Genomic DNA, 119045 nt, shown 5'->3' with positions numbered 1-119045 from the left:
ATCCAAGCAGATGGACCCACTATTAACGTGTATCCCCCAGATTTGCATATTTCATATTCATGCCAAGATGGCACTGAGCTCACATGGGATGAACGAGGCTGATATAAACACAATTGCACCAGATTAATGCAGTGATCAAAGAGTATTGTCCCAGCATCCCCGTTAGGAATCCAGTTTAATATTAGTTATTAATATTGTTACATTCCTACCGGAGTCAAATTAAGGTCTTCCAAATACAGTCGGACAGGGCTCTTAGGTACTACAAGTTGATGAATATGTTATGAATTCCTGAGAGAGAGGGCTAAGAAACAACATTTGCATTTGAGCTGTGAAGAAACCAACGCTGGAAATGTGCAGACCTCGAGCTTTGGTCCAGCGTGCTGTGTAATTAGGACTTGTTTGAAATTCAGATCTTATCCAAGATCTCTATCTGGGTTTCTCAGAATTCAAGTGCAATCGCTTCTAGTCAGAAGACAAGCCTATCTGTAATATTTCCTCAAATATTAGGCATTACAAAGTGGTATTCTGAAGCCCAAAATATATTTGATCGCATTGTTCTAGTCCATTAATCAAACACTGAACTCTACATACTAATAGGATCAAACATTAGGAAATATTTATGAATGAGCATTGTTGTGACTGCAAAAATTAAACACAGCAGGTTTTAAATACACAAGATCTCAAAAAGGAAAACTTGATTATCTCCTACATTTCTGGTGCCAAATTCAGAGTGAATTTTAAGTGAATCTTAGGTAGATTGTACTTGAGTAATTTATACCTCCTTGCAGCTCCCTTCAGAGTGTAAATTACACCTGCTCCCACCTCTATTGAACTGTCCCAAGGAAATGAAGGAGCACCAGTTTTGGGGAAAGGCTGTGTATCCACAATGTGATGGTACCTGGGGGGTGTAAAGCTCAACCCCAGCTGTGATACCCCTGATTATGTTCTGCCTCTGCAGCTCTCAGTGGAAATAAGCCCTTGCTTACCAAAATGAGCAGTAATGTGATGGTATTTCCACTGCTTCTGGGGGCTGCGTGTAGCCTGGGCTTGGTAAAGTCCCTGGGTTGTGGGAGTTTTGTCCCTTATTTCAAAGGGGACAGAATTTTGCACACTAGATCCAAAGCCAAGGCATAGCACTGGCATGAGGGATGCAGTAGCCCCACAAGCTGTGGTTTTGTCAAGGATAAATCATGTCAAGCCAATCTAATTTTCCTGTGGCAGGGCAGCAGGTCTCTGAGAGGGGAGGAGCTGCAGCTTGACTGCAGCCAGGCTTTTGACTCTCACTCGTGGGTGTTCCAGGAGCGAGGTGGGGGAACATGGATGGAGAGAAATGCTGTAAGGTACCAAACCAGCTGGGAAACACGCTGAAAACCGTTTGCTCTTTGCTGTCCAAGTGGAAGGATGGCTTGAATACGGTGCTGGAGGGGTCTCTGCAGCTCTGGCATTACTCAATATTTTCATTAGTGACTCGGGTAGTATGGAGGAGACATATTGTTAACAACACCAAGCTGAGAGGGGCTGTAAGTGCTCTCAGAGAACAAGAGAAAGATTCAAAAATCTTAACAAACTGAAAAAGCATGCTGGAAAGAAGATGTTGATGTTCTACAGGGACAGGAGCAAAGATAAATATATTAAAACTACTGAAATGCATGTCCAGAAATGGCTGCATAGGCAGCATTTCTAAGAGAAAGGACAATACCATGGACTAGAAATGAACTCCGAGCCAACTGCAGTGCCCTGGTGTGAGCAAAGCAAAGCTGCCACTACTGTACATAAAGAGAGTGTGGTGTGGTACATTGGCACAATGCTCCCATCTCTGCTGAGTGTTGGGGAGGAGCAGTTTTGTCATCAGACTTTCAGAGAAACACAGAAAATGAAAAGAACAGTCTAAAAAATAAACCTCCCAGGAGGGGAAGAACTGTGGTCCATTGCCTAAGGCTGATAAAGACACAGTAATAATCTCCCCAAATATAAAAGATGCTACAAAAGTAATGAACTGTTGCTCACAGACAGAATTAGTGGGATTAGACTGCAGTAAAAGTAATTTGGGTTAGACTTTGGGGAAAATGTTCCATCTATAAGAATAGCTGACACCCAGAATAGACCATCTGAGGAGCCTGTGGAGTTCCTTTAAAACCTCCAGGGATGAACAGGTTAGAGAAACTCTCTTGTCAAGACCAATTTAGGCAGGGTTGATCCTACCCTGGGGGAAGGAGATGGACTAGGTGACCTCTCAAGATGCCTTTTCCTCCCGTCCCCTGTGGCTCTGTGTTTATTTTGTGTGGCGGTGATATTGCGAGGGCAGAGAGCTTGATTCTGCACATTGGGTAAACATTTTACATTTAAATTGGAAAGTCTTGTTTACTTGTCAGTCCATTGTTGTTTCAGTTTAAATTTTACTAATTTAAGATGAACACTGAATTACAAATTACAGTGATGGGTGTATGAGGACTGTCTGAGGAGACAGGTACTGAAACCTATTAATCTATTGATCACATTGATTGGAGTGTTTAATTTAGAGTAGCATGTTCTTATTTTTAAATATGTTTTAAAAGACCCTTTTAAAAACAATTTTTTTTTATCACAGTGCAGGAACTCTCCTTCTCTCTGATAGGCGTGTATCCTCAATCAGGCACAGGGAAAAAAATGATGTTGGCATATAGGGAAAGTGCAGGATGAAACCTTTGCTACCACAATGAAAAGATACCATCAGATTTTAAATGAAGCCAGGCAGTGGTCTGGCTGCCAATTAATGAACACATTACTGCTAAGCGATAGCTTTTTTAAAAAAAGTTGCTGAATTCTCATAATGGTTCTTACTCTCCTTTCCTCCAAGCCTGCCCATTTACTGGGAGAGGAGCCCCTCCAGCAGTGGATGCAAAAGTTCAGGGCCTGGCAATGAATAAGAATCCTGGACTGTAAGGGAGTAATTCCTGTGTAATTCCACAAATTAATTTGCTCAGGACCCGGGGGTTAGCACTAATTTTGCACTAAATACCAGGAGAGCTTTAACGACCGCAAATAGCAAACGCTTCAATTTTTTGCTTCGTCCCATTCGGAAGCCAAAACTGCCAGGTTTACAGTGCCCTCTAGTATCGCTCCGGAGCATTAGCTTCGCTTGGCACCTCCGGAGCTGCCACAGCGCAGAGCATCGCGCACTCAGCGCGGAGCATCCCTCACTCAGTGCAGTGCATCCCTTGCTCAGTGCAGAGCATCCCTCGCTCAGCACAGAGCATCCCTCGCTCAGCACAGAGCATCCCTCACTAAGCACAGAGCATCCCTTGCTCAGTGCAGAGCATCCCTCACTAAGCACAGAGCATCCCTCACTCAGCACAGAGCATCTCTCAGCTCAGAGCATCCCTCACTAAGCACAGAGCATCTCTCAGCTCAGAGCATCCCTCACTCAGCTCAGAGCATCCCTCGCTCAGCACAGAGCATCTCTCAGCTCAGAGCATCCCTCACTAAGCACAGAGCATCCCTCAGCTCAGAGCATCCCTCGCTCAGCACAGAGCATCCCTCACTAAGCACAGAGCATCCCTCAGCTCAGAGCATCCCTCGCTCAGCGCAGAGCATCCCTTGCTCAGTGCAGAGCATCCCTTGCTCAGTGCAGAGCATCCCTCACTAAGCACAGAGCATCTCTCAGCTCAGAGCATCCCTCACTAAGCACAGAGCATCCCTCAGCTCAGAGCATCCCTCGCTCAGTGCAGTTTTCCTTCCGTGCTTTTGCAGCGGGGCTGCCCGGGCTGTGCTTGGCTCTGCTGCAGCCAGCCAAGGTCCTGCCTTTTCGCCTCCTCCAGGAGAAAAAAAAAAAAAAAAGCGTGTGGAGCTCAAAATGCGTGCTCTGCTTAGGGGGTTGCAGTGAGCAGGCTGCTTGGAAGAATATGTTCTTGCCCATGGCAGGGGGTTTGGAAGTAGATGATCATTAAGGTCCTTCCCAACCCAAACCACTCTGTGACTCCTTGTTCAATAGTTTGTGCCAATTTGGCAAAGTGATGTTAATAATAATTTGCCTTGAAAGGGTACTTTGCAGCTGTTGCTGCATAACCACTAACTAGCAAAATGCTGGGCAAGGAGAAGGAAGGACAAAGGAGAAAAACCTGAGTCATATGAAAGCCATTAGACATTAGCCAGGACCACATCCCAGCCAGCTGAGGTCACTTAACACAAGGACTTCTCAGAGCTGCGACCTTCAGCCTTGCACAGATCTCTCCGTGGAACAGATGCAGGAAAATTCCTTGGTGGACCAGGATGTGGCACCTGCTCTAAGAGTGGGCATATTTATAAAGCACCTCAAAAGACTTCCAGATGCTGGAGCAGCCTTTGGAGCCTCCCTGGGTAAGACTGACTTGATGCTGTGCAGGATTTCTGCTGCTCTGAGAGGTGCCTTGGGAAAGGTACCGTTCCCATGGAGGCAGAGGGGAATCTTCAACTCCTGCTTGCCTCCAAACATGCTGTGCCTGCAAGTTCTTCCTCAGAAAATCCTTTTCACAGGAGCTGAACTTGCAGTGATTTGTAAAAATCCTGCCTAGATCGTTATTCTAAGAAATCATCCGAGTTCCTGGCAGTGAACAAAGTGGTCCAGATGATGCCCCTGGTACATTTTCCTTACAGGGAGAACTATTTAAACAGTGAACTCCAGCAGGCACAATCAAGCTGGTAGGATGTGGAAGTTATAAGGTTTACATTAACTATGGAAATTTAAGAAATGAATTGTTAACATCCATCTTCAGATTTTTCCTATCGTTTTCTATGGCTACTGATGAGATTGTCACGGACAAAAACGGGCATAAAATGGATCTCCTTTAATACCCAGCATGACTGTGCCTGCACTTTCCTTGGAAACACACAGTCAGAGGAGAAAGCTTCCTCTCAGCTTAGGCATTGACTTCTGGTTGCTTCAGTTCCTGGGTTACAACTGGAGTCACTTGAGGCACCTTTTCCCAGTGGCACCGCAGAGATCAAAACCTGGTTAATAGCAACCATTGTTACTTTTTGAGAAGATAAGTAATTCTCCCTGATTTTCAACTATGTGTGAGGGTATCACACAAATTAAAAATGGAAATACTATATTAAACAGTAACAAGTGTGTCTAAAGGACAGGAAGAAGGTAGAAAAGTGTTATTAAAATAAAATCGTAGTGAAAGTAAGAGGTGTAAAAGGTACAGAGGAATCATGAGGCCATTGGTGTGTATCTAAAGGCTGAACTGAATCTTATTTTTCTTTCTGACTTTCAGAAACCAGCCATTTGAGATATTTTTCCTTCTCTTTTGTATTGTAGGTCTATATGCTACATGCAGGTGGGTTTATTTTCCACACTGTCATTCCTAACTGCAGGACAAAACAAAGCATGTACAGGGATAATCTCCATCCCAAACAAGCATTGGCCCTCCATAGCCCTCAGGTTTGTAGCACACTGACAATTTCTGAAGCACAGGCTCTTTTTCATCAAAATATTTCCATACCCTCTCACAAGCTGTGCATTCAGATACTGACCTTTCATTATTGCCAATGTGATTTCCATGCTTGGTGCCACAAGAATCTGAAATAAGAGTTCTGGAGCCCTTCTGCTTTAAATTCTACTTCCTGCAACTGGTGTGCTAGAAATGAAGGGCTATCTCATTGTATATGCAATATGTAAGTGGTTTGACAAGGATGTCTCTTTACAGCTCAAGTGGCAGCTCTGGATGGATGGATCAGGGGTCTTGAAAGACACCCTACACATCTCTGCATCACTGTTCATAAAAACTTTACCAAGTCTCTCAAATTCCTTGCACAGCAATACAAGCAACTGTCTCAGCTTCTCAAGGGCACTACACCTTTGATAATGAATATATTTAAACAAAAGGGAACAAAAAAAAACCCCTACCTTTGCTGAATATGATAGAAATGCAGCTTTATACTTTCATATTTCATGGGACATGAAGGTTCATCATTTATTGAAAATAAGATGTGGACCTTCAGTAACATCCTGTCTGGATTTCATTTTTGGAGTGAAATGCCTTTCTGGTAAAATACAAGAAAGTGCTTTTCTCAGACAAAACCTTGTGTTCCAGCTGTGTTGCATTATTCTCCTGACTACTTTCTCCCTTTTGCTGTGCTCTCTGTTATAGCTTATTTTGCCAGCTAAGAAACTTCTTTTGCAAATCTATTTTCTCCTTCATATTTAAAAATTATATGGTTCATGTGGGCCAATTTCCATACGCCTTCAGGGACTTCAGATTTACTGTTATTCCTCACCGGCCAAGAGACAAATTAATTTGATTAGAGCTCAACCCTCAAGAGAGAATTTTGAGGGAAGCAGAGTCCAATTAAGGAATACCTGGGGTCAGCTAATGAGGGAACACCCCCCTAAGGAGTATTTCCTCCCTCTTCCATGAGCTGAACTCGCTGTACATGAGCAACATCTCCAGATCCAGATGTCACAGGACTCCTCCATGCAGCAGGAGGATGAGGTGTGTGCCTCTGGAGAGCTCATGGTCTGCAGTAAAAGGCACAAGGATGAGCTCAACATCAAACCCCAGGCACAAGCACCCAAGGAAGAGCCTAAAAATGACCCCTGGTCCCCCTTCCACTGGACAATCAACCAACCAACCAATGCTGGTGACTGGGGACATTGAATGAGGAATAGAGATGGCAAGGAAGACTTTCTAGCAATTGGGAAAGCAGAATAACTATGATCAGTCTGTGAGGAGCTGTCCTACCTGCAGCACCTCTCTGACATCCGAGCTAAATTGTGCCATGGATGCATTCCCTGTGGATGGGGGTGAGACCATCTAATCAATGGGCTGCACCCACAGCACCTTGCAAAGTGATATTTGTTGTTCTCACAGCTTGCAGGAGTGCTGGAGGACAGATGTCAGTGGAAAACTTCTGCGCTGCAAAACGTTATTTGGGTGGCTCAGAAGTTCTGTTTCCTCAGAATAAATATCAGATTAATGCAGGGGGATTTGATTGGAGGCATCACACTCTGGGGGATGCTGTCTGTAAGATAAGATATGGAACTAAAGTGTACTTGTAACACCTACTAGTAATATTTTAACAATTCAGCAACAACTTTGTAAGGCAGGTTATTAGCTGGACAGGACAAAGCAATTTCAGCCTGAGTAGCTGAGTTCTCTCACTATGAAAGTTGCCCCTGCATTTTTATATCTGTATAATATTCCTGACTTGATTTCTTGCATGGTGTTTCTATGCATTATTAAATTCCCACTATTTTCCACTCCAGAAATTGCTGCATTTAGATTTAGGTGAAATTTTGGTGGAGAGGTTAATCTGCAAAAATGCTATGTAAGTGCAAACTATTAATTACTACTCCTGTATTTTTAAGCTCAGAACCCATGGCTGCAGGAATGAAGTTGGTGCATTGGCTCTCTAAGTTACTGAATACTCATTCTCTCCCTTTGGAAGGGCAACTTACTCTCCCTCTTTCTATTTTTCTTATGTTTTTTTTGCCTAGATGCAATGATCAGATTGTTTGTCCTCTTTCTCACTGTAAATTGTCTCCTAAACACTGAAAGATGGCCTGGGAGGTTTCTTCAGAAGATTAGCATCTCTTCCCAGAGGTGTCCCCAGCTGTATTCACACTTATAAATCCATAGGAAGGACCCTAAAGAGCAATATAGAATATGATGATGCAACAAGCCAGGAGACACACACACACACAAAAAGAATAGCCTGCTAAGAGGACAAAGCTAATCAATACTAATAGCAAAGCTGAAGATTTTAAAAGCCTCTCAATGAAGTCAGGCACAATGTTACCAGGCAGTCAATGAAAAATGAAGTGTGCCTGCAGAGAGGCTGGGGCAGGTCAGAGAGAGAGCAGATGCTGTTTGGGGAGGGTCTTGGCTGGGTCAGCTCCCCTGGATGCCCTCACCCCCAGTAACCCAGCCAGGCTGGTTGACAGAGGGGAGAGCAGTGATGGGCACCCAAACACAGCCACCACATCAGCCAGTCCAGCTGCAGCCAGGGGAGGGTGTGTAAGTCATAGAATGACAGTCACAGAGTGATTTGGGTAGGAAGGGACCTTAAAGATCATCTCATGCCAGCCCCCTGCCAGGGCAAGGATACCTTCCACTCAGCCAGGCTGCTCCGACCTGGCCTTGAACACTTCCAGGGCTGGGGCAGCCACAGCTCCTCTGGGCAACTTGTGCCAGGGCCTAACCCCTCACAGGGAAGCATTTCCTCCTAATATCTAATCTAAACCTACTCTCTCCCAGTTTGAAGCCATTCCCCCTTGTCCTACCACCAAATGCCCTTGTCAAAACAGCCTGAGAGGACAGAGCATCCCTTTGCCCTGTGCGTCAGCACTGGTGCCTGGCTGTGAGCTGCCTGTGAAGAGGAGGAAGGTTGCTCAGCTGCTGTAGTTCTGCCAATCCTTGGCCCCTCTACAGAAACTGCTACAAAAGCAGAAAATCACTTCAGCCAGAGCTAAAGGCAGCAGCAGTGCTGTGGAGCTGCGCTGGGATCGTTAGGGTGGTTAATATTCAGCAGGCATATTGCTAAAAAGGCAGTGCATGCTAAGGAAAGGAGCAGCAAACCCCAGTGCTGCACACAGGTCCTTCTGGCAGAGATATCAGCAGTGACAATGTTGTTTGTACAACAGACATCTTGTATCCCCTAAGAGCAGACCCACTGCCACGCCACGTCTCGCTGAGGTCATGGTTGTGAAAGCAGTCCTGAGTAACATGGGCCATCTGTAAGCCCATGAAATAGTGATTAAATGCTTGTTACTGCTTTACTGGTCCTCAGATGACTTCTCTACTTTGGCACAAAATATTCTGGTCAAGCTCAGTATGTGGCTTTGGTCAGGGGTCCAATATAAATGGCACTAACCAGTACCCAAGCCTGCACATCCACATACAGACATACATTTTACAAGAAGTCTAATTTAGTTCATAAATAAAAAAAGACCTTAAGGAACTCTTTCATAAGGCCTCCAGCTGAAGAGAAAGGCTGTCTGTCATCATGAATGCAAGGTGGCTGTAACAGGAAATTTTCAATGTATTTAGAGACTCTGTAGTCCAAAATGTGTTATCAGGCAGAAAACCCAAATCCCTGTAAAGGGCCACCTCTTGCTATAATGCAGGTCTTTTCTATAATAGAGTCAGCTCTGATGTAGGACTATTGCTGCACTACAAGCTGCAGTAAATATTAATGTGTGAAGCTGGATGCCACCTCTATTTCAGGATGGAGGCAAAAGCTAGCAGTCCTGCCAGGGAGCTGGTGCATTCCCAGGGCTTTTGGTAAGGAACTTTTTTCTTTGGAGTGATTGGATCCTGCATTTCTCTAAAGAATCATCAACCTCTCCATTTTACTCTCTAAGAAGGGCATGAAGTGTGTCTGTGCTTGGGGCTGTGCCTTGGGGGAGTGATATTTGCACTTCATGCTGTGTTCATTGGAAAACTGCCCTCCTGCCAGTCCAGCATTTTGTAATGCAGCCCCCAAGGTCATTCTCTGCCAGGTGATGAGTCTGATGCTAAAATCCCAACATCTACCACCTTGCAAAGAGGTTCTGATTGCATTTGTTTCTCACAGTGCAATTATTCCACAAAGAAAACGAAATATGTATATAGCTGTGTGCTTTATCTATGTCTTATAAACTAATCCTTTCCATTTCTTGCCTGCATCAAGACAGTGTTTAAATAACTTACCTAAGCATGTGTCTATGAGTAGTATTACCAGACCAAACATCTGAATGTATACTTGTCCTTAAACATAATATTATTCTAAACATGGGGATATAAATGTAAGTAAGTATTATACTAAATATTCATGTTTACTATCCCATGCAACAATAGTTGATTAAATATTTACTAGCCCACTTACCTGTGCTCTTGTGGGCATAGCTGCCTAACTACTTATGCTACAGAGTGTTTTTGTGGTTGATTAAAATGCAGTTGTGTGTACATTTGCAATGTTTGGCAGGCCTGGTTAAACAGCCACTTACAGAAACAAGCAGTGAATGCTACTCTTTTAAAAAAAATTAAGTTTCTTATTACAGACTCTGCAACATTCATGAAGCTGTTATTAGTGGCATGCTAGGTACCTGAGGAGCAGCAGGTTGGTTTTGAAGTGTTGGGATGCCCACACAGTGTTACTCTGCAAACAAAAACCCCCAGGCATGAGAAGCAGCCTCTGTAATGAGTCCTGATTATCAGCTTCAGCTCACAACGCAGGGATGAAATAGAACTATTTTCCTTTCACTGAAATGTATGTTTCTGTTCAGGAATAATCATGTTAGGTCAGGAGACAGAAAAGAATTGGAGGAGTATCACAATATTTTCTTCATCAGAAAATGGAGCAGCTGGGCAAAGGGGAGGGTGATCCCACACTCCCATCTCACAGACTGAAGAGGGAAGGGGTTATGTACCCCCACTGCAGGAGGATTCAGGCAGCATTTAGTGTTTATTCCATCCTTGTTCAACTTGCTGCTCTCCAGGCAAGCTCTGCTGCTGCTGTTCACTCAATATATTCCAGCAAAAGCAATTTGCCTGCAATTAGTCAGCACTGCAACTCAGTTCCTGGGCAATCTCCAGTGGCACTGAGCACAGCTCCTTACTCCTCCTGCTCTCTCTCTAAGCAATTTCCACACCCTTGTGATGCACAACAGATGACCAACCCCACTTTTTGAAAAGTCACTGTAAAAAACTCCTAACAGAAGTAACTGTTTGGTTCAGGTTTAATGGTAAAAAGTTACTTAAAAACCTTGTTTGTGAAACTCACTGAGAATTAAATTATCTACAGAATTTCAACAGGGATGAAGAAGAAGAGCAAGCTCTTAGATTTTATGGTAGATTCTAAGCAAATAACCTTAAAGGCTAGAGGTTGATGTGGTTGTAATGTCTTTTATTTGAAAGAAATTAGCTCTTCTGGGTCAAAGCTTAACTTCATGGCAGGTTGTTATGCTGGAAAACATCTGGTCAACCACTCCACAACCATGTACCATCAGCCAGAAGGGCTGAGCAAGGTGAACTTTGTAAGGGAGAAGAGACTGCAATGAACATGGAAAAAAAATCTCAAAAGAAAGCCATTAAGTGCTTTTTCATCCTAACTAGGTTCATTGTGAAGAGTGGTTGGGAAAAGGGGTAATATGAGACCTTCTTATTGAAAAAAAAATATTGATTTTTAGGAATCAATAACATTAAAAAGCTGTGTCTTAAGCACCAAGCTTTGAAGGCCTCCACAAGCTTTTCCGTTCCCTGTCTGTTCTCCTGCCAAAACTTTGATAGATTCAGCCTGCAAACCAGCAAATGCAGTGATTCGACGGTGGCCAATATATATTAAAAAAAAATTAAGGTGTCAAGCATGAATTTTATTACATCTGCAATCAGATGTACTTCCTTCAGTCAGCTCATCTGCAATTAAGTCCAGCTGTTCTCAGTGGAAAGGACTCTTCCAAGGAAATTGCTGTAAAATTTAATGGGAGAATTTTCCTTGGTGCTTTGTTGTAAATATTGTTTTCCTAATAGGCTTGTAAAGGGCATTGCTTTTTCATTCAATAGGCACAAGATCTGTAATTTTTCAGGCATTAGAAAATGAATAGATCAGTGATAGAGCTCATAAAACTTATACAAAGATTCTCATTGTATAGCAGCAGAAAGAGCTTTAATAACTTGAAGAAGAAGAGGCTTTTGAATTTATTTCTTTTTTGCTCTGCATAGGTTTTGTTTACATATGAAGGGCTATTTTTTAACTGACACATCAGACAGTTTGATCGATATCCCTTATTGGGTTTCTTGTACCTAGAATTGGGTATGACAGCCAGAGAGGGGCACCAGATTGCAGACTTCAGAGGATGATCCTTCATTTCAATATTGCAGTGAAACATCCCACAAGGACCAAAATATTGCACCACGAACCCACGGCACTGCAGTGCTTCCGTTTGCTGTCCCAAAATCCTCTTCAGTCTTTAAGCAAATGACGAATATTACAAACTTTTTTATCTCCTACTGTGTCCAAAGAGCATCTCTTTCCTTTTTACCACTTAGGCAAATCTTGGACGTGTTTTTCCTCTCTTGCAGCAATCTTTCAGCAACATTTTCAATCTGTGTGCTTCTGTCACTTCAGGAGAACAGTGCCTAAAATAAAACAGTGAGATTTGTAATTATTGGCATTATTTTAAGATGCAATGCTGAAGCATTAAATATAACAAAATGAAACTATTTTGAGGGGAAATGTTGAGACATGAATGATAGCAAATGGTGTTACTGTGGATTTATTTTCACCCAACCAATATCAGACTCCTTCTCTAATGATGAAATATGACCTGGCTCTTGCAGAGAGAGTAATTTGTTAATTTGTTTAATGTTGTTCTCTGAGCAGGAAAGCCTTGCAAGAGAAAGAATTCAGAATGGACCTAAGGTGCAGATTATTTTGGGGGACAAAATGAAGCCACTTGTTATTCTTTAAGACATTGATCATATTCTTTCTCTGGTAGCAGTGAATACTGAGGAGAAAACAACTCTGGTCAAAAGCTGCATTATCACTGTTATATTGGTTTGCAATGAAAGAGGTGAAATTATCTATCAACAAAACCCTTCTGGTGAGGCAGTGGAAGTCTTTTTACTAGTACAGTTTATTTGAAGAGCAGGAATAAGCTATACAGTAGGAGAAATATCCTTTTGCTAGTATACCCATATAGCTACCTTGGCAAGTGTTCATGGCTTAGACTCCCATCTCCCATGTCTGCAAATAGCTAGAGTTAGCTGGCACAGTTTGGAACAGTTCTCCAAAATAGTGTAGCAGAGAAAGTTACAGAGGAAATATCTGCTGAACATGTATGTTCCTGTGTGCAGGCTTTGGAATAGACTGATAAACCTGTTCAGAGATTAATCAAAAGGATTTGGATCAGGAAATGACAAGACAGCCAGAGCTGCAGGAGTGCAAGGTTAGGTCTCTGTAGAAGAACACCTTTCACAGAAGTTTTTAGAAAACGAACCTCAGGAGCTCCTTAACAAGCTGATTAACAAGGAAGGAGAGAAGGGCTAGAATATTGTCAGGTTCATACATGAGGTGCACCTATATATGTGTTTTATTTGTGTCATTTGCTTGGCTTTGTTTAAGTTATTGCCTCCAGAATAGGGTCTGTGATTTTCATCTTGATGTAGTTCCTGCAGTAGCAGTGTTTGGGGGTTTTGCTGTTGTCTGAATTAATCTGCTGGGTGTCCCCAGCCACAAGGGCTGGAACAGCTCCCCGTGTTCAAGCCAATGCTTGCGTCTCTATCTCCTAACCCATGTGGGAAATAGCTAAAAAATGGACCCAAAGTCACAGTGGGAATTGTGGATAAATGGCATCAACGGGATGAGAAAACTGCAAATAGCATGGAGGAACCATTGTCTCTTCATTCACTCCAGATCTTTGGGTGCCTCTTTTCCAGCTTATATTTAAAACTTACACCTGATGTATAGGAACTTTAAAGGTATCTGGGTCACATTTCAGCCAGTACCTGAAGGGAAGCAAACCCAAAAGCACCCTTTAGCAGCTGCTGTAGGAAGCTGGAGATCTGGTTCTGCCTGCTCCCAACATTAAATGCCTTTATGGTTTGTGAGTGGTGATCCATCAGGAGGTGCATGACAGCTTCTGCAGAAAGCTTTCTTAGTCCCTGAAGGATTCAAACATTATTCAGCCATCAAATTCACAGCCTCTGTATCAGCATTTACCGATATATTTGGCTTAAGTGAAGAAGAGCATATATAGAAGTCTGGCTCTGTTTAAAATACTAGGTAGTGTGTGATCAAGTACTGAACTGCTTGAGAAAATGCAGGCTCTACCTTGCATCTAAATGTTTTGTTGTTTTTTTCCCCTTCAGCTTCACTCTGTACTCAGAAGATGATCAGAATTAATCTCTGTGTCTTAAGTATAAAAATTGGTCATGGAACTTTGGAGGCTGGAGTGCTCCAAAGTCTCAGGATAATACTTTCCATTCTCTTTGGGCTTCAAAAAGCAGAAATAGTCTTTTCATGATGTGATGGGCATCCTCATGAGAGCACAAGAGAGCATCTTCACCCCAGGAGATCATGGAAGGTTTGCTTTAGGGACCTGACTGGCAGTTCCTATTTTTCACAAAACGCTTGTCCCTCTGGTACCTGAAGTTGTGATTTGCATCCAGTGTCTTGAACTCAGCTCTGGAACACCTTGTAGACTGAGCTACATGGGGAAATAGCATTTGTGAGCTGCTCCCTTTGTCCATCAGGAAGTGACATGTGTCTACACACAAGTTATCTTCTAGCAGCCTGTCTCACCACTTAGAGGGAAATAATTAGACAGCCTGGGAATGAAAACAAGACTGCTTGGCACCTCTCTTGTCCACTCCTTTTGCATTTGCTGCTGCAGTTCTGAAGCATCACAGCCAAGTCCCTGCGCACAGGATCAATAGCAGAAAAGATAGATCTGTTGGAATTGACTACAGGCTGTTCTGTCACTAAGTGACTATGAAAAATGATCACTACTTGAATACACTGCATTTTTATCTTTAAATCTTTCAATAGAAGCAGCGTCAATAACAGAGCACTAAATAATCTCCAGATAGAAGGAAAATCTTTCTTTTTTTCTTCTTCTTTTTTTTTTTTTTTAATAAGAGGGAAGATGGATGTCACTTTTTTGGAGGCCTTAAATACTGAAGTATGGAATTAGATCTGCAAATTCCAGGAAGTGATAGTCTGTTTAGACAAACTATGTCTCATTTTAGGAAAGACTGGCTGGATTCTGTTTGAAAACATTGCTCAATTCCATATCATCAATGCATCAGGGTAACTCTAAGTGGAATATGCAGAAATAAAATAAATAAGGATTTTTTTTCATGTTCCTTTGGGGATAATATATCTCTCTGAATTGGATACACCTGCCAGAGATGGCCTTTCTTAGCTTTAAAATATGTCTGACCTTTCCCTGAGCTAACTGGATGCAGTTTACCATATTGGCCCAAGCATAAAGCAAAGTCTTTTTCGCATAATAGCCTTTGGAAACAATCCAATCCCTTCTGTATCTGCTGCCCACGCCACACATCCCAACCCTGTGGGCACTGTCAGTGGGCACAGAGGTGTGGCAGCGGGCAGGCACCGACAGCACACAGTCCTGCCTGTGGCTTTTGGGTTTGCTGCTCTCCATGGGGCAAGACCCAAAAGGGCTGACCCTGCCTGGGGGTGCTGGAAGCTCTGTGGCCTCACTGTCTGCCTTGCTTCTGGCCTGACAAAAGGAAGCTGGGTTTTTGTTTGAAGCCAATTTGGTTCCACCTCATCCACCGCCTCCTCTATCTCCAAGTGTTGATGTCCCTTTCATTATGAGGCAGCAAGGAACACCCTGCTGCCTTTGACATCAAATTGGTTAATTTTATTTTCCCCTCATGTAGGATGCTTTCCACAACAGTGTCTAAGGGATTAGAAGATTCTGGGTAAATCCAGTCCAGTGGCAATTTGAGCAGTGTCAGTTGGGTTGTGGTAACATGTTGAGTGCTGCAGTGACTCATGGATGCTCGCTGCACTTTTTGGATGTGTGTGTTCCACCCAAAAGCCCCTCCAGAGACAATGGTTATAGACTCAGTGAATGGGGCTCTGTTTAGATGCCCTGCACAGTCCAGAGGAGGGTCTTCAAGGAGGCAGCAGTGGTGTAGAAGGGCTTATTGATTGAAAACTCCCTTTGTATGTACACCAAGTTTAGTTCAAGCTGCTTTCCTGAGTAAAGGTCAAGATGAAGTAATGAATTTCTGAAATGCTAAAGTTCTGAATATTCCAGAACATTGCTTTATTCTGCCTGTTTTGTCTGGGTATCTGTTAAAAAGCTTGGCTGTCTGTCCTCTTTGATGGGTTGATGAACAATAGTGGGATAGTAGGTGTGGAACAGCTTGAAGTAAATACTGGTCCATGCAATTGCTAGAACTGCTTGACTCATCTGGAAAACAGCAGCTTTCCATGCCCTCATTCAGCCTCAAGCCTATTTGACTATATTTATTTTTGTTGTTGGCCTCCTCTTTTGACAGATAGAGAAGAAAAAGGGCTTGCAAGAGAAGCAGTAAAGAGTAAAAAACTCAACCTTATTGTTTCAGGATGGTTGGTGCTTTAAGGGGAAATCAGCCAAGTTTCATCTGTTAAAAGTCCTGCTGAGATTGATTGGTGTATGGAGAGGTGATTATAAAAGCCAGCAAGTAGCTTAATTAGGATGGAGAGTTATGAGAAGTAGCTTGGCTTTTGTGAGAAGTACTGGAGCAAATGACTCTTGGCAAGTGGCTGGTGGTATGGGGAAAGCTAAGCTCAGGAGTTAGAGGATTGTTGCTTGGCATGCTTCATTTGTATTTAGAAGGAATAAAGCTGAGGACTGCCAAACACATGCTTGAATCTGGTTCACGTCAGGACTTACTGTCCTGAGATTACATTTTGCACAAATAATATTTACTAATCAGGGACTTGAGAACTCTCTGAACTTGTCTCAGGGATTTTTACTGTGTCAGGCTTTTTAACAAGCCAGGGGAAAAGCAGCCTCGGCTATTCCAGGCTGCAGGTGAGAGTGTGCTCCTGGCAAGAAGAAATGCCATATACTGTACCATGAACTTCATCGTATTTAGTCTCTTAACAGTGGGTACAGTGGCATCTAAAACTTCCCTGTGCCTGAGCAATGAAGAGCAAGAGCTTCTGGATGTCTCAAGCAGGTATTGAACAACCATCACGCTCCGAGCTTCCCCTCGCCTGCTGCAAAATCCCTCCGCAAGAACCTGGTAAGGAGGAGAATGGAGCATTATGTATTCAACAAATTCTGCTGACTGCTGCTAGGCAGTGAGGCTGGAATGATTGTGCCAAATCCTGATCTTTCATGATAATGGAAGTGGAATTTTCCCCTAAGCAAGCCAGTATCAGAGAGAAAACCCAGGGGACAAGAGACAGCATTTGAAAATACAGCCTAGGCATTAAAAACACCCCAAAACAAGTAGGCTTTAACTAGTTAAATTACAGAATACACAAATATCCCAGAATTATGTAAAATCCTGATCCTGCAGTCTTTGAGTGGGGAAAACAATGTTTAACTGACTCTAATACTGCAGAATCATCAGTATAGACAAGAAGAAACAACTGGGTCATTCTGTCTCAGCCACTTGCATATTGCAGAACTACTTGTCTGTTCTTGCTATTATTTCATCCCTGCTAATGTCTTATTTAACCTGCTCAGGATAGTTGTGATTTTGCAAATATGCAGAATAGATTAAATTTTAACATCATTTAGAAATACATATTTGTGCAGATTTTTCAAAATGACTGAGATCTGAATGTGTAGGGCAACAGAACACGACTCAAAGCCCAATTTAAAGAAAGTACGTTTTGAGCAGGCATCAACAGATAGACTGAAAAGCAAGGCAAAAGCATAGGGGTTTTTTTTAGATGTTGAGTGGACTAAATGCAATGTGAATTTATCTGCAAGCCATCTGTGATTTCTGGTATTTTTTGGTGCCTTCACAGCTCTAATTTTAAGCAGTTCTGTAGCCTTTAAATAATGGTACTTTCTTCCCATTCGGTTTTACAGCAGATTCCCCATTTGATTACTGAATGTTTAAAGAAAAGAATTAACCGAGCTCTCTGCAGATTGCACACATACAGAATAAAACAGCAGCCTTTTTTTTTTTTTTTTTTGCAAGTAAAATTTGACATATTTTGGGACAGAATTCCTCATGCATAAAATAACACCATGAGATTTGCTGGGTATGGTTTACTTTTTGTATTTTGCTTTACACTTCTCATGTAAATTGGGTGCTGGGATAAGGTGTTAAGTTGACATCTCCAAGGAACCAAGTTCCAGAAGCAGCACAACACAACAGCAGATCTCTTTCAATTTTCTTAAAACTGATATCAAGAGTACCAGTTTCATCAGGCAAGAGGGAATCCAAGAATCATAGTCCAGCCGGCCCTTGGTGGTTCTGCAGACAAATCTGGATTCTCTGTGTATCATGGGGACACTTTATAACCACAAACTGAAAGAAAGCACTCTGGATTACTGAATAGCCACGTGAAAATTGTAGTTCCTACAGTTACAGAGACCCCCTAAGGGGACAGAGGCCTCCAGGTCTCTTTTCCATCCCGCATGATGTGGGAGAAGATCCTTTAGAATGTGAGCCTGGTCGCCTGAGAGCATGAAACAATAGGAAGCTAACTCTGTTCATCCCACAGGAAATCTGATGATAACTGCATCATTGTCAGCTCAGTTCATTATTTCACTGTTTCTTCTGGCAGGAGTGTTCAGATAAAATTTTTGCTCACTATTGTTGGATACAGTGGGGGATTCAGGGAACAATAGGAAAGAAATAGCACTGAAAAGCAAATCTCCTCCACATCTGAAAATGTCTTGCCATTCCAGCCTTCTCTAAAGGAGGCAGGACTCATTCCCTTCTCTTGGCAGAAGCCTCAAACATGAGTCGATAACCCCTCAGCTTCTCTTCTGTTTCAATAATGCATCGTGTAGTAAACTCTGTGGCTAATTGAAGACTGAAAACCTGAAAGAAATTAATAGGAATGTAAAAATAGCAAGAACATCTTGCCAATTGCGTTACTGAGCATCACAATTATTTGAACAACAACAACAACAACAAAATCAGTTTATTATATTTATCTGAAGTGCTGTCAAGAATGTAGCAATGAAGTATAAAGAAATGAAGAGGTTCTGGTGATGAATATCAGTCCAGCTTGCCATAGAATAAATATCAGCATTTATCTCTGTCAGAAGAAGATAAAGTTAATTTCTTATGTTATAAGTTATTTCAAATACTGAGCCCTGTTCGGACGTTTTGTGAGAGATTATCTGCACTTGCTTTGAAACCCAATAGTGGCCATTAATTGTCTCTCCTGACAACAAAATTAATTTCTTTTAAATGAGAATGCATTTCTAATTGGACACTTTCCTCCCTAACAAATTGTTTACAGTACCTCTGCAAGGATTCTGAAGTCATCCCTTTGCTTTGATGTTGCTGATTAATTACAGCCCACGTGGTTCTTAGAAGCTGCAATTTGAGTAACATATTTTGCTGTGAAATGTTCATCTTAATTACACACTCCCCCAGCCAAGCTTCTTCTTGAGAAGAGAGCTGAACTTCTTTTGCTGCACATTGTGATGCCAGGCTGGATTGATACTTTTTACCCCTCCCTTTTCTCCAAGTGAGTTCAGAGCTTATGTATGTTCCGAGACTGACAGCACCCAAAATGAAATTCTCTCTTTAGCCACAGAACAGATCCAGAACTGGCAGCTCAGAGCAGCTTTCCCTCTCCCATCTCGTAGTGTCTCTGCTCGGCGTGGAGCAGCACTGATGGGGAGAACTGAGCTGGCTGGAGCATCACAGTGTTAGCACAGGGGTCTGCCACAGCTAATTAGCCAGGCTGAGATACAGGGTTAATTAGTGTGGGCAGGATGCTGCTCTAAGGGAGCACCTCTCTGTATGACACTGAGTTGTGCCATGTGGATTTAAAGCCCCTTTGCTTTAAATGTGATTTTTTAAAATTTTTTATTTTTGGTGGGAAATCACCAGGTCCTTGAACTTCTGGTGGGGAGAATAAAAGATACCAGTTCTGCTGCTTGCTCAGGTATGGAAACCTGCCCATATCGAGCCACCCAGATAATTTTGCAGGAGCCCACTCAACAGCTGTCAGATAATAAGATTTTTGGATGTGCCGAACATCAGCTGGATTCTTGCTTTTATGTTTTATTAATGATTTTAAGGCAAGAAGATTTTTATCAGTACCTTGGAGATATCCTGGTTCCACATATTTTCTCACCATAATGCCCCCTTACAATGCACCTATAATGAAGATGAAGTGAACATACTGCCTTGGCTTGGGCAAGCTGCCAGTTAAGGAATTTTGCTTAAAAGAAACGAGCAACATCGGCACGGCAATGCCCTACAAATGAGCACACAAAATGATGCAGCCTTTTCCTTCTAGATGTGGCAGAACAGGAGGAGGAATAACAAGAGGAAAAGGAGCTCCTGCTCTCTTCTTCAGCCATTATCTGTAGGTGTTGAAGCAGTGCCTGCCTTAATTCCCCACGGAGTCAGTGGAGCTCTGAGTGCTCTGAATTGCCTGTTGTGTGTTCAGGAGGACTTGGCTCCTCATTTATGCAAGAAAAAGCAGATCCCTGGAGCAAAAAATTGTGAATGCCCTCCTTTGAGTTTCTAAGGCAAAGCTATGTGGTGCACTTTGTGCTGTAGGGTCAAGTTCCAAATGGTTCCTTATATATTTATGGGTTTGTTTTTAGGCCACAGTTTTGTCATTTTAAAAATAGTAAAACAACCGTCAAACCTTTTTTACTGTTCCAGGTAGGATGTGAAATCAGAACTACTTGCATTGGGGCACTACAATGACAGGGCTCTTGGAAATAATTAAAATAAGTGCAGTATTGACATGTAAGAATATATGGTTTAAAATAGTAACTATTAAATGGAAAAGAATAATCCATTTCCAAGTGATAACACATAAAATAAGTTACAGGCATCTGCAACGTGCATCAATAGTTTGAATTTTGTACTGGGAAGAAAAAAAATACTGTCATGCAGGAATGATCTCTCAGCAAGTATTCCCTTATAACACAATATTTTCTTGATCAATCTATTTTAGTCCAAAGAAAGGTATTTTATGTTTAAAATAACTAGCATTACAGATCCATAAACTGTTTGGGTTTGTGGTCTGGCTGAGATAGTCCTGTCCTTTCTGCCTCTGGCTGCTTTTCTTTGATTCAGTATTTTTTAGCACAAAGAACTATTCCTACCTTGTTCCTATTTACCTTACTAAGTGGGCTCAGCCCATTGCTGATTCTTTAAAGCACACTGGTGTGTATTTCACTGGCTGTGTAGGCTGAATTCCATTGCTTCAGCCTGTGTTGCTTCCAGGTTTGCTTTACCCCAGTGCTCAGATAGAGCAGCATCCCTAAGCTCAAGAGGAACCGCAGCCCTTTCATTTTCTCATTCTTCATGCTAAGTAATAGGGTTTCACTTTCCAATACCTCACATGGTGCTCTGAGAACATTTAATTGATTGGATACAATTTTCAGAATCCATCACTTGACAGAAAAGTGTCACTGAGTGGAGGGCGAAGCTTCGCTTCACTTGGCCACTGACACCTCGGCTGTTCCTTGCTGTATTCATTTCCATTTTACACATAGAAAAAGAAAGATCACCCCGGCCAAAGAATCTGTGGATTTTGCTTACTGAATTTAATTAATACCTTTATGAAAGGGGTTGTTATTTACTTTAGAAGCTGAGAAAACAAAGGACCCATCCCTGTGCTGCAGTTTACTCTGTGTGGAGTGACTATTGGCCTGTGCAGTGCTTCATTTACTTTAGCTCTATTTATTTTAGCTGCATTCTGAGGGTGAAAAGAGCTGGCAGTGGCATAGGAAACACAAGCAGCTCCTACAAAATCAAACCAGTACTGTTCAGTGCTGTGAAAGCACTCCTGAACTTTGCAGTGATTTGCAAAGGTTGGGTAACGAGGGCCTTGTTTCAGCAGTAATCACAACTGAAATATAGAAACACAGAATCACAGGCTGGTTTGGGTTAGAAAGGGCCTTAGAGGTCATCTCATATCACCCCTGCCATGGACAGGGACACCTTTCACTGCACCAGGTGGCTCCATCACTAAAACAGGAATTATAACATGGGACCTGCACATCTCCAGTCCCCCAGGACCACCAGGAGGATGGACGTGCTCTTGCCTGCATCACACTCAGTGCAGTTATTGCAGCAGGACTGGAGTCAATACTTCCCATTCCAAATGGTTTTATTTCTGGTTCTGTGCCTGGGAAACACCCTACAGATCCACAGAACATCCAAGGGAGGGAATAAACCCTACAAGCACCTCATTGTGGTCGGCCATTTCCACAAGAGGTGAAATGGAAGTGCAGGCAGTGATCGCTTCTCTCTGGTGATCAGTGACGGGACCTGAAAGAATGGAATGGAGCTGTGCCAGGGAAGGTTTAGATTGGATTTAGGAAAAGGTTCTTCCCCAGAGGATGCTGGGCACAGCCCCAGGGCTGCCAGAGCTCCAGGAGTGTTTGGAGAACAGGGGACATGGTGGGATGGTTGGAGTGTCCATGCAGGACCAGGGGCTGGGCTGGATGATCCTCGTGTCCCTTCCAGCTCAGGATATTCTGTGATTCTGTAATTTCGTCATTCCAGACATCTGGACATGGCACGGGACAATGTGGTTAAAGGGTTATGGTATTAGTACTGGGTAGATGGTTAGAATTGATGATTTACAGATTCACAGAACATTCCGAGCTGAAAGGGACACTCCAGGGTCATCAATAAATGACCCACACACGAACCCCCAGTCTTGGTGTCATTAGCGCCATGCTCTATCCAGCTGAGCTAAGCCCATGATTTCACAGGCCTCTTCCACTCCTGCCGGCTCCGTGATTGTCGACGTATGAAAAGAAGATAAAAGCTGTGAAAAATGCATATTTTATGATTGGCTTTTCACAAATGTTACAATGAATATTATATGTGTAATGTTAGAAAGTTATGCTGTATTAATTCTCTTACGTAGTGTGTTAAATGTAGTTTTAAGTTACAGCACAATGTTAAAATAGAAACTCTGCGATGTAGGATTTTATTACTAGCTCAAGGAAGAGAAGAGATAACCAAGAATTTCTTCACACAGAGATGTCAGCGAAGGGAGCCCATAAAAAGTTACTGCCTCCTTATCAGAAAAGACATTCTTCCACCTTCTCTCCATCTTTGTGTAACAAACAAGATTAAGAAGTTGACAAGAACCAAAAAGGTTCTTAATTTGCAAGGAATTTATGCATCATGTATGAGATAGATAAATATGCAACAGGCTGTTGCTTTTAAGGTTATTCCTTTGTTCACAAAAGATGTTTTCTGTGATTTAGTGTCCAAGAGCATCCAGATGTCTGTAATTCTTTGGTTTTATTGTCTTGCTATTGTCCTGACTCTAAACTTTATTACTCTAATCGTATTATTATTTTTATAACCATTTTATTATTATTAAACTTTTAAAATCTTAAAAACCAAACGATCGGCGTTTTTTTTCTCCCGCGAAGTTTTTTTTTTTTTAAAAATTCTCTTCGCGGCGATCAGCGGCCAGCCTCCCCCTCACGCGGCCGGACTACATTTCCCAGCGCGCACCGCGGCGGCGCGGCGGCGCCGGCCAAGATGGCGGACGGGGCGCTGAGCCCCGGCGTGAACCTGGAGGCGTTCTCCCAGGCCATCGCCGCCATCCAGGCGCTGCGCTCCAGCGTCACCAGGGTCTTCGACTGCCTCAAGGATGGGATGCGCAACAAGGAGACCCTGGAGGGCCGCGAGAAGGGCTTCGTGGCCGCCTTCCAGGAGAGCCTGCACTCCGTCAGCCGCGACCTGGGGTGAGCAGCCGGCCCCGGCGGGGCTGCCAGGGGAGGGGGTCCCGGGGTGGCTTGGCTCCTCTCAGTTTTCGCTCCAGGGGAAAGTTTTAGGCAAATAAATGCGAAAATGCTTCGTTTTGTTCCCCCCACCCCCCCACCCCCCACCCCAGCTCTTAACCACTTCGCGTGTCCTGCTCCAGAGTCACCAAAGGGTTAAATATGCTCATAATATTTACCTTGTTCTCGTTTTTGTTCCCACGAAGGACCTGCCGGAGGGATTGCATTGACAAGGTGAAGGTGTAAGGATGCAGGGAGATTTATCTCTATATTTGAAGTTTTTTGTTAAAAATTAAGACACTTTGTAGGTGCAGACTACTCAGTAGTATCTAAGGGGTTCAAGAATGATCATTTTATTACCAAAACTTGTCAGGCTGGAAAGTTATCCCAGGTAAGTGTAGTTTCTTAGTACCATGTGTGTTTTCTGTGAGCAGAGACACACTGCTGAGACTGAAGAGGTGGAGGAAAGTTATGGCCAGAAGAGAGATGCAGGCCCACAGTTTCATTCAGCAATTTTATGTATTTAAATTGAAAACCCTTACACTGACATACGAACTGAGTACTCCGTGTACACTTAGGGACAAGGTTTAGTGGTGGACTTGGCAATGTGAGGTTTATGGTTGGACTTAACCATCATTGTGGCAAGCACACTTCTCTCACTCTCAGGATTTTTCATAGAGTTGAACAGAGAGAAATGAAAGAGAAAACAATTTCTATTTCTGCTCCTTGTTTTTCCCATGTGGAATGTGTTTGGAGAATTGTTTGCCTGGAGTGAGTGCTTGATTGGATTCTGGTGAGGATTGATTGAGCCTGATGGCCAACCAGATTCACTGTGTCTAGACTCTCAAGAGAGGGTCACGAGTTGTGTTAAAGATAGAGTCAGAGAAAGTAGTAGGTAGTTTTAGTATCTTCCTTTTTATATAGTATATTAATGTATTTTAGCATAGTTATAATAAAGAAATCATTCAGCCTTCTGAATTGAGTTGAACATCATCATTTCTTCCCATTGGGTTTGCCTGCATTTACAATACATCATTAAGGTGTTTTCCAGCCTGACTCAACAATTGTCCACGTGGATCCCACTACTGAGTTGCTGGGTTTGGCTGTGTCCTCCTGGGAGCTATCAGCACTGTCCAGAGAGGTGTCCCCAGGTGCTTAACCACCCTTTCCCAGGACATCATCTGCTTCAGGGTCTTGTGTGTGAGAATGTCTTTCTTGTAGATTAAAAGTCCCTGCTGATTTTTAGCTGTGTTCATGGTAATGTAATTTGTTACCCACTTCTGTTGGGAAGGGTGGTGGATGACCCTTCTCATGAATGATGCTGTGGCCAGCTCTAGGAATAGGTGTTGTGTCCCTTTGGTTTTTAGTTTTCAAGTTGAGGAGGTCTCACAGTTTGCTCCGTGGAAGCTGAGCTGTTCCTTTGGTTATCCTTCTTGCCTGACTCTCGGGCCTCCTAAAGAGTAACCAGGTATAACCCCAAAATCTCATTCCCAGACAACAGGTAACAACTCAGGAGCTGAACTTGGATCCTTGTGGGTCCCTTCCAACTCAGGGTATTCCATGAACTGGCCTATTCAAATAGCAAGGGAATACTCCAAGGTGTGCTGAAGTTAATATTACCAGTGGATTTTTATGTAGTGAAAATATTGACTGGTATCTGTGTTCAGCAAATCCTTAGTTATTATGCCTAGTCACACTTGTTTTATTGTATTCTTCTGTCAAGGAGTATTAAGCAGATTTGCAAGTGTTCACAGCACCAGAGGATTGGAAAGAATGTAGGCCATGAAAACTTCAAGGAATGATGATTAATAAAGGAGGACTTTGTGTTAGTGAAGTCTGAAAATCTTTTAACTGCCAGTTCCCGGATTGTTGGGAGTTTATTTCTGTAACCTTTCTTAAATGTAAATTGAGATATTTTTGATTTTTCTTCACATAGGTTTTCATAAGCTGCCTTTTGAGTGCTGCATTTAATTTAGTGGAGGTTCTGAAGTTCAGACTTGGGTGTAGCACTGGGCAGTCAGAAGGAAAAGCACTTGATTGGTCATGTCACTTGAAAAACTGCTTTTTATATCTGTGCAAAGTAGCCAGTCTTTCTTCTACAGCTGATTAATGCAAGTTTGAAAAATTGCTTAACTTTTGTTATGATTAAGTGTTGCGTTTGACAAATGAGATATGAAGCAATGATAGATCATTTCACAGTGAGGGATTTTTTCATGGGAAAATGGTGCTTATTATGCTTCAGTTGAGTATTTTACACTACAGATCTACAAATTGCTCATGGAAATCAGAACATCCTTCCTTGTCCTGAGAACTTGGAAGGCAGATACTTGATTAGGGTAATCACGGCCTTTGCAGGATTGTCTCCAGGCTTAGGACTAGTGCCAGTTCTTGTGTATATTTATATGAGGACAGTATTAATTTGGAGTTCTCTAATGAAATGATGTGTAATCTGCTTGCTTGGTAGGTCAAAAAATTACTTCTAGTTTGCAAAAAATACTTCTAGTATTGCAGGCAGTGCTGAAGTCAGAACTTTGTGGTTTCTGAGGGGCTGCATTGCTCAGGAGATGCCCTGGGCTGTGAACAGGACCTGCCATAGTCTGACTCTTTCCAGGTTGTTTTCAAAGACTCTTGACTTGTATTTTCTCTCTGAAGAAGAGCTCCAACAGACTGCTTCAAATTGTTCGGGTAATAAGAGGGATTATGTTTTAAATCAAATCTGGGACTTATTTAAAACTCATTTAGCTACTAAAATAGAATTGGTGCATGCTGCTGTCCCTGGAGGATTGCACATCTGCGACTCCCAATTCTGACTCTAAAAAATGCCCCTCTGCTTTCTCCCAGGGAGCTGGAACGTCTGAGCAACCTCGTTGGGAAGCCCTCAGAGAACCACCCCCTGCACAACAGTGGGCTCCTGAGCCTGGACCCTGTGCAGGACAAAACCCCCCTCTACAGCCAGCTCCTCCAGGCCTACAAATGGTCAAACAAGGTAACAGAGCACATCTGTGTGATTTAGTTGTGTATTCCCATTGCATTAGCCATACAACAGGCTTCTGAGGGTTTGGGGCTGCCAAAAAGAGCTGACTTTTTTTGGAATTGAGGAGTATAATATATACCTAAATGTACTTTCAAGGATAAAATGGTGTTTTAATTAAGAGGAGACTTTTTCTGTGATACCAAGGCATGCTCTTGATCTCAAAGGGGGTATTAACTCCCAAGCATTTCCACATTTAGCATCTTATGTAGATATAAATTAAAAAGTATGTTGTGTCCTTGCATCTGGCAGCAAACACTGTAGTGGGATATTAGAACAGAGAATCAACAGCTTATGTCACCTCCAAACTATTTCTAGGGAAGAGTCCTCTAGGGAAGTTGTCATCATCAGAAATCTTGAAGCCTTTTCCCTACCATTTTCTGTCCATGGTCTCAAAAGCAGCTTTGTATTCAGCAGCTTTGACATCCCTCCTGTTTTCATATCATCTATATGGCACTGAATTTTAAGTAGTGTAAAAGAAAAAGGCAGATAATATTAATGCAGTCTTTTACATTTAAAAAAATAAATTGTTTTTGCTGAAAGAAACTTCTTTCTCAGCAGCATAATTCAGTTTCATAAACCTGTATATTGAGTATATAGGTTTGGATAGGTATGTTTCCTTTTCTACTCTGAACAATCTACTTGTGGGTCAAAAATACTCCTTTCATCTAATTTTCTTAACTAAGTAAAAGTGACATTGCAATTATTACTGGCCTCTGAGCATTGTTATGTTTCAGGTTGCCTGTTCCCATCCTGATTTTTTTTGAGCATGCCTATTACTTTTTATAGAAGTATGAAGATGAGTAACTATTTAAAAGCTTTCTTTAAAGTTATGTTTGAAATACCGTAAGCTGTTAAGAAATACAAAAGATGGATTAATTTCTGTTACAATAATTATTAGTAGTGTGTCTATAGCTTTTAGTAGTAGTGTGTCGTGTAGCTTTTAATACCCTTATGCGAGACAGCAGGAGTAAGCAGGAATAATAAATCTGAAAATATTTAGAGCATTAAAAGAAGCAGTTCCACTTTAAATTATTTATTATGATACATGAGCCAGGAAGACTTTGAGAGTACACAAATAACTTTGTAGGCAAATTCTTGTTATACAATGAGCCAACCATTCTAATATTATTCAGATTTAAGATAGGATTCTGCAATAATGTTTGTATAAATACCACAATAATATTTGTACAGTAATGGATCAGAATACAAATATATGTTCATATTTTCTAAAATCAGCAGAATTTGGCATTGAGAGAAATTTGGTATGATTGGAAAATGAGGGGCAGGAATGATTTTTAAGTGGAGATTTAGTAATTGAGAAATATTTCTTGTTTGCTTGTATTCCTTGCTGTTAGCAGCAGATTATTGGCACTGAAGAAAGAATAATTAATTTGCTACTTTCAGCAAAAGTAGAAGTAGGAAAACTTATAAACTTGTAAGGCTGTTAAGTCTTCAGGGATTTAATTACTTCTTTAGGTCATTATCAGAGTAAACTCAGGCAGTAATGAAATAGCTTTACAGAGCTGTTCTAATGTAGTTTTTTATTAACTTAGAGTGTTATGGAGCTTTGAAGAGCAATTTTTTGTAATCCTGGATTCTGATTTCAGAGACCTGGAAGTTTTAGCATGCTGTGCAGTCATATTCACAAGGAAATGTTGCAGGAGAAGAACAGTATCTTTTATTTTAGCTGTGAAACAGAAGTCAGAGACAGAGAAGAGGAGAAGAACACAGGCTAAGTTGCAGGGAATGTGTTGCCTGTGTGAGGGTGTGAGCTGCTGGCTTTACCACCACAGATCCTTCTGTTCCTGCTTAATTCTTCATTGCTAAATACACTTCTGCAATAGGAGTTATTTCATTACTACTTCTGGCTGCCTTCAGTTCTTATTATGTGTCTCCCGTTTCCAGCTGCTTCTCAGGGATGGTTTCGAAGTGATGGTCTGTCAATACACTTTAGATCTGCCTGCATTTAATTTTTAATTTGTGACCCCTTTGTGGCTTGCCTGCTTGTATTTTTGATGAGCTGAGATAAGGGCATTTTCCTCTGCCTTTGATTGTTCATGCATTACTGATGGCATGAACAGCCCCATGGCTGCCAGGGGAGGAGACTTCTGGGGCTGTGGTGCCATTCTGAAAGAACATTCACGAAATAGGAGGAAAATGAGTGCACAGACTGTGCTGCATGTCTCAATGCAGTCTGCTTGTTTTCAAGACATGAGGTGACTGTTAAAAGTCACTTTGAGGACAATAAGAAGTAAGGTTGGTAATAACTGGACTACCTATGAGAAGCAAATGAGTATTCATTATATCAAAGCATTGTCCTGTGACAGTGAGATCCTGGATTTTATAATAGCTGGTTCTTTCTATTTGCAGCTTTGTTTTGAGGTTGGATCCAGCAAATGCCTGATTTTGTTTGGTTCTTGGATGCATGGACAAGTTTTTGGTTTAAGTAGCAGTGCTGGATGTGAAATGGAGTGAAGATCATAGTCACAGACATAAATGGAAAATGCTGTGTTTGAGATGTGAGTGTTGGCATAGGGGATGAGACTTAAGCTGACACTGGCTTGTTTTGTTACCATAATTAATACCTGTAGCTGTGCTTGGTTGTGTATTTGGAGAAGACCCTCTTTCAGGTGCAGATTTACTGACCCCTTTGGCTGAGTGCTGTAGAAATGAGTTACATTTAATTGTGATTTCACAGCTACTTGCCCTGAACCCTTTTTTACTGCTCCTGTGAGTCACAGCACTGGTCCCTCCATTTCTAATTGCAAGTTTACCTGCTTCAGGAGTAAGGAGAAGTCCAGTGGGAAGAATGAAAACTTCCCTTACAGAAGTGTGTTATCTTGGCAGCGTTTGTTATTTATGAGCACCTGCTCTCCTGATATTTACTTACTGTAGTTTATCCAATAGTTTTGCAGATGGTAAAGTTGTCTGTGTAATGAAAGCAGCTGTTTGGGAACACAACAGCTTGTCAAATGCATTAATTGCATACACACACAGCTGTAAAGGAACTTTCCTTTTTCAGGTGTTTAACAGCTTTCACCAAGCCATAAGTGAAAAATACAGGAAGTTTATTTTATTGCAAGTGACAGCTAAGTGGTTTTTCTTCTTTGCTTTAACCTATTTTATGTATCAGTAGAAATCATGGAAGTGAACTATTTTGTGGCCTGTGGGGTGCATGGAGACATGCAGTAGCCATGGAACAGTATTTAGGTCTAGTTGATAAATTTCTTTTCCCCTCCCTCCTCTTCAATTTTATTTAAGAAAATAAGTTATCTTTATTACAATTGAAGTGCTGTTTCCCCAGAAGGATCCATATGTACCTTCTAATGTAATACTGAAGATACACTATTAGATAAGGTAAAAATGAGCTATCATTCTGCAAGGTTAATGCAGAGAGATTATTATGGGTAAGACAGGATGTGTGTAGATAGCAGTAGTTGTTTTTCTCATGGACTGTTAAGTCATTGCACTTGAATTCTGTGTTTAGTAGTTATGTACATCTTGGCAGTTGATTTTTTTTTATTTTGTAATATACTGCTGTGTCTGAGCAGGTGAAATCTGAGGTGACAGCAGCAGCCAGGAGGGCTCCTGGTCAGGGTGTGTCTGGACTGGTGCTGCCTGGAGCAGTCAGGACTGGGTCTGCAGAGGCTCTGCCTTACCCCTCATTCCAGCTGCCTGCTTCTTGTATTATCTTGGAATTCAAGAGGAATCACCACAGCAGAAGGCATCAGCTAAGCTTAGATTAAAGGAAGTTTTGAAAGTCACTTTCTAGATTGAAATACTTATTAAGTTTTGGGGTTTTTTTTTTTTTTTTTTTTTGTTTTTTTGGTTGGTTTTTTTTTGTTTTTTTTTTTTTTTTGTTTTTTTTTTTTTTTGTTTTTTGAGATATGATCTCAGATTTGTGGTAGATACAAGAACTCTCTTCTCTTGTTCTTCAGAATGCTTCTATGCCAAGGCCCTTGTGCCACCCTTCCCTCTTCCAAGTGCTTCTTGTTTCCTGCAGGAGATGAGACCACCAACTCATGAATATCAGCTTCGTTTACTAAGCAACTGCCTATTTCTCAATATTTGTTCTCCATACTGGTCAACAAAGAGGTTTTGTAGGGAGAGAAAATACTTGCTGGTGCTGTGATTAATCCAACATCACACTTCCCCACACATTAAATGTTCCATGAAGCTTTTGGTGGTGTGGTCATTTGATCCAGCTACGGTAAGGCTGGTGTCAGAGCAGATGCAGGTTTTTGGAACCCAGGAGTGTCAACTCATTCTTTGAGTGATATAAACTTTGGGTTTCCATCTGCAGCTTCAGTGAGGTTATTTATGGCCTGCAGTGTGTACTTGCTCATCCTTTGCCCTTGGTGAAGTGTTCCATGCCCTCGCCCTGTGGGTGCCTGAGGCAGTACCTGTTAAGGGGTTTCCACTGGAACAGAAAATAGTGTATTTTATGTCCACTGAGCAAGGAAAATGCTTTTTTGGGGCAGGTATCCCCTCTCTTGCTGGGATGCTGTTTAGTAGCTCATGCCCCACTTGAGCTTTAACCACTGTACAGGTGTTTTGCTTGTTGTTTGTTTAGATGAAGGGTGTGTGCAGAATGCATCAACTCCCAAACCAATGCTCCAGAATTGCTTTCAGCCAGTGAAGGAAGGCTGTGTTTGTTGGAGAGCAGCAACTCGGTCTGCCCTGCATTGCTGAGTGACAGCAGCATCAGCTGAGTTCACTTGCTCAAGTAAAAATAGTCTTCTGCAAATCATCTTTCCTTCTCCCCCTTCCTTTGCAGTGAAGGGCTGGTGTTCAGACCTTCAAATAATTTTATTAACAGCAGTAGAAGTGGGGAAATTGAGAGCAGTTGTAGTCTTGAACAGGTGATGTTATTTCAAATTCTTTTCCTTGACTTCTCACTGAAGTGCAGTGCTGTATCCCCTGCTGTTTTCAGAGTTGCATTTATCCATGTGCTTTACTCCAGTGCCAACTCTTCTTGAACCCATGTGTGGGGGTGTGTGAGGGGTGGTGGTATTGTTTTATCTTCATGAGATGCTGCTTACAGCACGTGATAACCATGTGTTTGGGAAGGCTGTTTTCTACTGCCTCAAGCAGAAAGCAAAAAATCACTTTTCTGAATTTGTAACTTTTTGGGGAAGTAGGATTTATATAAAATTATTTTATTTACTTCTCTATGAAAAGATTATTTTGGCAACTTGGATAAACTTTATAATATCTGTGCATTATAAGTTTTCTAAGTGAACTAAGCTGGACAGGAGTTGTCATAAATTTATTTGAAAGTAATATGCTGGGAATTACAAAATGAAAAAAATATTGTTGATCTGCATGTGGAAATAGACTAAAAATGTTTGGATTTAAATTTGTTGCTTCATAGCTTCCTCTTGTTTTTACATAAATTTAAAATTGAACTGTTAAGATTACCATTAATGAGTTAAAATTATTTTCTGTCACATGACTGAAGAGAAAAGGTATAGATAGATTTTGTTTATTAAATTATTTTGATATGTTCCCTGATAAATTATTTGTATAAATTGTGTTTATTGTAAGACACAAAAAACAAAATCAATAGAGCATGTAGAGAAAGACCAGACTTGTTACAGCTGCACTTGGTAGCTTAGTATTGATTAGACACAAATAGTGAGTTTAATGACAATAAATGACATTAAATGTTAACCATGATAGTAAAGAAGCACTGCAGAACAGGAAAAAAAATCACTTCATCTTGATTGGAAAAGGATACGTTCATTGCAAGGAACATTAATTTTGAATTTTGGGTATGCTCAAACATTGTGACTTCATTGTAGTTTTACAGTAGCATGGACAATGTAACTGGATTATTGTGTTGGCACTTCTTGGGAATTTCAGGCAGGTGGCCAAAATGTCCTTTCAGGACTTTTTTTTTGTACAAAAATGCAGCATTATTATATTGAGACATCCTGTTATGTGTTGATCCACAGATTCTGGTGGAATCTGATTTGTGAGAGCAGAATCAGAGCTTCCTAGAGGGGGCTGCATTGGGAGCTCCAGCTGTGGGCTCCTTTCTTGTGCAGATCAGCCACAGGAATTTGTATTTCTGTCCCTGGAGAAATGAATAGCACAGCCTGGTGGGTTTTGTACACTGGACACAAAATAGGAGCTGGGCCACTTGGCTTCTATTCCTGCATTTCTCACTAATTGTTGTAACCTTGAACAAGACACACTAATTTTTACTGTGCCTCATTTTTGGTGCAGATAAAAGAGGATAATATCTCTTAACCTACTTCTTGGGAGAGTTTCTAGTCTAAATGTGTCTCAAGTGCATTGGTTCTTTGACTGGAATGTTTTGTAGGTGCCAAGTATTATATAGCCAGTGACTAATGTTGTTTGCCTGGCAGTCTGGAAAAATGTCCTTTATGGGCTTTTAATTCTGTATGTTTTTGGGCAAATACCTAGTGAAATGCCCTTACTGTTCAGAATTACATTAACGTTTTTTTTTCCTGGTTTGGTTTTTTGTTTTGTTTTTTTTTTTTTTTAGTATGACTGGGAAACAGGTGGTTACCTCTGTGCTTCCAACTGCTGCAGTTATTAATTACTGTTCAGTTGTCTGCCTGGAGAATACTGACTTTTCTTATTGCAGGGTTGATTTTAGTGAGATGCCATGACAGAGATGGCAAATTCAAGTAGTGTGGAAATTATCCTTGATGTTATAATGATGGGAGGGCAAAAGCACTGGAAAAGATGTGATGAGGGAGAAAGTGCTTGTACCAAAATGTAATTTCAGTAGCCCATGTGTGCTTTACTGGAGATGGAAAAAGGTAGAACATGAAATTTTTCTTAGGGTCTTTGAGCTCTGCATTGATAGTTTAAAAAGAGAAAGTAGGTATAGTGAGAGGAGAAAATGGTGAAAACCATAAGGAAAATAGGGAAGCTTAGAACAATAGCAGCAGTAAAGGGAGAATCACCAGCTAGAGCTTGTTAGCCAGGGTTTGTTTTCCCTGGAGATCCTGCCTAAAGCAGTGTCTGGGGCATTAGGGATGGATAACATCAGTTATGTCTTCTCTTTGGAAATGCATCTTCCCTCCTCAGTTGTGAGTTCCTGGAATCTTCAGCTCTCTGTTGCTTTGCCTTTGATTTTAATGTTGGTTTCTGACAAAAGTTCAAGCCAGGGCTATTGTAACTATTTTATTGTTAGGCATAAAAGTGGTTTTGACACCTAATAATGTGACTGAAAGGAAATTAAAATTGCCAATGTGTTTTTTTCGTTGTACTGTGGAAAGTTATCATGGCAGGTGAGAATTTCCTGTATATGCTGACTTGTGCTACTAGGGAAGTTAGTTGAATTTATTTGACATTTTAGTAGACTGAGGTTGCCCTGTTAACTTCAGGAACAGAAGATTATGAGGAGTAACTTGTTGCTTGAAAAATGAGAAATAATTAGCCTTTGGTTCTGACTTATTTTTGCTGCAGCATTTGAATGTTTTATATCTATGATCCTCCCTGAGTTATCATAGTAATAATTCACACCAGGATGTTGTTGTGAAGTAAGGTTATGTGTCCAAACAGAATTGCTGTTCTTACTGAATTTTTATTTAGAATATTTTGTTTCAAGTCTGAAGCAGCCTGAGAGGAATGTTATGGTGTTTTTCTATTGTTATGCCTAGTGTTTGTTATTATTCAACAGTATTTTTCTAGGCTCTGATCAAAATAATGCTGTAAGCAGTACCAGTCTCACTTTTCCTAATTATGGGAAGTGATCTATCAATAACACACTGTTATAAATCACAGCCCCCTTGTCAGCTGGTGGGAATTATTTAATGCTTTGCAACACCTTTATTTGCTAATGAGTGGGTTTTTTCCCCGTTTCTTTGATAAGTATTAATGTCCTAGCTGTTAGCCTATTTCAGGATGGAAATGATTGATGTGGCTCTGTTTTAACCAAAACACTTCTGCCCACTCCTAGTTCTTCCTCCTCTCCTTCTTCCCCTCTGCAAGAACTCCTCATACCTTTCATGCTGGATGGCTCAAATATCTAATTTATAAGGCAGTGATCACTTTCCCTTTCTAAATTCTATAATGTGGTCATCAAACTAAATTAAAACTGCCTTGCTTTGTACTGAGTTTGAATGCAGCTAAGCCAGGCACAGATACAGAAATGTGGCCTGGGTAACTCACAGTACAGCCATCAGAGTAACAGAAAAGACTTTACTTTCAGAATCTGAGGAATAAAACAAAGTATAACTGGAAATCCATGTTGTCTGGGGATTAATTGATGAATATGCAGGGCTGCAGAATAAGAGCAGCTTTGAGAGAAACCTCAGACCCATCATGCCTTTGAATTTCCAGTTTTCTTCTGCCTCAGCTCTCCATGGCTCAGACTGACTCGCTGCTGGTGAACAAGCCTGATCATCTCATGGATGGTGCCACCATGAAAACACAAAGAATGTTTTCAGAAACTCAATGTCCTTTCTTGCTTTCTTTGAGGCAAATTAAAGATGCTTGCAAAGCATTCACTGACCTTCATATGAAGGGCATTCAAGGAATATGAACACTAATATAAAATAACTGATGCAGGTGATAAAAATCCCACAGGTATTCTTCATATGGAAAAGATTTTTTTTTGTAGCTTCTAGAGGAAATCAAATAAAATGGAAAATATAATGATGTCGCCCTGTTGCTCTCTACTTTTGTTGTTGTCAGGTCTTTTATTGTGACTTTTATTTGGGTTTTTTAATGCAGAAGTGTATCTGTATTCTTCTTTGAGTTCTCTTTTGAAGTTACTGAAGTTGCACCCCCCCCCCCTCCCCCCGACAGTTCACAATGGATTTATTTGTTTGAATTGCATCTAAACAATGCTCAGTTCTTCCCTATTGTATCTTAATCTCATGCTGTTGATAATTGGGTAACAAAACATGGAGATGGTTTAACAGCTAATTAAATTGAGTGTAGTCTGTGTAAGGAACTGTGTAAGCATATAATCAAAACTGCATTTCTGACCACTGGTTGCTGCTTTGTGAAAATGTGCATTTGGCAAAAAGGTGCCAGCAGTTTTCAGTTCAGCAGGAGCCAATACTGAGCTGCTGATGTTGAAGGTGTGTAAAGCAGAGGGTCTGTGGTGACCCTCAAAATCCCTTGTCTCTTGAGGTCAGTGCAGATTGGTTTTCATTTTCCTGGGAGGGAAGAGTAATCCTGCCCTGGACAAAGGGTGGTGTGACAGCTGAAGAGTGCAAGAAATGACAGACCATTACTGGATGAGAGCTGTAGGCTGTGTAACTCTGTGCCTGCTTCTTGAGTAGTTCCAGAACCATGTCTTGGCTCTCCTGGAATCTCAGTGGTGCCATGGTTGGGCTGCTTTGGGGATTGGTAGGAAAACAGAGAAGAGATCAGAATATGATCATTACACTCAGAGCTGTTTCACTCCCAACTCCATTTGCTGCTGGTGTATTTTCTTTATATGAGCTAGCATTTAAATCTACTAGAGCTGTCAAATCCTGAAGTTCTGGAAATAAAGACACTTATCAGTACATCTTATCATGTCCTTTGCTGATACAAGATTAGCCCAAGCATTTATAGCAGTTCATTTAATCTAATTTTAAAGTGCCTGAATGTAATGATTCTTGCAGAAGAAACAAAAAACATGAATAAATCTTTCAACCACTGACACTTGTTCAGTTACAGTGTATGTGGAAAAAGCTGTCCTCTGAATTAAAAAAGAAGATTTAATGCAAGATGATTGATTCTACCAGGTGCTAGGCTTTCACATTTTTGATCTTTTCAAAGAAAGATAAAAGTTTCTGTATCCTGAGCAGCAGTTACCTTGTTGTGCTCTTTTGTGAAGTTCTTGGCTTAGTGTGAAGCATTCAGTCATGCTTTGGAACTGCACTGAGTGTGTGCTGAAAACTTAAGCCTTCGAGTTAAAATGCCTAAATCTGTACTGGGTGAGCAATCTGTGAGGAGAAATGGCACATGGCTGCAGGTGCATGATTGCCTGGTCTTCTAGAGAGTTAAAAATGCATTTCTTGGGGTGTAATTTTTTTACATGCTCATGAATGTGCTTGTTCTTAGATACCTCTTCTTCAAAAGCTCATCTGCTGACAAGCTGACAGTAATAACTAATATCCTTATTAGATGGAATTAGCATGAATCATCATTATGAGAAGTAATGACCATGTTGAAATGCTAAGGGTATTTTCAAGATTACCTCAGACTTGGTTGGCAAGCAGGGTATAATGGCTACATCTTGCAGCACATAACAAAATCACAGAGGTCTTTGATGTTCAGAGTTGTGCTTTGGAACAATTAGTTCTATTCAAAACCAGCACAGTCTTGATGAATTTAGTTGTTGTATCTGGATTCTATAAGCTCCTGTTGCTGGTAGTGGCAGCGTACTAAAGGTGCTCTGTGTACTGCATGGGCCATTAGACACAAAGGAATTGTATCTTGATGTGACATTTTACAGTATATTCTAAAATAGATGTATTTACTTCTCATTACATTAAACTGCTATTCCTAGGGAAATCAATATTGAAAAGACCCACTAAAAGCCTCCCAGGATCTGCAAGCATGCACAAAAAGGAGCTGGATGCATGTGCTATTACCCACAAGTGGTGGGTTAAAGTGAATTATTTTAATCTTTTTGTGTCAACATCAATTCAGTGTATTTTCCTTATTGCACCAGCCTGTTACTGCTACGGAAGATGCAGAGAATGTGGACTGGAGCAGCAAGAGTCCTCAGGTGTCTTTAGACTGTTTTAAGCTGCCCATGGTTTGAAAATATTCAAGAATCTGTGATATGAGCTGTTTGACATTTTTCCTATTCCAAATGCTCAAAGGAATAAATCTACATAAAGAGTGTTAAAATGAGAGAGTCTTTGCGACAATGTCTGGATCTCAGAATGTTACTTTATTTCTCTTTTGGCTGACCACCATGATAAAACAGCTGAATCAAATATGTTCTTTTATGTATAAAATATATTTTTTGGGTTTTGACAGCTTGTTTCCAGTTTTAGTCTAATTCAGTTTGAAACAGCTGTTCCTGATCTCTGCAAAACAGTTTTCTGATGGAAATCATGACATTCTCAACTACTGCAGCATTACTGGGCTCTGTCTCATTTCAGATGGTGGCTTTTCTTTATGGAAAAAGAATTCCTCATTCAGAGAAAATGTCACTTTAGTATCAAATAAGCTGCAGCTAAAAAGATAATGGCTTCCTCCTTCCTCCGAGGTTATCCCTCAGTGAGGGTGGATGTATGTTTCTCTTTTGAGAAGAAACATCCCTGTGTGTTTTACCATTAGTTAGATTTTTATTCTAATGTTCCATGCCCTACCCATCTGCTTTCAGTTGGGTTCTATTTAGAGTCTTCTCTGCAGTTGTCCCTGCACTAAGACTTAACAAGTTCTCTGCTTTGCCGTCTGCTTCAGTTTTACTCTGGAGTCAAATCCTGTATTTTCAGAATTTTCAGTGTAGCATTTTCAGTTTCCTCAGTGCCATCTTTCTTTTTTTATTTTTTTTTTATTTTTTTTTTTTTTTTGGCTGCAGTATTTGATGCTTCTTCCAAAGCTGTTCGTAGAAATTTCATAGATCACAGAGCTATCAAGTCTGTAAGCTCTCTTGTGCCTGATAAAGCACCAGCTAACCTTTCATTTCCAATTTTCTGGTTCTTTTGGACACTCTGCATGTAACATGGAGTGAAGTTAATAACTTTCAGCTTAAAAGAACTTGCTGTGTAGCTAACTCTGTGAACACGAGTGTGTGATGTGGACTTCCCAGAACACTTCTGATGGGGAGGATGAAGATTTTGGGAGCAGCAGCGTTGCCAAGTTTGTCATGGGACTGGAGAGATCCATCCTCCTCTTTCCTCTGGCTTTAGCTTGCTGGATGAGTTTTCATGAGTGTCTTTGTTGTGCATGTCTTTTTTTCCATCTGTGAAATATCTAACTATAAAATAAGAGTTGTGCTACAGACTGAGTGCTTAGAGAAATCTGAGGGAGATGCTGCACGTGAGAAGGATCCCTGGTGTTGCTGGTCCTCACTTCCAAGCCCACTGTGGACAAACACTATCCTGAAGTCTCTTTTGGGTTCTTTTTTTTTAAAAAAAGGACAATTTATCAGCTGAAGTAAAACTCTCATCCAATACAACAGGAAAGCTTTAAAGCTTTACTTCCTAAAGAGCTGTTAAATATGTTTTTTCCGTTCCAAATTCAATGTTTTGCCTGGCAAATACTTTGGAGTGTTTGTAGTTTTCCCTGTATTTATTTTTTTCCCACAGTCTAAAAAAGCAGACTTGGGGCTGCATTAGGATTAAGTGAGATTAGAAGCATCTTCTTTCCATCCCTCTTGTGTACCTCATGTGGATACATCCTAATTGTATTGATATTGCATTCATCCTGCAAGAATCTAAGACCTTTAGTGTCTGCTGATGCTGCAGTTTTGATGGTGTGTTTTTCTTGCAAGTAAAATCAATTCAGACAAATCTTGGGAACTTTTACAACAAAATAAAATGACTATGCCAGGCAGGCACAGGAAGTTTTTAAGCATGGGCATGCTCTTAGATCACACACGGGGTTGTTCCAGCAGAATCGATTGGTTGATCTACTAGATTTAAAGGTCAACTGTAATCACATTTCAGGAAGATTGAAGAAGATATAAAATTGCTACTGTGCTTTTCTGGGTCACATACCCGCTTGTGGTGCTCTTTGCTTTTCCCCTGTACATCTTCATTTACTCAGCCAGAGCATCAATACAGAAAGGGCACAAGTCAATGCGCTCGCTTTCTGCTGTCGATGAGGGAGCTACTTAGTTGTTATTTCCTCCAAGCCAATACTTTCCCTCTGGAACAGCTGAAGCAGAGAGGAGTTCACTGCACCCAACAGATTTGGAAGGAGCAAATCTCTCTTCCAAGGAAAAGCTGTGAGGAGAGCTGCAGTCTGGTTGTCTTGTTAGATAATCCATGCAATTGCTTGAGCTGATGCATCCCAGGGATGATTCTGTCCCTTCAAAGAGCAGCACAGGTGCAGAGAGTCAGCAGAACCCCCTTTCATGTGTGGGACCTTCAAAAGAACTTCTCATTAATCCTGTTTTATGATGCACTTGGTGTTGTACAGATATCCATAGAAACCAGGCAGCTTTGGAATATTCTGTTTTGTAAATATGGTGCTTCAAAGTGGTATTTCCATGTAATAGGCAACAATACCTGTACACACAGGTGAATAAATTTCCTGTTAATTTTTTGCAAGAGCCCAAATGAAATGACTGTGTTGCCATAGAAAGTTGCATGAATTAAAACAGCTGGGACATGGAATATTCACCTGCTCAGATAAAATTAATTTTCCTTGCTAAGTAAAAGAGTCTTGAAATGAAAAAGGGGTTGATGAGGGGAAAGAGATTTAATTTGTTCCCTCATGCACCATATTCTAGCTGTATCAATTTGATAGGACTTTATTAATGAAGTTTTGCTCTTTTCCTGTAATGGTAAACTTGTGTGGATCTTCCGTGGAATAACAAAGAAGTTGTTTAAGATGGAATAGGTTTTAATGGCATGGGAGATGTTACTGAGTCATAGAGTACAGTATTGCAGATAATTTTAGCTAATCTTCAAACAAATTTCAAGGTAACTTTATGGGTTTTTTTTGTGGCTAGTAAATGCATATTTGCTGATGGTCAGGCTATGAAAAGGGTTTTATTGTGTTAACAGAATATGATTCCTTAAAAAATCTGTTGTAGGTCATGTTAACCATTTTACAAAGGTTATTTGTAGTAGAACTCTGTGAGCCTAAATGAACTCAGAGAGTACTGTCCTTAGTGCATTTTCATATGTGCTAACTTGCAAAATGTAGTAATTCCCAGATGGATGGAAATCAGGGTCTGTGGCTTTTCTCTAAGCATCCATGACCTGCTTTTAAAGCAGTCATGGACATACAGCAGTGGCTGAAGGCTCTGCTTGAGTGGGCTGAGGAGACATTTATTGTGCATTTATTTAAGGTGCCCTTTTTCAGAGATTCTTGCTCTGCTGGCTGCCTAAATTCAGCAGTGTGTTTTGCTTTGTCAGCCACTGTGAAGTCTGGAAAACTAATGTCTCATGTTCACTACTCTTATGGTAAAGATAGAAAGGGTTTTTTCCTGAATAAATAATGGACCAGGGAAAGTTTTCAGCGACTTGCATGATCAAACTGAAAGTAGCAGCATGTCCTTTGTGCTTTTCTCAGTGGCTGATGAAGTCAAACATGCTTGGCTGAATGATTTGTTTTTTCTTTTCTTGCAAGTTGCTTTAATCTATTTTTTTTAACCTTTGTTGATGTTTGTTTGTCTTCATTAATAGGTAAATTCATTGTTTACTTAGGTAAACAATGAATCTTGTAAAGGGCAGGAGTAGTCTAAGAAGGGTACTACAAATGCACTTATTAATTTAATGTCTGCAGTTGGAAGTCATCCTGACCAGTAGGTTAGAAAGATTTTTGTAGGAACTTCAGAGAGGTTGTAAACAAGAGTCTGTGACATGTTCATGAGGTTTTCAGGGAATTGTCAGGTTATAAAAGAATGCTTCTGTGTGAAAGGAAGTTTGCAAAGTCAGAAAAACCTGTCAGTAGGATTGTTAGTGTTGTGTAAACTTTATGCCTTTTTCTCTTCTTGTTTTTCCTTTGAATCACAGGGCTTTATATCCTTTCTTTCTTCAGTTTGGTAATTGTAGCAGCAGATGCTGCTTGGAATTGAAACAGTTTAATATACGATCCATCAGTTACCAGAATAAAATAACCATTAGAAAAGGAGAAGAAGAATCCCTTTATTATCAAGAGTACTTGAACAAAGGTGTTTAATCAATCTTAATATTTGCTTTCTTGAGAAGAGCAATGCCAGCGGCCGCAGTCCTGGCAGGAGGATGCTGGGACTGTACACTGCAGGTTCTGCTCTAATTCTTGAACAATGTCTCAGGCTTAAGTCTGGAAAAAGAGAAATATATCTGAAAGCATCTTCCTTAAAAAGAACTTGCTTTGATTTTCTATTTGATTATTACTTTAATAATCAAATAATCAAATAGATTAATAACATTTGGTTACTCCCTCAGAGTGATGATAAACTTGTGCTTTTGAGTTTTACAAGCCTACCCCAAGTTCAGGCAGTTGTGTGCTCATGCTGAATTCTAAACCATTTGTAAAACTGTGTACAGAGGCCTTTTACCAACATCAGCAACTGTGTCAGTGGGTTTTGATTTAAGAAAAATAATAGACATATTCTACAGTAAAACACTCATTTTAGTGGATTTTTTTTTTTATTTTAAAACAATCTTGTAGGTGAAACAGGAATATGTCAGCATAATCTGTAGCTGAATAGCATCACCTGTCATGGTGTGCAAGGCAAGATGATATTTTCTCTGCTAAATCCAGCTACTGAGCTTGCCCTTTAAACAACCTGATTTATCACAGGAAACTTGCAGAGGAAGAAGGATCTTATGCTTGGCTTTAAATTGAGGCTTTCACCTGTGCTCTGGTTCCATAGTGAGTATATATTTATTTTAAGAGGTTCTTACGGTCAAAGAGTTTATAATGTTTTGGCCTTTCTGAAAAGTTTTGTGCTAGATTTTTAGCTTATTTTAAGGCCTTGCATAACTGGTGTATTGCTTAGTCATGATGGCCCTGAAATGCAATACTTAAAAAAATTAATTTGAGGTCCTTACGCATTTGTCAAGAACTCCTTCGCCCTCTCTTCCTGTGTTGATGTGTTTGTTGATGTGTTCCCTGCCATTGCCTCTGGGTTTGTCCTCAAGGCTCAAACAGGGCCATTTCCATTTGGAACCAGTTTCTTGTCTCCTCCAGCATGGAGTTGGAAACTTCCTTTGGCAAATTTTGGTTTTGTTCCAGGTAAAGAAGTCTGCCAGAAAGAAAAGCAAACCCTAAACCCCCCTCAGCTTGGTAATGCTGCCCGGTGCAGTCTGTGCCATCTCCATGGTTTTGAGCCTTCATTATGCAGTTTGCACTCCACACACTTTTATTTAAAGCAGAGCTAAAAGTAGAACTAAATAGCTGACGTTCAGAGACGTTTGGTGTGATGCAGAATTCCTGGGAGGGGGCCGGGACAGGAAGAGGAGCGCTGCTCCTGCCGGGTGGATGGAGCTCATTTATTTGCATGGAACTGTCTATGCAGGACTCTTGGAAAAACTCTGAAGGAGCCCACGCTTTGTCATGGAATATAGGCCAACTGTAATAAGAACTTCTGTTTTCTTCTACTCTCGTTTACTTTTCTTTTGTTTTATCCTCTGAAATGATGGAATTCGCTTTGCTGTGGCTGTTACAGCCAGGCAAACTACTGCTGCTGAGCTATTGCAGCATCCCTGTGCTGACTGCTTTTCATGAAGCCATCTCCATATTGCAGAGCCATCTGTTTTCCTTACTGTCCAGGCATTGGGCTCAGTAGTATAAATTACTGACTGCTCCTCAGCTTTCAATTGTTCCTGTTTGTTCAGCGTGCTACCAGCAAGGCTTCAGCTCTCCAGCACAATTTTTAAGTTTTTCTTGCTCTTTTATGTTTTTGTGAATGCCTCAGGTAAAAAACTATAGTTGAGTGAATTGTCAGTTGTTCATATTGCTGAATTATTGGCTTGATAAAATAAACTATGTGAGGTAGGTAGGTAGTGTCCTCATTAAAAAAGATCTTGTAGCTGGAGAAGTGATGGAAACAAGTTCAAAAATCATCATTTGTGAGAAGCAGTGTCTGGCTCCCCCACCGCCCCAGTTTCCTTAAATGCACACCAGTGTGTCATATTGCTGGTGCTATGAGCTCATACAGAAAGATCCTTTTTGGTTGTGTAAGTACATGCACTGCTGAAGAGTTGAGAATACTTTTAGAAAACTTAATGCTGGATTTATCATCTCATGTCTACTTCAAAATTGTATTTGTAATGGAAAATTCCAACTGTAACTGTAAGTTGCATCAGGTTTTTTTTAAATGCAATTTCCCTGTCTGTTTTCAAGACCAAAAGATACAGATTTGGGTTTTGTTTTCCTTTTTCTTACATGTATGATGCATTTTTACATTCCCGCTTGCAGTGGTTCTCCAGTGTTCTGCACCCACAACACTGCAGTGATAGGCACCGTGCTGTGCTCAGCTCTGTAGGGAGTTTGCTTCTGGCCACCTCAGAACTGTTGGAGAAGAAGTTACTTTGGTTTCTGAGGTGAGGAAAAGAAGAATAAGTGAGAATATAAAGTATTCTGTGGCTGTTGAGAACTGGCAAGCTTTGGAAAGTGGCAGACCATATATATGGGATACATTGAGGTGTTTATGGGAAGCAGTCCCATATATGGGATGAGTTTGAGACCAGTGCCCAATAGGGTGATGCTGAAATTTCAGTACCACACAAACCATATGTAGGGAGGTCAGTGCTGTTTCCCAGAGCCAGCTGGACTTTTTGGAATTACCCAGTTCAGGGATGAGTGTGAACTGCTGTGAACTGGATGCTGCAGGGAAGGAGAATCCCCTCAGAGCCTATGGCTCTTTCAAGAGATTAAGGAATATTGTGATGGGTTTTTTTTTAATTTCCTGCCTTTAATTTTTTCTTGGTACTGGGGAATATTCAGAAATAATGCCAGTAGTGTTCATTTCTTCTGTAAGGGCTTGTAGGCAGTGTGGCCTTCAGCAGAGATGGGTGAAGTAATTAAAACTATCACTGATAGTTGTTTATCTTATGACTGAGGGAGAAAACACAGCCGTAGTTGAATGAAGCATTGTAGAAGCATTTTCTATTCAAATCCAGTGTTACTCCCTCGCTTGTTGTGCACTGGTCATTAGTGCTTTTAATTTACTTTCCAGTGAATGTGCCAGATGAGCCACTGTGAGCAGCCACATTTCTGTTTATTTTTCTGATGATGGCCATCTGAAGCAATAGATTGATGTCTGCAATTTTTCCTTCATTAGTAATGAAATCCACAAAGCAGTGTGAGAAATGTCTGTTTATTTGGTGCCTTGAACTGAGATACTGATAAACTGCTGGGCTTTGATCTGGTAGAATTTTCATAGTGATTATCAAGATACAGAAATAAGGAATGTCCAGATTTAAATGAGGATCTGAAATGTCTGTGGGCTAGATGGCCAACATTTAAGTGGTAATTGGATTGTTGAAGAGTGCCTGCAAGACAGCCAGTGCATGGAAAATCAAATACATGTCGGTGTCCTTTGAAATCCATGAAAAATAATAATTTCTATTTTCCTGTAGCTTTAACTGTGTCCCACAGCAACATAAAACGGCTCAATCTCCAAGTCTTAAAACCCTGTGATAACACCAGTGCAAATTTCTAGCTAAGTAATGAATCCCTAATGTTTGTAATTTCCAGAAAGTATTTTCCCGATTCTGTAGTGGCAGTCAGTGTTAGGAATCCTGTGGGGCTTGTGTGGGTGGGGACATTTTTTGCTCAGTACAGTGACAGCTGCAAGTCTGATCTTCAGAAACCTGGGTTTGGCCCTGAGTATGATTCTCCTTCCCCTCTGTTCCTATTTTGAGCCCAGCAAAAAGTAGCATATGTTTTCTTGCATCAGCTACATCAGTGTTACCTTGTGAGGCATGACAAGGTCATGTGTTTGTATGGCAAAAGGGGAGATCTCAAATTGTCTTTGAGCTGTCTTAGAACTGCTTTTTTCTTGTGATGTATTAAAGATTTCCATGATGTACATGGTTAAATTTTGATTCATGTAGGTATGCATGTGTTGATGCTACAGTGCTGCTCCTGAAATTGGTACTGTTATATTATTAATATTGCAGATCATGCCAAGGAGGTGTCTTGCATTTAATACAGAACATAAGAAGGTTTGCCTACCCCATATGAAAATCTCAAATTGGAACTGAAGATGCTATAAAAATTTAAAAGGAACAAGGTCAGCCTGAAAATTGCATATCTTAAAAAGCAGAAAATCATCTATTTTTAACAGCAAATTTCCTTACCTGTTAGTACCTTTACTAATAGCATTTTCAGTTATTAACACTTGAAAATGGTTTTAAGCATCATTTTAATTGTAAAACTACCTAGTTACCATTTGTCCAGTGCTCATTAATATGGGGATTTTTAGTTGAGATCTATGAGAACTGAGCCAGAAGCATTTGGATTCCTGTGCTCCTTTTGTATGATTAAACAAGTCAATTTATTCCACTCATGAAAAAAAAAGATAATAGAGGGGTCACCTGCTTTTTACCAACATCTACTTGTTGGGGAAAGTGGGTAAGAGGGTTCTTCATTATAGCAAACAAAAAAAAATCAGTAATTGAAAATAAAAGTTTAACAAATTTGGATTGCTGCTGAGGTGTGGATGGTTTAAACACCTGTGGTAATTAAGCATGGGAAGAATTGGAGAGGAATAGTCTGGGACCTGCCTTGCTTGGAATTGAAAGTTCAGTAACTTTTAATTTTTTTAAACTTGATTGCAGAGGATATCTGGCAGGATGTGCTTTATTTCCAATTAGTGGCTGGTCCAGACAGGAAGTTACAATGAATAGTTCCAGACTAATTCTTTATTTCAAGTGATAGAAGTGGGGATAGAGATTCCAACCTTGCCACGACCTAGCTGAAAGCCTCCTCTGGCTGCTTCAAAGACTTGCTCAGCACCTGACTGCAGTCATTATCTATGGAAACTCTACTACAAATATAGTAAGTATGTAGTAAAAACATTTAGTGTTCTTAAAAATCTGAGATTCCTCAGATCCACACCCAGCATGAGTGGAATAAGAATTGTGAAGGTAAATTTAACAGTATTTGTAAAGAAGCAGGATAAAGCAGGAAAATATGGTAGAAGGCATCTGAGAGGAGAAGTGTGGGCATTGTGTGAGATCCTGCAAATAACATTCTGTGCATGAAAACGGTGCTGAGTAACTGCCTCTTCATCCATGAGATCCTGCAGACTGTGGTAATTTGAGGTCTGGAAAGAAGCACATAATGAAAGTCTGAATCTTTAGCACAGACAGACTGATTTAGATTGCACAGGCATTATGAAGCATTTCCTAGTTACGGAATTGTTCATTTGTAACCTTAATTTTAATGTAACTTTTTTAGCATACCTAAAAATACATGAAAAATACTACTTTTCTCCTCAAATACACAATGTTTCTTGGGTCAGCACAAAACCTCCCACCTCCCTGTAAAACGGTGTGTTATAAATCCCTAAATAAATACAATAAACAGCTTTTGGAGAGGATATCTTCTTTTTGGTTCCAGTGAGAGAGGCGTAAATAAAGTAATTGATGTGCCCTGTTAGCTGTTGTGCAAGTTTCATGTCCAAGTTTCGTGTGGTGTCTTTCCTTTGGCATGCAGAGAGAAGCAGAGGATTTTAGCACCTCGCCCACAGCATCCACCTCCTGACAGCAAAACTTGTCAATAGAGAAGCATTCAGCACTTCATTATTTCTACAACCTGAGCGCATTTGCAAATTAATTGATGTGTGGGAGGAAAGGCATCTGCTATTGTAGAAGCCCTTAAGTGTTGCAGCAAAACTAGAAATAAACTGGTTAGCTGTAGTGAGCTGATATGCTGCTGCAGGTGTTGGAGCCTCTAAAGTGGATCTTGTCCTTTTTTCTTGTTTTTGATATTTAAAAAAACCCAAACAACCCAAACCCAAACTTCTCACTGAATTGTGACCATGGAAACACCAGCACAGTAAAGGTAATACCTTATATATTTCTATATGGTTGCTAGTAAGTAGTTTCATATTTCTTGCTGGCTCAGCACCAAAAGAGAATTTTAATTAGGCCTGTAATGAATGACTGGGAGCATTTTAAAGGCTATTAATCTTGTGGTGTAATTGAGTTAATTATAATATCATTATAAGCTCCCATGAAAATAGGATGAAGTGTATTCCATTTGTTTTACTCTTTAAGTTATTTCTGAGGTCCCCCAGCTTCATCTCAAATGCTCCCACTGCAAGTCTCCAACAGAGAAAACTAAAAGAATTTCATGTGTCATTGCACCAAACCTTCTGTTGTGCATCATCCCAATCCCGGGCTCTCTGAGCTGCCCCTTTTCTGTAGCTGCAGGTTTCTCCTTGCAGTGCAGAATGTCTTTTATTTGCATTTCCCAGAGTAGTATTTCCTTGTTTTTCTGGTTTCCTATCAGTAACTCACCCGAGTGTAGCAGATGAGAGTAAGAATATGTGATCTATTTTCAGAAATAAAGATTACAGCAGCTTTCGAACTGTTACTCTTTGTGCTGTGGCAAAAAATGTGTAGCAAAAGAGGTGTTTTTTTGCAAAACATATGGCTCTTCACTTGTTCAGACTACAGTAAGTTTGGGATTTGGTTGTAAAACATCTTTGTGCTTTTTGCACTCTCTAATCAGAGTGTGACATCTCCAACAGATGGACACATAAACTTTCCATAATCCACTTCTTTCCTTTCAGAAGAGGAGATGAGATTCTCATCTGTAAAAGTTGTTGAGGAAAACCTTGTCTGTCGAAATCTGCTGTGTGCATGGGTGTGGGGATGTGAAGGTGTGATGGATACACAGCTCAGCCCTGGAGCTCCTGCTGTTTCTGGGGCTGTCTGCAGTGAGGTCAGCCCTGCTTTTGCACTTCAAACCTCCCTAGAGCATTTGCCAGGGAGGTTCAGGTTGGACATGAGGAAGGATTTCTCCACAGAAAGGCTGCTCGGGCATTGGAAGGGGCTGGCCAGGAAGGTGAAGTCACCATCCCTGGACATGGCACTCAGTGCTCTGCTCTAGCTGTCACCAAATTGGGCTGGTAACACCATCCTGTTTGCTTTTTGCCACTCTGCATTATCAGGATTGTCTTGGTTCAATGGTTTTAAAGTCTACAATCAAGAGTTTCCAACCTTCACCCTGCTGGGATGGTAGAACTACCTTTTTTCTTTCAGGAACTTTGCTGGTCGCACTTTTATGTTTTCCACCCTCTTGATTATTACGGATTTTGTAAATAGTTTAGAAATGCCAGCTTGTGATGTATGGGCCTCTTTAACATTTCTTTGATTTATGTGCACTATGCTGAAAAAAAGCAGAGGAAGCATATTATTCTGGGAAAGAATGTTGCCAGTCTTCCATTTTTTCAGTCTTAGTTAAAAGCTACACTTTTATCAATCAAACCTGATAGATTCTTTTTGCATTCCCAAAAACATTCGTGACTTAACTCTTTGATGTCTAAAGAAATCATTTGCCTAAGACTTTTATAAATGTTTACTTATTTTTTGGACGTCTAAGTTGAAATACATTTTAATCTGATTTTTCAGAAGTTCCAGACACCTGTGCTGATTCCAGGATTTGTCTCTGTAAAAGTCTCTGGTGTTATATGGGAAGGATGAGAGTTAAAACCTTTTACTCAAACTAGTGGTAACAGTGACCTGTCATTTAAGATTTGCTCTTATTTGTGGATGAATATTTTCTGTGGGTTACTTCACAGTGTCTAGAAAAGGTGGATAAATTAATCTGGTCACGAATATTCTGCAGCTATGGTAGGAATGTTCTTACAGGGGAATAGCCCTCATGCATTCTGTTCCAGAAGTCTCCAGCTTCAAGTTTTAATTGCTTCTCCCTGGTGGGCTGGAAATCAGCATCCCCTGCAGCCTTGCTTCAGGATGCCTGCTGGATATAAAGAAAGATATTAGCAAAAGTAACTGTTTAAGGAAGAATTAGCTCGTAATTTGGCAACTTCAGCTCAGTTTAAGCAATATTCCTTCAGCCCCTTCTGCTGGTGAAGTGGGGTGGTCACCTGGAGCAGAAGAGAGTGGTGATGTCTGGTGTAGCTTGGCAGAGCCTTGGGATGGACTGTGGAGTTGTGATCTTCCCATTTCCCCTTCAGGAAAGCCAGGTTTCCCTGTGCTGACAGGAAAACCTTCAGCTGGGCTGTGGTCAGACACTCAGTATGGGTATCTGCCTAAAGTCTAAAGATATTGTGCATTTTAATTATTGTGCAAGTCACCAAAGCTAAAGAAAGGCATTTAAGAGAAGTTAAAATAATTAAATTTAATGAGTTAGGGAAAGAATTAATCAACAGCACAAGTACTGGGTGTTGTCATTACTGTTCCACTGCTTACCCACTAATGGATTTCCCTCATCTCTGCTTTGACTGCCTGTCTCCTCTTTGTCTGATTGTGCACTGTACTGGTTGGATTTACATAAGCTGCACCACGTAGACATTTTATTGAGGAGTATTAATTTCTTGATTTATCTGTAAAGGGCTTTGTTTGCAGCAGTAAAGGCCACCCTCAGAGCTGCAAATCATGGCAGGGTGCTGGACAGTTTGGGGAGTGTTTCTGTACCTGATTGCAGCCCTTTATTCTGCCATTTGAGCTTTATCTTCCCCATTTTTTGTCTAAGCACCTGAGCACCCCCTGTGACAGAGGCAGCAGGTCATTCTTCATACTGACACCTGCCACCTGACACCAAAGATTTAGTCTAGGGCTTTAGAAAACACTAATTTTAGCAAGAGAGCAGTGTCTCCAGAGTTCTGGTGGCTGTTCAAGGGAGCACGGAGCTCTGGGGGAAGGTATTAATTGTGTCCTTATCTTGGAGTTTAATGATGACTTTCCCCTGCTGCAGATTATTTGTCCTATACGAAGATAATGCTTCTGTCAAAAAGGAATTAGGATTTTCTGTCAGATATTGATCATGTGCCCTTCTTGGATCTTTAGACTTTAATGAAGTCCATTAAAGGAGCACAAAATTGTGAATACACCCCACAGAGTGACACAAAGACCATTTACCTATTCTGGACAACCTCTGTAACACGCACCTGCCTTCAGCTCAGGGTTACTTAAAAATGCTGCTGTTTGTTACTGCAGCTGGTTTTATTTTGTCATTTAGATGCAGAACACAATGTAATAATTCTACTTTGCTTTTTGGAATTCTGTTATGTGTTGATGTTGTAGCTGCATATACAATGAAATAAATGCCAGTTCATTTAGTTATTTCAGTAAATATGTGTGTTCAAACCCTTCAGAATACCTGGAGGTATAAACATTTTAAGCATAAAATACAGTTATTCTTCTAAAGAGTACATAAAGTAGCTTGTAACCCCAGAATATGATTATTCTGCCTCTTTATCCATTTCAAACCATAGATCCCTTTAAAATTCAGCCTGGTGGCTGTGTAGTGTCCCTTTATGTTGAAATTATCCAAAAAGCAAGAATATCTCACTTCTGTAACTATTAAATTGATTACTGAACATTTTTTTAAAAATGTGGTGGAGGAGTAGTGGCTTTTGAAAAGACTTTGAACAGTGCAGGTCATTTTATTGGCAGCAAGGATGCAGATGCTGAAGTTTTGACCAATTCCTTCAAGAAAGAGCCATGAGATTTGCTATCTCTGCATGGTTAAAAGCCAAAGACTTGCAAGCAGTATTGGAGTGAGGGAACATTCATCAGCAGAACTTCTGTGTTTTCAAAAGAAAAGTATGGGAAGAGCAGACTTTAGGACCTGAATCTGGCACTAATTAAACAGCACTCTCAGCAAAAATAGGAATCCAGAGACAATGGAATAAAACCTGTAGCAGAGACAAGGCTTTAAAAGAAACAGGGATGTGTATCAATGCATTTCCTACTATTGTGTCATTATATATATATATATATATATATAAATAAAACCATTTCAGCTTGTTTTTGAGCTCCCTAGGTCAGGGAGGGAGGGAGGAGAGAAGCCCTGTGCAGGGCTGATGTTCCCAGCCTGCTCCATATTCCACTTCATTGACCTGGCATCTCACAGCCTGGGCATGAGAGAGGACCCTAAGAGAAGTGTGAGCTCATTATTGTCACAGTTTAGTCAGATCAGGGTGGTTGGCAAAAGGAGTAATAACTTTTCCACAGGGATTTAAAAAAGAATGGCATGGGAGCAGCCTTTGTTCCTCTCATGGATAGGTGTTTCTTGATTAAATATTCTTGTAAACTGGAAAGTGTTTGGGGGGCATAAGTGCTTTAAAAAAAATAGAATAAAGTGTCCTAATTAAATAGTAAAATAGAGCAAAGACACTTTGTCTAGTTTTTCAATTAATTGAAAAGCCTGCAACCCAACTTGACAAGAGGAAAACCAATGAGTAAAGAAATTGGAGACTCTCCTTTTGGCTTATTGATGCTGTTTTGGTCAAGTCAAGAATTCAGCTGTCCTAAAATGATCAAACGTCGTTCGGAGAAAAAGAGAATTTCCAAACAGGCCTCATTATCTAAAAAAAGCTTAAAAATATCAATTAAGGTAGTATAATTTCTCTCTTGCCTACTTTAGTCTGTAGAGATGAAACTGTGGGAGTGTCCTGCTTGCTTGCTCGTTGCTCTTTTCAAAAGAGCAAGTAGAGTTTTATCATAATAAACAAATCCCTTTTCATCTGCAAGGGAGAAGTTGTTTAATGATGAGGGGTGGAGCACTGTGCATCCTAAAGGAGGCAAATGTGCATCACCAGGATTATAGCTAACTCAGAAAATGCCACAGTGGGTGAGTATCTGCTCTCTAAAAGGCATTCCTTGAAGGAATAGAAATAAACTTTACGTTACCTGCATCTGAGAAAACAGTTTTCTGTTTATATATATGATCACTAAGTATTTACATGAGAATGGAAGGAGTAATAGGGTAATGTGACTACAAAGAAAATATTTTTTCTGATTTCACTTTTTAAAGTGTTGGTGCTTAGAAAGCTTTAATTAATGGCAAAACGTAAATGTCATGTGCAGCTGTAGCTGATGTGATCAGTTGCTAATGCTCCAAGTGATTGCTCTTTCCTAATTTTTCCCTGATTTTTACCTTCTTTCAACCAATTTTTGCAATTTCGGATGGCCTTGTCAGTAAGTGCAGTGTACTCACTTGTTTGGGCAGCAGTCAGCACATGCCAAATCTCCAGCCCATGAATTATGTAAACTAAAGACCTCTAGACCCAGCTTGATTCTAATGATGAAGCTTTAGTTTTCAAAGTTTTAAATGAGCACTGTGCCCATGTTTGTGGTTTTAAAACATTCACTGCAAAGCAACCCTACAGGCTAAGACTGACACCTGTCACAATATGGTCAGTGCTTTTCAGCTGAGCAAAGGGGCCTTTTCTGCAGGCTTCTGGCTGTAGCAAAGGTTTTCTGTCTGCTCCAGATCTTAAAGATATCTGCACAAGACAGGATTTTTTTGGGGGATGGGGAGGTTCTTTTTGGTTATTTTCATTGTTTTAGAAGATGTGTTACCTTATTTCTGGTAAGAATAGTCACTGGGGTAGAGTAAGGAAAAGATGTCATGGGGTTAACTTCTTTAAAAATATTAATGCTTTCAGTGCTAAATCAGATCTGTAATTCTTTAATACACCTTGGTTTTGTTTAAATAGTTCCTGTGAAAGCCAAAGACATCTTATGTAGATGAAGAAATTGTCCTCCTTACAATTACAGCTGTGAGAAAAGTGACTCCCAAGTGTTTTCACTGTTGATGCTTTTCCCTTAGTGAGGAAGATTAAGAGATGTTAATATAGGAATATAGTTTTCATATACTCAGGAACGCTGAAAATGTGAAATATTAGTGATAGCATTTTGTTCTAGAAAATCTAGCCATGTGGCCATTAATGTAGAAAAATAATTAATCTTAAAAAAACCAATTTAAAGTAATCCAAGTTCTGTTTTTATTTAGCTTCGTGTAAAGCTTTTGTATGTATTGAAGTGTTACTTTCAGTACCTTTCCTACATTCCTAAGAAGACTCACTTTTGATTGTAAAATTGAGAATTCATACATCTACTTGGAACTGTAGTTTTAAGAAAAATATCAGCTATCATGAGATTCATCATAAACCTGTACAAGTTGGCACTGGGGTATCTCCTGGCTGCTAAATGCTGTAAATTGATTTTTGTTGTTGCTGGTTTTGATTTCTTGGTTTTCTGAAATAGATTTTCTGTTTCATCTGCATGTATTGGGGAAAATGGATCGATCTTATTGATATCATACAGAAAAATATTTCATTAGGGAAAGCTTAGCCTCACACAAGACAGGTGGAATTCCCCAAAGCTGGAAAACATGGATGCTTGCAGTAGTGATGGGGAATTCCTTTGCAGGTGATAGGGGAGTGATATGCACGACTGCGTGGTGCTGCAGCAGTGCTCATTCCAGTGAAAATTCACCATTGTGCTGGTGTGACTGGGCAGGAGCACAGGGAAGTTGTTGGGAACATTGTTGGGAATGCAGCAGTGCTCATTCCAGTGAAAATTCACCATTGTGCTGGTGTGACTGGGCAGGAGCACAGGGAGGTTGTTGGGAACATTGTTGGGAATGCAGCAGTGCTCATTCCAGTGAAAATTCACCATTGTGCTGGTGTGACTGGGCAGGAGCACAGGGAGGTTGTTTGGAACATTGTTGGGAATGCAGCAGTGCTCATTCCAGTGGGTGTTCATTGTGCTGGTGTGACTGGGCACAGGTTGTTGGGAATGTTGTTGTCAATGCCCTGGGCAGGGCAGGTTTGACCATCAGCGATTCTGTGATTTTTGGCTGTGGGGTCTCAGCCCCCACCCAGAGGTGCTGGAACCCAACAGCTCTGCTCTGTCACCCCCTGTCCATCTCCATCTGTAGCATGTGCCCACAACCTTCTCCCCAATGTTCTTGCAGGCACCAGCATTCCCTGGATTCAGGACTCATTGAGCTCCATGTAGTGTCTGTATGTTCATTAAGCCCAAAAAGTATTTGTGTCCCATGAGCTCATCTCAGCCTCCCTGCATGAGCCTTTTAGCACCCACAACATCCTCTGACAGTGCATTTCAGCACTTTTCCCTAAAGTGGAGAGAATGTGTTTGGAAATGGCATTCTCTTGTTAGTAAGCAAAAAACTGGGGGGGGGGGATGTTGGTGTGTTTTTAGCTGACATTTCTCTCATGGTTGATGCTGGCAGAAAAAGGTGTTTATTTTGTAAAGGAGAAGGGAACTGAATGGCACCGTATTTTCCATCAGACCATGAATCTCCTGGCCATAGTTCTGATACCTGTGGTCTTGCCTTGGCACTATTTTCAGTTTTGCTTCTGCTCCTCAGAAAAATGATTAAGAAACAATTTCCTGATCCCTTCAGTGAACACCCCCTGTCCCCAAAAAGGAGAGCACTCTGTGCAGTACAGTGTGTGATGCTTTAATAATGTATAAATCAAACTGGACAGAAGCTGCCTGTCAGTTTTATTAACTTTGACCTTTTCTCCCATTATAGAGATGGTTTGGTAAATATTTAATGGCCCTTACAGGTTTTGACAGTTGGACCTGCATTCCTAAGAGCAAAGGAAGATTAAGAGGAAATACTTATAATTAATAAAAATAACTTAATCACTTTGGAGTCAGCCTTGAAGGATAAAATTTTGATTTAGAATCTATTTCTTTTTTATTCCTTTCATAGTTTTTTGGTTGTTTTTTTTTTTAATGCCTGACTACTAAATGTCACTAGCTGGGAGGTTGTGAAATGTTTTTAAGAGGTTGCCTTTATAATCCATCTCTGATTAGTACCAGTGATTACCTCCATTTCTGAGCAAGTGTCCAGATAATGTTGTTTACCTGAAACACCTGCATAGGGCACATTGGTGGATGGTGTCACCAGCACGAAAAGATGCAGGAAGGAAAAGGAAAAACATATTCCTGGAGTCAATGGGCTCTTCTGCCAGAGCTCTCTTTGCCTTTAATTCCCTGCATATTGCACTCCCTGCACATTCAGGTAGTGAAGATTGAAAACTAAGCCCCTGACACTGAAACATTGCCTTTCAAACATGGACCCTCCATTGCTCTCATTGATTTTTTTTCATTTCAGAAAACTGTCAGAGAAAAACAAATCTGAGCAAAATCCATTGGTTGGGGCACTAAAATCCCCCCCTTCTCTGGTGGAGCACAGTTGAGTTCACGTGGCAAAGCACCAGGGGAGCCAGGAGCCTGTTAGAAATCCTTCTGGAGGTGCTGAGCAGGGACATCTCAAAGTGGCTCAGGGGATTGCTCCCCTCCTGTTCCTGATTTTGAATACACCATTCCAAACTTTGCTTCCCTCCTTTTCACTCAGCCCCTGTAGAACAGCTTAGTCTAAGACCACTTCATTTTCTGAACGTTTTTAAATCCTACTTTCCTGACCATAACCCATTTTTTATGTGCACACTATAGGGTTAGAGGAGTTAACGTGTGAAACAATTCATCTTTTTCAGAACAAATCTTCAGACAATGTAATGAACACATAGATCCAGGTACTGGAATGATGCAGGAAATCACATTTGTCTGACAACGAATCTTCCTCCCCCTTCCAGTTCAAAAAATGGGGAACTCAGAATGTAATTGAAAGTGTTCAGAGGAGAACTTGTTGCACTTGGAGGTGGTTGCAGGACAGGCAGAGCCCTCTAGCTGTTCTTAAAGCTGAGAGCTGTGGGAGTGCACTCAAAATCCTGCCGATTCATGTTGTGTCCTTCAAAAATTTGTCTTTTATTGGCAAGGAAAAGAGAAGTTTTGAGGAGAAAGCTACTGAATGTGAATTGTTCTGCAGTGCTATGGAGATGTGTGAGCAGGTATTTTAAAAACAAGGTTTTTCTTTACAGTGATAGAAACTCCTTTGCAAATGTTTTGTGGTTTTGTGTTTAAGAAGAAAAAGATGAGTGTTATTTCTAAAAAGCTGGTTTATATTGTGAAAGGGTTGCATCTGTCTTCCTCTTATCTTCTTCCTAAAGTGAGAATGTTTAGTCCCTAGAGAGGAGAAACAGTTTCAATGTTTAAAAGCAAGCCCAAGTTTCAAGAGAGTTAGACTTGAGAGGAAGTCCTTGAGTCATCATCTTACTTGCCCTAATGCATAACTTCTTCCTCCTAGCCATTTCACAGCAGACTTTTTTCATGTGCTTTGTCCCTATTGTCTTCCACCAAGCAATATCTCTGAAATACCACTGGTATTCCTGACTGGCTGTAATTCGACTCAGGTGCCACAAGTAGCAGAGGTCTGACACAGACAGAGTACTGCAGTGGTGTGTATTTTAATATATATATATGTTTTTTTCTTATCCAGTTGCAGTACCATGCTGGGCTGGCATCTGGCCTTTTGAATCAGCAGTCTCTGAAACGTTCGGCCAACCAGATGGGAGTCTCTGCAAAGCGCAGACCAAAAGCCCAGCCAACAACTCTTGTCCTGCCTCCTCAGTAAGTAATGGAATATTTGGAAGAGTTTCCATGTTGGGGGGGTAGAATATTTCTTATTAACTTCCTTGGTTTTGCGTTTAATTTTCAATCATTGCAATAAGCGACCTTGTGCTTGCATTTTTGTTCCGTACACGCTCTCTTTGTAGCAGGTCATTAAAAAACTTTTTTGCAACACGAGCTTGGCATTGAGGAATGATGCTCACCTGATTGTTATGACTTGGAGCTTCAAGCAGGACTTTTCTGAAGGTCCTAAAAGACTGAAGCCAAAAAGTCTTTGGTGTGAGTACTTTCTCGGCAAACGTCTGTTCCAAGTCCATCTGTTCACCATATGTTAATTTTTCATCGGATCTAAACCTCTTTTACAGGTGACAAGCAATTATGAGGACACATAGAAACTGTTTGAGGACAGAGAGTATCAACACTTTAAGCAGCGTGTATGTAGAGATGCCAGAAACACAGAGATGTGCACAACTAAGCTTATAAATTAATAAACCTGAAATATATTTAGTTACATGTAAGAAAATGATTATTATGTAGAAAATGAAGTGCTAAGCAATTGTTCATTGTACTGAGCATCCTTGTAGTTTGTGGAAACTGCCTGCATTTTTTCACAAAACAAGAGTCACTGATGTATAAACCCTGTGCTACCAAAAACCTCATAGCTGCAATAATAAAAGTCCTGTTGTCACCAGATTTCATAGGTCAATGTTTAGAGGTTTTTTTTCTTAAAGGAAATGTGAAAAAAAATCAGAGTCTATAGAGCTGTCCCCTTTTATATTAACTTTGAAGTGCTGGTAATTCAAGAATCCATAAAATGCTGTGTTTTACCAATATGTCAGACAAAAGAGAATGGTTTGAAGGGGGCCCCAGCAGTTTGAAAACCAGATGTTCTTTCTCTGATATGTGGGATGGAACAGGGGTATCTTGTGACAAACTGGCTGTAGTCTTCCTTCTTTTTTGGGGTATCTGGAGCTTCAAATGGGCTTCCTTCTCCAGCATGTCTATAAACTGGAATTTTGGTATATCAGTTGACAGTTTTTTCAGAAGTCTTAAAGTATTTTGGTGGTTTTTTGTTTTGTTTCTTAATCATAGCATCTCTAGTTACTAGAAGTATGTATAAAGAGCTAACTTGTACTTTTGCATAGAAAAATGTGTTCCTAACAGTTGCAGCTGTATAAATCTTAATGTGAGGTACATAATATATAGATTTAAAAGTATTATTTAAAAGTCTTGTTATCTGTAGATGATTTTCCTTCAGTGATGCACTTACCTAGGATCTGCAGATAGAGTGAAATTTCGGTGTGGTAGCTAAACTTTAGGCAGTAGTTGAATTATGTTTCAGTATCTTATTACCACTTCCAGCATTATTCACAGGGAAATGTGTTTCTGCTGAGCTGGCCCTTTATCTGTCACTGGTTGCCTCCTCTCTGGCTTCTCTTTGACCTTTCCATATTTGTTCTTCTTTGCTATCTCAGTGTGTCTTAAGAGAATAATAGTGATATTAAGGCAAATCAAATACCTGTTGGGCTCAGTATCTTGTTTCCAGCACAGGAGAGAAGCAGATTATGAAAAGACTTATTGAAATAGGCTTATGAAAGGTATTTAGAAAGAAAGAAAAAAAGCTGTGACAAATGGATTTTAATATCTTGATTTTGTTGTAGTTTCATGCAAATAGTGATGAATCATGGGGTGGTTGGTTTTTTTTTTTTTCCTTCATTCTTTATAAAATTCAAAAGAAGAAAATATCCAGTTGCAAAACGACAGATCTCCTTGAAAGGACATCCTGCATCCTAATAGTCCCATGGCAATTCAAGGATTTTCTTTTAGCTTTATTAATTCATCAAGAAAGGGATAACTATTTCTTGGTCTATTTTTGCTTTGATGTATGCTATTAAAATTAAGTTCAGTGACAAGTCATTGGGGTGAGTAACAATGAGTCAAGTGTTTATTAAATGTTGTTCAGAGCAGCTATATTATCTTGAGCTTTTCTTAAACAGAAGTAGTTGAAAGCAGCTGTATGCCAAAATGTCATTTCAGGAGAGCAGGTTGGAGTGAATATCAACACTGCAGTAAATCCTTTCTGCCAGCAAAGGGCCGCAGGAAACACTTGCTCAGGAGGTATCAGAGGTGATGATTTGGGCAGAGGATCTCCTAAAACCAATTTATTTTTATGCAGATTTTGCACATGGCTGGTTTACTAGTAAACATGTCTGTATTTGAGTTACAGGTATTATTAGAGGGCAGGTTACTATCTGTTTATTTATGGTCCTGTTTCTTGAAGAAACTGCATGAGTAACTTTTGCTATTGCACTTCACGTTCTCCATGGCAGTGGTGCAAGCTGAGCAGTTTTCTTGTTCATCCAGGTCTTTGATCTGTGCTGCTGGGGTGAGACTTGGGTTGTATTCCACAAACTAAAAATTCCTAAATGATATTTCGTCTCATAAAAGGAGTGCTACAGCAGAAAAATCAAGTTTTGTTCAGTTCACTGTTCATTTGAGTCTTCAGTCTCTATCCCTGCTCTGCTTTTCTTCTTCCCCCTCCAAAATGCCTTTTTTTTTTTTTTTTTAATAAATCAATCAAACAAAGCAAACCCAAGCCAGTCTTGGAGGCTCAGCCATCTCTTCCTATTTTATGCTCATAGAAGGAGCTGGAGAAAGGGTTTTGGTGATGGCAAAAGTGATTATTGGTAGGTCCTCACACTTTTTCCTCCCCAACCTTAGGCTGTCTTCTGCGTTGTGCTGTGGTTTGGAGGCGAGAGCCTCTAGTTCTTCACTAGTAAATATCTGAAACAACAGCAATTTTGAATCCAAAAGTGGTTTTGAAAAGGGAAGTTCTCTGCCCTATGCAAATGCTATGAAGAAAATCTGCATTTTCTCCCTGTTTATTTGAGGATTTGTAAGGCTGCTGAGCAGTTTTGAAGAGAGGCCTTTTGGCGTTGGGTTTTGCTTTTCAGTTTTGGTTTTCCCTGGCTCTGAAAGCGCAGAAAGGAAGGCTGGATTGATGTGTGTCTCATTCCCAGCCAAATGATCTGTGTGAGAAAATGACTAACTGCTGGCTGCTTTCTGTGCCTGCTTTGTCCCTCCTTCTGTCTTCTATTAACAAGACATCTCCCTGTACGTGCTAATGGATGCGTTCCCTCACATGCCTCTCATCTGGCTGCTTGTTCCTCCCTTCTGTTGAGGAATCTCAAGGCAGTGTTTGCTGAAGTGCTGAGAGCTGTCAGCTCCTCTCAGTGCCTGGGGAAGTGTCTGAGTCTTTCAGCCCTGCTGAAAACCAGGGTGGCTGCTCCTGCTTGGGAATCGATAAATAAAGACAATAGGAAATGATGGCGTAGCTTTTCTTTCCTTCTTGAAATGTAGTAATTGGTGCAGTTAATTAATCTGGTATTATTTGGCATGGCACTACATGTCAGGAGCAGATTTGCAGTCAGGAAGTTGTCTCTGAGAGCCTAAGGCAGCAGAATTCTCTTGGAGAGTGCTGAGTGCAGGGAGTCCATAGGGTGATTCCTGCTGCTGGACCACCCTGCTGGGATCCCAGGGAATGTGGTGTGGCACTGGCCAGCTGGAAAACAACAGCAGTGAGCCACTGTGAGCTGGGGAAGGAAGAAAAGAGGAAGCCCAGGATGCTGTCTGTATTCATGCAGTGCAGTTCAGTGGCACACACAAGAGTCAGTCAGTTTTAATGGGAATTTTTAGGGGTCTCAGTTGGAAACCCTGTGATTTTGATAGCTCTGTTGTGTGGGGCTTTCTCAGTGCTCCCAGATTGATCATCTGTCTTCTCTGTCTGGAAGAAAATTGCCAGAACAAGAACTTGATCACCACAGAACGTACTGAGACTCTTGCCCTTTATGGTGCCTTTTAGGGTCATTTGTTGTCACTTTGTGGTTTTGGAGAAATAAGTACACTATAAACAATAAACAAGTGGAAATCTTGTTCTTGTTTGACAACTTCAGGCTCAATGAGCAGAGAGGTTTGAGTTAAAGAGAGTCCACTTGCTTTGTTTTAAGGCTCTTCAACTTGTCTTGCGAATCTCTTGTGGTCTGATGTATGCCCTAACTTGACAGTGAAAATACTGTAATAGATTGAGTAAAAATCTCTGTAAATTTGTACTTTATTGCTAGGAGCACACCAGCAAAATTACTTTTTTTTTTTTTTTTTTTTTTTTTTTTTTTTTTAATAAAGGAAAAGACAGTGCTGCTCATGATACTGTTGTGGATGAATGAGCAAAAAAAAAAAAAATCTGTGGAGATAACTTTTCTTTTAGGAGATAACAATGACCTGAGGATATAGGGATTCTGGATGGGCACTCTGTTTCTACTCATGGTTCTGGGTGAGATGGAGGAGGTCTCTGATCTGCTCTCTACACCTCAGAATTCATCTGGATGATTCTTCTAGAGAAGAAGGATGTATTCAAAAGAAGTCCATACTTTTTGCATCCTTTGGAACTGCATTAGCTACTCCACTCACTGCATAGTGAGTGGATTCCATAAAAAGTTAATTTCCTGGCTAGTTTCAGCAGGTATTTGTTCATCTGGATTTGGAACAGAATTGTGCAGATATCCCAAACTCTGTGTTTATTGGAGTTTGATTCAGTACCAGCATATTCAAAGTGTTGTTCTGTCACAGCATTAATGTCTCACCTGTTTAATAGTTCTGTCATATAATTAGTACTGTCAGATTCCATTGGCTTTGGTCAAGAGCTTTCTTCAGGATACTCAAATTGATTTTTAATTAAGGATTTAGTATTTAAAAAGGTGCTGGTTTAAACAGATATATATATGTATAAAATTATACTCCCAGTCATCAGATGTGCCAGAATAAATTATTTGGAATTAATGCAAAAATTTAACATTTTTGCATTAAGGAAAAATCCTGAGCCCTTTGCCAAGAGTTTTTTGGAGGAAAGTGTTTTTTCAGCAATTTGTTTTATAAACAGCATCTAATTGCTTCCTAAGTTCAGGGATTTTCAGTATGTGAGAAAAAGACAGGTTTTCCTAAAGGTAATGCAAAACAATAAAGCAATAAATGTTTGTAAGTTTTCTAATTTTTAAGAGAACTTGTTTAAATTATGTTGTGTTAGTCCTTTCCAACCCAAATTCTGTGATGAATCTGATTCAGTTCAGTGTGACAGCAGGTGTAGGGGTGGGGTTATTTAAGAGCCAGTGTTGTTATTGCAATAATTCAGTGTCAGGGCTCCAAGCTTTGGGCCTCCTCCTGGAGTGTTCAAGAGTAGAAGAGTGAAGTGTGTGTCTGTATTTCCTGTTTTGAGAGAAGTCATCAGAAGTTCTTTGTGCAGTTCTGAAATTCTTCTTTGCCTGTACTGGCAAAGCTGCATTAAATATCAATATTCATTAAATACCACAGAGATGATAATGTAATAAAGCAATAATCCTCAGGCCCACATCTGTACTTCTCTCCAGAAGAGCTGAGGTTGAGAATATAATTAAAGATTAAAACTCTGTTTGCATTCTGGAACATGGAGATATCTTTTTGCACATGATGGGGAATTGTATTAATAAGGAAGAGATCAGTTTCCAATAACTTTCAAGACTGGGAGCTCATTTCATATCCCTGGTAATGTTTAAGTTTCTCACAGAATTCTTCAGCTTGATTTTAGCCAGACAGTGCAACAGGAACTGTAAAAGAACATGTTGCTGAAACATGTGACCCTTTTGCTCCACAAATTAATCCCCCTTTTATATGAAAGGAAAAAAAGATTAAAAAAATATTTCTTTATATTGTTAGACAATAATATTTACAAGAATAAGTTTAATTACTTTGCAGCCATGTACCATGTCAATCGAACATTAATTTTCGTATTTGATGTCCTGTGCACAGTTTGGATCACATCATTGTGCTGTTTTCTTTTTATTTTGAGTAAATTGCTGAACTGCTGTTGCAGAGCTCTTTGTGAAGCTGTTTCAGTGGCAGTTGCAGTGTATTGCCATTTACCCCTGACTGCCATGGTGATTTCAGCATGTTCAGGGCTTGTGGATCCCACAGCTGGGGAAGCATCTCCCTTGGCTGATCCCATCAGTGGAACAAATGATCAGGGACACTTCCAGGGTGATGGCACATCATTAACCTGTCTTGAGCTGAGTTTTCCCAGCCCTTGGGTGGGTGTTGCATGGTCCTTTCTGGGTTTCAGGTGTGACACAAGTGAGTTACCCAGTCCTTCTCATTTGGATGAGAGATGATTCTAAGCTTTTAAAGACAGATATTTTTCCTTCCCAGTTGCCCATGTCAGCAGCAGGGACAAATGTTCCAGAGCTCTGTGACTGGATGTTTTTGTCCTGCTGCTTTGGGTGTGTTTTGTTTAAATGTGATAAGGGTGAAAGAGTCTGCTGTTAAATGTAATGGCAATCTGTCTCAGTTATGTGGTATTTACTGTTGAGCACTCAGTATAACGTAGCTGGAAAGAAAAAACTCCACAATACAGTTTTGATTCATGAAGGGCTTCTTTAGGCAACTCCAGTCAGATCAAATCCAGGGATAGAACAGTGGTCATCCCACTACTTGTAGCCAAAGGTACCTTACCAAACTCTGCTCCAAAAAAGAGAGAAGGGGGTAATCCAGTTGAAATTTTATTTCAGTGCAACAGGTAAATTTTAAAATAGGTGCTCTTAAATTGTCCAATTTCTCTGATTTCAGTGCTGTCTACTTGGGTTATGAATCATGTTAACTTTGGGACTTTACAGATGCTTTGTAACTTATGTAGATGCCAAAGATACAGTACATGAGCTTTGCTGCTCTGTGCATCTTTAGAAACACAATTCTTTTAAACATTTTAATCTTGATTTAATCTTCTAATATGTTGATATATCTGACAGCAGGGGTTTCTGCAGTAATCTTCTTTGTTTTGTTATGCCAAATCAGTGCCTTTTTTTTTTTTTTTTTTTTGCTGTAGTTATATGCTGTATTTAATTTCATTCCATTAAGTACTACACAGCTGCATATTTTCTTACAAAGTAATTACAAAAAACCAGCAGGCATTGATCAACATAGATTGTCCAAAGGAAATACCTTGACTAAAACTAAATGTTCCTTATGATATTCATTAACTGGAGAATAATTTCTATCCATACAATACAAATGGATCTCGGATGTTGCTTTATCCCTAATAAATGACTGAAATATGCATTAAAGAATTACAGAATGGTTTGGGTGGGAAGGGATTTAAAGCTGATCCCATTCCACCCCCTGCCATGGGCAGGGACACCTTCTTCTATCCCAGGCTGCTCCAAGCCCTGTCCAACCTGGCCTTGGACACTTCAGAGATCCAGGGGCAGCCACAGCTGCTCTGGGTAGGAAACATTGGGTAGGAGATAAAACTTCACAGTGTATTTTAACAGGGAGAAAAAAATCTATTCTATTTACGCTTTTCAACACCTCTTACAGCCAAGTGCTGTGGAAAGAGAGTGCATGCAATTAAGATTCCACAATTCCTTTACTGTGTATGGAGCTTTTTCTACAAGTATGTTGTGAGCCACTGTGGACTGATGTGATGAGCTCTGTGCACATGCCTGACAAGGAGACATGAGCCAAAAAGCACCTGGGGCTGGTGCCTGTTGATATTCTGCTGTCATATTCCACAAATAATCCCCCATACAGGATTGTTGTGTGATGTGGAGCCCTGTGTGACCGAGCAGAGCAATTTGAAATCATTCCCATCTACTTTGGGGAAGATTAACTGGAACACTCTGTTTGGGAAGTGAAAAAGATGAATCTTTTTGGAGACTCTGGGCCATGTAGCAGTGTTGATCTGCTGTTTCCAAAACATGCACAGATCCAGAGCAGAAGACCCTTAGCGAGTTTAGAATTACTAGGGACCTCAGCTCTGTTGTAAAAGAGCAAATTTCTGACTCTTTGATGTATGTTTGCCTTAAAGGTAATGTTTGTGTGAGAACCGTGCCATTAAAAGGTGGCAATTAATTAAAAGTTGTTCCACAGTCCCAACCATTAGAAGATGCCCTTGCAGCATTCAGAGCAGAACATTAATATTGCACTGTAGGGAATCCCTGTACTTTCAGTAAAAAAGAAAGTCCAAGGATGAAGATTTTAATGTGTAATTAAAGACTGCAAATACTAGTTTAACTGCTTGTTTCTGTGTCAAAGAAAAGCTAGAAAGAACACAAACTATGTGTAGTTGGACTAATTAAGACAATGAAGAACAAACGAGATAAGAGAGGAAATTTGTGTAAACCTAATAATGATATCAAAGCTTTTGCTAAAGCTGTGATTTTATAATAAGATTGCTTTAAACTCCCCCCATTTCTGTTTTTTTAGCTTTGCTGTTAGGGGGATGGGGCTTCGAGGCTGCTCTACTGCAGCAGACAGTCTGAAAAGAATAAAATTAAAAGTGCCTCTTGCCAAATTCAAAAATATATTACAGCAACTGCATTGGTTGTATATTCCCTTGTCAGAGATGAGCAGGAGGAGCAGAGCTGGAATAAGGTGGAATGAAAAGGTCTTTATATTTTGGTGGCTTAGCCAGATCAGCTTTATTGTATATTTATATTGTGTAAGGTGGTATAAGTCCACTGTGAATATATTAATTAATAACTTTATTTCTGCATCTCTACAAAATAACCTTTGTCTTTCAGAGGAAAACTAAGCAGCTACACTGGGAGGGGGGATAAAAGTGATTTCATATGGGACCCCTGTACCCTTGAGGAGAAGTTCTCTAGGTGTGTATCACAGTAAAAGACTTCAAAAATGCAAATCTTACCTGGAAATAAAGACAATTAAAATGATTTCAGCAGTAACTCTATGAAGGGGAAAGTTTTCCCAAGTGATGAACTGCACCATGGAGGTGTCCTGGAGCTCAGGGCACTGTTCCCATCCCTGGCACCGTGGTGGTGCCAGGCTCTGGCTGTGCTCCTGACCACGTGCAGGGACAGAGAGGATGCCTGGCTGTCCTTTCTAACTACAGAGGAGAACTGCTTTGCTCTGCTTTCTTTACCTGCCGTTAAAAATAACTGTTATTACTTTTTAATTTCACTTTAGGGCATTCTCTGGGTATTCATGTGTTTACAAGGAGTCCTGTGGATGGGTTAAATGAAAAAAGCTTGGGGAAGCAATTTCCAGCTGATGACTTCATAGTTTTCTCCTCTAAATATAATCTTCACTTAAAATGATTTGAAACATTTTGGTGCACTTATTTTCTAGTCCCATTTTCCCAACACACAGTGGGAAAATATAAATAAAATGGAACCATTAGAAGTTTCACTGGGTGAAGTGACTCAGTTTTCATCTCTTTATAGATGCTGCTTTACTGTTATTTCCATTCTTGATGGGTTAATTTTGGAAGGCATTTGCTCTGTGCTGTGTAGGTTTTACCTACACAGGAGTAGCACCATCCTTTCAGTTTCACTGATGTTACTCAGGAGTATGTATATGTTATTGTGGAAATAAGTGTATTAATAGTGTGATACACATTGCTAACTGACATAGATACACCTCATTATTTGTCTATTTACCTTTCTTACCTTTGCATGGGAGAAAAACTACACAGGGAAGACCTTGTTAACACTGGAGACTTGGGCTGACTTTTTTCTGTGGCTGCACACCGTGTCTTTATTGTCTGTGAGTCATGGCCAGGGGAATCCTGTAGTAAGCCCTCTAATTTTAGCAACCAAAAGCACCTCCATGCAGCAAGTTTTGCATTGAAATTAAATTTATGCTTTAGTGTTGCTCAAGATTGTTCTTTGAAACTCAGTTTTGGGAAAGAAAGTTTGGCACAGAATTGGTGGTAATGAGTCACATATTTAATGTTTGCTGAGCTTACCTGGAATGAAATGAAATAAAAATTGTATTCTGTGTATTATCATTATGCTCCACAGTTGCTTGTAATCTTTGACTCCATCCCTTACCAAATGTGATTGTAGATTAGTGTTCAGCCATTTCATTTCATATGTGTTTGAAAGCACTTAAAGATACAGAGACTCCTAAACAAGTTCTTGCAGAGCAAATTGCTGTTTTGTTGAGTTGTTCTGTGCCTCAGTTTCCCCATGGGAATGGTGAGAATTTTATCAGCTGTGCAGGAATGCTGGGAGTGAATGGAGCAAGAAGGCATTAACCACAAAGCAGATGCCTTCATCCACGGAGAGAGTCTGGACTTTTACCTTTTATTTTTGCTTGTTCAAGACCAGGTAATATTTTTAAAAATCCAGAGTCTGGGAATGACACGTTGTGAGGAATGAAGGAATGACCAGATAACAAGGCCTGTTAAGAAGCTCTGAGTATCCACTGCCAGCTGTTGTTGTGATGGATGAGTGGTGATGTATTATCCTGTATCCTTTGTGTTCTTGCCTTTAGGTGCTCATTTCAGTGATGGAAGGCAAAGTGCCAGCACATGAAATAATTCCACACAAGCCTGGCTGGAGCCTGTCAGTCTGTGTCAAGCTGCCTACTCTTCTGTGGCCTCAAACTGTTGAGCTCTTTTGCTGATTGTTGTATTCAGTGTTTGGTATTAAAATCAAATGTGCTCTAGGAGTTGCAAAAAAATACCCTACAGTTCTGATGTGTGTTCAGTCAGAATGTAATATCTGTGTCCAAAATAACCCTGTAAAGCTGAGCTCCCCTGAAGCCAAACCCAGCCTTTTCTGCTTCCCTGTTTTACATGCAGAACCTTCTTTCATTTTGGTTTTTGCATTTTGACAGTTGCTCAGCAGAGATGATGCTTTGCTCATGACAGATTTGTGTGTGCCATGTAGACAGGTCTTGAAAAGAGCTGAGCCCTCTTTTTGTGAACCTTTGAGAAGGACAGTTTGAGGGCAGTGGCTGATGGAAGGAGAAAACAGGTATTTTTGAAGATACTACATTAAGTAATAATGTAGATTATAGTAGCCTGCTTAAAAATCCCACAGTGAGAAACTGAGTTAATTGAAAGGAGTGCTACAAGGAAGAGTGCTTGGCATTTAAAGTAACAGTTGCATGATTTTTTTTTTAATCTGAAATTTGGCTTAAAACCAGTTTCTATGTGGATGCTTCCATGATCTTTTCTAGTTTGAAAGTTGCTCTTCATTTAGACAAAAGGTTCCTTCTTCAACAACCTGATTTTACAGCATGGCAGATGATAAGCAAATTTAATGCTTTCTAATCTTAGGTATGCCTAGGGAAGTGAAATGGATTCTTTGACATGACAGAGCAATCGTGGCTCCTGTATCCCTCTTGTAAAATGAGCTTGTGGACAGAAAATGCCAGGTTGAACTATTTTAACATGTGATTATGCTTTTAAAATTAAAATTTATTTTCAGAGCAAAGATAGCAACTTTAACACCACAGACAGAAAATCAATTATAATTTTTGCTAGTACAACTGAAATATAATCTGCAGCTACTAATTTCTTTTTGTTGTTCCACAATTGCTGTTTTCCCTCAGTTTTTTATTAAGTCATCAATAGGGATAAAGATTCTGATATTGTAGCCTGAGTGTTATAATATCCTTCTTTCTGTCCTGCTCTTTTGCATCTCTCAGCAGTGCCATGATTGAATAATCTCTTTCTGTGCTGGCATGTATTAAAGCCAGTTAATTTTTGGTGTCTTGGGCATCACCTTCCATTAGAAACCTCTTAATGCCTCTTAATAAAGTAAACAGTAAACCTCTTAATAAAGTGATCAGTTTGCTTTTGTATTAACTGCTTTGTGAAAGTGTCAGTAAATAAATACTGGATCTTAAAGGTCTGCATTTTGCAAATCTCTCAAATGCCTTCTGCTGAAATTCTCTAGATATCTTAAAATGCTGGTGGGAAGAAGGTACACAGAGAACCTGGTTATTGGATGGTCCTTAGATTTGCAGGTTGTTTCAACTATTTCCTTATCTCTTAACCTGCTCTGGTTTGTTTTGAAGAGTTTCAAGGATGAAGTTGTTTTCTCTCACATAAGGTCTCTCCACTGTTGACTCCTGGTGTTTTCAGATCCTAAATAAATAGTTCATTCCTGTCTCCTGAGTGTGAAGGAGAGGATGTACTGAGAAAAGTTCAGCTCTGAGTGAGCAGAGCCTCTCCAGGTGTCAGGGAGCATTACCTGCTGTAATACTGGGTAATGTTTGTACACACGTGTCCTTTGGGGTTTTTTGTAAACCCTCAAAAAGAATAAAATGAGATTTGTTTTGTTTCCCATGTTTGTTTTTATTTTGCTGTGGCTTACTTCTCACCTCTTGACTCAGCTGGTGGGATGGGGTGCAGGACACCAATCAGAGCAGGGAAGTTCTCAGTGGTGGATGTAATTTAATTTGTTTTGTTCTCAGTTAAGCATTCTCTTCAGCTGCCCCATCACCTCTTTCAGAGTTGTTGTGCAGTGTTTATCTCATTGTGTCTTTTGCCAAATTGCCAAAGGAGGCAAATATTTTGTCTCCTTTTTAAAAATGCCTATGAAGTGCTCTTAAGAATAGGTGCCATTAGATGAATGCCAGTGTAGTTTATGTTTTGAATCCTTTTGAGTCCTTTATGTTTTGGATCCACAGGAAACTTGATGGCAATTAAGCAAAAAAAGTTAAAATAATTATATGGTGAAAGAAAAATCAAATACAGAAATGCACATGTGTACACTGAGTAGTGAATGCAAAGTGAGCATGGCTGGGAAGCTCCCTTAAAACATCTGCAAATTCACTGATTTTTGGGAGTGTAACTGCAGGAAGATCTGTGCAGCCAGTAGCTACCATTGGGTAATATTTCATCTGTTTCTGTAGGGGCATCAGTTTCAACTGGTTGACTCACAGTAGCTATGTGGGAGCTAATTAATCATATAATTTGCTGTCATGTTACTGGGTGAACCTGTATCCTGGTAGCAGCATGAATTTGAGATAATGGTTTCCTAATGATTGAAACAGCCCTAATAGCTCTGGCCCTCGTGCTTGACTTCAGCGTTCCTCTGGTGGCTTTTAGAAAAATCTTTGATGGGAGGTTACCCTTAATGAACGTTCTGTCTGCTAACACAGGTAGTTTGCAGCTGTGTGAATCAGCTACAGCTGAGCCTCTTTCTCTTCTTTATCCAGTATATTTTTAATTAAAACAGCATAATAACATTGCTATATAATGTATGTGTATTCAGTATCAATCTGTTCTGTAGGTTTTATTCTGTCGTGAAGAAAATTTGGGTTGTTTCGTTGGGTTTTTCAAATTTTTAATTGTGTATGGGTTTTCAAACCTTTTCCTAGGAAATTATAGAGCTCTGTATTTGGTGTAATACTTCAGGTTTGCCCAGAAGAGTTTTTAATCAGAAAATTATTGAACACTTTCACAAGAAACCTTTAAGCCTGGACACTATAACTGTGTAATGTAAACAGCTGTCTCAAGAAAAGGAAAAATAGAAACAGGGAGTTTAAAACAGAAATTTTAAAAAAGTAACCTTGCTTTAAAAGACACTGTCATTTATCACCATATTTTAAATTGTGTGTGTGTGCAGGGAATGTCTTTAGTCAGTGTAAAAATCTAATTAAATCTCATGGCAGTGATTTAGAGCTGACCCTCTCTTCATTGGAGCATCTTTTTAGAATAATAAACCACTCCCTGCTGAGAGCCACTGGCATTGACAGACAGGCCAGACACTGGGGCTGCTGATCAGAAAGGGTTCAGCAGGCTCGTGTTGTCTGCAGGGTTTGCAGGAAATGTTTTATTGGCCCTTCTCTAGCAGCACTTTTGAGATGTTTGGCAGAGTACAAACCTTGGCTCTTGACCAAGTACAGACCCAGGGACAGGTGGATTATTTTGTACCACTCAGTCACATTACAGTGGTCAGGCTTTAGTTTTTCCTTTTTTAAAGGACTGTGGATGCATAGCCTGTCTTTTTCTTTTTTTTTTTTTTTTTTTTTTTTTTTTAATCTGTATCTATTTACTATTAGAAATTATCTGACAACCTGGAATTTCTTTACTTTGAATAACCAACTTGACATGCCTTAAAGGAATTTGCTCTTCACAAGTTTGGAGCTTGATATTCATGAAGAGGATTGGGAAATGTATTTGGAACTAAGCTAGGCAGTGTTAATGATAATATTTATGCTTACCTTGGGAGATCTTCATTCCTTGGATTTCACTTGGGCACTTTCCTCTCTTAGTCTGCCTACATAAACAGAATTATATTATTTTTTAGTAGGCTGAGCTTTTCTCCCAGATTGCACCAGACATGGTAATTTTGCAAGGCTTATTCTACTTTAAATATATTTGGCATTAATGCTAGCTTAGGTTTTATTTTTTAGGGAAAATCTGCAGGTGATGTCAAGCAATGCAGGTACAGGGCTACACTTCTGAATTTCTGTATTTCTTACTCTGGTACTTGGCTTTAGCCCAGCTCTCAGCCCCATGAAAGACTTCAAACTCCAGCTCAGAGGCTCCAACATTTCAAAAGCCACAGTGAACTTAAAACCTGTGTGATCTCTGCTGGGGCTGCACACGATCCTTGTGTGAGTGGAAATAACAGATGAGAGGGAGTCTGATTACAGGAGTGGGGAAATGGCCAGAAAGGTGCAGTGAATTTCTGCTGTCCCTTTGCTGCCATGTCTGCACTGTGCTCACCAAGCCCAGGAGTTACAGGCATGATGAGCCCTTTCCTTTAACCAACTTTCATGTTCAAGGAGAGTTTTTCTCAGAGTTTCCTCAAGGGAATTCGCCCTCCTCCCCCACGTTGACTTTCAGTGGAAGCCACGCAATTAATTTCCATAAGCCCTATAAAAAATCTCAACCTAAGGAACAGCTTGTCATGCTGGAGGAAGAAGTGATGAAAGCATATTTTTTGTAAAATAGTGTTTTGAAGGGCTTCTCTCTCCTAAATGTTTGTACTGGGAGAGTCTTGAGTTTATAAATGCCTAATTGTTCTTGTTATCTCCAGTTTTTCTACTGAAGTGTGAAGATGACCTTGAAGGAGTCTTTTGATAAACCTCTGAGTTGTAAGATAGATTTTTATCTCTGTAGTATCACAGGCAGATCGAAGTACTTGGTCAGATCATAATTCTGAAGAGCTAAAAACCAGGACTAATTATGAAATTCCCTCAAGAAAATTTAAAGTAAGTGATCACAAAAGTTGAAATGGGTAAAAGCTTGTGTAATAAATTGTAGTGGGCTGCGAAACGTTTATATCTCATCTTTCTTGATTTTTTTTCTTCACCTTTGCTTCCCTCTTAATTACAGAAGAACAAATTGATCTTAAGGATCCTTAAAGGCTGATATCAAGCATCTTAAGTACCCTTAGAACTAATGATATTAAGACTTGCCTTTTCTACCACAATTTGTAATTTTAACAAAAGCTCTAGACCTTGAAGTGGATGATTTTTTGGAGTGGCTGTTTGAACTCTATTGATGAGGCCTAAAATTTGAGTCTTCACTTGCTAATTCTATATCATTTTAGTCATGTGTATAAAATGGTCTGCTCTGCTCTCCTGTTTTGATACATTAGCTATTCTCCAGAGGGTTAGATCCCTGATCTTCCCTTCCTCCCAGCCTCTGGAGCTTGTGATGCCTTCACTAAGTTCAGGGAGTTGATGTGCCTAAGAGAAGTGATCACTGGGATCTCTTCCTGCCAGCAGTGCCTGTCGTGGTCAAGCCCAGTGTCTGAAAAGGTCTAACTGGGCACAACATCCTGTGTTGTTTCCTGTTCATCACTCACTGCACCCAAAGGTAAAACCCTGCTGCTTCCCATAAGTATAGAATAAATAATAGGTATCATGCATCATCTGTTGGTGTTCAAAAAAGGAGGTAAGTACTGTAATTTCTGCTCTGTTGAGGGAGAAATAAAGCACAAAGAAAGAGAGTGAGAAGGCTTTGCTGTTGCAGTAAATCTCCAATAGCAGAGCTGAAAATAACAGGTTATAAAATAATAAATTCTAGCTTGAGAAGGCTGAACTCAAGTTCAGTGACAGTGTGGAGCAATGCATGGTGTCAGGGTCCCATCGGGTGGTCAGTGCACACAGTGGGGCCTTTCCCAGGTGGGAAACAGCCCCACTCACTTCCCTGGAAACCATCCCAGCCCATCCCATTCCCTCGAGGCAGGACTGAACTCTGTGCCTTCCTCTGGGGCCCTTGTCAAAGCAGTGTTTAGTGGGATCAGCATCAGCTGAACCCCCTGTCCCTCCCTGCAGGTCTGGGAGTCAGGAGAGGGGGCTTCACCTCCCAGCACTGACCCAGCCACCCCCGGTGAACCCCAGAGGGTGGGGACATCATCCAGCTTTGGAACACCGTGGGGGACAGCTCTGTGTGTGTGCAAACATTTGTGTTCCTTTTTAAAGGACTCTGGCTTGAGTTTCTCCTGAGGAATTCTGACACATCTCTGCTGTATGGAAATGTGTGTGCACATGCAAATTTAGGCTGACGTGAGGGGCACAAATGTCTTGACAAGTTAGGAATAATTCAAGAATCATCTTTGTAGATAAACACTAATGTAATAATTCTGATTCTTACCCAGGCCCCTGAAAATTACTTCTAGCATTTGTTGTTAATAATAGCAATATAATTATTGTTGTTGTGCAACATCATGTTCCATGAAGTGGAAATATAAACAGTGCATTTGTACTGTGGAGTTTTGGTTCTGAAATTATTTTACCACCCATGCTGAATGGTTAAGGGGAGGGCTGGTTTACCTCTCAAGGTGTGTATAAAGGAGTTAATGCTTTTCTGTTTCATAAAGCACAGACCAGTGCAGGCTCAGGCAGGATCCTGGTGATGACTGTAAAGTAGATGCATGCTTGTTTTGTTAACCAGTTTTCACACATTCTAATATCCATATTCCTCTCATGATTACTGCTGTGAATTAAAGGCGTTTTGAAGAGCATTCCACATAAGTACAAAGAAAGTTATTTCAATACTATAATAAAATAGCCCTGAGAATTAGACTGCAAGGTCTCTGTTTGTAAGTTAAACTTTTCCTTATTAAAGTTATGCTTTTTAAGGTGGTGCACTGGAATTCAGTGTTGTGAAGAGATGTCTTTTTGCTCTGTATTGAAAAATAAATTATGCACTGACAACGTGTGTTTTCAGAGTGTGTTACAGAGCTGTTTGCTCATATTTAATATAAATGTGCAGATGTCCAGAGAGTATTTAATTCAGCAGCAGGTTTGCATTCCAGAAGCTTTTAAGAGGAGAACCTGTGTTCATTTGTGCCATCACTGTCAGCTCAGACCTTTGAGGACATTCCAGGCAGGTCTGCACCACGTCACGTAGCAGTGGACTCACTGAAGAATTCAGAGTTGTGTTTGCTCTATAAACAATGCCGCTAAAGTAACAACATTTTACCATAAACCAATATTTTATTGTTGTAATAGAACGACCCCAGTGTGCAGCATTCCTGGCCCATGATGTGTAGTGCCAGCAGGAATTGTACTGGCACGCTGTGTGTGCAGCCTCACAGGGAGTTGAATCATGAAACTGGTTTAGATTTAAACCAATACTTCTTTTTTTCCTTCAAGCCAGCTCAGTTGTGAGCTCCAGCTCCTCCAGCACAGCACAGCTGAGGGGGCTGAATGCTGTGCAGGAGGGGATGTGTCAGTGCCTTATGTCACTATTGCTGCTGAAGCCTGAAAATTGTTGAATCACAGCCTCAGGTTTCTAAATGTCTTTGTAAATCCAACCCTTAAACACTCTGTCTTGGCTTCTGGAGAGCTGTCCAAATGATTCCGCATGTGTCCTTAAGTACTGCACCAGGTTTGGCCTTTTGTGAGTGAGAAGTGCAGATGGTGAGTGTTTGATACAGCTCTGTGTGCATATGCTTCTGCAGCAGACCACCCTGTGTTTATATGTAAACACTGCTAGACTATTTAAGCACATAACTTAATCTTTTGCATCCACTCAGTAATAAAGCATAATTCCTCTATGACCAAAATAACATCCATAGCAAAGTTGAAAACAGGAGGATTTTTAAGAATCAATGGAAGTCTGCCTTCTTTGAGTTTGGATCTTTCAGTGCTTCCACTCCTCTGAAGGTGGAGTGGAGTGGGTTGCACAAAAATTTTAGCAGATTTGTTCCTTAAGACCTTTGTTCAAGATATCTTAGCAAATCAGTTCCTTGCAGCCCACACTGACTTCTTCCCACAACTGTGGATTCAGGATTCATACTGCCAAGACTCTCCAGTGCTGAAACTCCCTCCTGCTCATCCTGTGGTTTAGCCCCAAGACTGAAGAACTGTGCAGAACTCAGATTTGCTCCTTCTGCACTCACCTCACCTCCTGGTAGTTACAAGTCAGATATTTGAAAGAACGTTTTTCCTTTGTGATATAGCATGAATAAAGATTTTACAGCGGGAACAGAGGCATTTCAGGAGTAGCAGAGACCAAGTCAACGTGCAGATGAGAAGGGAAGAAAAAGATGAGCCAAGAGGATCCTGGCTGGAATCTTCCACCACAAGAAACTTGGAAATTGGGTGAGAAGAGAGAGGAAACTGCTGAAACAGTTTGTTCAGAAAGGACAAGAGGACGGTGTTAACAACTGTATGAGAAAACAGCCTGGCAAGGAAACTCATAGCTGGAGGAGAAGTTGTTCAAAACAAGAGAGTTTAGTACCGGAGCCAGGAAACCGTGAGCATTTTATAGAGGCTCTGCAGAAGTGAAAAGCAAGAGCCTGTGTTAACAATAATAATGAAAAAAATTTCTACAGAACCTGTGGAATTTGGGAGAGGAGGCAGAGACTTCCAGGATTGTTGTACAGATGTCAGGGATGGTGCCAGCTGTCTAATTTAGTCTTGAGATGTGAAGTCGCTTTCTCAGCGTGAGTGGTGTTGAATTTCTTTTCACGCTCTTCATTGCCTATCCAAGCAGGAAGTGTTATCTCACCAGAGCTGGCAGAGGTCACTGTTTTAATAACTATTGTTAATTGATGCTTCTGAAAAGCCTTCTATCAACTTGAATTTGCTACCTGCAGAGACTTGCCTAGCAGGTAGCTGAATCAAATTAAAACTTAAATTCCGTGATGAATAAATCACACTAGAACTGTGGTTACCCTGTATGTGTTAAAATATACTATTTCTCCAATCAGGCTGCCTGAAAACTATTAAATCTCTTTGTAAATCTACAATATTTTAAATTCTGCTGCTGCTAAAGTCTTGAAGTTGTATGTTGAATCTTGGTTCTGCCAAAAATAGCTGTTCCATAGGTCTTAGAATGAGTGCTGGCAAATGCTGTCCCCCAGTGCCACCATCAACCAACCCAACATGTGCAGCAGGGCCAGCTCATGCTTCTGAAATATCACACATGTGAAAAGAAATTATTAACTGGGTTGAAAATATTAACTGAAAGCCAAAAAAAAAAAAAAAAAGAAATTAAAATCTGTGAGCAAGTAAATACTGTGCTAGTAAGTGAGAGGATGTGTGGAGAGTTTCCCCGGTTGCTCTCCAAAATATCATGAATCCAGATTTGATGGAATTGTAGAGTTTATTTTTGTCTTACATGTGATGTTTTCTGCTAAGTGTATAGGAAAGATTAACTTCTTTCATGTTACAAATTTGTGGTTTTACTCCTTTTCTCTTTATCTCCATCTTCCCAAGATCACTTAGCAAAATTTTCTTTCTTCAAAAAGAAAAGTATTATTAGTACCTATATTTCTAATTTTTGAATTGTTGTATTGGGTGGAAAAAATGAACAGCATGCAAGTGAAACACTGTGTGGGAAAAATGCTATTCAAGTCTTGTCTAAGCTGTTAAACATCACACTAACACTGGATTGCTGGATCTAATCCAGTAAAAATAAAAAAAAATTAAAAAGAGAGGTCACATTAGAGAGTGAAGCCATCTGTCCAGTGTGGAATTGAAAGGCATTTATAATGAATTACTTTCCTATATTGCTGTCTTTTGGGGGGCCTTTGTGTGAATCAAAGAGATGGTACAAGACCATTTATCTACAAAAATGGTTCCTGAATTATTTCTACGTTGTCAACCTGATGTTTAAGCATGAAACTTCTCAGTGAGTGTTTTGCATAGATAATTAGGCCTTTCTAAACAGTATTTTCTAACTGGCTTCAAAGGTGTCTTCTGCATGTCCCAGGCATTGTTTCTCTAATAGGGACTAAAGGATTTTTGTGTATACTTTCTGGGAAAATGGCAGAGAGTTTTTAAATTAATATCTCTATTACTTTGTTCTATTTTTGTTTTCTCTGCATGTTCATAACAATGCTTTATTTGAAGTGTAATATTTTGAATTAATTTAGTCATTGCTGATGTTCATGAAGTAGATTTGTTTTGACTTTTGTATTGTTAATCTGGCACGTTTGTGGAAAAAATAACTCTTCTACATTAAAATAAAAATACTGATTTATAGTGTTGACAGCCTTTGAGAGCATATGATGGACTGGCTGGCTCTGCATATTCAGATGCAAACCCCTGAATGATAGTATTAGCATTTTATAAGTAAAGATTTTGTATCTAAAATTCAATTTTAATACCTCCTGAAGAATCATGAACCTGTGTCATGAAGGAAAGAAAAAGAAAAACTGGGAGGGGAAAGTTGGTACAAACCTGCTGTTGAAGATGTTTTAAAAATTTCCTCCCAGACCAATAAAATTACACTGGGGAAATGGTTTAGTGCTTGATGAGATTTAATGAGGTGGAGACCTGTTGGTTGAGTCTGTTCTTTTCTGAGTAGGATGTTCAGGGATCTGGATTAGGAGGCACACATGGATCTGGATTAGGGTGCAGGTGTTGATGAAGTTACTTAAAGCCTTTTAAATACAATGGGACTAACTCAGGATGTTGCAGTGAGAAGTTGTTAAATGTTTTTTGAGACCTAGGATAGTTCATCATATGAAATTCTGTCTATAAAGAGTTAAAATTCTGTGCTGAAAAATTGAGATTATTTGGTACAGTCTTTTGCAGCCTGGCTTCAGACCTTTTTGAACCACCTTTGCATCCCAGAGAAGCAATAGGGAATTTGTCTAGACGCTCTCTTCAGCCCTTTGTAGGTGGAACAATGCCTGTTCTAGGACATGAAATTTCAGCTTATTTAATTCTGAGAATTCCATTAATTTCTTAAGATGAAAATAAGCCAAATGTCTGAACAAACCTATTGCCATTTGCTTTTCCCCACTTTGTGTTATTTCATCTGGGTAAATGTTCGTTCCAGCCATCATCTTTTGTACGTAGGAGAAAACTGAGATGTGCAAAGGACGTCAGAAGTTAGAAGTGCTTGTTGGCAAAGTAAAATTAGACTTTTCTCCATCCTCAAGTGCTTTGCTTCTCTGAGACTGGGCAAGAGGTTCTGTAACATAAATAAGAACTATCGTATTTTGAGCTAAAACTGGACAGAGATGTGTAAATTTTGTCAGTGCTTATTTTGGCAATGTATGTATTTCAGTTCTACAAAATAAGTTCCAAACAGCAGCTTTTTCTCTGACCCTCTTCCCAAACAGCCTCAGGAGTGCACTTTATCTCTTCTTTAACGTGTGCCCCAGCTTTCTCTGAAGTCATCACCAGTTACACTTTTACATTACTTCACTGCACCTGATTTCTCATGTCCATCCCTTCACAAGATGTTTTACCAGATATCCTCTCAGAAGGGCAAATCTATAGAATTTTGCATTAGATAAGGTTGTTTGCCATTTCGTATTTGATACAATCCAGTCAGGCTAATTGAGTAATTATATGTGTATTTTTGGAAGAATCTTTGTTCTGAGTGCTCAGGAAAGCCTGATGACTAATTGAAAAAAGGCATAGAGGCACAAAGCAATGCTGCATACATCAATGCTCTTTTCTCCTGTTGGTCTGGGATCTTCTCTGACATCCCATTGATTGAGAAGAGAAGGAAAAGGTTCCCTGTGTGATGCTCCTGACAGAGCTGCCAGAGTAAAACAGCACATTTCCTGCAGCACGTGGTTTTCATTTTCCTCCTTCTGTCAACTGATCTATGAAAAGTGGTACAAAATTAACAGGCATCCAAGCCCAAAAAGTCATAGTAACTCACCTTTAAGTGCTTTCAGAAGGTGGTTAATGCAAATCAGGAGATTTCTGCTTTGCTGTATGTGTGATTTCATTTAAAGGGAAGATTCCACAACCCTGTGAATTCCCTGTTCTTACAGTGCTCACGTAGTACAAGGTGACAGTTTGGGTTTGAGTCAGATTTTAAGCCTCATGGTCAAGACAATTTTACATTTAAAAATAATCTCATCTAAGAAAGACTTTGAAGAATTGATTACCTCCAGCCAGTGTGCATCCCATTTTCAAAGGATGGGTGTACATGTCCACTGGGATTTTCAGAAGGACATAAGCAGATGAAGTGCCCACGTCCAAATGTTGTTCACATGATTTAAAATTGCTTGAATTTTCCTTCCTTAATACATTGACTATGCCAGTGTCTTGTTTTCCACAACTTCTTATTTGGTTTAACTTCTTATTGGCTTCAGCTTGGCAAATTGGAAAACTTAAGCTATGCAAAAATCTGCATCATGACATGTTCAGAACCACAGAATCTCTCCTTGCCCGTACCACAGCCAGACATCCCTGGACCCCACATGCAAGAGATTAATTTATTTGCAGGAGTAGTGGCATTTATGAAGCAGAGTAAACTCTCCTGTTGTATGGAATCAGTCTGGGATTCAGCAGTGTTTAAAATGAGTTGGGTTTGTGCCGTCCATGTGTAGTTGGTTCCTCCTGGAGCAGTGTGTGATGTGCCTCCTCTTTCCCAGTGCTGAGGAAATTCTTGGCTTCTGGATGTTTTTGGCTTTTCTTATCAGCAGCAAGTGTCAATGAGTCATTGCAGTGAATGGGGGAACTTTGTACTGCACAATGACAAGTGTGGATTAAGGCTTTTGTGCAAAATTGTCATAACTCATTTCATTCTTTGGTTACTTTTAAAAGCTGACTTTACCAGCTGAGGAGGTGGAGCTTTCCTGATTTGATTTTATTTTTTCTGATTGTTTTAATCCTTTGCAAAGAAGCAATTGGAGCATAGCACCTTACTGATGTTCAGGAAGTTTTAGCACTAACATTAGAAATTAATTACTTTGAAGAGCAGGAATTCAACATTTTTTTGCCTTTGTTTAAGCAGATTAATAGGAAATAATTAGCTTGCTTTTTTTTTTTTAAGGTTTTTTTTTTAAGTTTTACTGTTAATCTAACTCAGGTAACCAATTTTTCCAAAGTCTTTTTTTCAAAGCATGTATGTGGTTTAGCATGGAAACAGTTTTATTTACAAATTCATTCATGAATCTGGTTGAGTTGCAGAGTTTGTAAATGGGGACAGATCGGTGCACAGATGATACAGACTGTCCTGGGAACTCTGCTAAAGCAAATATTTGGATTTTAATATGTCCAGAGGAGTGGCTGAAGTGGCATGTCCATGGCTTGGGGTGATGTGTCCTGGGAAACAAGGTCCCTGTAAGGCTCTTTTCAGTGTTAATGGAGGTCAGCTCTTAATTTGATCCCAGGGAGCAGGACAGCTGTGTGCCAGCTCACCTTGGCCTTCAGAAACAGAGATTACACCCAGAAGAAAGGATGTTGTTTTACCTTTGTGTTTGATTGCTCCAGAGAAACATCTGGAATTTACCAGCCAATTTCAGAGTCACCAGTGCATGAAATAAATTGGAAAGATCCAGGGGAAAAAAAAAAAAAACACCCCTAAGAATCATCCAAAGACTTTGATAAAACCTGTATCTGTTAAGTTTATCAAAGAGAGAGTAAGGACATGACAGCCTGTGAATTCCTACACTGGAAGAGTAATTGTAATCATGTGTCCTTCAACCCTCCTGAGGAGAAAGTATAGAAATACAATGCAGGAGTTTGCAGCTGACAGATTTGGACTAAAATTTAAGAGTGCATGTTTTTAAGGGCAGAGTAATTGATTTTCAAAACAACTTGCAGAGAACTTCGGTTTGTTTCCTCTTATCAATAACTTTTTGAATTATTGCTTGCATGTGGTTTCAAAAAATACGCAGGTATCAGAGAGAAATTGATTCAGGAAAGACCCATGAACAGGGTTAAAAAGGATAAATTTTGAAATGATAATTCCTAAAAAGGATAATTTTTTTTTAAAAAGCACAGTTTTTATAATCTGAGTGTGAGAGAGAGAGCCCCTGTGTTAATGCTGCTCTTTGGTTTGGTTGGTAGATACGTTGATGATGTGATCAGTCGGATTGATCGGATGTTCCCTGAAATGTCCATCCAGCTCTCCCGGCCAAATGGAACCTCTGCAATGCTTCTGGTAAGCTGAAACATTTAATCTCGAGTTGATTGTCTTCACAGGCTGAATTACTGTCCCAAAAATGCAGGTTATTAAAGATGGTTTTTTCCCAGAAACATATCATTCTTCATTTGCCACAGCAATGCAGCATCTTTCTTGCTCTTAGGCAAATAAGTGATAAAAATAATTTCCCTTTTAAACAGAAGATCTATTGCTTTATTGTTAAATGTGATTGTAGAAATATGAGCACAAAACTTAAATATTCACTGTGGGTTTTGGCAGACTTGCCAATGAGTGAATCTTAATCATGATAATTAAGAAGGAAGAGAATGTTGTGAAGAAGAAAAGAAGAAGGAAACCAATATGATTTGAATTTGTTCACATTGCTCTTGGGTCAGTGAATTTCTGTTATATGATGAAGTTAAGAATTTGCCTTTGAAGTAAATGAGCAGTAAAGGCTGGATTTGAGATAAACAAGTCCAATACATTCAACTTATTTCTGCCTGACCAAGCAAGACTTCATTGCAGAGGAAGCTATTGTTCACATCCATTTTTACAGGCAGCTGTTGTGCTTACAGCAGAAGAAGTCTTCAGAGCTCTAAGACTTTAAGTGGAAGAGGTGTGGCAGCTGGATGCTGATTTCCTTCTAGGGAAAGGCAGAAGTGACATATTTTGCCAAATTTTAAATAAAACTAGAAAATATACCACATACATAGATGAAGAACTGTGGCCAGTTCAGTCTCTTACATCTCACATTTCTCATGGAAATTTCCCTATAGCAACTATTGCTGTGATTATTTTTAATGTTTAAGTATTTTAAGTGTATTTTGTTTTAATTAATCAACTGTCTAACATCTCATTATTAACTTTCTTTGAACAGCCACAAATTCACAAGAGATTAACTGAGTCAGAGGTTAAAATAAACAGCTGGCATTAAAACATTTAATCTGCAATTGTTGGATTCACCAAGTGGAAAAATATATTCCAGAAAAGAATGGAATTCATCAGTGCAGTCTTAAGAAGTTTTAAGTCTTAAAAGTTTTTGCAATTCCTCTTAAGCTGACTTTGTGTTTTATCTGGTTTTCTGTAAAAAAAAGTCTGGTTTTGCTTCCCTACTTTGAAACGCTTTCCATTTCTTGGAGCCCTTCTTTGCATATTGAAGTACCTTTCACTTTTGGTGGTTTTTTGAGGTGGTCAGGAAATAGATGATGTTTTTCAAGACTCGGGCACCATTAGGAAGTAGGGTAAATTATCTTGGATGTGACTTCCAAGGAACAAGGTTGGGTGGTAAGTAAAGGAAGTGCCTTTCACCAGCAGCAGTAACTGAGTGAATTCCATGTGGCAGTTGCTCTCTAAATCAAGGACATTTTTGTTTCTACAAGATCCCAACCCCATGTTGAACCAGTGGTGTGCATATTTTCCTTGGATCAGAGATCAAAAAGATTGTTTTTAAAGTATTTTTGTGTGTGATTGTGTGATGGGTTTATCATTTTTGCTTTTAGCCAGGTTTTCCCTCTTCCCCATCTGTCTCAGTTGATGTTGCCAATATGGCACTTTCCATCTGGCCCTGACTGCTACAAAAGCTTTTGCTGTTTTCAGCCACAGATCCTTCAGTGAAAAAGGTGCTGAGGGATGGGCAGTGTGAAGAGCACCTCCCCCAGAAGGAGGGAGGTTTCTTCAGCACTTGTGATTTCTCACTCTGAGCTTAGCCCAGGTTACATCTGGAGTTGCTCCCCTGCAGCAGTGTGGTTTACCTCAGTGCCAAAGGCTCCACATAACGTTCATTTTATCAAAATATTTCACAGCCAAACTGTTTGCCCAGAGTTAATTAACTAACTGTATAATCTCAATCCTTGGACTGTTCATAGCACACCTGGTGTCTTGGGAAGGTCCTTGATGCAAAGGTCTGATTTTTATAGGATCTTTAAATACAATCATTCCATCTAACAGAGAAAACCCGTGTATTCACCTTCAAAGGCACTGGTAAGCACTATACATACCTTAAAAACATGTAAATGATTGGAAGGAGATGGGGAAGAAGGGGAAAAGGGGGTCTGGGAGACTCTTTGAAACTCAAGGAACGTTGGAGCCTATGCCAAACAAATTATCTTTAGGAAGAAGACCCAAGAGGGAAAGTTTCAACTCTACAACTTCATGTGCACATGGAAATCTGTTTATGTCCTTAGCTGTAGAGGTGGGACCTGTACCACTAAGATCCATCAGGTGCTGCAAGAAGATGTCTTTCTCTTCAAGAAGAACAAAGAGCTGCTGGAGGGCTCCTGAGGAGGGCACCCAGAGGATTTGGGGCTGGAGCACCTCTCTGATGAGGAGACACTGCAGAGCTGGGCCGGGTTAATCTGGAGAAGGGAAGGCTGAGAGGGGATCTCAGCAATCCATGTCAGTGTCTCCAAGATGTGTCAACTCAGTGCCAAACTCTCTTGAGTGGTGCCCAGTGACGGGAGAAGGAGTTGCAGCCATAAACTAAAAGACACCACAGAAAGTTTCACTTCAGCATGAGGAAGAGCCCTGAGATGAACTCTCTTGGTTAGGGCGTGGTGCCAGTGATGCTGGTTTGTGGGTTTGATCTCTTTGTGGGCCGTTCACACAAGAGTTGTGTCACTATAGGACACGTGAAAGCACGATGCAAGCCGCTGCTATTGCAAGGTGAAAAAGAGGAAGTTTATTTTCTGACTCCAGCATTTATACTTTTCTAGAGGTGACAGTGGATTGGAGGGTGAATGTGCCACCTCTCCAATGACATTGGACAAATTACCAGTACATCAAGTTTCTCCACCTCTATGGAGGAATGCAAAACAACAGATTGTTTACAGAAAGTTGTGTGAGAAAGTTCTCTACAAGGATGTAAACTCAGAGGGCTTTAGAAAATCTTAAGAATCAGGGCAACAGAGTTGAACCCAGTGATCCTTGTGGGTTCCTTCCAACTCAGAACATTCTGTGATAAACTTCTTTCCATGGAGGGTGGCAGAGCTCTGGAAGAGGACCCAGGGGAGGCGTGGAGTCTCCTGCTCTGGATACATTCCAAACCCACCTGGGTGTGTGCTCCTGTGTCACCTGCTCCTGCTGACCCTGCCTTGGGCAGAGGGTTGGATGAGATGATCTCCAAAAATCCCTTCCAATTCTGTCATAATTAGGATCTGTGTGAGCCTGTTGGTCAGACTCTGCTGGCGAGTAACCCTCGTGCTCAGCTGGGCTCTCCCTGACCAGAAGCTGCAAACTCCTGTGAGAAAAATGAACTGCTGCCTCCAGACAATGAGGAGGTTTTTTAGGCTTTAGATTTATACACAGCAATTGTACCTCATTAGTCTGGATTTATGCTACACAGGCCAAACACATAAATAATTGAAACCTTTCAGAGCTGTGTGAGATCCTCAGCCGATTTTAAAAGCAGTTTATTGTGGCATTTCAAGGTGCTGTTTAATCCCAGTCTTCACTAGTGATTTTTCAATTAATCTTTTAATAGCACTATGTATAAAATAGACTAAACATAGAATTATATCAGCTCTAATAACTGTATAATGCAAAATTAATTTCTAGCAGCAGCACAGGGAACTGAGGATTCCTTAAGGTTTTTGTGAGATTTTGTTGGTGAAATGCCAGGAATTTTAAATAGGTAAACCTTATCTTGTATATTAAGAAAACGTTAACTAATTTTTAATGAATGAAAATACCTACATTTTTTTCATTGAATGATTAGTCATATTCCTAGATAAATTATTTTTCCTACTGTAATAATCAAATTATTGTGTGATTGTTTCACATACCTTGTTTCTATTATCAAAATTCATAATATTTTTTGCATGAAGCATATCCTCTGTACAATTTACTCATTAATAACAGAAATATTTTAGAAGGCAGTAAACTTCAGCCCTACTTTTCCAGCTGAGAAATAGGAGTTCCTGACCATCAAGTACCCAGCCAGTCCTAATTAGGGAAGAAGCTTATTTTCTTATCAATGTCAGGGAACTACTTTGTCTTTAAATTCTTTTTATCCTCAATATTTGTAAAGAACTACTACAGAATTTACAATCACTGGGTAAATATTTTTGCAGATAATGGAATTGTTTTCTGTAATTTGTGTTTCTAAAGCATAATGATATGTATAAGTAACTTCCAACCCAAATAACTGAATTGTTTCTGCCAAACTCAGGGCAGGAATAATGATTTTTTTTTCTTTCCAGGTTATCTTACAAATTTTTGCTTTAAAATTGATTTTTATAGATTTATACTGCTGCCTAGATTTTTAATAGATCTGTCATATAAAAATATGAAGCAAGTTTTTACAGAGTTTTATTCAGTCTCCTTAAAACCAGGCACATTTGCATTTGAACTTTCAGATCTTGTTCCCGGCACTTGCAGCACTCTGGTTGTGTGGCAGTGGGTTGTATTAATTGCAAATAGGCCAGACATCTGTTCCCTGAATCTGAATAATTCCTTGTGTCTCATTGTTTTTTGTTTATTAGTGTTTTACATAAAACCATTATTATTTTTGTTGGGAAAATGGATGCTGAAATTTATTATTTGCCCATTAAGAAAGGCACCAGACTGATTTCTGTGCATGAGCCCCTGATGTTGGAGAACTGGGAGGAGTTAGAGGAGGAATTTGCAAAGTGATTTGAAATCAGTATCGATGTTGTATTGATTGGAAACCATCCAGTGCTGTTATTTCCAAAATAATTTCATATTTCCAGAGTGCTTTGCAGTGTAAACCTTCCTTCTTCCCTGTTGGGTGGTTTATCAGGAAAGCAGTGCTCAGCAGGCAGGGGATAAAAGCAGGCAGGTTCACGGAGGGGATGTGGCTCTGGTGGTCCTGTTTGGTGGCTTGGGCAGATGATTTTTAAGCCTGGAGGATGAATTTTCATTTAGGGATTTACTGCCTTGGAAACAGTAGCTTGGTTTTGGTGTTTAAGGGAACTCTTGGGATGGTGTTTAAGGAGTCACTCCTGAGCTCACAGTGGGACTGGTGACTGCAGTGGCTTCACAGTTTGTGCCTTAAGATGGAGAACCAGCATTTAGAAAGCATAAAAATCAGCATTTAAAGGGCATTAAGTCAGTGTTTGAGGTGACATGGGCAGGGGAAGGATGTCTTGAATTAACAAAGGGTTGGCATGTAAATTGGAAAGTGTTCTCTGCTTGTCCAGTGAAGAATGAGGAAGATGTGGAAGAGTCCTTTCCATTGGGAAAAGGGAACAAGAATAGAAAAAAATAGAGAAAGACTTGTGAGAAATGTCCTCAGCTTTGCTCCCTCCACAGGATTACTGTGCCCAAAGTTCTCAGGTGTGTATTGATATTCCCACAGATTTACATTGTGGAAGATCAGACATAATTTTTCATCCGTGTGAAATTCCTGGTATGCTTTAATTGAGAAGGGAAAAAAGAGACAAAATCCATTTCATCTTCTGTAACAACGCTGGGCTGGTGTGAGTGTTCCCTAAGTGTGACTGGCCACTGGCAAAATCTGTCCTTGTACCTTTGAACAATATTCCTGTGCCAATTTTTTTGCCTTATTAAGAGAAAAGGGAATGTTAGTGAGGGAGAAGAGCCAGCTCATCCTTCATATGGTGGAAGCATTTAAAGTCCCTCATTTATGTTGACTTTTTATCAGGCACTATTGCAATTAGGTTAGACTAATGAAAGGTAAATTCCAGCCCTTGCCTAAAAAAAGAAATCCATGTAAAAAACCTAATTAGTATGTTTGTTTATTTAGACTCTAATGGCTTAATTGCATCTTATCTTGCTATTTACAAATAGGCATCATTAAAGAATAATGAGCATGTGAGGGAAAACGCAGTCATACCAACAGCAGATGAGACATAAAAAATGAGAGGAAAAAAATCTTGTTGAAAGTCTGTGTGTTGGCTTTTTTTTAAAACTTTATTTTTAATGCAAAACCTTTTTTTTTCCAACATATATAAATACGATTTCCATGCATTGTACTGATTAGTAAGAAGGATCTGGGAGTGGGAGGCTGAGCTTATGGCTGGTTCCATGGCAAGGAGCAGGTGTCTGGCCTTTTGCTGGAAATCTGTAGCTTGGTTATATCTCTGGTTGGATGTTGCCTTATTTCTGAGGTGAATAAAAGCCACACACACACTTGTGCTCCTTTTTATAGAAGCGGGGAGGTGCCCATGTTAACTGAAAATAATGTTTTCTTTCTTTTAGCTCTGCATTGCAGAGCATCTGCAGCTCAAATCAGCAGCAAATTCCCTGGAATGCTGAGGGGAAATCTGCAGCTTTGGGAATTTTTCATTTCAAAAAGTATGGGAGCTTGGTGTTGTCAGCATACATTTTCCTGATATCAAACTGAAATAAATTTTAAGAAAGAACATTTGTCAATGTGTTGTTTAAATGGTTCATAAAAGGGCTTTTCACTTGATATTAGTTTCAGTGAAGAGGCAAAATTAAAGGGGGGAATTTCAAACTGTTTCCTCCAGGCAGAGTTCTGGCATGGTAAATTAATTTTGATCCTTTTCATTTTGTAAACTCATGTGGACCCTGATTTTTACTTACTTGGAAAGATACTTTCTTCTTTTATAGTAGTTTTAATTGCTGTTAAATGGGGACCTTTTTTAGCAGTCTTACAAGAAATTATCTAAGTCATTCTCCATGATTATTCTGTTTCCCCCTCTCCCTTTCTTGGCATACTGTGTCTGTCAGATGCTCCTTGAGATTTATCTTGGTGATAGACAAAATATTTTTAAAACTGGGGTATTTCAAGAAGATTTTTATTTTATATGTCTTTGTCAGAAAAGCTGCATAATATTGCAGATTTCAATCAGCTGCCTGTCCTACCTTCTTCTCAGGCTTGCCATTTTAGGAAGCAGGGGATTTATGAATAACTTAACTGTCTGAATTTAGTATACTTCAGTTAAAAGGAAGTTAGAAGTATGTTGTTATTACACAGCCCAAAACAGAAGCTACAGAAGTATTTAGCTCGCAACTGTTCCATTTTCAGCATACAGAACTGTGGGGCATATTTTTTCATTCATATTAATTGAATTTTAAAGTGACCTTGTACATGTATTGATTTGAATTAAAATTTTCTACATCAAGGACGAGTTGGCATATATCCTTCAGGCAAAATATTAAAAAGCCAAGTGCTGTCTTAACAGGATATCGACAGGAGAAGTTGAAATTTAATAGGAACACTTGGCTTAGAAGGGAAATTGTTGCCATTTTGTCACAATTGAAAGGTATCTTTTCTGAACAAGGAAGGAAATTTCTCTTAGTGGGTACCTGTGGAAATGCAGGGACATTTCAGTGCCCATTAAATAGGGACCATTTGGGTGAGTCTGGACCTCCAGGAGAAATCTGCACTTTTGGAGCTTGGAGTAGAACTATCAAATTACTGGTTTACCAAAGCCATCAGTGTTTTATTACCTCCTTTCAGGTGATCTGTAGGGACACAGTTGTATGACTTCGAGTGTAAATTATGTTCCATACATAGATCTGTTCTGAACACAGCCTCCAAGTAGCCAGGTTGAGCAGGGGTTGGAATAAAATGGTCTGCTGAAAAACAGGATCTGTAAAATACAGCAGAGTTGAAGAAAAACATTAAGCCCTGGAAATAGCTATGAATCTTGATTACTAGAGGAAAAAAAATAAAGGCTATTGCATTTGCTGTGCACAGTGTGGAATGTGTTTCACCCTGAAAATAGCTATGGAGCAGAATTCTGGCTTGCACCTCTCACAGCATCCTCCAGTCTGGTGACAGGCTGTTGTTCCTTCTTTGTACTACTACCCTCATTCTTTCAGTGCTCTTAAAACCATGAACTGTAATTTCTCTGAGCTACTCTTTTACAAAATTCCTGCTTCTGTCAGACTTAACTAATGATACAGTCCTACAGAAATCATCTCAATGTCTGGATCTCTCTTCCAGCCAGAGTAAAATCTGCAGGAATCCCTTGTCAGAACAAGAGTGGTACAAAAGAGGGAAGTTTTTTGTTTCAGTTCTAGAGCACTGTAAGAGCTGACTCAGACAACCCAGCACCAACCCAGCCAAAATTTGGATTTCCTGGGTGCCCTCTGTAAAGGGGGAGTGCAGCTGTAGGACCTTTCTCAGGGAGCTCACTGAGGTACCCAGCTAGAGCTGGGTTTCCACAGTTTACACATGTGGCAGACAGGAATTTTGAATTTCTGTGGTCAGGCAAGTGGATGATCAAGATCCTGTCCTGGACATTGTGCAGGATGTGACATTTCAGTGCTGTGATGGATTCTGGAAGTGGGGAGTGAACCACTGGCAGTGTATAAAGTCAGATAACCTGGAAAAGGGCAGGGAGCTAATGCAGGAGCATTTGTGCAGGTAAATCATGTGGGGAGGAGGTTTGAGGCCAGCAGTGAGTTCATTCCAGCAAGCTGGAGTGCCACATAGGATTTTTCACCGTATTATGTTCCACCGTTCACTCTGAGGAGTTTCAGGAACATCCCACACAGGCTTCAGATCAACCTCAGATTTATTTCTACCTGGCAGCAATGGGAGGTGCTGTGAATGCACAATGGAAAGAGGAAGAGGAAGGAAGGGAGCATCAGCTAAAGTGTGTGAAGGTTATGGGGATAGGAAATATTATACAGAAAGCTAGGTCTGGGTGTTTGTAAGGCAGCCTTATCCTTCTTCCATTAAGATTTCTTTTTCTTTAAAATGTCTTCTTTTCCTCCTTTTAATTTTATTATGTGTGGTTGATGCCTAGTGTGAAGTTATAAATAAGAGTCCGTTCTCTCAGCAGACCAATATCCCACTGAAGTGCCAGTTTTAATAAGGCAGAAAAATAAACTGAAAACTGTTAACTCTTAATGTGCTGGCAACTTCTCTCAAAGTTTATTCATTTCCTCCTCTCAGCAATTATGACAAAACTGTGATTCCAGTGGATGATCAGCATCATAGCTTGGGCACCTCTGGGTAATGACTTTGCATTTCTAACTTAATTAATACAGTGCCAGGTGCTGAAATAACTCTGCTAATTTTCTGTATATGAGGACCAACTAGAGAGATCCTGTCTAAGAGTACCCTGTCAAGATACTGCATTTAAACCAACATACACAGCACCTGTTAGCACAACATCATGTTTCCATACTTTTTCATTATTCTGGTGTGTGCATGGCTCAGGCCTTGATACAAGTTCCTGCCCTTCAGCCTTTCAAATTGTTTTCTTCAGAAATTACCCAATCTTCTGACCCACTTTTTTATGTTCCTGCAGCATTATGCCTGGCAGCCTGTGTGCTTGATGGTTGTCATTGTCTTCCCTTCTTGTTTCCCTGTCTTTCCTCTTGCTGTGAACTTGTCCTGTGTTGTTCTGACTTTTCCCTGCTGGAGCTCTCCCTGTCCTGTGCCAAAGGCTTGGCATCACTTCTGTCTGTTTGTGGCTCTGTCCTGCTCTGTACTGATTAAATCAGCTCAGGCTGGGGCTGCTGGTGTTGGAACAAGGTGATGGGCAGCAGTCATTAACAGAAGTTACAAAGGAATAACATCCAACAGATCAATAAAGGTGCATATTGACTGATTTCTTTAGGTGTGGATTTGTCTGCTGTGGTCAGCAGTAAAAGCACATTTGTTTTAGGGGGTGTTAATCTATACAGGATGAAATGTTGGAACACTGGCAGAAAATGAGCTGCTGCTGGTTGGAAAATATTGAAATTAACTAATTGCTTGTTTTTTATCTCAGTTTTATGCTTTTGTGGGTGAGGAAAAGCTCTCTAATAATCTCTGCATAACAAAATACAAAGACGAGATTCTTGTTAGACACACATCTTAACTGTATTGAAGTACAACTTCATCTTTGAAATGTAAATTGATTTTTAGATTAAAATGCCTTCATTATTGCATTTTTGTCAATAATATAATTTAGGCTTGTTTCTGTTGTTATACTCTGATTGACCCTCTATATTTTCCATTATACTAGTTTTATTCTTTGCACTTTAACACTTTCACGGAAGGAAATGAAATCTTTGAAAATGTAACATTTTTACTTTAAGCTGTAGCTTCCTTTGAAATAATTTTACATTTTTATTGGACAGAAAATGTTTTCCATTAAACTCACGGTATGCTTTTACAAGCCAGCATTAGGAGAGTCCGATTCTTCTTTAAAATTGTTTTTCTCTAAGTGGACTTATATTGGAGAATATCAAATTCATCGAAAATAATCACATTTTCCCATTGTTTTTGACAAGTTATTGAGTTGTGGTGTTAATAAAATGGAGAGAATTGCTTGGCAGTGTCACGTCTGCACAAGGGAATTCTGTGAACTCATACATTTTCAGTTGCAAATGAATGTTTGTTTGTTCTGCACTTTATAGTATCTCTCCTCCTCATAACGCACACTGCTTTTAGATCTTTTATTTTGGTCTCTCTATAAAATATTGAAAACTGAAATTGCATCAACTTTAGCTGTTAACTGGATGGTCTTATGAATTCAGCCCCCATCAGCTGGCCCTCAGCTCCTTCGTGTCCTTGTGCTGCTCTTGCCAGGTCACCTTGGGGAAGGTGCTGAAGGTGATCGTGGTGATGCGCAGCCTCTTCATTGACCGCACCATCGTCAAGGGCTACAACGAGAACGTCTACACCGAGGATGGCAAGGTGGGTCACAGCCTCTCCAGCAGCTCTGCACTTCATTTCCATCTGCTTTCATGGCAGAAAACTGGGCTCCCTCTGCAGGCACACCAGAAACGTAAAACTGGCAAAAGACTGTCTGCACGATGTTCCAGTTTAAATTTGTCTTGCTTCGCTTGGGTTTTGCAGCCCCAAATCTCTGAGTTCTTTCTAAGCGCTGAAGCTTTTGCTTGAATTTCTGATTTATCACCTTAGACCCCGGTTGCTGTGTTCGTAGTGTCTGCTGAGAAAATATTTTTGCAGTGTACCAGCACATCAACAGCCCAAGGTTCAGCTTTTGCTCTTCTGAGAGCCATTGAGAAATCTTGGGCTGGTTTTTTTTGGCTTGATAAACAAAACAGAGAGGATCATTGGTAGGTGCTCCTCAAGAATTTGCTTGCCAGCAGCAGCACATCTTGAACAGCAGCTACTACAGCAAGCGTTACCTGTTTCCACAAGTGATTTATTTTGTGAACAGCTCACCCTGCTTGAACCCTGAGATTTCCTGTGCCTGCACACACTCCATATGGTCTCCTCAGCACATCAGGAGATGTTAACAGGACCTGACGGCCTTAGCTCAGCTCGGGTCTCTTTCCAGGGCAGAAGGGTCTCTGTTCCCAGGACATACACCAGGACTCTCCATTCCAGTAAGAGTGCTAAATACGTCCATGTTTCACATTGTCTCTCTGGAGCTTTCTCTTCTGATTATGAAGCCTATTAAAATAAGAAGTTCATTATATCAAGATGAATATTTGGCACCCATAGGCCATGATATAATGAGGTGAGACTTCTTTTCCTTTCAGAAGTGATAACTGTGTTTCAGCACACAGAAGCACATTGTGTGCTGACCCAGAGTTCAGCAGCTCTCAGTCTGAGCTCTGTTCTCTGGGAAAGGCCAGGAGCTGAGCTGCTGAAGGAAATAGTACAGTTCCATTTCCCATGTGAGACATTCTCCCTCAAAGGGCGGAGGATTGGCCTAAGAAGTAGTAAAATAAAAATTGCTTAATTTTGATTTGCCTTTTTCAGATAGGCAGGTTTAAATACCAGTTTGCCACAGAAGCAGATGCTCTTTACTCCCTGTATATTTGCATATAAATGCAGAGCTGCTGCACCAGCCCCTCTTCACCCCAAGTTCTGCATGGAAGTGAAATGATGGTCTGCTGAGAGAGCACTGACAGTGTGTGATGGATTCCCATGTCACACTTCATTTGGGTGTGCTCGTTTTCTCTGATGAATCCAGTTTCCTTTGAAGCTCCCTTGAAATACAATAATGCTATATATGCTGAAAAGCTAAGTAAGGAGTTCCTTTCTGAAACTCAGCATCTGGCACTGGGATTCTGTTCAGCTCAAGGTGAACTCTCCTGGGAGCTGCACATTGTTCCTCTGCCATCGTTTGCTGCCAGGGGACAGCAGGACTTGCCAAGGCCAGCTCTGGGCACGGGGCACTAACCTTTGCCTGCTGTCAGTAGGGAGCAGTTCTGCTCCTCCAGAGCATTGCTGTTAACACCTGGCTTATTTCTTGCTTTAAGCCAGTCTGCAGGGGAGTCTGTTCTCTACTCATTTAGCTTTGTGTCCAAACCCGGGCTGTGTGACTGCTCCTGCAAGGCTGCACCAACCTGTGACCTTTACGTGGCACTTTGCTATTCCAGAGGGTATCCCAGAGATTTTGCAAACCTGAAGGTCTCTCTTTTAGGTATAAATAGGAACATTTCATTTGACTGAAGTAGAACTGGAGTTGGAGCCACTTAAATCATGAGCAAATTTGGCTTGAAAGATTAAATAAATGCGTAGCTTGCTAGTTTTGCCAACTGGAGCACATATTGACAAACAGTGAGCTCCTTTTTTTTTTTTTTTTTGTCACTAATTAACTACTCTGGTAATTGGAGAATAAGAATTAAGATTGTGTTCTCACAGTGATTTGCTTTCCTCATTGTGCCTGCTGGGAATGAGCGATTGCAGTCAGTTACGAACAGAGTCCATTGCAATTCCTTTCCTGTCACAACAGATGCTGTTGGGAAGGTATTTCAGTGAGGTTTCTACACCATTCTGGCTTCTCAGATGCTAGCCTGATAGCATGAAAAATGCACCAGCATTAAGGAGAAACACACAAAAAAAGTAAGAAAAAGATCAGTGAGTATCATCGTTATTAAATAACAGAAATATGGAGAACCCTCAGGAACACAGTAGGCGGTGATAATTTTTCCAGGGAGCAGTTTACACAGTCATTGTTGATTTGGGACTTAGCTTATGTATTCCTAGGAAACATTTAATATTTGTAAACAACAGGGAGATGAGGAATTAGGTGCTAACATGCAATATGGCAATGCTGAAGTGCCTCTTTTCTGTAAGGCATGCTGAAGAAGGGACACTGGATAAATCTTCTTTGCACTGGAATGACTGGGTGAGGGTCTCTTGAGTCACCCTCCAAACTGCACACTTTGGAAAGGCCTTTAAGTACAAAAAGTGAAATTCCGTGGGAAAAGACTTTTTACAGGTAGAGAGGGGTTTGGGGCAACCGGATGTATTCAGTGGCATTCAAAAAAGGAGAACTGGCCATCACTGAGAGACTGGTCACACAGGCCATAAATGAGAAATGGACTGTGCACAAAAGAGGCCAAAGATTTCCCTTCTGATCAGAGCAGTCATCATTTATTATGGAAAATACACTGTTTTTTAACAAATTCTGCATTGCTGGGAAGAAAAGAGAAAGAGAGAAGTGCAAACAGCAGAGCTGTTGAGACTCTTCTGGTCCTCCAGTCAGGCAAGTCTGGCAAAAGCCCCCAGATCTGGGTGTTTCTCCTGGTTTTGGAGCTGCACAATGACACACCAGAGCAGTTACCCAGGAAAGCTGACATTGCATTTTCCAGGTTGTTTTATCTTGCTGTGTGCTCACACAATGAGCTGTGCAGGTTGACAGGTGCTTACATGAGAGCCTCACGTGCTCTCTGCTGAAGTTTCCCTAAATTGGGTCCTCCCTCTTACACATATAAATACTTTCAAAATTAAGGTGAAAAAACAGAACTTCTAAGCTTGCAGTGAGTAAAACAAGACCAGCCATTCTGGGGTTTTATTTTCAAGCTTTGCTTATACAGACAGAATCACTGCATTTCTTAAGTGCCTTGTGTACCTCTCGTGAATTATTCACAGACCCTGCAGAATGTCGTTGCCAAGCTGCCAGCTGCATAACTTGGACATTTTTGGTGCCACTTTGCAAAAACAGTAAGTGAGATCTGGCAGGCTCTGACATGTCGTGGGTGCTGGACCTGCTCACAGTTGCTCTTGCTCACCATCCTAACCCTTCGTGTCCAGCACAGACTGATGTATTTTAATTACCCTCATCATTTTAGTGGTGGCACAGTGCCACCCTTAATTTCAGACTGTGGCATGCTTGTTGTGCATTGAAATTTAACCATGGATAGTAATTAATTACTAGTGTTTTCCTGATTCCTGACTAAATGAAGCTATGCAGCTCATCTTCACAGGGCAGCTGAGCCATCGATCTGCCAACAAAAAGTCATATTGGGATTTTTTGGCATGATAACGCCATGCTTTTGTTTGGATGCAGAGACCAAGAACCACCTTGACAGGGCACGTGGGCACTTCACTGCCTAGCCAAATTCCTATTTTGCATCCCTTAGACTTAACTAAGGAAACATAAGTGTCTCTGTTGAATTCTCATGTTCGGGAACTTGGGTTATGTTAATGCTATGGCTTCATTAATTACCCCATATCAATAAGAAAAGGCAGCTTTTAGCCTCCTAGCGTAAGAGAGGAGAAGAAATAGTAGTATCAAAGGAAAGCTTCAAAGACAGGCAGAGCTGTCTCTGGGGTAATTTCTGATCCCTGCATTCTCACCACTTCAAAGCTGGCTGTGTGTGTGTTTGGGTGAAGGGGGGGTTGAATCTGATTTCTCTAATAAGTGTTGGCACCGGACCTGTTTGATATGGGATGCAGGGAACATTCTGGTTTGTTATCGCCTTTGAAATCGCTCTGCGACCTTCAGGAAACGGCCTCTTGTTCCAGCTGCTGGGGCTGGGTGGGGAGAGGGGCACTGGGGAGAGAAAGCCCCTGTTTCATTCACATGCAGAGGATGCCCTGAAATTGTGCTTTCAGCAGTTTTTTAGTTACAAATGTGTGTCTTGATTGAAAGTGAAAAGTTGAAGAATAATAGACCTATAACGATGCATTCTTTAATCTGCCTCTGCCTTAACCCTCAATTTCAGGAGGGAAAGGTGGGCACTCATTTAGGATGTATGCATGGAGCAGGGGCTAGTGGTGTTTTCTTTCTTCCTTTTTTTGTTCTTCCTGTTTTCTTTCTTCCTTTTTTCTTTCTTCTTTTTTAACATGGATAGCATCACATCTGTAAGACAGACATTCATTACTTTTTCAGCTTTCCCATCTCCATGCCAACTAATGAACATTCAGAACCTGTTGAACTCATCTTAAACCAGCATCTGAAGTGGACTTTTTTTTGAGCCTAACTAGAGAGGATCACATACTTGGTTTGATCACTGGAGATTAGCAAACCATCTATACATTCCAATTACAGCAACTCTGCAGTCAAAGAAAATCTGTAAATTACATTAAAACTAGGTTCTTTTTAAATGTACATTAATTTTTTTTTTATTTTCAAATGTAGGCTTTTCTAATCTGGAAGTGCAGTGCTGCAGGCATAGGTGGGATAATAAATCAAGCCTGGATCTGAGTCTGGGCTGCACCCTGAGTGCTGGTGTTCACAGAGGTTCCTGATCTCACCCCAAGAGCCAGGAAATGGTACAAAGTTTGCAGGGAGGTGCCTCAGGGTACTCGTGCCTCCATCCAGCCTGGAGAAGGCATTGAGCCATCAGCTGCCTTTTGTCTCCCGGCAAGGTCAGCGCTGCTGAGCGGTGAAACATCGACCCTGGAGTGGCTTTTGAAGGTTTAGCATCACGTCCTGTCCACACTGAGCACTGGGGACTCAGGAGTCACTGCTGGGCAGGATTGGGACCTGGACCACTTCCCACTGCTGCTCCTGAAAGAATGAGAGCTTTTAGCATTCTGACCATTTTTAGCATGGTGAATTAATCACTTGGACTCGGCATCCTTCCCCCTCGCTTCCCTCACCTCCCTCTAATGTGTTTTACTCACTTCACATGACTTCCTTCATTTCAGACTCTTTCTGTGCCTTTGAAGAATCTTGTACTGTCAGTTAGGATGTGTGGGCACCTGAGGCAGAACTGAAAGGATCAGTTGTACCAGAAAAAGAGAGAGCCCCCCTTGTGAGAATGTGCATGTCCAACCATGGTAAAGGCACTGGAGGAGCTAGCCCTGCTTCAGAAATTCACTCAGAAGTTCTTCTGTCTAGACCAAGATTCCTGAGATTAATGCTTTATCAAACACCTTTCCTGTGACAAGTTCTGTGCAAACAGAATTGTTGAGTACACTGGGATCTGTTTAAAAAAAGTGATTTGCACGTTTGGGATTGATGGAAGCTCCTCTTGTTTTTCCCTGCTGCTTTTCCTTGACAGAGTCTGAGATGTTCCACAGGGCTGGCTAAGAGAGCATTAATGTGTCAGTAGGAATTGTTAAACACCAGAGCCACTGGGCTAATAAATCTTAAATTTCAGTTTTGTACTTTTAGTTTGTATGTAACTGAGCACACGTTTAAGTCATGGATGTATGCAGTTATCTACAACCTTAAATCTCTCTTAGTGTGATTTTTGTCTGCAAATGTAAATTTGCAGTTTCCTGAGGGATGTTTTATTTAGCCCCAGTAGACCCAAAGCTTTAGTTTAATTCAGCTAAATGCTCTTTGTGTCGTTTGTAACTGAATCACTTATTCAACACAAGACAAGCATAAACTTAATAAAAATGCTCTCATTTTAGAAACACACTCAAGCTGATGAATATTTGCATAGATCAGCCACAACCCCATACAAATGAAGATTTTGCTTTTTTAAAGAGAACTGATTAATTCAACAGGTCTTGTATGTATAATTTTTTTATTGAAACTGTGCTGAACTATGCTCATTCTTCATTGCAGTACAAAGGAAGTCTTATGTTATTAATTCCCTTTCTTGGATTGCAACAGGTGAGGGCAAGGGGTCAAAAGAGTGAACTCAGAGATGCATCTTTGTTGATCCATTTTCTCTCCAAAGCTGCTTCTTTATCAGTAGTAATATATAACTTTTTTTTTTTCCCTACTGTAGCTTGACATATGGTCTAAATCCAACTATCAAGTTTTTCAGAAGGTAAGTTGTGGGAATACCACGCTCATCTGCAACGGTAAGTCTCACATCATTTCTCTCTACTTAAGGCACATATGTGGAATTGGTTTTAAATATCTGGGCCCTTATGTTAAATAATTCAGAATTTATTCTTTGTCATCACAACTTGTAAATAGCAAACAATAATCTGTAATGATGGAAAACTGTGAGTAGAAAAGAAGATCACTTCTGGTGTTATTTAATTTGGATTTATTTCCCATCACAGTTCCAGTCCATGGTTTGGAATAGGAAATCAAGAGATTATACTACACTAGTCTTAAAATTTCATGAGAAATCTTAGAGCATTCCCTTCTGGAGTTTAAATCTTTTGGGGGAGAAAAGACTATTTCAGGTTCATTGGCATTTTGCTTTGTTGTTTTCATTGGGGTTGGTTGCCTCACATTCCTGCGAGGTTGAGTTTAATAAATCAGTGGAACTCCCTTTCCAAAATGAGTTTGGAAATATTTTTCTTGGCATTATTTTTGCCTGCCCTTCTTCCCGTGATGGTATAAACAAGAGGAGGGACTTACTGGAATGAATGTTGTACCATAAAGTGAGAGCAGAGCGATGAGAGAATGGCAGCAATAAAAATAAAGCTGCTAAGAAGGTTAAAGTGCATTTTAGAAAGATCTATATCTTGCTATTTTCAAGGAAGGGAAGATTTCTCTTTGAAGGCCTCTTGTCAGAATGCTGTAAGTTCAGATTGATCCGAGTTTAAATTCCAGTTTCCCTACCCTCAAGCCCCAGTTTCAAGGAGCTGGAGCCTCCAGCTGCTGCTCTGGCTCCTTTCATCCTCCTTTGGATTTTGTGAAGCAAATGGGGGTCAGGGACTCGAAAAGGGCTTAAAAACAGGGGTCAAAACTCTGGCACCTTGGCTGTGTTTGTGCAGCTCCCTTCCAAGATTTCAGAGGCAGTCAGGAGGGAGGTGCTTGACCTGGGATATTGCCCTGCTGCAGATCAAAGAACAGCTTTTGGGAACCTTGGTTGCTCTCCCTTCTCTGCCCGGCATTAAAGCGAATTTTTGCTGCAGTTGATTCTTTACCCCGGAGATTACTGGTTTAAATATTCTTTCTATTTTAGCACCAAGTAGGGTAATAGAGCAGGAAGTAAAACAGCATTTGGTTATCATCCTGCTTTATGCAGTGGAATAAATATAAGGTTCTGGAATGACCTGCATTATCTCAAATTCCCAATGTGTGTGTTTGGTTGTACACTCATTTGGGCATAACATTGTCCTCCTGGATGTTCTGGTTTAGAATAACTTGAAAGGGTAAAGTAATATTGCTGAATTTTATGTTAAATGATAATAAATAATCAGGTTTTGATGATATAATTGTCTATAGCAAGATGAGAGAGTTCAGTAAATGTCCAGCTTTATTATATATCCATGTTAAGGACTCAGGGTGAATAAAATTTCCCTTCATGTCCAGGTGATGCTCTCAGAGCAGAAGGTGGAAGAGATCAGTGGGAAAACATGAAATACCCCTTTCCCTGCTACCTCTGTGGCTGCACTTTGGATAAATGAGAATCTTTATTCTCTTTCTAAGTTCATTTTGTCCAGTTTTCTCTTGATAAATATCAAATTAGTAATATTTACCAAAAAATAAAAACCAACCCAGAAAGACCTCAGGGAAAGGGTGTTCTGTAACCAGCTGAACAACTGTCTGTGGGGGGGGTTTGTAGTAGTTTTATGGATTTTTTTTGCTGGCTCTGTCACTGTGTTACCTTGGACAGCTTCACCTCTCTTTGGCTGAGTTTCTCCTCCCTCAGGCTGGGGTAATACTTGCTGACTTGACAGGAGCTCTCACTGAATTGGTTGCATAGAGCTCTCAGTCTGAGAAATGTGATAAAAATGCAAGGAGATGGCGCCTTCTAATCAATAGGTGGTGTAGATTGAGCTGATAGTTGAAGAAGTTAAGGCTGGGACCCACATCAAGTTTTCAAACAGGTGATAGAAAGTGCTGTGGTTCAGCATAGTAAATTCTCTGTGGTGCAGTGCTTGGTTTGATTTCCTCTTTATTCTCTAAAGCTGCACTTGTGTCTCTTTGTAATACCCAGGAGCAATGATTTAGGAGTAGCAAAATGAAGGAAATAGATAAAATAGTGTTACAGAAACTATTACACTCTGTTACCAGGGTAGGATCTGTACTGCAGGATTTTCTGAACAAATGTTTTCATGCCACTGAAAAATCATGAGTAAATGTGTCAGAGCACATCTGAATGTTCTTGAAATGTGTTTCTCATGGCAGTCACCAGTATGGCAATGTGGAAGAAGGAAAAACAGGGATGAGTAACTGCTGCCCCCATGGAGGAGGCTGGGCAGCGCTTTAAATGTACAATCCATCACCCCTCTGAAGGACAGGGCTGTTCTTCTTTAAAACCCCAGCCAAGTTCCCAAAATCCCTCTTCTGTGATAATACAGCAACATCTGGAGCTCCCCAGATCCCTGCCTGGGGGAGCTGCAGTCCTGTCAAATCCTCACAGGGTTGCAGCAGGACTTTCTAGGTTAAGGACCAGAGACCTCTGATCTTCAATCCAACCCTGTCAAACCAAGCTGAATTTGTCCTGACTCTTTGTTGTCAAACACTGGCTGTGTCAGCAAGGCTTTTCTCTCTCCTTCTTATTAGGCAGGGTACCTGAGTGTGTGTGTGTGATTTGATGGGGGCCAGCTCCTGGAGGGCCCATTACTGTTCCAGTGTACAGTCATTTTCCCAGTTCCCTGGAGACTTCCTGAATCTGGTCCTGGGGTGAGCAATCCTTACAGGCACTGAATGCACCAGCAGGGTTAGATCCAGAGAATGGAGCTGGGAAATGAGAGAGGGGAATGCTGAAAGGGCAGAAACACAGGGAGCAAAGAAAAGGTTTTTCAGGCTTCCATGTTGGTGTGACATTTAAACTCCACAGGAGCAGCAAATGTTTTCATCTCAAACCTCCTAATTTTAACACCTCATGCCTCTTGATCCACTAAAGCAAGAAGAGGAATAAAACAGGAAATAAGGAAAGATTTTGAGGCTTAAATCCTGGTGTACATGAAGGCTGCATAATTACAGTCGTGCAGAGGGTTCGGAATTCTAATTGTAAAGAATGGTACAATGTTCATAACTTTGCATTCAAAAAAGGAGGGAAGAACAGAATTTTGGAGCTGCTGTGAGTGAATCAAACTGGAGATGGTGTCAAACAGCTGCTCAGTTAAGAGCAGTGTAGCTGGGTACTGTGATGAGCTGTTTAAATCATATGCAGAGGCTTTAAACCTATATATTTCATTCTGATTTTCACCTAAACAGTCCCACCCGTTCTGGTCATGATTTTGCTTGATCTGCTTCTCCCCAAAGCAGATTTTCAGCAGAACCTGGAGAAGCTGTTGGTGAGCCGTGTGATCCCAAAGTGATGGCATTTTCACCAGCACAAGGGCACATAAGTATTGTAATGTATGAAGATGTATTCTTGTCAATAATCTCCGAGAGAGAGCACATGCAGGATGAATGCATGCATGAGACAAAGCGTGGGCTCTGCTGCTGCTGCTGCTCAAGGAGAGGAGCTGGGCTGCTCCAGGGTCACCTGGATCAGCCCCTGGCTCTCTTCAGAGACCTGCTTGAGTGAAATAAAACCTCTGTGACCCAGTCCAAATAAGCAGAACAAGCAAAATAATAACTGAACACTGTGAGCTCTGAAAACAGCTGGTAAATCCTGTCTTTCAGAGGATTGTGGTGGTGTTTTCCTGAGCTGGGAGTGGGGAAGGATGTGTAAAGATTTGTGTGAGTTCCTCAGTGCCTGTTCCATCCATCATCCTGCCCAGCACCTCTCAGGCACCACATTCTGTGCTCCACATTCCCTCCAGAGAGACTCAGCTGTGTTCCTGGAGCGAAGATTGAGTAATGGGGATCCTTGGAAATGAACTAAGGCATTCGTGCAGTTTTCCACGCTATAAAAGATCTAAACACTAATAAAATAACTTCCTTTTTTTCCTTTCCCTTAGTGCTGTGATCAGCCTTCAGAGCTCATTGCTACAGGCTGCAGTTAAGGCCATGAACTTACAAGGTTTTGGGAGAAAAAAATTAAAAACCTTCCAGGGGATTTAAAGAATCCCTTTATATTAGATGGAGTTGTCAGTGCCATGCTTGAGGGAATAAACCAGTAAGTGGCAAGGAAAGTTGTGGCTCCTAAAGGAAGTTCTGCACTTACTTTTGAGGAGGATATTTCCTGGCAATGAGATAGAATACATGGGGAGAGGGAAAGCTTTTATAATTCAATCTTGGGATGGTTTTTATTAGGCCAGGTGTAGCTTCATTCACCTGGTCTGTGGTGGAGCAAAGCTGTGCCTTAGGTCTTTGCTTTTGTGCTGCTTATCCCAGTTCCAGGAAGCACTTGCTCAGCCTTCTTCCCCTCTAAATTGTATATATATATATATTTTTTTTTTTTTAATGGATTTTCCAGCTTTGGGAATACTGTATGACAAACCAGTGTCATCAAAACCCAATAAAGCCGTTTTTGGATGTGTCACCTTTGGAAAACTCAGTACTGTCCCAATGCATTACAACTCTTCCTTTAAACAATTGAGACTTTTTGCCAAATTTGTTTTTTCCGTGACACTGAAGTCTCTTTTCCTCAGTCTCCAAGTGCTTAGTTAAACAATGGCTATTTTATATAGCAGAATTTTGCTGCAGGATATTGCCTTGTTTTTCCTTTTTTTTAGACAAGAAACACAAGTGCTTTTCAATAGATGAATTGTGAAATATTGAGCTCTTCTGCAAGATATCTTGAAAATCCATTTCAAGGTCCAGAGCAGAGCTATCCCAATCGATGTGTGCTCCCCTGAATATGTTTCCCTATTAAAAAAAAGAGAAATTAGAAAGTGACTGATAACTCAGATAGCAGTAGGTAAGGCACAACGATAAAAGTGGAGTTAATAAAATAAAACCCTGAGATGTACAAAATATCATCCTGCACCCAGAATAAATTAGTTTCTGATTCCAGCTTGGCTGGAATAAAAGTGTGTCCCTTAAGTGAGCTGGCACATCCACAGTTTGTTTTGCTCTGCTTTTGTGTGAAATTGTATTGCCATTAGGAAAGCTGGGTATTGATCTTTTGGGATTTTTTTTTTTCTTTCCCCCCTCCTCTTTTTTTCCTTTTTCCTCTTTTTTAATCTTGATTAGTTTGTGTTTTCTCTCATCATCTCTGTTATCTTGAGGGGGTTAAATTCTCCCTCACTCCCATGCCCTGGGCAGTTTATCCATGGCCCAGCTCTTTTCTGATTGACATCGGGATCTTTGCTGGGTTGGGAAGGGGAGGGGGAGTCATTCCTTTACTTTTCTTCCTCAAATTTGACACCCACTTTGATCTTTTTTAGCTATCAGCTCTTGCTTAGGGTAGAAATCTGCCTTCTTTTCGTGCAGAAGGCATTATTAGTGTTGCAGCAATGCTGGGATGGCTTTCATCTCCCCAAGGAATCTCATTATCTTTACATTACAATAGCAACAGCATATGGGCAACTTCGCCAAAGTGGCCAGTCAATTTAAATTTGTTAATAGCAGTATTTTTTAAGCAACTTCTTTCGGTGCCAAGAGAAAACAACTTTGTTATTGAGGAGGAAAAAACAAAAACAAAACAAAACAAAAAAAAAAAAAACCAAAAAAAACAAACCACAGTTTGTTAGAAGTAGAAATGCAGCAGAAGGAGAACGGCTGCTCATAAATATCTTCAGAACTTCCTATTCTTTGACATGTCTGCTACTATCCTATAAAAGCACCATCTCAAAAAAAAATTCAGATAGCTGGTGGGGCTCGGGTTGGCTTCTGAGCACTGCATGAGATGTGTTTAAAAGAAATGGCTGGTTTGAGTTATGCTGTGCTATTAATGCAGAGTTCATCACTTTATTTCTCATCTTTATTTTTACATGGTAGCAGAAAAATGGCTAAAACGGGCCGAGGTCCGTTTTGTGAATATTTTTGCAAACTCACCAGAATGTGCAAAGTCCTGAAAGTTTTCCCTTGCAAATGTCAGAATCACATGTGAGTCCCTGCTCAGGCTGACAGAGCTGGGTGTGTGAGAATGATGGGGAGCACATCCTGTGTCTGAAATAGCAGGAAAACTCAGAACTGGCTGCAGACACACTGATGTGATGGAGAATCGTGGAGGAAGTTTGTATGGTGTGAATGAGAGCCTGGCTATACATGGATTTATTCAGGAATATATCTTTGGCAAAGCCACCTCCCTGAATAGCTTCGAGCACGAGCCTCTCTTGTCTCCAGTGAAACTTGGAGTGCTCCAGCTCCCATTGCTGAGCTGGATTTAACTGCAAATGGGGAACAACTGGAGTTAGCTGGGAATAGCAGTGGGAATTTCAGTTCTCACCTTCTCTTACTCAAAGTTTGCTGTAGTCTGTAGACTAGCCCTGAGAAGAGCTCCACTCCCTGTGCCAGAACTAGAAAATACAATTTAATCACTCTCTACAAAGTAATGGATTTTGTTGGAAGCTTTGACATTACTGATGAGGACCATTGAGATTCATGAGTTGAAATGTGTGAAAGAGCTCTTGTGGTTGTGTTGTTGTTTTGAATTCTTTATTGTCCAGCCTAAAGAGTTTTTCCAATAATTTCTTGCATTCAGCCTGGAATTTCTAAGAAGCAGTAAGCTGTTTACTGTGCTGATAATAGATAACAGGCTGAATACTGCTAGAAAATTGTATCATAACTGTCAGAAAGTGCCTCTTCCAGAATAATTTTTAAATGGTAGTTATTTAAAAAAAAAATCTGTCAGCATTGGTTAGTTTTCCTGATTTTTCTTTAATTATTCTTGTTAATATAAATATACATTTTATATGTATTGTGTCCGTGTGCAATTCCCAGATGTATGATCTTGTTATGGCTCTGTCTGGGAAATTAAAAAGCTTTTTATCAGAAATCTTTTCGTAATGCAAGTATTTATAAACCATAAACATATTAATTGATTCCTGATGTCAGGGGAAATGAAACTGAGTAATCCTTGTACTCCCTGGTTTGCTTCCTCCCCGTGGAATTCAGTTTTCCTCCAAGCTAGCACTGCTTTGTGTGAAATGGGGAGTGAATAAAGGTATTTTCTTTCTCCTTTCCCTGATGCAGGTGACAGATCATGCAACCACTGCCCTGCTGCACTACCAGCTGCCCCAGATGCCAGATGTGGTGGTCAGGTCTTTCATGGTAAGTGTGTTGGAAAACATCTTTTTCCAGCCCAATTTGAGTGTGTTTGCAGTGATTGACATCAGGCAGTTGGAATTTCCCCAGCTCTATCTAACTGGAGGTTGATTCTTTGTGTCTCCTACCTGGACAGGGATGAAGAGCACATCCCCATTTCCCTGGGAGAATTGGTGTTGGAAAACTGAGCTGGGAATGACTCTTCTGTCCAGGTCTCAGTATTGGCCTGATGGTTCCTGTCTGCAAAGGTCTGAGTGCTCTGTCAGAACAGGAGGAAAAACCCCCTCAGCCAAACTGTGTCCTCTGGCCCAGCCCTTTGACAGTTCCTAGTCTGAAAGTTCAGGATGTACAAAATCCGCTCCACTGGAAGTCCCTGCTAAGAGGAAATTGAAATTCTCAGTATTAGCAATCCAGCTGAGGCAGTTTGCCCAGTATGGGAGGTGATGGGCATTATTTACAGAAGGTTCCATTTTGCTGTATCCAAACTTGGTTCCTGTGGAACTGTGTGTACTCACCCAGCTCAGCAGCAGGTGTTTGGGGAAGCAAGGAAATACTGGAGTATTCAGATCTTCTCTTACTGAATAAAATTAATCCAGTACAATTCTACCTCGATACACAGATTTATGTTTATCCTCTGTAATTCTTTTTGTATTTAGAATCCTATTTGTGAAATAAACTTGCATAAGAAGCAGCCGTGTTAATCAGGGGGTGAATAAAGGAATTAAAGTTCAGAATTCCTTCTACCAAGATGAATTTTGGCAGTGGAGGCTCTTGCTGTTCTCTCTGCTACAGTCAAAGAAGGATTTGGAGAGAGATTTTCTTTACAATTCAGGCTTTTTACTCCATTTCCTTCATGTTGCCCCTTTACCTGGGGCAATGCAGCTGAGACTTTGGGAAACATAAATCTCATTTTGCCATTCACTGTCTTTAGGAGTGTTTAGCACCAGTTCTTTTACATCCTTAATTTCCAGCGTGTAATTTCAGAGCAGTCAGGCTCTCCTTCCTGCTGTGCTGGATTGGTTATTTAATAAAAAGGCCACTAAGATGAAAGATTTGCAAAGTGTATCTTAAAATAATAGGTTTTGAAAGGTGAAAGCAACCATTACTGGTCAGATCCATGTTCAACATGGTCCTGAAAATGAATGTTGAGTAGAACAAGTGCTTTGTGTGGGACAAGGCCTTGCTGTATTGATCAGAGAAAACACCAAAGCTTCCAACAAAGCAAAACCAGCACAAGTGTCAATATGTTGGGCCTTTCAGCTGTCACTTGTGCAATCCACATGACAGGATCTTCTGGAGCCCTAATTTTCTGATGGGAATGAAGAACCCATTCCTTTCTTTTCTGTCAACACACGTCTCAAGTGCACAATTTAACTTCATTTACCTATTTTTGTATTATGGCTCAGAAAATTCAATTTCTCGATAGTGCAAGCAAAGCCCATCCAAGCTGAAGTAAATAACAGCAATTTACTTGTAGAGTCATGTTGCCCTTGTCCCCATATTTACTGCTCAACCCAGACAAGATCTAGCTCTTCTGGAGGAGAGTTATTGACGGCCCAAGGTTTGGTTGCTATAGAGAAGACTCTGATGAAGATGGAAGGATTTGTTTCAATAAACTCAGCTGACCTCTTCTTTAGAGAACAATTTTCTCTTATCGATGTAATTCAATAGGACTTTAAATGACAAGATTCATGTGGCATCCTTCACAGTATAAATCTGCTGGTCTAGGGCTTTTTTAGTTGTGCATCTCCTTGAGTGGGGAATTGGGTTATGCAATGCTCATTGCTGCTTGTAACAATGGGAACAACCCAGTTCAGAGGCAGGAACTTTGTGAAGGAACATATGAACTTACCCTGTGTTGTTCAGCACTACTGGCCTTTTATTTATATATATATATGTGCAGTCATCAGTGTAATCAGGTTTAAAATGGCTCAGTATTTTTATGACCAGTGAGTATTGATCCTAAAATCGCATTAGAGAGGAAGTTCATTAGCTGGATGTGGGAGTCCTTCTGTCTTCAGCTCTGGAGAGCCCAGCCTGCAGTGGGAGTGCAGCAGGGGTGATAGATGGTCATGGCAAGAGACAAACCAATACTCAGCTGGAGAAGGCACCACCAGGAGGAACAATTATATCCCAGTAAAAATATAAAGCATTGCAGCACTTGCCTCCCCTCACAATTCTGGAGCTGCAAATGCCTCCTGCTCACAGGGCAGGAATTTCTATTAACAAATTTGCTTAAGTGACTAAAAAAGCAAGAGATGATTAATAAAGTGGGAATTCAGCTCTACAGTGACCTTGTAATCTTCAGCGTGCTTGTGTTTATAAAATCACCCTGCACCTCACTGGGGCCTGGCCAAAGCACATCCTCTGTCCTTGCTGCTCCTGTTTGACAAGAGTAATGACAAAGGGCAGCATCCATATCTAGTTGTCTTTAATTTCTCTCCCTTTTCCTTTTAGACCTGGTTGAGGAGTTACATAAAGCTGTTCCAGGCTCCGTGCCAGCGCTGTGGGAAGTTCCTGCAGGATGGCCTGCCACCCACGTGGAGGGACTTCCGAACCCTCGAGGCTTTCCACGACACCTGCAGGCAGTAGGAGCCCAGAGGAGTCAGCCCTGGGGGTTTGGGGACAGCACTGAACCTCCCTAAGCAGTGAGGTTGCACTGAACCATTGGACTCTCACATCTGCGAGGCACGTGTGAGACTGATGGATATTGGAGGAGAATCTGAAATGATCTGCCTGGCAAGATCTGACTGTAATTATCATTACTCCAAAATTTAATGAAAATATCCATTGTACAGTTTGCGTTTTGTGACAGAATTTGCAATGCTGAGGATTTTTGTAAGCTTGAAATAAATTTTGTATTCTCAAAATTTGTGCTGTTTGTTCTGTTATTTGGTCAGCAAAACCTTTGGGTTTGGTGTGGATTTTTCAGTGCTGCTCTTTTCTTTAGGAGAACTGGAAACTTTTAAACATGCTGAAATGTTGGGGAGGGGAATTGTTGCAAGGCTGCTTATCTCAGTGCTGGGATGTTTTTGTGGGAGAGGAGATTATGGCGATGATTAAACACGGAATTTCAAAGGCATGTGGCAGCTTGGAAGATGCAGTGTAACTTTCTAAGGGGGGGGGAAACAGATGTTTCCCTTTACTGAAATTGTAATGAGAAATGTTAACAAAATCTGCATGTATTAAGTGGTTAGGAAACGTGTGATGAGCACTGACAGTCGTGTTCTACAACTGAAATAATTCAGCCCTAAAGCAGAGTTTCTGCAGCACAGATACCCAGCGTGTTTCCTAAATGATTTAAAATGTACATGGAACACACTGGAGAAGAGCAGGATCCCTCCCAGCAATCCCTGAGCTTGGAAGGGATGGGAGAGTTCCATCCTATGAGCCTTGGCTGGTTTTCTTTCCCCCAGACATGGGGAGAGGTCCCTGGTCCTGTCCCAGCCCAGGGCTGAGGTGGGTGAAGTGTCTCCTCTGCTGTTTTGCTGACTCCACATCTCCCGTGTCACCCCCTGACAGCCAATTTGATTAATTCCACTCTTGTTCCCCCTTTTTGCTTCTACAAACCACAAAGGCTTCAGGATTCAGCCAAGTTAGGAGCTGGGAAGGGGAGCTCTGGAGGATCCTTGTGACTCATTAAATGTCAAATAAATTGACAGTGCTGCAGAGTCATTTTTGAGGTTCCTTCTGCCTTTGGACAAACTTCTGTTGCAGGACTGGCTGGTATGAAGGAGACTGAAAGAAAATGCATGTTTATGACTGTGGAGGCACAATATTTGTGTGAAGGATGAGAGTGTGTGTTTGAGAATGATAATAATGAGATCTAATTTTTTTTCCATATTATTATTAATAATAACATTCCCAGTCACCAAACAGAATTACCATAGCAGTAGGATAATGGCCATTTCAAACCCAGCTGCAGTTGAATTACCTAATGAAAACTTTCTGTGCTGTTACTTGACCCAAGCAGCCTTCTCAGTCCAAAGATCAGCCAAGACAGAACAACGTTTGCATCTTGGATGAGCCCGAGCCTTGGAAATAATCAGCCCCCCTCTCCATCCTGTTCCTGTGCTAATTAGAAGGCCTGGTTTTCTGATAGCATAAGCTTTTTTTCTTTTTTTTTTTTTTTACTATAAAGGTCATAATATTATATCCAACCTGCTTTAGGCACTGCTGGCTGCTCCCTTCTGTTTATGCTTAAATAATGGTGTAGAAAGCAAATCCTGAAGTTCACAAAAGTACCGTGTGTGAAATCTTGTCTTGGCATTTGGAGATAATTAGTTGCAGAAAACAGCGTTGTCCAAGTCTGTTAATTGAGCCTGAAATTTTAAACCTGTAACTGGGGAGTCTGATGGGAGAGTCACACAATTCACCATAGGTACCTCAGTACAAAAATAATTTACTGAATCTTACTGAAGTGCAACACAAATCTTTTTGTCACGTCCCATCCCCCTGAACTGCAGCAGAGGGATCGGGATCTGCCAGGGCCTGGGAGGAGCAGGGAGTTCTGTCCCTGCAAGCCTTGAAGGGCAGCAGGTTGGAATGTCTTCATTTTGGGGCAGAAACTCACCTGAGGAGTTGGGATTCAGGCTGTGCCTGTCCCTGCTCCTTGTCCTGGAGCCTGGTGGCAGTGCCTGGCTGTCCCTGGGATGTGCATTCCCAAGGAAAGCGATGGAGACTGGGAGGTCACTCCTAAGGACACAGCCATTCTCACAGTTACATTTCTGTGTTTTTTCTCAGCTTTGGATACTGGGCATTATAATTATTTTTGTCACCCTTAGAAAGGATGGGTGACCAAAAGCAGTTGAATTGAAGAATGAGTGACTTTGCTCTTTACCACTGGAGTTTGTTGCAGTTATTAAAGCAGTCCCAATCTCTAAGGCAAGCACCAAGGAGCGTGATCTATAAGGAGTGGTTGGCTCTCACTTCTTCCAGAGCATCTTCCAGGCCTGCACTTGTCCTTATCCTCATTTCTGCAAGGCCAGCAGAATCAGGAGTGGCCAAATTGGCCAGAGAAAGAGAAGGAAAGTGATGCACACGCAGAAGCAAGGGCTGCTGTGGTGCCTGGCTGTGACAGAGCTGGATCATGCCAGTGTGGTTGTTTCTGTGTTTCTGTGCAGGATCCACCCGGCTCCCTCCTGCTGCAGGACAGGCGCAGCCCTCCCCTGGGTGCTGTCACTTGGTGTCACCCCCCTGAGCCCAGCCTGCTCCTCTGGCAAGAAATCCCTTCTTTTTTCCCTGTGCAAACCCCTGCTGCTGTGCTGGTGGTGCTGGCGAGTGCTAAAGGTTACAAAATCCATCTTTTTGCTAAGAAAGCAACTAAATTAATGTCCACGTTTCTCTGGTGAAGGGAACCCGCAGCAGATTCGCAGCCGCTCCCCTTTCCCTCCCCACACCCCTCCCCAAACTGCTTTAATTTCTCTGCCAATATTGGACAAATGTAACAGGCTGACTTTTTAATTTTCTACTCCCAGGTCTCCCTTGTCCCCTCATGCATTTTTCATCACAGCTCATGGCTCCCTCCCTGCCTGCCCTGTGAACAATATTGATCGACTGATTAAGCCATCAAGCCATGGCAAACAACTTTAATTTTCCAACCAAAGCCTTTTCGTTCGCTTTCCTTTCTTGTATATTTGTTGCCTTTTCCCAAAGTTTTTAACATCTGCTCAGAAACAAATACATTTCTTGCATTAGGCCCTGGGTTAATTGGTGCTGTGCACCAGCCAGAGGAGTCCACAGGGAAGTATTAACCCAGGAATGCAGTAAGAGAGTGAGTGCTGTTGGTGTGGTCCCATTTCAAAGCTGAACCTTTTGGAGAAGGGCTTGAAGAACACGTGGGAAAGGTTTCCCTTCTCTCTTTGGCCTCTGCCAACAGCTTTAAATGTTAAGAGTGAGTGGAATCCCATCACAGCAGTGCAGCAGCCCTGGCCACACCAACAGCTCTGGGTACCTGACAGGGCTCCTGCAGGTTCTTCAACCCCAAATGACATCCTTGACTAAACCCCCTGAAGGGGGTTTCACCCACCCCACTGCTGCTGCACGCTCTGAGAGCTGCTGGAATTCTGCAAATGTGAGAGCTGGGTTGCCTTGTAGAGCACTTTGGGGCTGTGATGATGATGAATCCCAGGGCTGGCAGGTGGGTAAAAGCATCTTTCTTGCAAACTCTGAAGTGGTTTCAGTGAGGTTGTCAGAATCGCTCCGTGGGTTTGCAAATTGCTTTTCAAGGTAGAAATGCAGCTTAAATATGAGGATATTTGTCTCTCAGTGGCAGCCTCTGGGCTCCGTGTTGTGCTGTGGTGCTGCAGTCCTGTCTTGGCTAAGCAGGAAAGGGGGCTCTGGTGTGTGGCAGGATCCCCATCCTGGGTGTTGTATCCACAGCTTGTTCTGGTGTCTCCAGAGCTGCGAATTCCAGAGATGTGGCAAAACTTTCCAAAAGTCCCCTGTCATGGAGGGTTTGCACTGCAGGGCCCTTCCCACCCCTGGCTGGACTCTCCAGCAGCATCTACCTGGGAATCCATCCCTCTTTGCTGTGTGCCAGGACACCCAGAGCCGAGCCCCTGGAGCTGGCAGATGCTGGCAGGGAGGAGGTGAGGCAGGAGGCTCAGGGTCCCATTCCAGCTGTCACCCAAAATTGCAGGGAAACCTCAAAAGTTCCTCCTGCCACCCTCCCTTCCACTGGTGTGACCCCAGCACTGATCCCTGCATGGATTTCGTCCCCATCCATGCAAGAGGGGGGCAGATCAGCCTCCAGCTGACTGAACCCAGGTTTCATCAGAGAGTTTGGTCCTTCAGGCCACGTCCTGCTCCTCCTCCCCCAGCACTGAGCAGGAGCTGTCCCATGGGGGCTGAGTGCCACAGCCCGAGCCAAGGTCCCCCATGCCCCACTGCAAGTCAGAGCTTCTGTTCCAAACTCACCTGGCGTCCTTCAGGAGAGGAGATTTGCTGCAGGTAACCACGGGAAGGGGGGGCTGCAGCTGGGTTTCTTCACTTCAGACATCAGCTGGTTTTCCCGTGGTTGTTCCCTGGCTGGAAGCAGCGGGGTAAGGAGGGAATTGGTTGTGTTGTGAGCAGCAGCCCCAAAACAAAGCTCTGAGTCGCTGGGGTTTGTGTCTGCTCTCTTGCTTTGAGGAACAGTGACTGAAATATCAGATAATTAGTTCCTATAAAGACGTGTATGTGTCATGAACTTGTTGGAATTTGTTAGGTTGTCTTTCTTCTTCCCTTTTAAAAGCAAAAGATCAAAACAAGAGACATCTCCAGACGTGCTCCTTGTTAACACAAGGAGAGCAGTGACCCTTTGGAAGGGCAGGGGTGTGTCCCTGCAGCAACCAAGATTTTTTTCTCAGCTGGCATTTTATCCTCTGTAAAGTTCAACAGCAGCATTAATACCTGATCACTGGGTTTGTGTCATAAAAATGAAAGGGGGATTAAAAAATGAAGTATGGCATAGGAATGTAAATGGGCTTTTATTGTCTTCTGAGTTGGGAGAACCTAGGGACAGCTGATCATTTCTCATTTTATTTACTTTTTTATGTTAATAAGGAGGCTAATTTGAAATGGGAGTCCTCGTAATAGACAGGGTTGTGCTGATTAAAACGTTGCTGTGAAGGACAGAGAAGTTTTGTTATTCAGGAACTGAGACTATTCAGGAGCATTTTGGGTTTAAAGGTGCCCCACTCTGGTCTTCAACATCTCCAACAGTCCTGCAAATCAGCTCAGGAGTATTGCCAGAAAACAACAAATATGTGAAAAATATTAATGGTGAGATCATCTCGAATTCATGAGAACAAATATTTGCGTCGAGAGCGTGATTCTAAGGGACAGTAATGCAGGCTGGGATTTATGTACCCAATTACAATTAACCCGTGCTACCAACGTCTCAGCTACTGAGTTTCACAACAAGCTGCTCATTCGGCATCTGCAGGTAAAGAATTATGAGCAGGAAATTTCAGCCTTGGTATAAAAATAAAGCTGATGGAGGGGAGCAGCAGCCTGTGCCCTTCTGCAATTCCTCCTTGCGTTTTGGGTTTATTATGGTATTTTTAGCCCTTTTTCCTTCCTTGCTGTTGACAATCCCTCTTTAAAATGCTGAAAAAGAAAGCAGGAGAGTTTTTTTTAAGTGCCACCAGCCAGGGCTCGGGGGTGACAATGGGCTGTGGGTTCCCCTTGGCTCGGAGCAATCCATAGGCAGAGGTGACCCGTGGGCACTGCTCATTTTCTGCTGGATGAAAAACTCTGCCAGCCTGGAGCTGGCGAGGCTGGAACCTGCTGGGGGACCTGAGGGGAAGGGAAATGTCAGAGGAGAATGGGAGCTCGGGGAGGCTTTGGCTGGGAGGGAATAAAGGTGGTCCCAGAGGAGGACAGAGCATCCTGCCCCAGGCAGGGCGAGCCAGAGCCGGGTGATGTCCCAGGATGCTGAATTAGAGCAAAAATTGCTAAACCACGACCTTAACAGGAGGCTTAATTGGATTTTGTTTTCTTTCTCTGAGGTTTTACCCAGCTCTCCTATAAATCCTGCTCTCGTGATGAATTCCTCCAGAGCCAGGAGGTGACTCTGATGAAATGCTCGCGCGCGCTTCCAAAACCCTTCTTCCTGAGCTTCCCCAACCTCGATTTTCTGACAGAAATGTGCTCCCAGCTAAGGGGAGGGAGAGAAACCATGCTGCTCCTTCACATCAAGGTCTGCTCTGCTCAGGGCTCATGTGTTTCCTTGAGCTTTTGGGTGTTTTTCTTCCCCTGCATCTGTGGATGAAGCAACTGATGCTGCTGCAGGATGTGCTCCTGGCTGCAGCTCAGGTGCCACCTGAGGCCCTGGAAGGTTATAGCCAAATTAGATTCATTGTATTAAGTACTTTTCTCCTACAGCAAAACATGAGGAAATTAATCCCAGAGTATTCAACAAAACACGCCAAGAAGCAAAGCTGCCAAGCTCTCCTGGTTTGCTTTTTGTTTTCACTGAGCCCCTCGCTGTAATTACAAAGATCTGTGAAATTAAAACTGAAAATTGCTGAGGTAGGAGAGTGGAAAGGCCAGGCTGGGAAACATTTAAATTGCTGTGACAGGACATTCTTCCATCCTTCCAGCCGTGGTGGGGGATCAGGAAGTCCTGCCAAGCTCAACCGTGTTGATGGTGCTGGGAAAATACAGGTGAGCACTCCAAAATCACCGCTGGTCCCTGGAGAGTTTTTGCAGGTGTGCAGGGGCTGCTGCCCTGTGCAATGCAGAAATTCCCCAGCTTGTTCAAGAAGCTTCAAAACTGTGCATTTCCTCCCAAATCCAGCTCTAATCTTTGGGTATCATCCCACATTTGACACCTCCGTTTCCTTTTAAATCAGTTAAACTGCTTTATTTGCTTCTGTTGAAAATCCTTTTGATTGTTTTGTTGTTAATGGACTGTTAATTCACCCAGCAGAAAGGCTGGTATTTAGTTTTCATCTGTGAATATTTTTAAGGATTTTCTTGGGGGAGAAAGGGTGGTTCACCACTGCTTAAAAAACAGTCAAACATGGGCAGGCTCTGAACTAGAAAAGAGCTGAGTTTTCTCTTTTTTAATACAAGCCACCTTATAGCACAAGGTGGAGAAATCGATACATCCTCACCCCGGTTATCAGAAGGGCTGAAAATATTCAACATTAAATAGTGGTGATATAAACAAAACCTAACACCTTCAGCCCTTGAGATTAAAAGTGGATTTACTTTCTTTTTCCCAAGTCTGGTGCCACCAGGGCCCTGCACAAGCACGGTGTGAGAATTGCTAGATAGAAAAAGCAAGGCTTTTGAAGAGCATTCAAAAGGCAAAGTAATTAAATTTTTAAAAAATGAAACAGAACACAAACTAAAAACCCACCTTGAAGTCCCTGTTTTTTAAGCTGCACTTTAAATTGGTGCTGCCAACCAGAACTTTTCTCCTCTAAGGCTCCTAGCATCAGTAATGTGCTTTTGGTCTCCTTGGATGCCATTTGAGTTCTGTTGTTTTATCACCTTTAGATAAAACCAGTCCTTTTAATGCTCCTATTTCAAAGAAATAATTTGGTATACCTGGCATTTTGTCCTCTTCCCCTGTTATTTCAAGGAAGCTGCAAAAAAAAAAGAGTTTCTTGTCTTTTCTTTATTGCACTCAAAGGCCATTGGGGCTGCAGAGCCTCCTGGCTTGAAGCATCCTTCATCCTGAGCTCTGAGGTGCTGCTGGCACACGTGCTCCTCGCTGTCCTCCAGGTTTGTACTCAGATTTCAGCAGCTCTCCCCCTGTGCTCCGTGTCTCCTGAAATCAGGAGAAAAACCTCCTGAGTTTCACCACAACAAACAGAGCTGGCTTTTTACTGATCACGGAAAACTGCATTTCTTTAAAGTGTAGATTCTGAAAAGGAGTTACATTTATATCTTTCATCCCTCAGGTATCAGAGGCTTTACGGCCTCTGTTTAACCATGGATTGATTGATGGCAATGGGAGTTTTCCACTGAGCTCCATGGAGCTTGGACAGGTCCCAGGGTGCAGCAATGCAACGGGGATGCAGCAATGCAACGGGATGCAGCAATGCTACAGGGGATGCAGCAATACAATGGGGATGCAACAATGCTTATGGGAGTGCAGCAATGCAAGGGGGTGCAGCAATGCAATGGGGGATGCACAAGCTGCTCACCTTCATGGGGTGATGCTGTAGAACAAGTGGAGGAGCTGTGTCAGCCTGAATAGTTTTATTCAGGAAGGTCATGGGCTGGGTCTGACCCCTGGAGCAGCAGGTCAGGGATGGATCTGGGCGAAGATCCTGGGTTGCAGTGCTGATTTAATGACCCCTCCAAGGGTGTCCCTGCAGCCTCTGACTGAGTTTGGGGCATTGTGAAGACAGAGGGGACCTGGAGGGTGGCACAGGGACACGGGTGTGCTCCAGGGGTGTCCATGGGGTTGGGGTGCTGGCTGAGGAGGGAGGTGCTGCTTGCTGCTCGTCCCAATCATTGTGTGGAAAGGGGAAGTGAAGCCTGATGTTTCTGAGTGGGGGGAGAGAAGGGATCCAGACTGATGCCTGGAGTTTTAGCTTTTCTGGTTTTCAGCTCGGTACTGCTTTAGTGTGTAACTCTAAAACTCCACAGCCTGTCACTCACTGTTGTCTCATTTCAATCTGAATAAACAATTCCTCTCTAGGCCTGAAACCCAAGGACACCTCACTGTCCCAGGCCCTGAGAAATGTAAACAACAGTGAACTGGGGGGGGCAAACTGGGGGAATGGGACTCCATGACCTGAAACTGTAATTGGACAATTAATGCCTTATATGCAAATAGACCAAACAAACATCTGTCCAAAAAAACCCGTGACAGTCCTTCTTGGGTGTAGTCTCTGTGAGATTCCTGCACTGCCCAAGGTGCACCCTTTGAAAGCTTTTCAATAAATATCTGCCTTTATCTTTTAACTCTGTCTAGCCTCTGTTCTAGGTAGCCTCTCCAGGCACCAAGGCCTCAAGAAGAGGGGTGGGGGGTGATCCATGGGGAAACCCTCCACAATTTGCACTGTGCCACGGACCAGGAGGTGCCAGGCCCCCAGTGCAGGCTGGAGGAGCTTTGGGCTGTCCTCTTCTCCAGCCACTGTTGGTAGGAAGCTGTTTCTCCCACCAGAATCTGGTTACAGATTTCCCCTGACATGCCTCCACTCTGTGTCACACAGCTCGTTGTGTGGGGGGCACGTGCTTGGGTTTGCCTGTAGAAATATCCAAGTGTGGGGTGTAATATGGGCATAAATCACAGCACTTCTCTGTAATGGGCTTGAGCAATCTGTGCTGCAGATCCCCCACCTCCCCCATCCATAATGACCCATCAGTCTGCAGCACAAGATTAATAGCAGCCCGTTGGAGAACATTAAGATGACATTATCTGGAAAGAGAGCAAACACCAGCTGCAATTAGGGTTGGAGTAGGATTGGCAGTCCCAGTTTCTGTGGGAAAAGGTGAGGGACTGCTCCCATCAAAAAGCCCCCAGTGCACAGGTTGACAGCAAAGTGTGGGCAAAGTTTTGCTCAGGGTGGCTCAGCCTCGGGGCCAGGATGGGGTTGAAGGAATCAAACAGTGGCACAGCTCCACAAAATGTTAGAAATGATCCAGAGCATCACCCAAGGGTTTCTGAACACCAGGATTTCACACCCATGGGACTAGCAGGTACCTCCTCACACACAGCCCTGCATGAAGAACTGATGGATTTTCTCTCAGAGATCTGAAATCCAAGGGGTGAGGCCCCGAGAGAGGCTTCAAAGCCAGCACCCTCCTGTCACACACGTTCCAGAAGCTCAGTGCAGGAGTGGATGGAATTGCCACAACCTTCCCCCCTCTCTCTGCTCCCTCTCCATCCCCAGCTCTGCTCCAGCACCTGTGCACAAAGGTAACTCCTCCTTGTCCTCTACTCATCCTGCTCTGAACTATTCCATTGCAGCTTTTTCTTCTGAGCTCGGTGCTAAAAATACTTTAAAGGTAAACCCTGGGGTGGCTCCTTCATTCTGCTCCTGCCTCCTCCTTCCCCAGCAGTTTCCCCACAGCCGAGCTGGCCTTTTATCCCAGTGGAAAGGTGGTATTGATCTCACCACCTTACAAAGGGAGGGCAAACACGGCCCCTTTTGTCCCCTCCTTGCACAGACTGATCTCCTTGTCCACTCTGAGCCTCATGGTGGGAGGGTTTTAATCCAAAAGGATTGGAAATCTTTGCCTTATCAAACAACCCCCCTGCCCAGCCTCAGGTGGGGGCTGCAGCAAGCAGGTGGAAAAAGAGGGAAGCAAAAGGGATGCAGGAGTGTTTGTGGGGATGGGATTGCACACCCAGCCCAGCATCCTGTGGCAGAATCCCTGGTGGGGGATGGCACCAGCCAGGGCTCCAGGTGAAACCCAAACTCTGTCTTTGTGTGATTCCCCCACTCTCTCCGGGTTCCTCATTAACTCAGTTGTTTTTAAGCGTGAACACCGGGGCTGTAAATCTGAGGCCATTTCGCAGGTTAGGTGAACTGTGAAAAGCAGATTTGCACAATTTGCAGATTGCTTGTTGAGGTGAGAGCTAATGCTGCTGACTCACGAGCTGAGCTGATGCTCTTGGCAATCCTTCCCCACTCTCCAGCTATTTCTGTGCAGCCCTTCACCCCTCCCGGGCTTTGGCAGCATCCAAAGTTTACTCCGAGAACAGAAGTTTTCTGAATCCAGCAAAACCACCTGTTTTTCCCCCGGAATGATGCAAAAGCACTGCAGTCTCTTCCAGCCCCTGGCCCGAACATGCTCTTGAGCAGTCTCAGCTCAGACCAGCAATTAGTATTCAGGCAGGAGAGCCTGGGGAGCGGCAGGAATGCCTCGGCTGCATCTTTATTCATTATCCAAAGGCGTGTTTGCTCTCCGGGCTGGGGCTGCTGCAGTGCTGGAGCAGCCGGCTCCACCTGAACCCCACAGGACCTCTCAGGTGCTCCAAGCTCTGTTGGTTTTTAGCATTTCTGGATCATTTCTGAGCTCAGGCTCAGCCCCAGAGGAGCAGAAGCCGCTCGTGGCTCAGGGCTGGGGCAGCTCAGAGGGGGAAATGCTCAGGTTTAGGGGTATCACCACATCCACCGTGTCTGCTGGGTTTTGTCTGCTGGGTTTTCTGCCCATCACACCCACCTCCTGTGCTCCTCATCTCCTCTGCACTTTGGCACACAGCTGCCTCCAGCTACATGGGTCACCTGGAATTCTGCAGCAGGGCAGGGGAGAAAGGTTTTCCTGTCCTGAGCATCGCTCCCACTGACCCTGCAGCTCCAGGGCCTCCAAAACTGGGCAAAACCATTTGTCTTTCCAGGGCTTTTAGACTGGCATTTGTGCAGAAATAGGGATTTCTTTAATCTTGGCTTCTCGCTGTGGTTTGCATCCTCCTCCCAGTGGATAACGAGCTCTGGAAGTTTAGCAGCATCTCCCAGCACCTGCTGTGTCCCTGGGCTGCGATTTTTTGTGAGGAAAGGGTGAGGAGATGTGATGCTTCTGAGGAGTAAGTTTTGATATCTCTGGCTGGGCCACCGCGGTGTCCTGAGCTGCCACGAGAAAACGCCTCACAGGCTCCGTCCTCACCCTGCCCAGGAGAGGCAGTGATAGATTAATCTGAACAAAGATTGATCAATAATTTATGCTGGTGTTTTCACTCACCTGGGGCTTAGACAGACTTTGATATGATTTGATGGGGTCGGACCCACCCTGCTTTAATTAAACATGATGCTGAAAATTAAAAGGAAAACCTATTGGCTACTGGAACTGAAATCAATCAGTGATCAGTAACAAGAGACTGATTAAAGAGGTGATGCCCAGCAAGGAGCAGGCAGGCTCAGCAGACGCTTCCTGAAGGCGAGATTAGCGGGACATATTGAATGTAAATACAGCTATTGGCATTTTGTCACGGCGTGGCCTTTAGCAGCCGAGCTGTTTGTGTGCCTTGATGAATGGCTTTGCACCAGGGAAGGTGCTGCGGGAATTCAGGGCTGGAGGCGCTCCCGGAGCATCGCGGGGGGGTGGGATG

The 119045-nt window shown here is 41.2% G+C and overlaps 1 protein-coding gene across 1 annotated transcript; it reads left to right on the top strand.

The window, feature by feature from the left end:
• Positions 1 to 23130: 23130 nt before the first annotated feature.
• Positions 23131 to 107415, top strand: MED27 (mediator complex subunit 27). Its single transcript, XM_021543531.2, has 8 exons — positions 23131 to 23344; positions 26222 to 26366; positions 56316 to 56446; positions 80459 to 80552; positions 91012 to 91119; positions 97320 to 97361; positions 104474 to 104551; positions 107003 to 107415. Exons 1-8 carry the CDS (start codon positions 23139 to 23141, stop codon positions 107135 to 107137), a joined length of 939 nt encoding a protein of 312 aa, XP_021399206.1. The 5' UTR covers positions 23131 to 23138; the 3' UTR covers positions 107138 to 107415.
• The last annotated feature ends 11630 nt before the right edge of the window (positions 107416 to 119045 follow it).

This window comes from Lonchura striata, chromosome 22 (assembly GCF_046129695.1).
Source record: "Lonchura striata isolate bLonStr1 chromosome 22, bLonStr1.mat, whole genome shotgun sequence".
NCBI lineage: Eukaryota > Metazoa > Chordata > Aves > Passeriformes > Estrildidae > Lonchura > Lonchura striata.
This window is presented reverse-complemented; position numbering and strand designations above follow the sequence as displayed.

Bases quoted from the DNA above. Each gene is read 5' to 3' on its own strand.
- MED27 (XM_021543531.2), top strand. From the start codon at position 23,139: ATGGCGGACGGGGCGCTGAGCCCCGGCGTGAACCTGGAGGCGTTCTCC. The intron at 26,367-56,315 runs GTAACAGAGCAC...TTTCTTATCCAG, and splicing joins CCTACAAATGGTCAAACAAG to TTGCAGTACCATGCTGGGCT. The intron at 56,447-80,458 runs GTAAGTAATGGA...TTTGGTTGGTAG, and splicing joins ACTCTTGTCCTGCCTCCTCA to ATACGTTGATGATGTGATCA.